General features: G+C 40.2%; 2 protein-coding genes and 2 long non-coding RNA genes across 5 annotated transcripts; 2 read left to right on the top strand and 2 right to left on the bottom strand.

The window, feature by feature from the left end:
• Positions 1–5,566: 5,566 nt before the first annotated feature.
• Positions 5,567–6,899, bottom strand: LOC142071592 (uncharacterized). The gene is made up of 2 exons (XR_012667718.1): positions 6,827–6,899; positions 5,567–6,224 (listed from the first exon to the last, which is right to left on the bottom strand). It is a non-coding gene; the product is annotated as an uncharacterized LOC142071592 (long non-coding RNA).
• Positions 6,900–10,118: 3,219 nt separating this feature from the next.
• On the top strand, positions 10,119–47,653 carry ABCB10 (ATP binding cassette subfamily B member 10). The gene is made up of 13 exons (XM_048843897.2): positions 10,119–10,659; positions 18,239–18,439; positions 18,821–19,023; positions 21,829–21,963; positions 27,331–27,477; positions 28,589–28,724; positions 29,711–29,806; positions 35,569–35,778; positions 36,543–36,622; positions 38,789–38,969; positions 39,253–39,296; positions 42,100–42,134; positions 42,995–47,653. The coding sequence occupies exons 1-13, from the start codon at positions 10,347–10,349 to the stop codon at positions 43,248–43,250; spliced, it is 2,037 nt and encodes a 678-aa protein (XP_048699854.2). The 5' UTR covers positions 10,119–10,346; the 3' UTR covers positions 43,251–47,653.
• A 7,815-nt stretch (positions 47,654–55,468) lies between these two features.
• LOC142071593 (uncharacterized) lies at positions 55,469–57,977 on the bottom strand. The gene is made up of 2 exons (XR_012667719.1): positions 56,992–57,977; positions 55,469–55,829 (listed from the first exon to the last, which is right to left on the bottom strand). It is a non-coding gene; the product is annotated as an uncharacterized LOC142071593 (long non-coding RNA).
• A 79-nt stretch (positions 57,978–58,056) lies between these two features.
• Positions 58,057–120,229, top strand: NUP133 (nucleoporin 133). Of its 2 annotated transcripts, XM_048843896.2 has the most exons (26): positions 58,062–58,377; positions 60,943–61,061; positions 62,696–62,799; positions 65,979–66,086; positions 70,694–70,825; positions 72,669–72,839; positions 74,893–75,048; positions 75,134–75,204; positions 75,817–75,964; positions 78,768–78,912; positions 82,504–82,661; positions 83,431–83,522; positions 86,850–87,013; positions 88,589–88,683; positions 88,778–89,002; positions 90,119–90,241; positions 93,712–93,811; positions 99,466–99,717; positions 101,058–101,191; positions 102,430–102,588; positions 107,347–107,482; positions 109,085–109,203; positions 110,732–110,812; positions 114,728–114,792; positions 118,900–118,988; positions 119,975–120,229. In XM_048843896.2, exons 1-26 carry the CDS (start codon positions 58,205–58,207, stop codon positions 120,109–120,111), a joined length of 3,456 nt encoding a protein of 1,151 aa, XP_048699853.1. In that variant the 5' UTR covers positions 58,062–58,204; the 3' UTR covers positions 120,112–120,229. The 2 variants fall into 2 exon arrangements, 1 of the variants encoding a protein (XP_048699853.1); XR_007355729.2 differs by lacking the exons at positions 109,085–109,203; positions 110,732–110,812; positions 114,728–114,792; positions 118,900–118,988; positions 119,975–120,229 and adding an exon at positions 104,355–104,461 and having other exon boundaries at positions 58,057–58,377.
• Positions 120,230–120,876: the final 647 nt, after the last annotated feature.

Raw genomic sequence — 120,876 nt, forward strand, 5'->3', positions numbered from 1 at the left:
GAATACAGACTAACACGGCTGTTACTCTGAAACCAATCAACACCTTGTTCCATTGCTCAGACTGGGCATGTGGTGGTACGTGCATCATACAGAGACACGCCTGCTTTCTGCAACCCTCCTGCCCCCAACAACTTGCTTCAGCGACTCCCAAAATCAAAGCCACTTACCAGGGGCCTCCTCTCCTGTTCATGCTTCGCCAAGCTCTGACAGCTGTGACTGGCTAGCCTCCTCTGGGGTAGAGAAGTGCTCCTGGCTGCATGCATCTCTGACCTCCGAGTTGTCCTCTGTCTCTGGGTCCCCCTCTCCCTCCACATCCTCGTCCAAGATTTCCTCCTCCTGGCTCGGCCACTCTTGATTTGCACACAAGCCACTGAAGTATCCACAGCGGCCTTCACAGTGGCCAGGGAGTTGCCACTGACTATTGTGTCCAGCTCTTTGTAGAACTGGCAGCTCGTGGGCTCAGCACCAGAGTGTTGGTTTGCCTCCTGCGCCTTGTGGTAGGTGTTCCGCAGCTCCTTCACTTTGACCCTGCACTGCAGTGTGTCCCAGTCATGGCCCCTTTCTGTCATGCATCATGAAATCTGTCTGTAGGTGGTATAATTCCTACCGCTGGAGCGCAGCTGACACTGGACAGCCTCTTCTCCCCAAATGCTGATGAGGTCCAGCAGCTCGGCATTGCTCCAAGCGGGGGATCGCCTGGTGTGTGGAGCAGGCATGGTTGTCTAGAAAGATGCGCTGAGACCACTGCACATGTCCATCCAGCCAACAGGAAGGGGGCTTTCAAAATTTCCAAGAAATTTAGGGGTGGGGATCATGGTTGGTCATCTGAGGGCAGGGCAGTAGAGTTCAAACCGATGACCGGAGAGGTGAGAACAGGCATTGTGGGAATTACACCATAGAGAGCTGCTTTACTGCGCAGAAACTTGCCAGTGTAGACAAGGCCTTTGTAAGACAACTCCAGACAAATTGTGACCATGTGAAGATTATATTATACTTTTTAATTAATCTTTTAGGATTATCATGTATCCTTCTTGCGTCATGTGTAGCTTGAACAACTGCTAATTTTATTGCATCTTTTAAAATATGGAACAATCAGAGTTTGTGGGAGACTGATCCTAGTAATGCACTGGATTCAGCCAGTACTCTGATTTTTATGTTTACTTGAACCAGAGATTGTTTGCTCATCCGATTCTAGTAGTTTTAGCTTAAGTGATGTTTTGCTAACTGGTGGAGTTAAGACAACTAATTTTTGCACAGCAGTTCAGGTACAGTTTTTAGAGTGAGCAGTTTAGCTGGAGATTTTTGCCCTAGGGTTACCTGTGTTTAACCTGTGCTGGTGTTGCTTTTGCTGCCGTATCCATCCTTGCTCAAGGCAATAGTATGAACTACATGCATATTGTAAATAAATGCAGACTAGGAAAAAATAGGCAGGATTTTTTAGCCACTCATTTCTCTCCCATGAACGATCTAATGCATTCTTGTTGTCCAAATGTTTCCTAACCATTTGGAGATCTGGGGTGTTTGTGTTTAGATGCAGAGTCTCTAAAAGGCTAACTTAGCCCTTTTTCAAAACCAAGTCCTGAAGTAGAATAAAGCATGGAGTGCTATTTCAAATAAAATCTGTGCCAGATTCCTAGCTTATTATGCATTTTTACTACTTCAGATAAAGAAGTTAATTACCCCTCTTCAACATTCCCTCAAGGAAGAGACAAGCAGACTTCTAATTCTCCAGCAGAGAGTTTACTGCAGCAAATTCAGAAAATGTGAGAGTAAAGAGGACCCTACTTATCTGAAACTCTGTTTGTGTTCATAGTGATTGAGTTATATTGCTAATAGGGATCCAATTACATACTTAACAGAGCAAATGACATTCTTTACTGACAAACTATTATCAAGAGATAAAATCACACATTTTCAGAGGAAGTTGCATGCATCAATGCCTGAACTGCATGAAAAGCATTTTTCCTACATGCTTCACTGATCAAGCTGCATGCACTTTTTCAGCTATTGTACACTTTGCACCTTGCAGTGAAACTTGCATTCTTTAGTAAAGGTTTATTTTTTAGCTAAGTGGGTTCAACTTACACGGTATCAGATCACATATTGTGCCATTTGTATGCTTTGTTTTACTTCTGTACTGCTTATTTTACTCTCTATATACAGTACTAAGTTTCTCATGCAGTTCCACATCCTGGCCTATAACTCCTGCCAGGGATAATACATGCCACTACACATTTTAAAATGTACCTGCTTAGTCCCAGTTTGTTTGCTTGGATTTTTACAAGCCCCAAAGAGCTCCCATCCAGTGTTTGAGGCACTCTTGACAATTTTTTAAAAATATATTAAATACGTAAGTCCATCAATATCCCTAGATCAGATCAAAATAAACCAGCAACAACATAAATAGAATAATAGTTCCTGGTAGTTAAAATCCTTCTTGAATAGACCTATGGAGATGTTATACCAATAAAATAAAAACCAGCAGGATCTTATTAAAGGTGAAAAGGCAAAATGCCACATTTATTGTGCAAAAAGAAAAGGAGTACTTGTGGCACCTTAGAGACTAACCAATTTATTTGAGCATAAGCTTTCGTGAGCCACAGCTCACTTCATCGGATGCATACCGTGAATACAGAAAGAATCATAGTAAGCAGTTAGTTATAGCTATAACATTCCATTCAATTTCATATTGATTCACACGTTCATTCATATACACACACACACAGGTTCTGCAAAGTTGTTATCATAATTACCAGCCTTAGAGTTGCTCATGCCAAGCCACTGGCCAGGTGGCCTGGACATGAGGAGCAGGGCCTTGTCAGATGCTCATCTGATGCTCCTGGAAGTTGGTTTGCAGAATCAGACCCCAAAGTTCTCATTTTCTAGAGTCCATTTTTATAGGAATTTCTTCCTATGCCAGTCTATGAGAATTGCTTCATCATGCTGTTGCTGAATCAATCAGCAGATGGCACATTCCTGATGGCTCCATGTTGTTCTTTGGTTCTCCCATTCTTGAGGCGGTTGGGTGGACTCCAGTCTGCCCTCCGGGGGTCCTCTGGTTATTTCCATTTGACGCCTTCTTCAGCTGATGGACACTGGATTCTTAAGCTGGCACCTCCCTGATCATTCAGTTATTATCCACACCAAGCATCCATCCACATACATCCTCTATCTCTATTTTAATCACAATTGTTAACAAAGAGAGATGAATACAACAAAAGGGCGGGGAGTCTCTGGGTGCTGTTTCTGTTGTTACAGAGTATTGCTTTGAGTCTCTCTCTGTGTGAGTAGTTGTTGTTACAAAGAATTGCTTTGAGAACGGACTCTGTCTTAGGATGTACTAACACAATTAGCAGCTTGCAAGTTTCACACACAGAGGGAGAGAAACAGTACCAAAAACCAAGAGACCTCTTAATTAGTAATACCCTGGAATTTAAACTATGGGGAATCAAACTCATTTGTGATTTTAATACAGAACTTCTTTAATATGATCCAACAGATGGAATACTGTACATCTATTTAAGGGTATCAGTAAGTATGCAAGTGTCACCATATTCTTAAGCAGTCTCACCTGCACGCCTGCTCATACTTTTTAATCTCTTCTGCATTAAGCAGCTTGTTCATTTTCCTATCCTCTCCAGAGAGCTCCACATCGATATGTAAGTGGCTCCGTCAAATTTTGTTACAAGCAAACTCAGTTCATGAAGCACTCTTTATCTCTTCCAGTTGCTGCAAAACATCCTTTCAGCAGCTCATGTAAGATTGGATTCTGGGCTTTAATATTCAAAAGCTGTGAAGGCCCTCAGAATGTTAACAAATGAATTCTGCCTGTTGGGCTCTTTCCTAAAGATAGCATGGGCAAGCACCATTCTGTTTCTCTGAGCTTCTAGTACCCTACATCCCAATCATGTCTTTGAGGTCTCCTTATTTCCTACTATCCCTGAAATCTAGATTCTGAACAGGTGCTTCTAGGGCTTTCTGACGCACTGCACCTCATCAGAAGCTCTCTCCTTTGGTTACTCAGGGAAACATGGTTGGGTTGTGTTCTTGCTTGTTTGAACACAACCTGGGCTAGAGATTCTTATTTCTCCTTATAGATTCTGAAATGGAGTCCTAAGTGCACTTCCATGCAGAGTGCAAGGCTGCCATAAATCATATGGCGAACCTGACGTTGTATGCCAGCTATCTTTCTCTCTATATACATTACTTTGACTGTGATTATGTGCTCCTGAGGCATGTGACCAGGTTCCTGAAAGAGCAGTCCCGTGAGCCAGAGGGAGCATACAGAGAAGTTCTTGACATAGCAGAACAAGTGAGGGGGGTGCATTGTCCTGCAAAACATCAAGAAGTCAGAGCAGTATGAATGGGGGAGGAGGCTGGAGGCCCTGCCATTGGAGAAGACTATGAACCAGGTCCTACTGGATCTGCATGAACTGACTACAGAGAAAAATTACCTCCAGCTATATGACTTCCTGGAGTCTAAATATCTGGATGAGCAAGTAAAGGCCAGCAAGTACTAGGGAGACTACTTCAGGAAGCTGAAGCACCTGGGAGTGTGCCAGGATGACATGGGGGAGGAGTACCTGTTTAACAAGCACAGCTGAACTACACCCCAAAGGCTCTGTGTCAATGACCATTCAAGAGCTGGGAATATATATAGATATAAAAAAAAATTCGATTTAGCAAAGCTTTCTTCATGGTTTTTAAAAGTCAAATTAAGGGATTGGATGGGTCATGGGATTAGCCTTTCATGTCTAGGTCACTGATTCAAGAGTCCCAATGTGGTAAACACTGAAAGCTGTTTGATGGCCTATTTAAATGAGTTGATTACTTCAGTCCAGCCCTTAGAGGAAAAGTCTCTATGTAACCAAAATTATGGTTAGAACTGACACCCTTGTCCACAGAATAAGGAGAAAAGCCAAGGACTGGGTGTGGAGAGAAAGTGATGGTCCCTAAGGGTTAGGCTTGGGGCATAATGGCAGCGCAGGGTAGAGAAACTTTTACTGCTGCTGCCTATTCTGTCCCTGTTCTCTAAATTAAGGTGGGTTTAGTCAGAGTTATCAACTGGGCTTCTTTCACAAACTCTAAATTCTCTTTAAAAACCAGACAATTCAAATTACATTTTAAAGTATGGTGTTTTATCTATTCTGAGAAGTTTGAAAGGGTAGGAATATTGTTCTCCTAACCAGCTGGGAAACACGCAGCGTTCCCCGTGTTTCTAATGGAGCAGAAACTAACCTAATTCTGTGTACATTTACCTTCTTATAAGTGTCCCTGTATACTGATGACATCAGGAACATACTCAGCTCTAGGAGTAATGGGTTACTTGTCTTCTTCATTGTTTTCAGTATCTCATCCATACCTTTAACCTTTGTCACCATTGTAACCCTTCTGCCAGGCCAAGTTGATAGCAGCAAGGGCCGGGTTCAGTACACAGGGGTTCCCTCTCATCAAAGCAAATGCAAAACTGGCTCGAGCCCCCACCCAGTGACCTGGGAAAATCTTACACACCCCCTGGGCGCCTCAAAGAGGCAATACTTCCCCTCTCACAAGCACAGAGTCTTGGTGTAGTAGAGAATCTTTAATAACATGAGGTAAACAACATCAGCATTAAATTGGGGAAACACCACAACTAGTGTTCATTAACCAAACCATGAGCAACGACCCACCCCAGAAAAATTGGGCCACATCCTTTCCCTCAGGTTCTTGAGTCCCAGAACCCAAACGTCTCTTGAGTCCAGCAATCCACAAATCACCCAAAGTCCAAAAAGTCCAGCCCCAGAGTTCAAAAGTTCATCTGCAGAGTGTTACTCCCCAGTCTGGCTAAAATGTGCCTGGGTGTGGGGGAAAGAGGTAAGGGGCACCTTACGTGTCCTGAAGCTGACTGCCCCACAGGGCTCTGCTCTGCTCCACCACGACCGGCTCCGCTCTGCACAGCTCGCCGTCTCACGAACAGCTCTGCTCAGCTCGCCATCTCATGAACACACCGCTGTCTCACGACCGGCTCCACTCAGCTCGTCGTCTCACGAACACACCGCTGTCTCACGACCGGCTCCACTCAGCTCGCCGTCTCACGAACAAACCGCCGTCTCACGAATAGCTCCGCTGCACACTAGATCTTCCGGCTCCCCACTACTTGACACAGTGCTCAGTGATTTCAGCTCATAGTAGTGGGAGCCTTAGTGCTGGTGCACCATAAGGCTGAAGTGAATTCAGCACAGTACCTGTAACAAAACTCTTAATAGACCCAAAATTAGCTCTGACATTCCACAGTGGAGAGAGACAGAGGTGCAATTGCTGCTTCAGGCCCTCACAAAGGGGCCTACACCACCAGACACTAATACCTGTCTCAAGTCTCTCTCAATTCACAGAGTTTTGGAACCCATGTCCCTTGCCTAGTGAGTGCTACTCAGTTGATGGTGAGTCCTCCATCATAACAAAAGGCCAAGTACAGTTCCAAGCACAGTTCCCATAATCAGGGTAATAACAATTTATTCTTCCCGCCCCAATAACAGAGACACTGGGGATCCCACAACAGCCAAAGTGACCATTTGGGCAGTTATGGCCTCATTCTAGGCGGGGTGGGTGTGCCTATGCAAATGAGATCAGCCCCTGAAGTTCTTTTCCACAACTTGCCACACCTCACCACCAGATGTCAGGGTGGAGCCCACCCTGTCTCTGCTTACACCATAATTCCATTTCCTTAAAGCTTCTGTACCCGCAAGGGCCAGGGGGGAGATACCAGTGAAAGGAGGACACTCAGGCCTAAGAATAGTAAACTATACTTTATTGAAGGAAGGAAGGAAGGAAGGAAGGAAGAACTTACGCTCCAGTCTGCGCGGGGAGCCCCTAGGACACGCGGAGGGGCTGCAGGGGACTCTGACCGATCGGGACAGCTGACCAGGCAGGACTCCGCTGTGGGGGAGTCCTCTGCGGTGCTATATTCTCTGCGCTTATCTCAGGGTTACATGGGGTCAACAGCTGGTTACATTCTTCTTATATGTATGATTTATGCTTATTACATTAACTTGTTTACAGGCAAAAATATGCTGACCTATGCTACAATATCTTTTGGCAGGGTCTGTCGGACAAAGTTAATTGAAACTGCCTGCATCCTCCGCTTACATCCAGTCATGTACTCAGTCCACCACTTAGCTCCTCACCAATCTTCCGCAACCTTGCCCCTACAGCTCCTTATTTCCCCCAAAATAATCCCCATTCCTCTTCCTAAAAAGTAAACATATACACTTGATTTTTTCGGCACTTACCAGCTACCATTCTTTCTCTAGCTTATTACTGAGCAGAGTACAAAGTTTTAATCACATCCTAAATGTGGGTGACTTAAAAAACTGATGAGTAAGAATTGGAGATGATAAAAAAAAATTTCATAGAAATATTTGAAATTTTTGAAGCTGCTTACATTTTGCAGGATTTGACAGTGTCCACTTTTCTAGTGTTTTCAAATTTCTCCATATTTTTTTACAAAAATGTGTATTGTATTTTTTCCAATTTTTAAAAATAATTTAACATTTTCCCAAGAACTGTATTTTCTTACTGAAAATTGGGTTTTTGATAATGAAAAACTTCAAAAATTATTTTGGTAAAAATTGCAGTAAAACAAAAGTCAGTATTCCTGGACAATGTTGATAATATTGGCAATTTTTACATTAAAAAATATATTTTTAAAAAGCCATGTGGGGGGGAGAGGAACTTTTCAAGCACAAAATTTTGACCCCACTCTAGTGAGAATACAAATGCCTCATGGAAACATGCATACACAAATATCCTCCTTCCTCTGCAGGAGAGAGTAACACACAGAGCACAATTTATCTATCTCCATCCCCATAAAAGGAGAGACTGTAAAATATTGTTGCCGAATTAATTCCCAGTGAGAGAATCTGCTTCGACCCCTCAGGAAGCAATAAGAATTAGGCAGGTCTGGATAATGCCTTGCCGTTTACATTATTCCAGTTAAAGATTTTTCTTTACCTTCTCCTTGCTGCTAGCTAATGATTTTGGAAGCACACTTGGAAAACAGCTGCCAGAAACAGGGGAAAGGGGCTGGTTACGAGGCATTATTCAAGGAGAGGTACAAACCAGACTCTTGGTTCTGTTCATTTCAACACAACTGGGTCAGAAGCACCAACTTCTGTTCAGCTCCTGACCGGGGATAGTTTGCTCCTCATCTGATCAATTTGTTGTGTCTCTGTGGCAACCCTGGCCAGGGGGAGCATGAGAAATATCCCAGTGACACTTAACCAGAGAGTAATGTGAAATTAATCTCATATGTCTCTACTGCACATGTGCACAACTGAGTCTTCCTCTCTCAGGTAGGTTCTCCCATGTTCTGCCCTGGCATGAAAAGAAAACTGTCAGGTAGTTTAGACCCCAGACCTAGCTTGTGTGTTTCAAACAAACAAACAAAAAAGAACTTAGTACTAAAAGTATCTGTGTATTTGGTTTTAGATCTCATCAATAAAAAAAAACAAGGAGTTGCCTACAAGAAGTGGGCTGAATCTTTCTTCCTCTCTCACACACTCACTCTACATAAGAACAACCTGTGGTAGTAGTAAAAATTTATACTATGGCAGCACCCAATGGCATCATTTGTGATTAAGGACCCATTGTGCTTGAAGCTACACAAACACAGCTGGGAGACAATCCCTGGATAGTTTACTAAGAGAACCATAAAGATGTGCAGATCTAAATTTAGGAACTGTCCCATGTAATTACCCCCCTGGTATTTGTTACCCTCACTATGTGCCGTTCTAAAATTAGATTTTAAGCTCCTTGGGGCAGAGAATTTGTTTTCTACTTGTTCTATAAAGTGTCTAGAACACTTTTGGGTGCTGTGAAAATAATTACAATCCCAGGATTTTGTTTGGATGTAATGTTTTCCAGGTTGTTTTTGTAACCTAAAGATTTCAGCTGGGGGAACCTGAACCTGGCCTGACAAGCACTCAGAACTATGCACTTAAACTCTCAGAAGTCATTTAGAGTTTTGAGTGTGTAAGGAATACAAGATCAAGAATGTAGATAGTAGTAAGCATTTGTGGTTGTCTGTTTCATTCTTTGGACCAGTGTAGAATAGTGATCTCCCCACAGACCTCCCAAGGTGCCAGAAAAGTTTGGTTCTCAAAACATTTTGTGGGCCACCAGAGGATGCAGTGGATCAGAGGTGGTTCTCAGGCCACTGTTTGAGAACTGCTGTTACACGCTGCCATATGTTTTAAAGCAAATCTCATCACTGATTTTAGGGAATTTATTGGACTTAAACACTCATGCCAGTTGATGGCCTTTTAGTCTGATCCTGGAGCCTTTAATGGTAGGAGTAGGCAGGGCTGCTGGATGGAGGAACTAAAATATCTATGTTTGATTGCCTGCTCTGCCGCTCATTTGCCATGCAACCCTGGGAAAGATGATTCTTCTCACTGTGCCTCAGTTTTCCATCTTGAAAATGAGGATAATAATCCATAGCTACTTTTGGAATGTGATTTGAGGATGGCAAGTGCCATGTAAGTGTTAAGGGCTGTTTATTATTATTATTGAGTATGTATGTAGTCTGAGTGAGGTGCCAGGCAGATGGTGGCCCTTAAGTTGTCAGCTCTTCAGGCCACGGACCTCTCCTCATCAAGGATGAGATTAGGAACTCTGCCCATGTGAACTGCCACAATGAGACGCGGCTCAAGTAGACTGGGCAGATAATCAAAACATGAGGGTGGGTTCCACCGCCGCTGGGCTTCCCCCAGGGGGGCCCGAACGTGCCCGGGGGCTCTGCTGGCTCCTCCGCGAGCGGAGAAAAGAAGTAAGTGGCGGTCACCTGTATCTCCACCTTTGCCACGCCAAAATGAGTCGTGCCCCGCGGTGCATGCTGCTGATCTGTGACCCTCCCTCTCCTTTCCCGCCCAGGAAGGAAGCTGACTGGAAGGAGCCCGTGAAAGTGAGACGGGCCTGAGAGGAGAACACGGGCCAGGACGGGGGAAGGGGAGCAGAAACCCAAGCCCAGGACCGGGAGGGGTTTCCGCCGGGGGTGTATTTGTACCATACGACACGTTCCCGCTTCCCCTGCAAGGGGGGAGCGGAGGCCGCCGGGGTGAGCCGGCCAGGGGCAGCAGGGGGCGCTGGCTGGGGGCTGGGTTCGCTCCTGGCCTGGCGCTGCGGCGATGAGCAGGAAGCCACAGCCCGGCCCTTATCAGCGGGCGGCAGGCGGGGCTGGGCCCCGGGCCCTGCGCTCCGGCTCCATGGGTAGTGGGGGGCAGCGGCTGTAGGCGCCTCCTTCTCCTGCGCCGCGCGGCAGGGCCGGGAAACAGCAGCGGCGGCGGCGGCGGCGTGGCCTCCCCTGCCCCATGGCGGGCTACGCTCCCCGCCTGCCCCTGCTGCTGCGGAGGCTGCCGCCGCCCTGGGCTCGGGCCGCCCGGCTCCCCTCGAGCGGCGCTCGGCTCCTGCTGCTCTCGGCCGGCAGGTGCGGGGCCCCAGCCGAGCCCGGCCCCTTGCGCCTCCTCCGCGGCGGCGGCGGCCCCCGCTTCGCGTCCTCCCGGGTGGCCGGGGCGGCGGCAGCTGGGGAACCCGAGAAGAGGAGCGGCCCCCGGGGAAGCGGGGGAGACTCCGAGTTGAAGAGGCTGCTGGCCCTGGCGCGGCCCGAGCGCTGGAGACTGACAGGTACCTGCCCCTGCCCCCCAGCCCAGTGAGTGTTACCTGCCCCACCGGCCTCAGCGCCCTGCCCTTACTGTCACCCAGCCCAAGCTCACTGTGACACCAGCACCCCTTGGCAAAGGGCCCCCCGATCTTCACAAACCGCTGTCACCGCAGACCTGACAAACTCACTGCACCCCACAGGTGTCTTACAGGGCACTTACTCACAAAGAGGAATGTGGAAGGGATCTACGCAAGGCTGGTAACTTGTCAAGAGTGAGAATCTTTGTGAGATGTGAGCATGGGTAATATTGAAGGAATGATGTATTTACCTTAAAAGTCTGTTTCATAGACTTAGAGTAGAAATTAGTCACTAGGGGATAATATGTCTCGGTGATGGTCCTTTTGGGCAAGGGGGATTTGTCACCCTGCCTAACCTGGCTGGTGGTGCAATGCAAGGCTGAACTGAAGACTTTGAATGGGACACCATCAGAGGCAATGGCAAGCAATCAAAACGCCTTAAAGGTAAAAAAGAAACATTACAACAGAGCTGGGGTTCACCCTGTTTGCAAGTAGAAACAAAAGGCTGTCCATTTACTGAGGAAACCCCTTGTGAAATAGGGCTGCTTTCATGAATGTTTGGATCCTGGTGTTTCGGAAACCAGCCAACTACAAACAGACTGAATTTTGGTGGGGGGTGGGGGAGAACATACTTTATGAGATAAGAAAGATAACTCTTGATAAGTGTACGTCCAGGTTCACGTTTTATGATTTTGTTTTATATTGTAATCATTTGTTTCCATCACTCTTGTTTCTAGTTAAATCCTCATTCTTAAATAAACTGTCTTCTGATTTATTATAAGTGCTTACAAAATGTTGTATGGTTTAAAGGAGCAGTGGTTTAAGGTAATACTAGTAAGCTGGGGTACACTGCACTTTTGGGTGCAGAGGATCTGTGATTTCTGTGAGAAGGCAATGTCCGGCTGGATATCACAGGGGAACAATGCAAAGGGACTCTGGGATTGGAGTTCACCTATTAACCTGCAAGGCGAAGTTAGGGTTGACAAAGCCCAAAAGAGAGTGCTTGTGTGACTGAAAGGCTAGCTGTGTAATGAGCTGGCACCCAGACGAGGAAGACTCCCTCTCACTGCAGGTAGGGAATAACAAGATGACTCAGAGTCTTGGCTACCCCAAAACCCATCACACTCAGCATCATGCCCCAGGCTGTCTAATGCCCCAGTTGCTATCATAGCTGTCTTTACTTGAGGACTCACTATTAATCTACAAACCACAAGCATGTATACGATAACAATTTATAATAATTTAATGTGTAATTATAGTATTTTATTTATTAATGGACATAAGAAAATTAATCCATCAATGCTTGCATCTGAACTAATTCTGCGCTGTAAAAATGTTGCTGAAAAGTAGTTAGTGTATATGCTCCTTTTTTGTTATGAGAGCACACTAAAAGAGCATGTCTTGTTTAGCAAAACAGAGACTGAGAGGATATAACTTTCCTCTGTAAGTACATTGGGGTAAAACACCAGGAAAGGAGAGGAACTGTTTGAGTAACTGTTTAAGGTAAAAAGAAAAGGAGTACTTGTGGCACCTTAGAGACAAGTACTCCTTTTCTTTTTGCGAATACAGACTAACACGGCTGTTCCTCTGAAACCTGTTTAAGGTAAAGGACAAAGTTGGCAAAGGAACAAAAATAAATTGGGTATAAACAGGCAATGAATAAACTTATGCTGGAAATTAGAAGGTTTCTGACTAGTAGAAGAGTGAGGTTCTGGAGCAGCCTTCTAATAGAAGTACTGGGAGCTAACAACCTAATTACTGTTGAGATGGGGCATGACAAATTTATGAGCAGGATTATATGTCCGCGTAGTCTGTGATAGCAGGGGGATTGGATTTGATAATCCATTTCTATAGCCTATGTTCTTTTTTGAGATACCAAAATGACTAATCTAAATTAAAATTGAAAGCTGACATTTCAGTTAATTAAAATACTCATTTAAAATCACTAGAATGGCAAATGCAAAACTAGAACATCGCTTTTTAAAGTTTTGCTGTTTGGAGGCCTTGAGGGAAGTGGATTTGCTTAACATTTAGGTTGTTTTGGTTTGGTGTGGTTTTTTACATCTTCCCAACTGACACCTTTAATGCCAGATTTTGGCCTGAAGCAAATTTTTTTTACTGCCAAGTTATAAGTAGTTGGCATCCTTTTGTCTGTGAGAGACAGGGGGAATTGCAGCCTGTGATGTAGATGGTTTGCAATGTCTCCTGTGCCTGAATAGTCCAGTCCAAGATTTGCATGATCTTTGGCAGTTATTGCAAATGTATGTGTCTTAGTTGGGAGCTGCTTGCTTCCTACAGGCTCTTTACTTTTCAAGCTGTAGGAGCTAGCTTCTGTCATGGACTTTGATGCCGTGATGGAGACGATGGCGCCACTTGTTACAATCACTTGCAAAGGTTTCCCATCGATTAGGATCCATTCCAAATTCCTTCATATCTCGCTTGCAAGTGTCTTTAAAGCGAAGCTTGGGACGTCCTATTGATCTTGTTCCCTCTGATAGCTCCCCATATAATATGTCCTTAGGTATGCATCCATCTTCCAACCTACTTAGGGTGGCCCTGCCAGTGTAGTCGTCTTTGCCTGAGCAGGGCTGAAACACTTGGTAAATTTGCCCTTTAAAGAACCTCTGCATTGGTGACTTTATCTTGCCATTTGGTGTTGAATATGCGGCGTAAACAGCATAGGTGGAAACTGTTCCACCTTTTCTCCTGATGAGTATAAGTTGTCCATGTTTCCCCATACGTGAGGACACAAGCTTGATATACTAGCATTTTGGTCTTAATGGTAAGTTTTGAGTTGTTCCATGCTCTTTTAGTTAGTCTGCTAAAGGTGGTGGCGGCCTTTCCAATGCGAATATTTAGTTCCTCATCCAGTGAGAGGTTGGTTGTCACTGTAGAACTGTAGAAAAATCCAGAATATATAATGGTGTTTTAGTTAAATAAAACAATTTAAATGTCTGTCTGGTGATGTTCTCCTCCTACTACAGCATGGAAAGAAAATCCTCCAAATATTAATGATTAACCTGTTGAATTGGAGATAGTTCACTTCCCAATGACTTCATAAATATCTGCTTCAATTATCTTTGGTAAATGAAATAATCAAACAATCATTCATTTTCTGATATAACTGTAAAATAATTTGAAAAGTTTTCAAAATAAATCACTTAAAAATGTATAGTATTTACCTTCTAAAAATGAAACCTACATCTATCTCGGAGTTGTGAATAATATGTATTAAGGTTATAACAACCAACAAGAATGCACTTTTATGTAGAAATCCATGATTAAATTGAGCCTTCCTGACTAGTGATTTAAATCATGGTTTAAAATCAAATCCACCCTGGTTGTTTTGTACAATGAAGTTACAGGGTTCTTAATTCTGTAATGTCTCCAGATATTAAGGAGGGTGACTACTATAAAGAAGATAGCTTCAGGACTCCTGTGTTAAACTGATTGTATGAGACCAGCCAATGGTGCCTCCGGCTGTCTAGGATGGCACCTTGATCACAGAAGTTAAAAATAGAAAATATGAGATCAAGATCACAAGAGTTAAAAATAGAAAAGATAAGAGATCAAGTCCAGCTCCTGGAGAGAGAGGATGTATTCATTATTAAACTGATATTATGCTTGATCTTACATTGCATTCTAGGCCACTAGCATTTGTCTTTTACTTTAGTTTCTTCTGCTTTTCCTCCTGGCCTTTTCCCATCTCATTTGTCTGCTCTGCTTTGTCCAACCTTACACTCTAATTACTTGTAGTTCCATTCCTGACCTGCATGCAAAACTAGAGGTACCTTGTGCTTACTGTCCATTGGTAGAGTGTATCTCTTTCCAACAAATACTCAGTGCTTATTTGCTCAGAGTAAAAGACAAGTATTTCTCCACCAGGCTCTTCTGCAAGTGAGTAATGTTTTGGAATTGTGTGCTCATTCACCATAATCACTTCTTCATAAGTAGAGCCCTACCAAATTCATGGTCATGAAAAATGTGTCACAGACCGTGAAATCTGGTCCGTCCCCGTTCTCTCCCCCCCGGCGCGTGAAATCTGGTCTTTTGTGTGCTTTTACCCTATACTATACAGATTTCATGGGGGAAACCAGCATTTCTCAAATTGCGGGTCCTGACCCAAAAGTGAGTTGCAGGGAGGTCACAAGGTTATTTTAGGGGGATTGTGGTATTGCCACCCTTACTTCTGTGCTGCCTTCAGAGCTGGGCAGCCGGAGAGCGGTGGCTGTTAGCCCGGCGCCCAGCTCTGAAGACAGCACCCTGCTATCAGCAGTGCAGAAGTAAAGGTGGCAATACCATACCATGTCACCCTTACTTCTGCACTGCTGCCTTCAGAGCTGGGTGGCCGGAGAGTGGTGGCTGCTGACTGAGAGCCCAACTCTGCAGGCAGCAGTACAGAAGTAAGGGTGGCAATACCATACAATGCCACCCTTACTTCTGCGCGGCTGCTGGTGGTGTCTCTGCCTTCAGAGCTGGGCTCCTGGCCAGTAGCCACCGCTCTCCAGTTGTCCAGCTCTGAAGGCAGTGCCGCCGCCAGCAGCAGTGCAGAAGTAAGGGTAGCAGTATCACAACCCCCCCACCCCCACAATAACCTTGCGAATCCCCCCCCCAACTCCTTTATGGGTCAGGACCCCTACAATTACAACACCATGAAATTTCAGATTTAAATAGCTGAAATAATGAGATTTATTATTTTTAAAATCCTATGACTCTGAAATTGACCAAAATGGACTGTGAATTTAGTAGGACCCTATTCATAAGTGACCATAAAAATACTGCTATCATCACCCCCTGGTTCATGCTAATAATTATCTTATTTACTTGTCAGTTGTGGCAAATGACACTTTTTCATTCTTCTAAAAAGCTGCATAGAATTGGTGGTTGTTTTTATACCTTTGCATAGGAAATTTCAAACCCTATAAAAACATAATTCTTTGGGAAAAAAACACCTTAAAGTTAAGGAACAGTATTATTACAACTTTATTCATGTTAATTTTTCAGAGTTACACTCTGTATCATTGATCTTGTTCAGAAATTAATCTAATATACAGTTGTTCGGTAGTTTGTGATTTCTGGATAGGGTCACTTCCCTTCGCCTTCTGCATTGTACCTCCTGTGGTCAGGACCCGCCTCACTCCAGATCTCCCTGAAATTAATTTGAAAATGTTTGTCAGTGTGACTGCACCTTAACCTAAATTCACTGGTGGCATGATTTGTTATTTGAAAATCATGTTCTCTTTTAAAATACCTTTCTCCCCTATTGCTGTGTGTACAATCCAGCCAATCAGTTCCCGCTGTTTATATAATTACAGAGGTGAAACGGTGCACCTATATGGAAAGTGCTATCAAATAAGCCAAATTAGCTTAAAAACAACTCTTTTTTAGTGTAATGTTTTTTGCTACGGTGTTTTGTTGGTATTACTAACAAACATATAAAATTTTAAAAAGTAATTCAGTCAGCAGTGTGATTTAAGGTGGCAGTGATCCTTTAAAAAGAAAATTGTGGTAATGGAAAAGTGCATTCCCTAAGTCATTAATCTTGCTTGCAATTGGCTGCTTGTTTAAAAATTAATATACTCAGCTTTCTCTAGGCAGATGCTTTTGTCACACCAATAGGTTTGAGTAAGTTGGGAAGATAGTGGATAACAATTAGATTTATGTGAATTGTGTGTTTTATTCAAGTTCATATTTGCATGATACCCATTTGAAACATTTAATGGTTAAAATAAAATAGGGGTAAAGTAGTACTTCACATGATACTGTACACTTGAAGGTTTCTTACTTCAGTTCCAACGTTGGTATTTGGAAACTCACTGCATTTTTATGGTTGAGATAGACTAGCCTACACCTTAATTAAGGGAACATAATTGAAATTTTTAAAAAACCATGTGTTTGAAATAAATTATATACCTATTATTAACACCTCTTACTATTAAATGACTTACCATACATGCCTAATTTACTCGTGACCCTTCATATATTTTGTTTGTATCATGCCATGCTCTGATCTCTCTGCCAGACTTTGGGGCAGGTGAATGTCTGGTGGTATAGACTGAACAACAGAATGGAGTCATCTGCATATTGTTGGCATCTGAGCCCATAAAGTTTCACTACTTCTAGCAGATGCTATTGTGTAGAACTCTGTAGTACGCCACGGGTAAAGGAACCAATGGCAGAATTGCTATCCTCTGGATATGTCCTATGAGGAAGAACTCAGTCCATTTCATAGTGTGTTTTTTGGACCCCTGCCACTTCTCTGAGACAGAATAACAGTATCTGTGATTGATTGTACTGACTGCTGTGGGGGAAGTCCAAGAGTAGGAGTATAAATCTTTTTTCCCTTTTTCCATGGAAAGAAAGAGAGCAGTCATCAATGCCAGTAATTCTGTTTCAGATTTTAGCCTCAAATCTGACTCTGTAGGATCGAGGCTATTGATGTTGGACAAATGTCTGAAGATGGCTCTTTGCTAGCTTCTCAACATATTTATGAAGGCAAAAGGAGATTAGTAATAACATGGATTACTTGGCCTTTCACCTTCAAGACAGTGTTTAGATGTATTGTTTAACACATTGTATCTAGTATTTAAATAAATGGAATAGTTCAGTAATCAGTAGTATAGTACACTGGTAATATTTACTTGGTTAGTTTAATTTGATTAAGTCTAAGCTGCATTATGCCGAAAAAGGTGTCAGCAGCCATTGGGCTTGCTAAAATAGGGTTGGTGTTAGTGAGAAATTTGTCCAGAACTGCCCTAGTGTAGAGAGGGCCTGAGGCAGAGAAGACCTCACCTCAAAGTGAGAAACATTCTCCTTCTCATAAACATTCCAGTTGTTCTTCCGTGTTGGGCAGACCTTTCAAGATCCAAAAAAGGAACCGTTGTGGTTTTTATGCTTCCCTGTACCGCACCATGGTTTCCCTTGCAAAATAAGATGCCATCCAATTGGAGGGGAAAGTTTGAACCCAGACGAATTCTCTCAGGTGCTCATGAGAAAGAAGGCAGCACGCAATCACCAGAGTATTATAAAAGGCAGCTGATGTAGTAATAGGGTGGCTGCAGATGCTGCTTTGACAAGATCATTTCTCCGCTCACTGAGTGTTCGAACAAGAATGCGTATAACTTTTTGTTCTACTATGTTCTGGGTTATGGATTCTGTTTGACTAAACAGCCACAACTCAAAAGCTTTGTCTGCAAGAGGGAGCCTTATGTTATGCTGCCTGTTGAAAATACATCAGGAGTTTTCTGTATAAGACAAGATGCTTTTTTCCCGCCTTCCAAAGCATCTGTTTGTGAGAGACTTTTTTGAAATGGGCTCTGCCACACCTTCCTGTATACAATTTTGTTGAGGCTGGTTCATTTAATAAGCAGTGTACAACTGATTTTGCAGCATTCCATTCCAGATTAAGAGCAAAAATAGAGCCCTGATAGTACAGTTCTGGAGAACTCAAGTATTAATAGAAAGTAAAGGACAGTTTATACGTTCTATTAAAGTTTACACAAACTGAGTGACTTTTTGTTTCCAGCTGCTGTTGGCTTTCTGACAGTTTCCAGTGTCATCACCATGTCTGCCCCTTTCTTCTTGGGGAAAGTTATCGATGTAATTTATACAAATCCCACTGGAGATGTCACCGACAGCCTGACCAGCCTCTGTGCCTTGCTGAGTGGAATTTTTGTGTGTGGTGCTGCTGCTAATGCTGTTCGTGTCTACCTCATGCAGACTGCAGGTAAAAACAAAATGGGGTCGGGAGACTATCTCCCTTTTTGCCATAGAAACAAAGTATTGTATAATGCTCTGAAACAAGTCCCTGAAGCTAGCTGAGATCTTCTCTGACATAACTGTCAGTGTACTTTATCACATGGAAGGGATAAAACGTATGCATCCTAAGAGAGTTGTTAATTCATTTTTATTTGATGTTAAGAGAGATCTTAAAACTCATTTTGTATAGATTCCAGTATTTTATAACATTGTTGCATGATTTCTGTGTTGCAGAACCTTGTATGAAGTCAGTAACTGGTATGTGCATGTGGGGGATATTTCTTTCTGTATGTAAAGTTTTGGTATGTACTGCTTTGCTGGAAATAGTCCTTCTTTTTGCTCCTTATAGGACAAAGAATTGTGAAACGACTGAGAGCAACTATGTTCTCATCTATTTTGAAGCAAGAAGTTGGTTTTTTTGACAAAACCAGCACAGGAGAACTGATTAACCGCTTGTCTTCAGACACAGCACTGTTGGGCCGTTCTGTGACTGAAAACCTTTCTGATGGACTAAGAGCAGGAGCTCAAGCATCAGTTGGGGTTGGAATGATGGTATGTCTGTCATATTCTGCCTCCCTCCCTGCTCACAGCAGGTTCAAGGCTATATAACTTGCTATCCAGTAACTGTATGTGTGAAGGTTCTGTAGTCTGCTATAAAAGCTGTTATGCTTTGTAAAGGCAGATTTATTCCCCTGTTTTCTTAAAATCTACAATCCCCTTTACGCTTATAAAGTTCGTGGACGATACCAAGCTGGGAGGGGTTGCAAGTGCTTTGTGGGACAGGATTAAAATTCAAAATGATCTGGACAAACTGGAGAAATGGTCTGAAGTAAATAGGATGAAATTCAATAAGGACAAATGCAAAGTACTCCACTTAAGAAGGGACAATCAGTTGCATGCATACAAAATGGGAAATGACTTCCTAGGAAGGAGTAATGCGGAAAGGGATCTGGGGGTCATAGTGGACCACAAGCTAAATATGAGTGAGTCAACAGTGTAACGCTGTTGCAAAAAAAGCAAACATCATTCTGGGGTATATTAGCAGGAGTGCTGTAAGCAAGACATGAGACGTAATTCTTTTGCTCTACTCCGCTCTGATTAGGCCTCAACTGGAGTATTGTGTCCAGTTCTGGGCGCCGCATTTCAGGAAGGATGTGGACAAATTGGAGAAAGTCCAGAGAAGAGCAACAAAAACGATTAAAGGTCTAGAAAACATGACCTATGAGGGAAGATTGAAAAAGTTGGGTTTGTTTAGTCTGGAGAAGAGAAGTCTGAGGGAGGACATAACGGTTTTCAAGTATGTAAAAGGTTGTTACAAGGGGGAGGAAGAAAAATTGGTCGTCTTAACCTCTGAGGCTAGGACAAGAAGCAATGGGCTTAAATTGCGGCAAGGGTGGTTTAGGTTGGACATTAGGAAAAACTTCCTGTCAGGGTGGTTAAGCACTGGAATAAATTGCCGAGGGAGGTTGTGGAATCTTCATCATTGGAGATTTTTAAGAGCAGTTTAGACAAACACCTGTCAGGAATGGTCTAGATAATTAGTCCTGTCACGAGTGCAGGGGACTGGACTAGATGACATCTCGAGGTCCCTTCCAGTTCTATGATTCCGTATACTACATTGTAATAAATGGTGCCTGCAGCCAGTTACGAGTGTGCTACAAAGTGGATAATCACTTCTGTATGATGAGCCATGATAAGAGAGATGGGGAAGAAACTCTCGTGTGTTCCATCCTTTTCTTTTCTGAAGGATCGAAAGTGAACTGTGTGCCACATTTCTTAGGTTTCCCCATTCATATATCACCCAGAATATGGCTGTCAAGTGGTGTGCGCCTGCGCCCATTGAAATTGTAAATGGAAGTTTTGTCATTGACTTTAATAGGAGCAGGAGAGGGCACTAGGGGCCTGATCTAAAACTGGGTGAAGTCATGTGTATTGGGCCAAAGCCTCGATGAGCAATGGATAATAGACTGAGGCAATGGCTTGTGTAGGCAGAATATCAATCAAGGGTTTCAGTGTTACTGATGCACAGCAAGTAAAACACTTTCAGGTGGTGGGTCAGTTTCCTAATTTTTAGTACATAAAAAAACTGCCAGTTCTCTCTTCTCCCCCTGTTGTTTATCTAGACTGAACTTTGTTATGCTACCTTATCTCAAAGAACTGGCAACTTGGTGGCAATCATTTTAAATGACAAGCATGGTGGTTTTCTAGTGTCTGTTCAGGAAACAGACAGGAAAAAGTCACTTAATAAAAAGAAAGGCTTTCTAGTTTGGCAGTGCCAGCAAAAGTTGGCAAGAGTTTCTACTCTAAAGTTTTAAAGCATTATTTAAGTCTTAAAATTTTATCTGTGATAAGATCTATGGCTTTCAGTCCTGTGTTAAAGTAAATGTTATGGGCCTGCCCTTATCCCACAATATAGATTGTCTAAGAATAATTTCTCATTGATTTCAATGAGGAGTTCTGCTTAAAAATTGCTGGCATGGTATAGTCCTATTAGGTTAACAGGGGGAAAAAGAATTACCTGGGGTGGAAGGGCTATTATAAAAGTGCTTACAGTCTATCATATTAGTAATACATCTGTAGGCTCATTTTTTAAATTTATCTGGAAAATTTCTGTCCAGAACACCAGAAGGAAAACAACCAAATGAAATAATATGCAATAATAAAATTAACACTTTTAAAAAAAGCCTTTTTACAGTATTCGGCTACTTTTGAATTGTTGATGATGACCTTATAGGACAATTAACTAAATCCATTCTTCTGACACACAAGAAAAGTAAATAGGAATTACCTTTGCTGGTTCTGCTAGTTGGCCAGATGGTAAAGAATATTGGTGATTTCTTCCATTCCTCAACCCCACTAAAATACCATACAATATATCTGTTCTCTGCATGCCCTTAAGCCAAACTTTCTCTTCAATGTTTCATTGTTGATGGTGATACTTTGCATTTCTATAACACCTTCTGTTAAAAGATATGAAACCTTTTACAAATATTAAAAAGTTAGGCCTTTTAACACACTGGAAAGGGAGCTAAATAACATTGTCATTCTACGGACAGGTTAAGTGACTTGTCCAAGTCCATACAGCAAAGAAGTGGCAGAGTCAGAAATTGAATTCAGACCTCTTGACTTGCAGTCCCTTGTTCTCAGCAGTAGCTAACATTTCCCAAATGCAATAGAGGAATGAGCATTTTGTCTGTAAGAAATAGAAGACAAAGGAAAGAAATTGTGACTACGCTAATTTTACAAAAGTCTGTTGAAAGCAACCACACTGCATAAAGTCTACGTACTAGTGTATTTTAGCAAGACTTCTTTATTTGTGTGCCAAAATATTAACCCCTAGACACTTATTTCTTCTAGTTTTTTGTCTCTCCAAAACTTGCTGCATTTGTTCTGAGCGTTGTGCCCCCTCTGGCTATCATAGCTGTGATTTATGGAAGATATCTGCGAAAACTCACTAGAATGACCCAGGATTCCCTTGCAGAAGCAACACAGGTAATCTTGTTAAGAAACTTGAGAGATCATGTTAGATAACATTTAAGCTAAATAAATATTGTAGAGTTGCCGAGGTACTGAGGATAAGAATATCTTGCATTGCCCTGATCCAGGCCTGTATCTCAGTACTAACATTCATTTTTTTAAAAAAAAGCTTTATCTACAATGTAGCATGGTATATCTAAGATCATACAAGATTTAGGAATTCTGCTGAGGAAAGGTTAAGGGAATTGGGTGCTTTCTCAGTACGAGGGGGAGAAATGTTGACCTATGAAATCTTATATTGTTTGGGATCGAGTTGTGTGAAGGACTACCTCTCTCTCTGGGCCGTAGTATTGCATTTGAAATTACTAGAGCTGCTCCAGCTGAGTTTCTTAGTATAAGAGTAGCAGCCAGCAAGTCATTCTTTGAGAGTGGTCCTTGATGTTGGAATTGACCCCACGCTCCCCCTTGGATCCACCTGAGCCCAGATTTGTTAACCTTAAGGGCATGCTGCAAGGTTCATCTTTTCCCGTAGACAATCAGTGAGGGATTAAGACACAAGTTGGGGGGACCCTATTATTAAATGGACATTTTGTGAAAGGGGTTTTATTACGTGTGCTGGGGCATATTTATATGTTGCAAAATAAAACTACTGAGAAGATGGTAGTGATCTCCTTTAATAGCAATGCTGGGGACAAGATCTAGCTGAAATATTCACAGCCTTCATCTGTGTAAGACCTGGAATGTCATGGTTATAGACTCCTTGGCAAATTGACCTGTGCAGAAGAAAGATTAGCCTTTTGTTCATCTCCCCCCATCTAAAAGAAGCTGATCTCATAGATATCAAGGTCAGAAGGGACCATTATGATCATCTAGTCTGACCTCCTGCACAACGCAGGCCACAGAACCTCACCTACTCCTGCGATAAACCTCACCTATGCCTGAGCTATTGAAGTCCTCAAATCACGGTTTAAAGACTTCAAGGTGCAGAGAATCCTCCAGCAAGTGACCCGTGCCCCATGCTACAGAGGAAGGCAAAAAGCCTCCAGGGCCTCTTCCAATCTGCCCTGGAGGAATATTCCCTCCTGACCGCAAATATGGCGATCAGCTGAACCCTGAGCATATAGACAAGATTCACCAGCCAGGTACCCAGGAAAGAATTCTCTGTAGTAACTCAGATCCCACCCCATCTAACATCCCATCACAGGCCATTGGGCCTATTTACCATGAATATTTAAAGATCAATTAATTGCCAAAATCATATTATCCCATCATGCCATCTCCTCCATAAACTTATCAAGTTTAATCTTGAAGCCAGATAGGTCTTTTGCCCCCACTGCTTCCCTTGGAAGGCTATTCCAGAACGTCACTCCTCTGATGGTTAGAAACCTTCGTCAAATTTCAAGTTTAAACTTCCCCATCGCCAGTTTATATCCATTTGTTCTTGTGTCCACATTGGTACTGAGCTTAAATAATTCATCTTCCTCTCTGGTATTTATCCCTCTGATATATATATATATATATATATATATATATATATATATATATATATATATATATATATAATTTTTTTTTTTACAAAGAGAGCAATCATATCTCCCCTCAACCTTCTTTTGGTTAGGCTAAACAAGCCAAGCTCCTTGAGTCTCCTTTCATAAGACAGGTTTTCCATTCCTCGGATCATCCTAGTAGCCCTTCTCTGTACCTGTTCCAGTTTGAATTCATCCTTCCTAAACATGGGAGACCAGAACAGCACACAGTATTCCAGGTGAGGTCTCACCAGTGCCTTGTATAACGGTACTAACACCTCCTTATCTCTACTGGAAATACCTCGCCTGATGCATCCCAAGACCGCAGTAGCTTTTTTCACGGCCATATCACATTGGCGGCTCATAGTCATCCAGAGATCAACCAATACTCCAAGGTCCTTTTCCTCCTCCGTTACTTCTAATTGATGTGTCCCCAGCTTATAACTAAAATTTTTGTTATTGATCCCTAAATGCATGTCCTTACACTTCTCACTATTAAATTTCATCCTGTTACTATTACTCCAGTTTACAAGGTCATCCAGATCCTCCTGTAGGATATCCCTGTCCTTCTGTAAATTGGCAATATCTCCCAGCTTTGTATCATCCGCAAACTTTATTAGCACACTCCCACTTTTCGTGCGGAGGTCAGTAGTAAAAAGATTATATAAGATTTGTCCCAAAACTGATCCCTGAGGAACTCCACTGGTAACCTCCCTCCAGCCTGACAGTTCACCTTTCAGTATGACTCGCTGTAGTCTCCCTTTTAACCAATTCCTTATCCACCTTTCAATTTTCATATTGATCCCCATCTTTTCCAGTTTAACTAATAATTCCCCATGTGGCACCGTATCAAACACCTTACTGAAATCTAGGTAAATTAAATCCACTACGTTTCCTTGGTCTAAAAAATCTGTTACTTTCTCTTTGAAAACAGGTTAGAAATTTCCTACTAATGAGTACTTTGCCTCCTGTGCTTTGCAGAGGTTCAAGAGGAGGTAAAATTGTACAGTTTTCCAGTGCTTTTGTTCTTTTAGATATGCTTCTCCCAAATCCTGTCTTGCCTCTCATGCCGGAGCATTGTTCTGGCATAAGATCATATTGGTGCCCATTAATAAGCAGTCTGATTGCATTTGGATACTTCTAGAACTAACATTTTTGTTCATTTGGAAGTGAAATTTACCCACTTAATTGGAATTAAAACTAGTCGGGCTAAATTCATACCTAAAGCAACTCCATTGAAATGAATGGAGTTATGCAAGCAATGAATTCAGCCTTTTCTATTTAGTATCGTTTATATTCGAGTATTTGTTTTGTTTTTTCTTCAAGTCATAAGAACCTCCATACTGGGTCAGTCCATGGTCCATCTTGCCCAGTTTCCTGTCTCCAACAGTGGCCCATATCACAGTTGCAGGGGGAGTGTACAGAACAGGATGATTATGGAGTGATCCATCCATGTTTTTTGCTTCCGGTAGTCAGAGGTTTAGGGTTACCCCAAGCATGGGGTTGCATTCCTGACCATCTTGGTTAATAGCCATTAATGGACCTATCTTCCATGAACTTACCCGTTTCTTTTTTGAATCCAGTTATACTTTTGGTCATCACAAAATTCCACGGCAATGAGTTCCACAGGTTGGTTGTGCATTGTATGGAAAAAGTGCTTTCTCTTGTTTGTATTAAATCTGCTGCCTGTTAATTTCATTGGGTGAGCCCTATTTTTTGTATTATGTGAAAGGGTAAATGTCACTTCTCTATTAATTTTTTTTCCACACCGTTCATGATTTATAGGCCTCTGTCATAACCCCCTTTGTCTTCTTTTCTAAGCTAAACAGTCCTAATCTTTTTAGTCTTTCCTTGTATGGAAGCTGGTCCATACCTGTAATCATCTTTGTTGCCCTTCTCTGAACCTTTTCCAGTTCCACTATATCCTTTTTCAGATGGGGCAACCAGAACTGGACATTGAGTGGAAGTTTTCAGAGAAATATCCATGGTGACTCAAGATCTTTCTTGGGTGGTAATAGCTAATTTAGACGCCATCATTTTGTGTGTACAGGTGGAATTATTTTTTCCTGTCCTCATTGCTTTGCACTTATCAATGTTGAATTTCATCTGCCATTTTTGATGCTCAGTCCCCCAGTTTTGTGAGATTCCTTTATAACTCCTTGCAGTCTACTTTGGACTTAATTATCTTGAGTAATTTTGTGTTGTCTGCAAACTTAGCCACTTAACTATTCACCCCTTCTTCATATCATTAATGAATATATTGAACAGCACAGATCCCAGTACGGCTCATTGGGGGACCCCATTGTTCACCTCTTCCCATTGTGAAAACTGACCATTTATTCCTATCCTGTGTTTCTTATCCTTTAATCAGTTACTGATCTATAAGAGAGGTTTCAGAGTAGCAGCCGTGTTAGTCTGTATTCGCAAAAAGAGAAAGGAGTACTTGTGGCACCTTAGAGACTAACCAATTTATTTGAGCATAAGCTTTCGTGAGCTACAGCATCCGATGAAGTGAGCTGTAGCTCATGAAAGCTTATGCTCAAATAAATTGGTTAGTCTCTAAGGTGCCACAAGTACTCCTTTTTCTTTTTGATCTATGAGAGGACCTTCTCTCTTATCCTATGGCTACTTAGTTTCCTTACGAGCCTATGGAGAGGGACTTTGTCAAAGGCTTTCTGAAAATCCACATTCATTATATCTACTGGATCACCCTAATCCTCGTGCTTGTTGACAACCTCAAAGAATTCTTAATAGATTGGTGAGGCATGACTTCCCTCTAGAAGAGCCATGTTGACTCTTCCCCAACAAACCGTGTTTATCTGTGTGTCTGGTTCTGTTCATTAGTACAGTTTCTACCAATTTGCCTGGTACTGAAGGCTCATTGGCCTATAATTGCCAGGATCTCCTCTGGAGCCTTTTTGAAAAATTGACATTACAGTTGACACGCCATTTTGGGACAGTACTTCAGATTTGTTGTCCAAAAAGAATAGTGCTGATGTGGGGTATTGCCCCCCATCCTCTACAGCAAAGACAAATGCAAAGAATTCATTTAGCTTTTCTGCCATGGTTGTCGTCCTGGAGTGCTCATTTAACATCTTTGTCATATAGTGGCTCCACTGCCTTTTTAGCAGGCTTTCTGCTTCTGATACACTTCCAAAAACTAATAGTAAATTTTTGTTTTACCTTTAGGAAGTTGCTTCTCAATTCTTTTTTGGTTTGCCTTATACTTTTACTTGCCAGAGTTTGTCCTCCTTATTTTCCTCATTAGGATTTGACTTCCAAATTTTAAAGGAAGCCTTTTTTCCCCTAATGGCGTCCCTTACGCTGTAGTTTAACCATGGTGGCATTCTTTTGGTCCTCCTGCTGTCTTTTTTTTTATTTGGGGGTATACATTTAGTCTGAGCCTCTATTAAATGGTGTTTTTAAGTAGTATCCATGCTGCTTGTAGACATTTTACCCTTGTGACAGGTCCTTTTAATTTGTCTGACATCCTCATTCATGTCACAATTACAAATAATAATAAATAATCCTTTTTAGTGTTCACTCCTTTCTTGGGTGGTTTGTTTTCTCTAAATTAAGATGTTTAAACTCCTTTTTCTAACCACTTGGCACAATCCTCTCATACTAATTCTCAAGCTAAACCAGTTTTGATGCTTTTTTTTCAAACTACCTTGACATAGTTACTGTTTCCAGCTTAATAGAATTAAAAAACAGAAGTGAGGGGAGGGCAACATTTTCAGTGGTATTGAGAGACTAGGATAGTTGTACTGATTTTACTTTCAGGCATTCCAGAATGTGAGCCTACCATGAGTATCTGTTTTTTTGTTTTGTTTTGTTTTGTTTTGCTTTAATATAGTTAGCTGAAGAACGTATTGGAAACATAAGAACTGTTCGAGCTTTTGGGCAGGAGATGACCGAAATGGAGAAGTATACAAGCAAAGTTGATTACGTGCTGCAATTAGCTAAAAGAGAGGCATTAGCTCGGGCAGGCTTCTTTGGTGCAGTAAGTATATTATGGTAGTGAAGAATCCACAGAATATGATCAAGTCCTGGAAATCTGTGATTCTTTTAATACACACAAGGGTGCTTACAAAGTCTTAGATATGCACACATGCAAATCAATTTACTATAAAATGGATTCCCATAAAGATATGGGAAGAATTAGTTTTTCCAGTTTTCCTCTTCACATCATTATTTGAAGCAGGGAACTGAATACCAAATTCTACTGCATTTGCAAAGTCATGAGGCTTACTTCACATTCTTGGTTTACACCTCCCTGCACCAGCAGAGACCACTGTCTCACAGCAGATTCACCTTTGGGTAGGTCAGGTGATGCATATGCTCCTACCCTCCTTCAGAGTTTTGCTTAGGGTACCAGAGTTCTAAATTGTGCTTATCTCCATAGGTGTCCTGCCAGAGAGAATTGTGCAGTGATGCCCTGAATTAACTCATTGCAGGGTTGTCCTAGCCATGGGCCAACTCCTAGGCTAGCACTGGTCATTGTGCCCCCCAGCAGAGATATAGGTGCTTGTGTCCTAACAAACTCCCTCTGGATAGACTTTCTGCTGCCATGGGCCCTGTGCCATGAGTTTTATTTGCAAAAGGTGGCGTTCCCCAGGATTGAATTGGCCCGTTGTTTTTATTTTTTTTTTTACTGGAGGAGAGAGAGGAGGAAGCCTTATTTTGGGGTTCCCCAGGGTTAGGCCATTTTGTATCTAATAATTGTTGAAGGTGGGGCACGATTTCTTCTAGAGCCCATCATAGCTGTTCCTGGGTGGGGGAAGAGATCAGTTGGGAATGATGCAGAGCTGTCCATTCCAGTCTGGAGAGTGAAAGATTGATCTTCAAGCGCCTGCATTCTAAACCCCTGCACAGTTGCATTTTACGTAGCTAGTGGATCACAAGACTGATTATTCTCATTCTAAGAAACAAAGTTAGGAAACTAAACATGAGCAAAATTTAGTCCTGTAGAATCTTAAGATTACACTAAGGTCCACTTACTATGAGGAATTTTTTTTTTTTAAAGCCTTAGCTTAGAGCATTTGCAAAGATGAAATTGAATTTATAAGGGAAGATCCAGTTTTTCTTCACTGTTGGTTTTTTTTCTTTCCCAGACTGGGCTTTCTGGGAACATGATTGTCCTTTCTGTTCTGTACAAAGGAGGATTACTGATGGGTAGTGCCCACATGACTGTTGGTGAACTGTCTTCCTTCTTGATGTATGCATTCTGGGTTGGAGTTAGCATTGGAGGTATGGAATGTGAAGTACACAATGTAAAACATAGGATAAAAGAATTTTTTTGAAGTAAGGGAAAACATTGGTTTTAAAAACAAAACAAAAACCTCAAGTGTTTTGTAATTCTTTGATTGTTTTCAGTTGACCAATAGCTTACCAGTACAGTATGGTCTTTCTGAGAAGATTCATAAATATTTTTCCAGTATGAGTCAATCAGTATTAATGACTTTTGACTTAAGACCAAATAGTTAATTTAAAACTTTCCAAAGAGAATGCAATGGTTAAATTTTTCAAGGTGCATTTCTTCAGTGTCTGGTTTATAATGCTAACTTTTCTTGATGTTGTTCTTTGTGTAGCCTATGATGGTGTTTTATAATTTAAACGAATATTAAGGTTTTATTTGGAATAAAATGTCTTGATCTATGTTCAGAGAAATTATTTTACAAAGGAAGGCATGTAGGAATTAGCTGTAATTCCACATGGATAATTGTCTAAAGCTGCACTGGATCTTTAAGTGCCAGCAGAAGACTATTGTAGGGGATTGCCTTCTAGTGCAAAGGCAGAAAAGGACATCTCTTCTCTTTCCTGCTTTGCTCCTCTTCCCCTGTCAGTGAAGATCAGAATCTGTAATCTGCTGACCCAGAGACTAACTGCTCCTTTTTAGGGAACAATCATCACTACTGCACACAGGCAAAAATGAAGATAAAGTATTTCAAATAGCTTGTCAACTACTTGGGAGCGTTGTTTTTAAAGTGAATCTGTTGCTTCTGATACACTATTCTACCTTGTTAGTTTGAAAACAGACATTGGCTCAGTGTTTCTGGAAGGGCGGTGAGGTCTACTTATACACTTTATTTTTCACTGGGCCCCTTTACTCAGCCTGTCTCCATGTTTTCCATGATACTGAGAATTTTGCTCATGGATGATAAAAACTGGGTTATTTTTTTCTAATATGTCTTCCATGTTTTTGGGTGATGCATAACCTTGTTGTTTGTTTTTAGGTTTGAGCTCTTTCTATTCTGAGCTTATGAAAGGATTAGGAGCTGGAGGACGTCTGTGGGAACTTATAGAAAGAAAGCCAGAGCTTCCATTTAATGGTGGGTTCCTGTTTCTTTACCATTTTGCATTAGTGTTGTGTCTCTGACTGGTTATCAGGCATTTGACAACAAGTTGGTATTACTTAAAACTAACACCAGCTTTAAAATTCTCATAAAGAAGCTAGATTCAATGGAAATCTTCCTTGGCTACTGTCAAGTTATCTGGAGCGGCTCAGCAAAAGTATCAACCTAATGGCAGACTTAAGAAGCAGGGCAGACACCTCGATTTGGTTGAGTTCTGTATTTACATTTCACCAACCAAGTATCTAATGTGAGCTCTGCACTACAACAGCCTTAACATGGAGTGTCTCAGTCTCCTTGGGTACTCCAAACTGTCTTGCCACCCAGGTAACCTTGCCGTTGTGATAGATTGTCCCTTACACCAAAAATCACAATAATATTCAGGTAACTCCCAGTCCTAAAGGACCAGTCACTTACCTCAGATCAATTGCACTCTAGATCCTACACCAAAGACAATGCTTGTAGCCAATCCTATAATAAATTAACTAAAGATTTATTAACTATGAAAAAGAGTTGTTTACAAGATTAAAGCAAGTAAACATACACACACAAATTAGTTATAGTCTTAGGCTCCAAAAGATAATAGAAGCTGCTGTAATATGCAAATTCTATAAATCCTCTAGGGTTAACCTAGGCCAAGCACTGGGGATCCCTTGCTTATGCTTAGAAATCTTGTCCTCTCCAAGTCCAAGAAGCACAGAGATGCAGTTTCTTCTTGTCAAGGATTTCTGTTCCCTTACCCCAGAGTTCCCATGCACGTCTCCTCTTCATGGGTATGGGGGGGGAGCAATCAACAAAGTTTTATTTTGTCCTCTGATGTTCCACAACATTTGTCTGGTACCTATGGGCCTTCTTTGGTTGGGCAGGAGATAACACCTCCTGTGGTAAACTAGTATTTCACACTTGGAAATGTTTTTCTCCTGACTGTGGAGGTTTACAGTTTCAGAGCATACACTTAAATATTACCTTGTAACATGGGATACAGATATAAATGAGATGACTGCATGCAGCAACTTACAAGCATTTCATAAAGTCTAAATACAGTTTCATAAACCTAATACCTATTTAAGAATACTAACATGACAGGTGAGCCAAACTGGTTCCAGCTTATGGATTTGCCAGTGTTCAATTGAGGCCTAGGGTCCTTAGCGTGAGCTGACATCTGGTCTACCAGTATCACAGCTACGTTCTTTGCAACAATATTTTATTGATTAAAGAGATTTTTTCATAGAAATTATAAACACAGAATTTGAATTCAACAGTTCTTCATTCAGGGTGCACTAATGAGTTGATTATCTGGCCTGGTTCTAATTCTTTAGACACAAAACGTGTTACTCATCAGCATATTACTCTAATGATGATATCTTTCATATTGGGCCATCTTTAGAGTATGAGGATGGAGGAAGAGAAGGGGGTTTTGCTCAGGATTGCATTTCTTAATGTTCAGTATTTGTGCTAAAGAAGATAACACATTTCTGTCTTTAGTTGCTGAATAGATAAGGGACTAGAAGGGTAAAGAAAGTCTCAAAATGGAACAAATACTTCTCTCTCAATGAAGCAAATCTCTAATTTATTACAGACAAATGTTCACGTTGATCAGATTAAGAATAGCTCATTAATCTATGGTGTTATAAATATTACACAAATTTAATAACCTACTGATGTGGATATACAGAAGTGTATACATGAATATAGTTTTCACGTGTTTAGTTTACTATCTGTTTTTCTTCTATAGGTGTTATATTTTTCTCTTTATAAATCTGAGTTGATACAGTTATTTAAAAAAAAAAAAAACTCTCAAAAAAGGTAGATGTGCAAAATCCATCTATAAATCTGAGTGACATTTGTTCCTTGATGTTTTAATAAGGGTTTGTTGCCAGCAGCACCTGAAACGTATTGCTGCTTTCTTTAGTCATTATCACCAGTGTGAAGCCAGCAAGGGCCATTCAGTGGTTAAACCCATTGAAGAATTTTTGGATAAACACCACTGATCAATGTGTACTTAATTCTAATCTGCATTTAATTAGTTCAGTGAGGTTATCATAAAGACAGAAACTGTTATTTGGACTTGATCAGTTAGATCCCATTGAACAAAAATCATGGATTACTTTTGGCACCAGGCATGTAGATAACAAACATCATAAAGCAGTATTTTTATCTTGGAGTTCGAGTGACACGTAAGAAAAACACTTTAGTTTTGTTCTCGATATTTATATTGTCATCAGAAATTCTTGATTACAAATGCAGCTATCAGAGTGGGAGGGGAGAATATAGCAGCAGACCAAGTAGAAGTGTTTTGAGTGAGCTCTGGCTATAAGGGTTAGGTTTTTCATCTTATTGTATGTTTTTAGTTTTGTATCAATTGTTCTGTTTCTGCTTCTTTGGCTAGAAGAGCTGAGAGTTCTAATCCTGGCTCTGATGCTAATTCACCATGTCGCCTTTTTTAAATATTTAACACTATTATAAATGCTGGAGGTGAAGCGGGGCTTGGGGTGGAGGCTGACAGCTCACGACCCCCAGGTCATAACCTCACAACCCCCTGAGGGGTCCTGACCCCAGTTTGAGAACCCCTGATTTAACCTCTTTGCATCTGTTTCCAAATCTGTAAAATGGGGATGACTCTTATGTATTTGAAAGGAGTGTTATGAAAATTGGTCCGAATGATGTTTTTGAAGATGTAAACGCTCTTTTATAGAAGTGGAAATGAGTATTAAATCTGATGAGTTGGGGTTAAGATTTGGAGACGAAAATGTTTGTCTCACAGGTAACCAACAGTTAGCTAATGTAACCTCCTCCAGCAGTCTCAGACTTCAGCACATTACAAACTGGAGGTAACTTTTCCAAATTAAGATAGCTAGAGGTTTTTAATTTCCTTTCAGCATGAAACAAATTTGTAGAGAAGAATATGGGTCTCTGCCTCAGGGAGTAAATATGGAGGTGATTTCAGAACTAAGCATACAGTAAAAGCAAAACAGCTTTGTTGCCCAAATTCAAACAAAACATCTGCTCACTCTTTTGTGTGGTTCTGACCTTCACTTACTCCAGTTTTTCTCCTGACAATATCTCAATATCCTAGTTACTGTTTTTCTATGTGTCTCCAGAATCCAAAGAGGAAAAATAAAATTCTGTGTAGAGCTTTGATATTTTTTACAGTAATATATGGGGAAATATCAAGTAAGGACTTGCTGCATCAGACTTCCTGTACTGTTGAAGCATTACAGTGCAGTTTATGGTAGGTATTCCAGAATAACTGGAATCAAAGAGAGAGTTTACTGATATAGTAACAATTGTACTAAATAACTTAGTGTTGTTAAATTGTTACTGAGCAAATGCATCTTTAAATGAACACTTAATGAATTCACACATTTATCACGCAACATATTAGTACCTCCATGGTTTAATGTCGGAGAAGCAGTTTGAATCCATATGCAGCAGCTACAGACAGAGCAACTACAGTTGAACTAAATGAAGATAAGAGACTGGGAAAGAGGAGGAAATTTGAGGGGAATGAAAAGTGAAACAAAGAAGCATTACAAATATAGTTAAACTTGCTACAGATGATCACTTATTGCTATACTCACCCGTGGCTATTGTCTATCTACCTGCTTACCAGTTCAATAAAGTGAATACATTAATACCCTGATTGCACTAAATTACCCTTTCCATAGTATGATTATCTGTTATACCTAGGGCTCTACCAAACTCATGGTCCATTTAAGTCAATTTCACGGTCATAGGGCTCTACCAAATTCATGTCCATGAAAAATGTGTCACGGATCATGAAATCTGTTCTTTTATGTGCTTTTACCCTATGCTATACAGATTTCATGGGGAAGACCAGCGTTTCTCAAACTGGGGGTCCTGACCCAAAAGTGAGTTGCAAGGTTATTTTAGGGGGGTCGTGGTATTGCCATCCTTACTTCAAACGCTGCCTTCAGAGCTGGCTGGCCAGAGAGTGGCGGCTGCTGACCGACGGCCCAGTTCTGAAGGCAGCAGCGCAGAAGTAGGGGTAGCAGTTGTATACCAGGCCATCCTTACTTCTGCACTGCTGCTGGCGGTGGCTGTGCTGTCAGAGCTGGGCTCCCGGCCAGCGGACGCCACTCTCCGGCCATCCAGCTTTGAAGGCAGCGTCGCAACCAGCAGCAGCGCAGAAGTAAGGGTAGCAGTACCACAACCCCCTCTACAATAGCCTTGCGACCTCCACACAATTCCTTTTTGGGTCAGGACCCCTACAATTGCAACACTATGAAATTTAAATATCTGAAATAATGAAATTTATGATTTTTTAAATCCTATGACTGTGCAATCCTATGACTAGGGCCCTACCAAATTCACAATCCATATTGATCAATTTCATGGTCATAGGACTTTTAAAACGGCAAATTTCATTTTTTTAGGTATTTAAATCTGAAATTTCATGGTGTTGTAATTGTAGGGGGGGGACCCAAAAAGGAGTTGTGGGGAGGTTGCAAGATTATTGTAGGGGGGTAGTGGTACTGCTACCCTTACTTCTGCGCTGCTGCTGGTTGCGACACTGCCTTCAAAGCTGGATGGCCGGAGAGCAGTGGCTGCTGGCCGGGAGCCCAGCTCTGAAAGCTGAGTGGCCACCAGCAGCAGCGCATAAGTAACGATGTCATGGTCTACTACTGCCACCCCTACTTCTGCGTTGCTGCCTTCAGAGCTGGGTCAGCAGCTGCCGTTCTCTGGCTGCCCAGCTCTGAAGGCAGTGCAGAAGTAAAGGTGGAAATACCACGAACTCCCCCCCTCTGCCTCCCCCCCAAAAAATAACCTTGCAACTCCCCTGCAACTCACTTCTGGGTCAGGACCCCCAGCTTGAAAAACACTGGTCTTCCCCAAGAAATTTGTATAATATAGGCACATAAAAAAACAGATTTCACGGAGGGAGACTAGATTTCATGGTCCGTGATGCATTTTTCATGGACGTGAATTTGGTAGGGCCTAAACGTACTAAATTACTTTCACTGTACCTATTGCAGGCTCCCTCTTGATTTCCTATCCTCAAACAGTGAACTCACATAACATACAGGTTTTTGGTTTTTGGTTTTTTTTTTTTTTTTAAAGCTGGTATACTCTATACGTACTTTGTAGGATTTACTGGGGCCTGAACTGCTTGTGATCCTCTAAGTCCTAGATATTTACAAGTTTTATGCTGTTTCAAAAAAAGAAAAAAGTGATATTTTTTCTTTGACCTTTCACTCACAATAACTTGTTCTCGTATTTCACAAACCGAAGAATTTCAGCTTTTGCCGAGCTGTTGCCAAGGACACTATATTGATTGGTCTGTGTTGAATACTGTTCTGCCTTGGACTTCAATTAATTCCATCAGCCATTCTTTTTTATTTTAAAAATGGCCATTAGTGACTTGTCTGAATTCAGTCTGGAAGCAAATTTGTTCCAGAGACAGATTGTCTGAGAAGCTGAGCCTTGAATAGCCAATGGAGATTAAACTACTCTTGTTGGTAAAGGTGCAATATTGTACGCTGGGAGGTTTAGTCTCCATGAGTTACATTTTAAAAATAGTGGGGGACCCACTAAAGTTTTGCATAACAGATGCAGCTCTCAAGCACCTGGTAAATTGGTAATGTGATCTGTGGTTTGGCAAATTTTGGGTGCCTCTGTAGCAGCCAGCAGGTTTTATGAAAGGCTGAACTGCCATTGTGGAGGTTTTGATATATTTTCGTCATTCAGCTTCTTCTGTATTTTAATTCTTCATCATTCAGATGGAATTGTATTAAACAAAGACATGTTCAAAGGTGCTTTGGAATTCAAAGAGATCCACTTTGCATATCCAACACGTCCAGAAATTTCAGTTTTCCAAGACTTCAGCCTTTCCATTCCAGCTGGCTCTGTTATGGCACTGGTTGGCCCAAGTGGCTCAGGCAAATCAACCATTGTATCTCTTCTGTTGAGGCTGTATGATCCCATCTCAGGTATGTTTATATGTTACTGTAACTGCCATTAGAAATAATTAATATTCTGCATCTAACAAAGCACTTCTATGAACAACCAGTGGGGATGTAATGGAAGGGTTCTGAGTTGAGGTCCCAGCCTGAAAGCTATGCAGAAGCAACACTTTCCTCTTTAGGGGAGAGCATGCCTCACGTTGCTGGGTGCTTGATGCAACAGTTCTGTAGAGCCCTGTCCTGTTCTGTGTAGGCACGGTCACTGCGACATGGGGCAGAAGTGATGTGATGATATTAAAAAGCAATCTGTGGAGTAACCTGAGCCAGTCATTGCCTCAGAGGGGGGGGACGAATGGCCCCAGCATTTTAAACAAGGAAAGCTCTGTGTGTGTGGCATGGCCCTGCTTCCTCCCCATCCACTGGGGAGAGGCTAGCACTGCCAACGGTATTAGCCTGCATCAGCCTGTGCACTTGGAAGTGTAAGGACAATCACTGTACTTGGCCCCTGCACCAGGGGAGACTTTGTGAACACTTTTCTCCTTCACCCCCTCCACATCTCTACTTTCTCGCACCTGGCAGACTGAGGCACGATTTTGCCTTGCATGTTTAAATGAGCACTGTAGAGTGCCTGAGAAAGGATAGGATAAATAATTGCTAAGTACGCCACCTTTGTAGGACGGAGAGAGAGCACATCTCTTATGAACACCTGAAAACTGAGTGTTTTCCTCCAGTGCTTTCTGCCTTTTGTCAGTATCTTATATCCTGTGTAACTTAATGTTTCTTAAATTAAGGTATTATCACCGTTGATGGCATTGATATCCGTCAACTGAATCCACTCTGGTACAGGACTAAAATTGGAACAGTGAGTCAGGTAAGGAAGAGGGGAATTTCTGTGTGAAGGAAGAAAATCAGTAATCAGTTACTACTGTCTCTTTCTAATTTTGTACAGTTAAGGACTTGTTTACACGGACACTTAGTGTGCGGCAAACTGGGGTGAGACTCTACAGCACACTAACTTGTCATGTCATGTGGACCCTGCTACCTCATACTAAAATTTTGTACTGCATTGTAGATTCACACCCCGACTTGCCATACACTACGGGCAACTCTATGCTTAAAACGCTGCAACAGCGCAGCTCTAGCATTTTAATGAAGACACTCTATGCGAGTGGTGGGCAACCTGTGGCCTGCATGCGGCCCATCAGGGTAATCTGATTGCGGGCCGCGAAACGTTTTGCTGACGTTGACTGTCCACAGGCACGGCCCCCTGCAGCTCCCAGAACTGGTCAACATCAGCAAAACGTCTCGCAGCCTGCAATCAGATTACCCTGGTGGGCCGCATGTGGGCCGCAGGTTGCCCACCACTGCTCTATGCTGACAGGAGAGAACTCTTCCGTCGGCATAGTTAATCCACCTCCCTGGGAGGCAGTAGCTATGTAGATGGGAGAAACTCTCCTGCCGACGTAGCACTGTCTACACAAGAGGTTAGGATGGAATAACTGTGTCGTTCAGGTAGTTATACTGATAGAACTGGTCTACACTACAGACCTTTAAGTCTCCCTGTGGACAAGCCCTTTGTTTTGTTTTTTCACGAAAAGGGAGAAACTCCCTCTTGCCCTTATAAGCATTAATAGGTCACTGTCATGTTATACTATATTCTAAAATGGTAAATTCCCAATTAGTCCCAAACTGCTTGTTCTGTGGTCTGCAAGTGTCTGATTGTGTAGGTTAGGTAAGTAGCTCCTGAAAGATAGTGATTGCTGGTAAAATACCTCTTGTGTAGAGCAGTGTTTCTCAACCTTTTTGATACCAAGGACCGGCTTGCTGTCTTCCTAAACTGCGTTAGGGAGATCTCAGGGACTAACGCCGATCCATGGACTGGTCATTGAGAAACGCTGGTGTAGAGGACTGGAAAGTACATGGTTCACAACTTAGAACATAAGTTGCTTGATTTTCTTGGGACTCTTATGAATAAATAGAGTCAAGAAAGGACCTCCAGAGGCTAACGTTGCAGATATGCATGACTGCTTAGCTCCATGAGTCCCATTAATATTAATCAAAGTTACACAATCCTGTGCTTACATGCTGCTTTGAAAACTTACTTTCTATTATCTAATCCTTTTGCTTCCTTGCTTACACAATTATTTCCATGATGCAAGCATGCTAATATGACACTGTTGGCGCTTACTTTTCTCTTGTCCCCAATGCTAAAGGTGCAGAAGTACACATTCAGTTGTCCCTTAAAGAGAAGCCACAAAACCAGTCTGAAAGTAGTACAGTCTTTTTACAGAAAGTCTTCATAATATGACTGGCTGGCCATCTAACTGGGGTATTGCAGCCCAGTTATTTTTCTAATCCAAATGTACTTCACATTCCAAATCATCATCTGTATTGCAAGACAGTAGCACCGAATATCCTTCGTGTAGGAAGAATTTCTTTTCCTTGTAGGCATGTCAACATTTAGTTTTTCTTGATTTTAAAAATCTCACTTTGTCCAGTTTTGAGTTACCAATAATAAAAGTTACAATATGAAACCTTTCTGTTTCATACAGAGAGCAGTCTTATCTTGTCCTGAACACCTTCTCACTGTGCATCATATCTTACCTGCTATTTCCTCTGCCTGTGTTTACACTTTCTTGCTGTTTCTGTACACAGAACACACAACGTAGATAGCCTTAAGAAGAAGAGATTATTGTAGATGCAGCGAAGAATGATATACCTGGTATCCTAGAAACTTGGGTTTTCTGAATGAACAGATAGCCTTGAACACCTTCTGGAATATTAGGAGTCAATGGTCATGTAAAGTGTCATTTGAAAAGTTTTCAAATTTTATAATATGGACTTACCTTTGACCTCTGACCTCAATATTAAAATAATTGTGGCATTATTCATTAACCCAAAAATATTAGAGTGTACGATAAATCTTAAAACTCTGTCATCTACTTGATTCTATAAAAGGGACTTATTTTACTTGAGATTTATTAAGAAAACTTGTACTATAGATATACCATATGAGCTATGTTTTTGCATTTATCAGGAACCAATTCTATTCTCCTGTTCTATTGCTGAAAATATTGCCTATGGAGCTGAGGACCCTTCTATGGTAACTGTTGAAGAAATCCAGAAAGTTGCTGAAATAGCTAATGCTGCCAATTTTATCAGAGACTTTCCAGAAGGATTCCATACTTCAGTTGGAGAAAAAGGCACTCTCCTTTCAGGTATACCTGACATATTTTAAAAAAAAAAAAAAAGAGAGAGAGAAAGATTGACACAGTAGAACAAAAAAAAAAGGCTTTATCCAGCTTGCTTTATCGATCAGTAGCTTTTGTTGGAGTACTGTTGTCCTAAGCACTTAATCCCTTCTTCCCCCAACATAAAATCCATTTCAGTAACTAGCAGAGATCAGTTCATGTCTAGTTACAGTCTGTTTAGATCTTTAGTTACAATCAGAACCTCTTCTATTTTACCTTTCAGTTTAATTTAGTAAAACTTTTTTCCTAGGTGGGCAGAAACAACGAATTGCAATTGCTCGAGCGCTGCTCAAGGTAAGCTTAAAAAACAGGTAGCTATTCTTTATTTAATTATTTCAAGAAGGAAAAGGAGGGGATGAGTCTTTCATTGGGGGAGTGAATATCTTTTGAAATATTCAAAATTCTGTATATTGATGAGGAAGTTGGAAGAGGAAGAGAGAGATGGTTAGCGCAACTTATTTATTTCAAGTTTTACCGCCTTTTAATTGCTCTTATGCCTGATGCATTCTTTTTCCTGTGGTTAGACTCTGACTAGAGCCACTCTGTAAGGAAGACTGTAGGCCAAGATAGAATGGTTCACTTAATAAGCCTTGCTCAAGAGCCAGGGATGATTTCCACTTTGAATATGGTGTCAATGTCCTTGCACAACTTGGTTTCCAGCCAGATTCATGGTGCTGCTAATTATAGCTTGCAGGCCACTTTGGATAAAAACCTTGGTTTGTTGACTTTTCTGTAGAATACAAACCAATAGCTCTCCCATGTCTTTTGGGGGAACCCATTGATGTCATTAAGAATAGAAACTCCATGCCTTTTATGAAGGAGAGTGAGGTTTGGGGTGAGTTGACCGTCTTCAGAAGATAATTCTTTTTCAGACAGCCTGTAAGTTCTGGTGATTGTCGACCAGAGGACAGGAGCCTTTATTTTAATGCCTAGAATCTATAAAGTACTTTTCATAGATTTCAACACCAGTGGACCCTCATTACCCCTAGTAATGCACACTAATAGATTCCATCTTAACATAGTCTGTTTGGTGTTCGCTTTGTTTTTAGCATTGTAGATGATCACAAATTGTGTTTTTTAGGGTATGTCTGCACTGCAAATAGACACCCATGGTTGGACCGTGCCAGCTGACTCGGGCTCCCGGGGCTTGGGGCTGCGCAGCAGTCTAGTTGTGATGTAGATGTCCCTATTTGGGCTGAAGCCTGAGCTCTGGGATCCTTACAAGGTTCTAGAGCCCGGACTCCAGCCAAGCCAGAACATCTACATTGCAGTTACACAGTCCCACAGATCAAGTGCTGCACACAGGCACAGGCCAGCTGTGGGTTTTTAATTGCAGCGTAGACATACTCTTAAAGACTTGTCGTTGCTTTAGGAAGTTGAGCTGCATCCAATCCTCTACAAGACGGAGGGTCAACTGCTGGCAGAGCAGGAGAGAGATGAAGGAAGAATGTGGTGTTAAAATGCAAATTGCATTGTTCCTTTTGTGTTTTTAACTAAATCTCTTCTGCTTCTTCAGTCTGGTTTTGGAATAGTTCTTGGAAATACATGCCGAGGCAATTCCACAGTATACTATGGTTCTTTACATTTCCCAGTGTGTGTTCTTGGCCTCTAGTGGTATGTCTACGCAGCAAAGAAAAGCCATCATCTGGCTGTGGGAATGTTTCATTGCTGTGTAGACTTCTGGCCTCAGGCTGGAGCCTGGGCTCTAGGACCCTGTGAGGTGGCAGGGTCCCAGACCTCCGGCTCCAACCCAAGCCTGGTAGCCTATGCAGCAATGAAAAAGTCCTGCAACCCAAGTGGGCCAGCCACTCCACCCCCTCCCCCCCCCCCCAATCGCCTGTGTAGACATACCCTCAGTGGCCTGGTGCATTCCAGCCACCTAGGAAGTTGCTGTCTCCCAGGTGCAAGATGAATGTTATGCTCATGTGTAACAGCAGGGAGACCGCTTGTAAACAAACGATAGGTGAACCAGCATGAAAGACTCTCACAGTCGGGGAAACAGTGATATTGACCCTTAACTGCTGCCAAATGCACAAAATAAACAAACTGAAAAGATGAGGTTTTTTTCTATAATCTTTATAATCGTGATCTTAGGTGTTAAAGTAACAGTAATAAGTGAAAAAAAATAAGATGTGATTTTTTATTTATATTCTATCCTTTTACTGTTGTGACAAAGTTCCTCCTCTACTTTCATGGGCCCTGTGTTTATTGGCAGATTTTGCTCGCCTCAGAGATTCACAGTAGCCCTCAGTTTGGCCACTTTCGTGGCTCAAATCTGCCATTCACTCAGATAACCTCATCACTGGCCAGCATGGGGAAAAGGAAGGAGAACAATCCCCACGGTCTCTGCTGGTCCATCTAGTGGGTCGGGGGACAGGCCAGGGACCTTTCCCTCTGGTGGGACCCACTGTCTAAGTCAACTCCTCCTGTATCCAATAGGGAATTGGGGGGAACCCAGGCCTGCCCTCTACTCCGGGTTCCAGCCCAGGGCCCTGTGGATCACAGCTGTCTATAGTAACACCTGTGTGACAGCTACAACTCCCTGGGCTACTTCCCCATGGCCTCCTCCCAACACCACCTGTATCCTCACCACAGGACCATCCTCCTGATGCCAGATAGCATTCGTACTCCTCAGTCCTCCAGCAGCATACCCTCTCACTCTCAGCTCCTTGCACACACCTCACTAACAGGAGTGAGAACCTTTTTAAACCAGGTGTCCTGATTAGCCTTAATTAATTCTAGCAGCTTCCCAATTCACTACAGGTGTCCTAATTAGCCTGCCTTAATTAGTTCTAGAAAGTTCCTGAGTGTTCTGGAATAGTCCCTGTTATTTTACCCAGGGAAAAGGGACCTGCTTAACCTGGAACTAATGTATCTACCTTCAACCACTCTGTTGTAGTCATCTGGACTGACCCTGTCACACTGTCTAGACTTATTACCTACTGAGTCTCATGTTATATTCAAGTCTTCTGATGCGGCAAATAATCTTGCTTGTAGTTTTAGTTCTGTTTGTGAATTTTTTATACATAAATAGAATGTGTATCCTTCAGGTCTTGTATAAATTTGATTTTAATTATAATTTTACTTTGTCCTTCAGAATCCTAAAATTCTTCTTCTAGATGAAGCAACAAGGTAAGGAATAAATTAAAGTGAAGCTAGCAAATATCCTATAATTAGAGCAGGAGAGTTGGAGTCAGGAGATGTAGGTTCTGTTCCTGTCTGTGTGTGACCTTGGGCAAGTCGTTTAACTTTTTTTCCCCTATCAATTAAATGGAAAAATACTTAATGATGCCCTGATGAAAGCCACTAGATTAAGTGCAACAGATGGTACCTTATTCCTTATTAAATAAAAAATTTAACTCCTATGAAATATTTGTGATTTACATGAATACTAAAACAGTACACAATCTCAAAGGTTTTTGTATCTCTGCTTTATGAAAATATTAATGTTTGCAAGTCCTGAGTGGATAGGTATAAGTACGCTACATCCACTTGTTTCTGTAAGTTATTCAGTGTTAAATGTCAGGGGTGTATGTGTGTGTGATATGCAATATGCATACTCAGGATGGATGCATACTGTCTGCACTAGACCTTTCCACTAAAAATTTCTCACCATTGCTACCACTGGCTCAGCTTCATTAATGGTAACAGATGTAGGAGCTCTAGTGTGAAATCCTTGCCCCACTGAAGTTAGTGGGAGCTTTACTGACTTCAGTGGAGTCAGAATTTCACCCCTAGTGCAGAGAGGTCTCCAGGCAGCTGCCAGTATTGTAAGCACCAAGTCAACTCATTTTGCTCACAATGAGTCTACATGACTCGGTGCTTAAAATGCTGGCAGCTGCCAGCACTTTTGTCTCCGCTAGCAACTCCACCATTGTTACCCTGTTGGAAAGGCAATGATGGGAGAGCTTAGAGAAAGAAGCCTAGTGGAGACCAGGCTATTTTGATTTTAGAGAACAGTGACACTTATTTTTTCTTTTCTTCTGAATTAGTGCTTTGGATGCTGAAAATGAGTATCTAGTGCAAGAAGCTCTAGATCGGCTTATGGAAGGGAGGACAGTCCTAATTATTGCTCATCGTCTGTCTACTATTCAGAATGCTGATTCTGTTGCAGTTCTTGACCAAGGCAGAATTACTGAATGTGGAAAACACGAGGAACTTCTTGCAAATCCAAATGGACTTTTCAGGAAGCTAATGAAGAAACAAGCTTTTCTTCAGAATAGTAAAACTTTTGCATTAAATGTGTAAAATCCAGACAAAAGGAATTTTTAAAAGAAAATATATGAAAGGAAGTATAAGGAATAGAAACTTACAGAGGACAAAGAATATAACTTTGTTTCTCATTATGTAAAGTAAATGTTATATTTTTTCCAAAGTGTACAAAGTATCATTTTGAAACTTAGATGTGTTAAACTTTTTATTCAGAGATTTTTAATAATTATTGTAACTTTTTAAATGTCCACAGCACTGAAATTGTTTTCAAAGTGTATAGATTCTTCTGCTTTGTTGTAACTTAATTGATTCAGTATGGCATTTTCTCTACTTCATTGCTATACAGTGCATTAAACTCTATTCTCAAGCAAGTTCCTAATTTTAGGGAAATTAGAAATCCAGAACCTGGTAATTTCACCACCACCATCTCTTGCATATCAGGGACTTTTGCTTTCTGGGCTTGTCACTGTACTTTGGCTTTAAAAGACTGAAGTTCAGAATTGTGTGACAGTAGTGGCAGAGGAAAAACTCTTCAGTCTCCTTTTTCACATGCTGCTTTTTTCTCTTCCTTTTCAAAATAAAACTGGAAGTTGAGGGGTGTAATCACCATCTGCAGTAACTGTAGATAATTATTTATAAACAGAAGTTATTTTAAATTATTTGGAAGCTTGGATGGGGAGTAGTACTCTTGAGAGCTTCAGGTTTTACAGCTAGGGCAAAGGGAGCAGAATTGCTGCTAAACATTAGTTTGTACTAGAAAATTCTGAAATTTGCATGCATCTCCGCATTTCTGTATTCTTCTGGTCTTTACTTTCATTACACTCTAAAGATGACCTTTAAAGGAACAAACAGTGGGCTTGTGCACTTTTTTGCCCCCACGTAAAGGGTATATAAATAATGCTCAAAGCTTTATTTACAACTTTTTTCTATTGTCTGTTAGAAATTCAAGTCTTATTTAGCTATGAAGACTCTGGGGAAACCAGAGTCACAATAAAAGACTGAAATTACAATGTCACAATAAAAGACTGACATTTGAGCAACTGAGAGGGGAGGGAATGTTTAGTCAGTGTTTAACACTCCCCTAACTCCCATGACTACCTGAATGCTTGGGTGAAAAGATGCCCTGTTAAATATGCAAAACGCTTGCCCCTTCAATTAAGGAGAAGTACACAAAGTGTGAGAGCACCAGCAAAATCAAGCAGGACCAAATCTGATGTTCTTGATACTTAAGTTTAAAAACAAAACAAAAAAAAACAAAAAAAACCCCCACTTCTAGTGCAGACCTTTTTTATTCATTGTGAAGAAATAAAAGTCCAAAGCCAATTTTAAAAAAACATTCTTTTGCAACTCACCTTCGGAGCAGTCTATGCTGGCGTAAGCCTCTGCATTGTTAAAACAATTGTAAGCAGCAGGTGAATTTCCTAGTACAGGGTAAGGCTTCAGTAAAATGTATGCTTGAGAATGGTGTACTGCAGCTGCCTGCAGTTATACATTTCAGGAACAGCGTGGGGTAAATGAGGGAGAGAGCAGGTGGCAGGGGGAGGAAGGGAATGTACCAGACAATGAGCTTTTCAGCATCGACTATTAAACGTCCCTGTTTTAGGAGGAAAAGCTCTAAGTATTTTACTTTCTACCTTAGTTATGCCAATAATTAAGGTTGCCAGATGTCCAGTTTTTGACCAGAATGCCCAGTCGAAAAGGGATCCTGGCAGCTCCAGTCAGCACTGCTGACCAAGCCGTTACAAGTCCAGTCAGCAGTGCTGCGAGGCTAAGGCAGGCTAGTCCCTACCTGTCCTGGCACCGCGCTGTGCCCCGGAAGCAGCCAGCAGGTCTGGCTCCTAGGCCTGGGGGACATGGGGCTCTGTGCGCTGCCCCCACCCTGAGCATCAGCTCCGCACTCCCATTGGCCGGGAACTGCAGCCAGTGGGAGCAGGAGCAGGGGCAGTGGGGATGGTGCCTGCAGGCGAGAGCAGCACGCGGAGCCTCCTGGTCCCCCTGCCTAGGAGCTGGACCTGCTGCTGGCCGCTTCCGGGGCGCAGCGCAGTGCCAGGACAGGCACGGCACCTGCCTTAGCCCGGCTGAACCGCTGACTGGGAGCTGCCCGAGGTAAGCCCATGCCCCAGCCCTGAGCCCCCCTGCCAAATCTGGAGCCCCCTCCTGCACCCCAAACCCCTCATTCCCCATCCCAGAGCCTGCACCCCTAGCTGGAGCCCTCACCACCCCCGTCCCAGCCCAGAGCCCCCTCCCACATCCGGAACGCTTCATCCCAGAGCCTGTGCCCCCTTCTGCACCCGAACCCCCTACCCCAACCCACAGGCCCCTCCTGCACTCCAAATCCCTCAGCCTGGAGCCCCCTCCTGCACCCCAAATCCCTCATCCCCAGTCCCACCCTGGAGTCTGCACCCCCAGCCAGAGCCCTCATCCCCTCCTGCACCTCAACTCCCTGCCCCAGCCTGGAGCCCCCTCCCAAACCCCTCATTTCTGGCCTCATCCTGGAGCCTGCACCCCCAGTTAGAGCCTTCACTCTCTCCCAAGCCCCTGCCCCAGTGAGCCACTAAGGGAGGGGGAATGTAGTGAGCAGGGGATGGGGCCTCGGGGAAGGGGCAGAGCTAGGGTGTTTGGTTTTGTGCGATTTAGAAATTTGGCAACCCTATATGCCATTGTGTGAAACATTAAAAACTACTGCAGGCTAAAAATGCTGACAGAGAATGCTTTAACTTCAATACTTCCTACCCATTATTTCTCTCTATGTACCCTTTCAAACGATGGGCTTGTTCCTAAAAACCATTACTAGTAATCATTCCCAGGTAAGGTGCAGAATGAGCTCATAAACTGTGCACTAGGTGTCTGTGTGGACCCTGCTGCCACACTGTAAAAGTTCCATAGTGTGCTTTAATCTACTCTCATTTCAAAACAGCATAGATTAAAGTGCACCATGGAATCTTACAATCTATACTGTTTTGAAATGGGCGTAGATTCAAGTGCATTGCAGAACTTGTAGTGTGTGGCAGCAGGGTCCAGATGTAAGTGGCAGGCTAGTAAGTGGCAGGCTAGCATGAGTAGATTTACACCCCAGCTTGCCACGAACTAAGTGTTCCTATAAACAAGCCCCGAGAGTCATTGGGATTTGGGCTCCTAAGTCACTTAGGCTTTTTTGAAAAGTTTAGCCAGTTTGAAAAGAGAAGGTATATACCATAGCCACCATGCAACTGCTGCAGGGAGCTGTGATTTGCATTGTGGGTAGGTGCCCAATTCACAGATCCTGCAACATGTGTTGGGAGTACTGTATGTGGCCAATACAGCATAGCTTGTGAAGTTCTGCACAGTTTTGTCTTATATCACTGCAGTCCTACTAGTTCAAGCTTCAACAATACAATTCTTCAGCTTTGAGGCTTTGTAGGGAGATTTAATCTTTCTGCTAAGAAAACCAGTGTGTTTTTAAAAATGCTCACAGTATTGCATTCTGGTTCACTAAGGGAACCCTCAGTGGTTGCTGGTATAGGCTAAACCCAGCAAACTGTTAGTGTGCATCCGAGACACCATTGACATACTTGCTTTGCCAAGGAAAATTTTATTTCATCCAGTCTGCTAATTCAGTGTGGTCTTATGAAGAAAAATGGGCCACGCTTAGTTAGAGTATCTGAATAGTGCACTGTAGCACCCTATATAAATTGAACTTGTTTGTTATACTAACTGATTGCATTTTCCAGCATTGCCCTCTTCAGTTGTTTTTTGTAATTTTTTTGTATCCTGAATTAAAATTTATAAAGAAAAAATGTATTGCATCTGTTGTCTCCTGGTAAGACATACTGCTTCATAATGATGTAACAAGAACTTTGATCATTTCAAAGACTGATTAAACAGTTCTTCTGAAGACTTGAAATTTAGAACACTAATGGTGATGTACTGAATGAGAGTGCATAGAACTCCCATGTAATTTAATGGAAATCTTGTTCAAAACTCTGAAAGTGGAATATGGCTGTTTCCAGTGGTATAACACTTAAAAAAAAAAATTCCCATTTACTTACTCCCTCAATGTAGTTATTCCGTACTTGACACATTTCTTGGATTGCTGTACACATTAAATAAGATGACCAGCCTGTCCAACTTCAAAAGCCAAATTCTCAGAAAGAATGAGTAACTACTTTCTTCATTTGGAGTTGTAGGCACTCAACAGGTGTTCAGCATCTCTCAGGATTTGACCCAAAGAAAATAAAAACCTTTTCTGTAATGTATAATATAATCTTATTTAGTGTTGAGTGCTTGCTGCCCCAGTGACAGGCTAGCAGTGACTGCTCCGTTCACTGTGTTTCTAATTTCTGGTAGTATGAATGCTTTCCTGAGGGAGCTAGGACACTGAAAATAAAATCACTGTCTTGCAAGAATTATTTTGATTAGCTTTTTTTAAATATTAAATAAAGTATTATCACTGTTAATTATTGGCATGTTTGAAATAGAGAAGATTCTTTAATTCAAGTAGCTGACTGCTGCTGTGAAACTATATTTTTATCCTCTGATGCATAGAACCTCCCTCATTCTCTTCAAAGACTGCATATTGGCAGTCTACTTCTTGTGCAATACAAAAGATTATAATTCCTGAGAGAGCGCTTAAACAATACTGCCTTCACACCACTTCCACACTGCTGGGGTTAGGGTAACAGTTGTTCTACTGTCTTGCGAAAGTTTACTAGCTGTTAAAACAGTCAAGAAAAAACTATCAGCATCTTAAAATGGAGGCTGCAATTTGTTGGAAAAAGGAGTCAGGTCAACAGTTGATTGTCCTTGACTTTTAGAGTAAATCTTTTGTATTCTGTGTGATGCAAGAAGCTGCATTTCTTATTTTTTGAAGAAAAACATTACTGTTCTGTCAGTTAGGCACATTAGTTTGAGCCTCTGTATTGTCCCCCAAGACACCTTTGTATTCAGATAAATTAGTTTCATATGAACCAGCTGCCATAATATCAATTCTTGAAGTTGTTATACTAACTCTGCAGATCACAAGTCTGCCTGCTTCTATCTTCTAAAACAAATTGTGTTCCCAGACAGGCAGGCAATTCCCTAATTTTCTGCAGTAACCTTTTTAAAAAAAAAATAAAAAAAAAATCATGTCTATTACTTTCCCAGAATTTCAAGACAAGCTTGATCTTTTTGAAGAGGTGTACCTGAGCATTAACATCTCTGCACATTTCAAGGACTTGGTGATGGGTGAGGGCAGCTCTGTGTACTGTCTTCCTGATCTGTAAAGCACCTAGCACAATAGGGTCCTGGTCTATGACAGACTCCTAGGGGCTATGATAATATAATATAAAAAAAAATATTTGCGAATACAGACTAACACAGCTGTTACTCTGAAACAAATAATAAAGAATACTGTAATTTAATTTCAAAGTTGCTAGTTTAAATCCAGATCAGGTCAGCAGCGTCTTTTATTCAATGCCATATGTGAAATGGGATGATTGTCTAAGTTCATTTCCTAGGTGAAAAATGGCTAATAGGTACAATTAGCACTAGTTGGCATTCTTTCTCCTGTGCCAAAGTTTGAATGACCTCCTCTCCCCCGGAGGCAGTGCACGAGTCCAGTTAAGATGGGTTGACAAGGCAATGAGGGAAAGCTTCATTGCTACAGTAGCTGCTTTGTTAATTAGTAAACACAATTTAATTAAGCAAACCTGTTGTAAGTACTATATTCTTCTAAAGTGTGACATAAGTTATGTGATAGGGAGCTAAATTACATTATAAAGAGTTTTAAAATCTGTTTTGATGGATGTTGGGAGGAGTGGATTGCACTCCAGTTCCTTTTTTTGGTTCCCCCACCCTCACTTCTGAGTATTGTTTGCATTCATTTTTGTGGTTTTGTTTTGTTTTTATGAAACAGCCATAACATGTGAGTTCCATGCCATTACATAGGGGTGAACTACCATAACAAGGAAAGACTGCAGGATAATAATTAGAATAAAATGATACAGTGAAGTCCTATTGGACATTCTGATTTATTCCCTCCTGTAAAGCAAGAACCAGAGGACACCAGCTGAAATGAAAAGGCAACTTCTTTAAAACATCTGGAAGGAATTTTATGCAGCAACGTATAACTAACAAATCTAATACTGCAGGTATGATTGAGGCTAATAGCTTACTCATATTTTTAAAAAATGGGCATATGACTATGAATAGTAACTGCTGCTGCTCTAAGTAGGAAAAGTAAAGGTTTGGATCCTCAACTGATATAAATCAGCTGACCTCTATTGGCTTCAAATTATGCTAAGGAGGATTTGTCTGTCTTGAAGCAAGCCCATGGGCCACATCCACAACTGGTGTAAATTGACATATGTCCCTAACTGGGGATTTGGCCTGAGAACTATTAAACTTAACCTTTAAAACAAGAAGCTAATCCCCATGTGAGGGTCAGGAAGAAATGCCCTGTATTTTTATACTGTACAGTTGGCCAGGTGCCATACCTCTCAATGTACCAAGGCCCAAATATGAGATGCAATGTGTGACCCACCCAAAGCAAGGGGCATAAGAATTATTTATGCAACTTGGTTTTGGAAGCTTAATGATGTAGCAGTCATTACTGTAATTCAGGGAGTGTATGAAGGTTTTGGAAGAACATGGAATGGGGTGAGAGGGATGGGGATGCTCCGACTTCCTTTGTGGCATGTGGGGTATGAAGAAGTGCTTATGTTTGCAATGAGAGAGGGGTGCTACTTGTGTATGGGGTGTGAGGTTAGCAGGGTCCATTTTTACCCTCCCTACTTCAGCATAATGTGTGTTTTCCTGATGCTAGGGAGCCTGTCAACTACATCTCCTAAAACGTAGGGGCCTCTGACTTCCCCTTCATGCTACTCCCTGGTGGCTGCTCACCAGCATCACCCAAACAACATAGTTCCAAGCTTATGGCCATGGTTGGCAGGGGAGACTATGCTTTGACTATATCCATGTGGTTCTTCCCAGCTGCTTGGTGTCTGTTGTTACAAGTATCTAACCATGTAGTTGCAGCCTGAAGCCTCTCCTGCTCTCCAAATCAGTTTCAGTCCCACTGGGTAGCTTCAATCCTATTAGAAATTTTAAAAAAATTATAATAGCAGCCATTTCTTATATGGGAGAATTATGAATATAATGGAAAAGATAGGGAAGAACAGTAATAGCCTTGCTGATTTGGAACCTAATTTCTTTGAAGGTATGTTTGAAGAATGCTAGCAATGATTTTGTGAAAAGTATGACTGACGCAAACCAGCCGTTAGCAAAAAGTAAAAGAAAAATGTCTTTAAAATCCTGTTTAATTTTCTCTCATAAATCGAGTAACAGATTTAGTTAAGTTTCAGAGTAACAGCCGTGTTAGTCGCAAAAAGAAAAGGAGTACTTGTGGCACCTTAGAGACGAACCAATTTATTTGAGCATAAGCTTTCATGAGCTACAGCTCACTTCATCGGATTTAGTTAAAAATCCCCAGACAGTTCAATTTCAATTTCCCTAGAGTAGATGCTGTAAGTATACTTTCCCCAAATCTGTATTCTTCATAAAAAGCAGTGCAGTTAAATGTCTGCTTAAATGGAAAAACTGAACCTTTACCTAATATGGAGGTGCTACTGCACATCGAAATGTTTTTTCTATAACCTCACTTCCATGTTTCCTTATTTGTAATGTCATCTTCAACATTAAGGTTGAGTAACAACAAATCTGTGTGAAGCACAATTAACTTGGGGACAAAAATAAGTTACACTGCTCACAACAAAGGAAATTTTAGAGATATGGCACATGCATCACTGGGTTGAGTATTAGTTTGCCTTCCTCTGAAACAGTGGTTTGTAACTTCAAAGGCTTTCCTAGCAAGTTGTATTGGGTGTCTAATTTTCACTACAAAGAGTTTATTTAGTTACTTGCAACCTGTTATCTACTGCTGCTATGTATACCCCATAAATCATTACACTGATTTCCAAAGCAACTATTTTGAAGTAACCTGGGACTTACCCTAAAGGACTTGGGTGTATCTGAGGAGGATTAGTTTGGGAAAAATCACATATGGAGCCTAGGTAGGAAAAAGGTGGATAATTCCTGTGGCAGATCTGATAAAGGCTTCTGTTGGAGATGCAATACTAGACTAGATGAGGGACTATTTATGACATTGTTACCCCATTTGCCTAACCACTCAGGTCAAATTTGGGGTGTTGCAGGTTGCCCCAGCAAAGTGAGATGGAGAGATAGATACTTTATTTGATTTGGTTTTTTCCCCTTGTTTATTTACAAGGAACATACAAAGACCTATTTCCCCAAGGACGAAATAAAACACAGGAGGCAGTTTCTTTGCTTACAGCCCCAAGCCTCTTTAGCCAGCCTCCTCCCGAGGCTCTTCTCAGAGTCACAGGCTGGCCAGGCTATTTCGTACTTTTCTCCTGCACACCTGCCCCCTCAGTCATAGGATACTCAGTAATCCCTGTCTGTCTTCTTCCAATTGCTGGCAGCCTTGGTTGCATTAGTCTGTGTTGGGTAGAGCCATGTGCTTGTGCTTTGGGTTTGGACACTTATGTCCGTCCCTTCTTTCAATGTTTTCCCGAGAAGTTGAAATTAGGGGAGGTGTTTGAATTTACAGGGGAGTGAGGGTGAGACCGTGAGGGTGAAGACGTGCTGTTTTAAAATCATCACACAAATTAAAGTTGGCTACTCAAGCCTATTGGGGGGAGGGATAGCTTAGTGGTTTGAGCATTGGCCTGCTAAACCCAGGATTCTGAGTTTAATCCTTGAGGGGGGCCATTTAGGGATCTGGGGCAAAAATTGGGGATTGGTCCTGCTTTAAGCAGGGGGTTGGACTAGATGACCTCCTGAGGTCCCTTCCAACCCTGATATTCTATGATTCTACTATGAAGCACTAAATCCTTATTGGTTTCGTACTGTAATTTTGCACAACTCCATTAATGAACTTCTACAATGCAGTGCATTCATCTTTGGTAGCTTCTTGTGTGTCCAGTACTTCCAGTCCTTCATGATATGTTCATGATCAGGCAGAAGGTGACTTATTTCAGACCACAAAATTGTATCCAGTGAGGAAAAAGAATGCTCAATTTAAACTGTAGCTGTTATGACTGAGAGGAGCAAGAGATGAATTCCTACTTCTTTCATCCCAGGAAACACAACAAAGATTGGGACAAACCACTGGTGATGATAAAGAAGAAGCTGAAGTCAAACTTTCATTCATTCACTCATTCATTGTATGATATTTCATTCTGTGTTCAAATTCTTTATTCTGTCCTGAAAACATAGCAGCCCCATTGCTGGTATTGCCTCACTCCACTCAACTGTCAGTGTTTTATAAGACAGGCATCTGTAAAAGCTCTGTAGAAGCTGAGTAGAATCCAGAAGTTGCTGTTGGTAGATTTGTAAGAACCAAATCTGTGTACTTTTTCAGCTGGCTTAACAAACGCTTCTTGGCCTCTTCACTTAAGGAGTCAATATAAATGCCTTAATCAATCAACTTCTGAACTGAAGTCTTTGCTTCTTCCAGTATGTTTTCAACTGATAACTATCTGATCCAAAAAGAAAAGGAGTACTTGTGGCACCTTAGAGACTAACAAATTTATTTGAGCATAAGCTTTCGTGAGCTACAGCTCACTTCATCACTCTGATCCAAGTACAGCTTTTATCACTGGACAAAGATCTACTATTGTTGTAGCAGGCACTTGGATGGCATTGTTTAATGACCCAAGTGGTTTCAACAGTAGACTTAGAAGAGAGACAATGGCAATAGTTTTCTCTGAACTTAGTAGCAAAAGTAATCCACCAGCCTCACTACTTAGATCTGTCCCATCTCAGTAGATACTTTCCGAAGCCAATAATAATGGTTGCAGTAATTTTAAGACAACTGCCAAGGACCACTCATGAGAAAGTCACCAGGTTTTCCCAGGTTGCACTAATCTGAACTTCAGTCCCAGTGTATCTTCTATTTTTCCCAAGACGTTCAGTCCTTTCGGACTTTTGCTGAAAAAAATAATATAACTAAAACTTTAAATTTATGACTTTTTAATGTCTTTTGAAGATTCTGCAGCTTGTACTAGTGCTAGTTGGAGTAGATGGCCTCGGCAGTGTGTATAGATATTAGGAATACACTTTTCTCTGGTCAAAGCTTGTACCACATCTTCTAAAGAACTTTGCAGATCCATCAACTGCACAAGAAGCCATATCTTTAGGGTTTAATTTACAAGCATTTAACTTCTAAGATATGGGTTGTCACAGATGCAGCCAATCTATCTTCTATAACCTGAACATCTAGAAATGCATCAACTGGCCTATCATTGCCATCAAGATAACATATACAATGACTAGGGCCCTACTAAATTCGCAGCTGTGAAAAATGTGTCACGGACCATGACATCTGGTCTTCTGTGTACTTTTACCCTATACTATACAGATTTCATGGGGGAGACCAATGTTTCTCAAATTGGGGGTCCTGACCCAAAAGAGGGTTGTGGGGAATTTCACAAGGTTATTGTAGTGGGGTTATTTCACAAGGTCGCAGTATTGCCATGCTTCTGTGCCGCTTTCAGAGGTGGGAGGCCAGAGAGCAGCAGCTGCTGGCCAGGCACCCAGCTCTGAAAGCAGCACTCTGCCAGCAGCAGCGCAGAAGTAAGAGTGGCAATATCATATTTCATAGAATATCAGGGTTGGAAGGGACCTCAGGAGGTCATCTAGTCCAACACCCTGCTCAAAGCAGGACCAATCCCTAATTTTTGCCCCAGATCCCTAAATGGCCCCCTCAAAGATTGAACTCACAACCCTGGGTTTAGCAGGCCAATGCTCAAACCACTGAGCTATCCATACCATGCCATCCATAATTCTGGGTTGCTGCCTTCAGAGTTGGGTCAGGACCCCTACAGTTACAACACTGTGAAATTTCAAATTTAAATATCTGATATCATAAAATTTACAATTTTTAAAAAACTAGGACCATGAAATTGACCGAAATAGACTATGAATTTAGTAGGGGCCTAGCAATGACTTAATTCTTGATGCCCATTTGCATCGGTGCATTCATCAGTCATGTATGCACATCTTCTGAATGTGGTGAGAGAGTTCTTCACTTTTTCAACTGCTGAGTCTTTCACTGTTGCATCGCATGCTTCTAACCAGTCAGTTGAGTTTCTTGCAGAAAGAGAGTGAGCATTTGCTGGTCTTGTTTAGAATCGGTGTCCAACTTCAGGATTAACAAGTGACAATGCACCTAACATTGGCCTCCAGTTTGTAGTATTGCTTGCTTAAATGGAAAGTATGATGCAAAAGCCATATTTGTTTGCATAAACTGTGTGAGTCTCCAGCATTTTTAACAGCCTCATTAAGTACTTCTAAAATTGACTTTGACAGTTACTGGCTTATAAGGCTTTCTGCATGTCGATGCAGTCCAGAGGCTTGGTGTTTTGCAGCCTTTTCACAGAGGATGTCCGCACTGGCTTTGCTGATCACTCTGGCAAACCAAGCTCCTCCACATTTATATAAAAACACGGTATGCCCACATCTTGCATACTGTATGCAGTTCTTGTCGCCCCATCTCAAAAAAAGATATATTGGAATTGAAAAAGATACAGAGAAGGGCAACTAAAATGATTAGGGGTATGGAGCAGATTCCATATGAGGAGAAATTTAAAAAGACTGGGACTTTTCAGCTTGGAAAAGAGAAGACTAAGAGGGGATATGATAAAGGGCTATAAAATCTTGACAGGTGTGGAGAAAGCGCATAAGGAAATATTGTTTGCTCCTTCACATAACACAAGTACTAGGGGTCACCCAATGAAATTAATAGGCAGCAGGTTTAAAACAAACAAAAGGAAGTACTACTTCACACAACACACAGTCAACCTGTGGAACTTTTTGCCAGGGGCTGTTATGAAGTTCAAAACTATAACAGGGTTAAAAAAAGAACTAGGTAAGTTCATGGAGAATAGGTCCATCAAGGGCTATTAGCCAGGATGGGCAGGGATGCAATAAAGAGTAGCCCTAGCATCTGTTCGCCAGAAGCTGGGAGTGGACGACAGGGGATGGATCACTCCATGATTGCCTGTTCTGTTCATTCTTTTTGAACAGAACAGCCAACAGGCCACGGTCGGAAGACAGGATACTGGGCATAGATAGACCCAGTATGGCTATTCTTATGTAAAAATTAATTATAATATTGTAATAAATATTTAGTACAGAAACTCTCCAAGATAATGACCTCTTGAAATAGCGATGATGTGAGAAAATGACCTTGGCAAATAATGCATTTAAAAATGTTGTCCTACTAGGATATGTATATTTATATAAGTTTCCCAGTCACAAATCAAGCATTCTGGTGCAAAATCACTAAAACATAATCTAACACACAAGCGTTACTTTAACGTGCCCCTCCCTTCTCCCTCCACTGCACCCCACTCAGAGTTGTTGTCCTTGGTCAGTGGAGACCCAGAGTTCAGAGGTGCTTTCACACGAGTTCACCTCTCACCCTGGGGTCTGGAGAAGAACCCACCTAGCTTGTGCGTCCAGCTGCTCACCACTCACTCCAGCCGCTCACTCTGGCCACTATCGTTTGTTGTGCAACCATTCACGCCACTGCTCTGTTGCTGATGATCCTGTGCTGTCATCTTCTGATGCCACCTGCCAGTGTGACATCTGCAAGTCAGTCTCTTGAGATTCCACCCAGGTCTCAGTGGGGGAACCTCACTGCTAGTGCAGGCTGGGCTGTTTCTTCCACAGAAACACTATCCCACAGCAGGTCTAAGCACTTAGACCTGATTATCGGTGATTTCAGCTCTAGGGTTACTTAAAAAAATCAAAGACACTCTATGGAGCCTAATTAGTTCATCTTTAAACAGGGGAGAGGACAGGTCAAACAGTGCCTGTGACTCTCTAGGCAGAGCCCATCCTCTCTCTCCACCGGGATCTGGCATCCAAGCCCCCTGATTAGCTAGTGCAGTTCAGTTGAGAGTGACCAATGCTTAATTTGTAATGAAAGAGGTGCCAGGGCTCAAGCAAGTTTTTTACTTTCATAGCTGATGTGGCAAGCCCAGATGTCCCAGGGCTATAAACTGCCAAGCCTAACTGTGCTGGGGCCCAGCCCTAGCATACACAAATTAAGCACTGAGTATGACCCCCCGCTCAATCAGGACAAGCTTAGTACAGTTCTGCTGCCCTTTACTCATACAATAAGGATAATTATTCTTGCATTCAATATGACAGTGATTTGTAACTCAACACTGGCCAAAATTGATCACTTGGGCAACACAGCTCTGTCTGCTGGATACCTAGGGAGAGTAGGTGTGCCTGTAAATACAGTCTGGTCCTGAAGCCTTTCCCCGCCACTTCCCGGCTCATTACTGGCTGTCAGGGGAAGGCTCATTTGGACCTTGCTTACAAATCATAACTTGAAATTATTAGGTTGGCCAACATCACCAAAATGAATGCGTCAACATTGTCATAAAAAACACAGCTGGGTGAGAAGCTAATCTTTGTTCATACTTTTCAAACCTACTATGCTTTTTCAGTATATATGCTTTTAAAGTCTGTATTAATGTTTCAATTTTAAGTCAAATTTCCAACAGACTAAATAGGCAACACTGCATGTAACCACTGCGTGGATGATGGGGAAATTCAGAAGGGGTGTAGGGAAATCTCTGCCTTCTTTCTATTCACTTGGAATGAAAGGGGGTTGGGCAAACCTCACGCCTGACACCAGGGCTGGCCCTAGACCAAATGGTGCCCCAGGAAAGGAACATCTTTGGTTCTCCCCACCCCCGCCATTTGTTAAACTTTTGAATACCTTTTTTTTAATTGCATTTGTAGCCCATTTCATGAGTTTGATACATTATTTGCATGCATGATTTATCCCTGTCACATAAGACGATAAGTTTGCACACTAAGCTCCGTAAATGCCGTTCTCAAAAAGTCTGGAAGGTTCCATGAGATTCTACGAAGGTCCAAAACATTCTAGGAGGTTAATGAAAAATGAATCCACATATTGAATACCTGAAACATGTTACTTCAAACATGCTCTTTTCCCTTTTGCCGCTAACAAAAAACAGCACCCTAAGCCCGGCAACCCCCAGGCGGTCACCTGCCCCTAAATCTGACGCTGCCTGACCCCAAGGTTTAATCCAAGCCCAGAGGAGGATGCTGATGGGCAGAATGAGTCTGAGGGAAAAACCGCCAAGGCATGGAGCTCAGTTCTACCCCCCCAGCCCAGTCAGCACGCCTGCTGGCCTGTGGACACAGAACACTCCTTCCCGCTCAGACTGTCCAACAGTTGGAGCTGGCTGCACCTCAGGTACGGTTGCCAACTTTGGTTGGACATATTCCTGGAGGTTTCATCAGCTAACATAATCTTTAATTCCTGGAGACTCCAGGACAATCCTGAAGGGTTGGCAGCCGCAGGAGAGGGCGCGTGGGGGCTTCCCCCGCGAGAATTCAGTTCCTCTGTCTCCTTCGGGGATCACCCGGCTCTGGAGGCATCGCCGCTGCCCCCGCCTGGTGCGGGAGGCTGTGCAATCCGCCCCCCCTGCAGCGCTCGGCCGGGACGCTGACAGAGGCGGCTGAGCGGCGAGCACTGGGGACCCCTGTCCAGCCCCCTGTTTGTGCTAACGGCGTTTCACCGGCTAGCGACAGTCCGGCCAAGGTGTGTCCCGGCGCCGGGGGCAGCGCTTCACGCACGGCACCGCCTCGGGCGCGTGGTGCTCGGGGTCGGTGCTGCCCCGCGCCCCGCCCCAGCCCAGCCTCCCAGCAGCGCGAGGTATTACCTCAGCGCCGCCGTCTTTCCACTCCCTCCCCCGCCTGCGGCCGGAGGCGCGCGCGCCCGGGCCCCAGCTGACTCCTCCCTCTCTCGGGCAGCGGGGCCGGGAGCGTGACGTCGGCAGTTGCGACGCCCGGAGCTGAGCGTGTGGCTCTCGTACGTTGGCGGCGCGCGCGAGGCCCGGCACCGGCAGTTGGTCCCCAGGCGGTGCCGAGCTCGCGCCAACTCTCTCCCTGCGCCTCCTACCATGTTCCCTGCTGCCCCCGGCTCCCCGCGCACCCCGGGCGGACCGGCCCGCAGGACACTCGGGGCCGCCGCAGTCTCTGGTCCCCGGCCGGGCGGCAGGAAGACCCTGGCGGCGGCCGGCTCCCCGGGGCTGTTCTCCCCGGTGGGGAGGCGGAGCGGCTCCCTATCGGCGCGGTGAGTTCCCGGCGGGGGCGGTGGTTTCTGGGCTGGGCCTTAGTGCTCCAGAGCGGGGCTTAGGGGTACTGGGGGGCCGCGGCTTGTGCCCCCAGAGCAGCCGTCCCTGTCCCCCTGCGCTGCCCCGCTCAACCGGGAGTGAGAGTGACCCGGCTCGTGGCAGGTCCGCGCTGTCCGGTGTAACTGCGCGGGGCTGCTGTCTAGGAGAGCCATGGCCAGAGGCACTGAGCTGCCTGCCGGCTCGGGAAGCCGTCCCTGCCTCAAATCATCCCTCCATTGCGAAGGGCTAGAAACTTAATTGGTGCTGTTTAAATTAACAGTCTGCAGTGGGGGGTCCCTGTTCACAACTGAAATGCCCCAGTGGGTAGGTGGGCGAGATGGGATTTATAAATCCAGTGTAATTTTGATGTGGTCATCTACGTTTAGTTTCTCTTTCTCATTCTGTAAGTGTGCTTTAATATTGCAGTGCTCTTTTATGAGTTTATTTTATGAGTGTAGGGACCTAAACTGTGGTTCAAGTAACCTGCTTGATCACCCAGGGGTTTGTGCATTACCCAATTTCTTTGTGGTATTGTGCACAGGACAGTCCATTCCTAAAGTTGGCGATGTAAGCAGGATGTCTGCCCACTTCGATTGTAAGCACTTTGGGGCAAGGATTTTTTTTTTCTTCTGTGTTCATACAGTAGCTAGCACAGTGAGCTCCTGTCCACGACTAAGGCTCCTAATACTGCCATAATTCAGATAAACAAACAGTATTTCCTTTATACTCATTATAGTGTTCATTTTCTTTTTGATATTTCTAAGAATATGGGGCACAGGTCTTTGTTAGGTCTTGAGTAATTTTGTGGCTGCTGGTAGTAACCCTGAAAATCACATGAACTGAAGCTCAGCATATGATTATTTCCATTCATTTTATGTCTAGAATGATTGTCAGTTGTACCTTTTTAGTTTTTGGGCCTCTGGTTGTCAAAGTTTCCATGGATTTAAAAAAAATCACTGTCCAAAAAAAATTATTGTTCCCTATCCCACATAGGTCAGAAGTGTTATAAATCCAGAACAGTTATATGACCCTTCAGAATCAAAAATCAGTCTCAAAAGTAGTTATTTGCTCAGATGACATTTTCAGCCCTGGGGAATCGCTAGACTGAACTTTCAGCCTGTTTAGCATGGCAGCCCATTCTCACTTTCTGACCTTGGTTTCAGGTTTGGGTTACAGAGATAGTCAGTCTTTCTGATTGAAAGATGCTATTGCAGTGTTTTCCTGCTTGTTGGCAAGGAAAGTGCACCCTGCTGAGAAGCAGGGAAAATTTGTAAAGAACTGAATTAGAGTAGAAAGGAATCTAATAGCAACCCAACAATTTCCTGGAAGGAGCTGTGATAATTAGGCCTACAAATTTACCATCATTTTGAGTTTTAGATAAAAAGTGCAACTTCATAAGATGTCACAATAACCTATAATAACAAATGTTGCTGGGAATAGATGCAAGAAAACCAGACAGAGAAACTAGATTTGTCTAAACCAAAAAGTCTTCATTGACATAACCTGTTGAAAACAGATGATGTGGAGCTGGAAATAAATGTACCAAAATTGGTGTGCCAGATATTAAACCTAATTGGTGGACAAAATAATGAGGGTATGGGCTATTCCACCCTCGCTCCCTTTTTGGGTCCTTAAACGAGAGAGACTTTGGGGGTTGGGGGGGAATGCGGAGCAAAGATCAGACTGAGGCTACTGGAGTGAGCTTCACCATCACTGTCTCCTGGGACCCCAGGCCTTCTTTGTCCTAATCCTGAGGGATGTCCTGACCAGATGGGGTCAGAGGGAGCGATCCAGGTGATATTGCTACCCCCTACCAGCTCCAGCTATATCCCTGACACCATTGCAGATAAAATGGGATCTGACTTTAACAGCAGCAGGAATAACATCAGTTCCAGCCCATCTCAACTAACTTATTTTCATTTTCCCAAAAGGAGTTTTAAATTTTTTACAGCAGCAACAGCTGCAGCTCATACCAACCAACTTCTTCTCTTTTACCCAACAGGACATATATTGCCATCTTTAATACCATCTAAGAGACTCACAAAGTTTTTTTTTCCTCCTAAAACTCTTTCCAGCTGAAAGATTTGCTGTGACAAGCGCCAGTGTGAACAGCACGTTCTCAACAGGAGAGCCGACAAACAGCGGCTACACTGCATGACTTTTAGCGGCACGGCTGTAGCGACACAGCCATGTCGCTAAAAGCTGTGTAGTAGTAAAAGCAGTGTAGACATAGCCTTTGTTTAACACTGTTTAATGTTGGATTGTGACTGGGTTTTATTAATACCTTTGGTCCATTTATTCCATCTAAATTAATACAACAAGGGAAACCTAATATATGGACTTGTCTTGAGTGTTCCCAAAGATATGCATTTGTGCCTCTTTTTCACAAACCTGGCCATTTAATCAAATCTATCTTTTAAACAATTAAAAATGAAATAAATATTATATATTAAAATTGCAGGAGACATTGTAGAAAATTAATCACAGCTGGTGTGTTGGTTTTTTTTTTTTGTTTTTTTTTTTAGAGCAACACCCACAAGGGTCATACAACATCCTTCAGCCAGTGAGACTATCAACTATGATGTTAAGAGTTTTGGATCCTCTCTCCCTGTTAAGGTTATGGAGGCCCTAAGAATGGCTGATGGTAAGGGTTGCATTTTTCTTTTCTCCACATGGGAATTGGATCAGATAAAGGAAAAATGGTAATCTCTTTATACTTTTAAATAGTTGATTTTTGAGCAAGGAGGAGGAGAAGATAGCACCTCTTTTTAATTGCATGCAGTAAGTCACTTGTCTGAGCATTTGTAAGCTTCAAAACATGTAAAACTGTAATTGTTTATGACCAGAACAACACAACTACTTTCTTTCAAATGTCAGTCATCTGGATATCAATTCAGTAACAGACTTCTTGTGAAAAGCAGAACTATTTCATTATATTTTTGTTTTATTTGTAATATTGGAGAGTATCATTCAGGTCAAGCAAAACAAGTACCTTCAAAGTTAAGGTTGCTGCTCCATACATTCAACTGTGTTTAAATGTTATCATTCACAGTCTTAGGTAAGCTCAAGAGGTGTTTAGGCCACTTGTAATAGTCATGTACAAAGTCCTAAGTTAAAAAAGGACAACCATCCTTAATTGTTTCTTGTTTTGCACTTGTTGGTTGATGCCATCAGTCGTGCTGTATAGGTGCATAGCATGTGTGCACAGTGCTGTATTTTTATACATAATTGGACTGTATCCATTGATCCAGATTCTTTACCTTCAAAACAATAACAAATGTGAGTGGCTTCTAAAATTCAAGACTTGGGAATCACACTGCTGGAAATGATTAGAATGAGCTAAAACTTGTCTGTTTTGAGAGCACAATGCAAAACTTTATGAAAAAGTCTTCCCTCAATAATAAAGGCTGAACTAATATAAAAAAAAATCCTTTCCAAATATAAATAGCTGAATCTAGGAATGATAAAGGAGCTGGATCCTTTATCAACAAAGTGAATGAGTTTTGAATTTGGCACCTAGATAATACAGTTAGAGGCATGTTAAAAACGCCTAAAATAGTGTCTAAAAGGGGATTGTCTGTGTCAAATCCAAAGGATTGAGTAAAGAAATCAAGTTGTGTATATGTCTGTCTTTTTTTTATCTCTTTCATTTATTTTGTACCTATCTCAAACTTTAGGTGCTTTAATAGTTCTTTAAGAACACATAATGCAAACTGTTAAAACACAGATACATCAGCTTGATATAATCCAACCCCACATAATGGCATAAAACCAGCAGATAAATAGAAAAAGGTACTCATTATTATCTTCTTATCATTCTCCAAAAACCCAGGAAAATGGGCTTTGCCTTGAAACCAAGAATCTCTCTTCAGAGATTTTTCTGTACATTGTTGTTTCTTTTTTATAATGGTTCACTGTTTTAGGTTTATATTATATCTGCAATAACTTTAAGTAATTTTCTCAGTGATTCTGCTGCTCTCAATTCTTATCTAATAAGATGTAAATAAAATGTAAATGGGTCATTTTCTTGGAGTGACTTTCAACTTTTGTGAGAAATGTAGGTTACATTGAAATGTATTTTAAACAATATTTGGTAAATGAGTGTCTTGCATTTAATTAGGCTAAAGGACATAGAATTTTTCATGTGGCGTTGGATCTATTAGAAAAAAGTTTCCTCCTTTCCTACCAAAATGAAGATTTGATAGTTTAAAGACTGTTCTACAGAGTTTTAGAAGTCGTATTACTTCATGAAATTTTATATGGTCTTTTTGGATGTAGCTGATGACCTGTTAAGCGTGCAGGTGGATGAAAGTGGATGGGCCTGGCTAGTCTACAAAGAGAGGCTGATTATTTGGAAGATTGGTCAATCACCAGTTGCTAAGGTAAATGGGCTGTCAAACTGACCATGAAAAAGTGGGTGTGTATTTGTTATGCTAATTGAACAAGTCTTTCAATTGTGTAGTTTGACCCAAGGGATAGTCGAGGACCTGAGACCCTAACTCACAAGAAAAAGATGAATGGGTTTGTATGAATCCGTGGTAGCAACTGCATAAGAAAGGTGAAAGTTTAGAACTTAACTCTTGTATTTTCTCTCTGTGCAACCTTAATATTTCCCTATTTCCCCTTGTTTTTTCCTCCCCCGCCCCCCGTTCCTCAGACGTTCTTGTTAAACCCTGGATTTGTGCTGGAAATGGCCCACTTTGATTATCATACACATTGTAAGGAGATGTTTCAGAGTAACAGCCGTGTTAGTCTGTATTCGCAAAAAGAAAAGGAGTACTTGTAGCACCTTAGAGACTAACCAATTTATTTGAGCATGAGCTCAAACGAAAGCTCATGCTCAAATAAATTGGTTAGTCTCTAAGGTGCTACAAGTACTCCTTTTCTTATTGTAAGGAGAGTGATCACTTTAGATAAGCTATTACCAGCAGGAGAGTGGGGTGGGGGGAGAGAGAACCTTTTGAAGTGAAAAACACCCATTTTTTCATGGTCTGTGTGTATAAAAAATCCTCACTACGTTTTCCACTTTATGCATCTGATGAAATGAGCTGTAGGTCACGAAAGCTTATGCTCAAATAAATTGGTTAGTCTCTAAGGTGCCACAAGTCCTCCTTTTCTTTTTGCGAATACAGACTAACACGGCTGCTACTCTGAAACCTTAATATTGTATTGGTTTTTTTTATTTAATAGGTATCTCTCAAAGCAGATGCACTCTAGTGATTTAAATAACGTTTTTAGAAATTGGCTAGTATATTAAGATTGGTTTTGATAATCCTGTGCCTGCTCTTCAACATGTGCGATGAAAAATGAATTTTTATAAGCCTCTTGTATTGTGAGTGGATGTTTTGATTAATTTCCTTTTTGTCAAGAACATATTTTTACCTATGCACCAAGAAACACTTAAGTGAAAAAACACTTTGGTGCATAGCAATTAACATCTGTAGGAGCCTGTAGTTGTTTCAAGTCTCTCTTGCTGATAGGGAATATGTCTCTCCTCCTCGGTCAAATGCAGTGTGTATTCCTTGTACAACTCCCACAGTACAATGTCCACAATACCAGAGTGACAGGTGCAGCTGTGCTGATTGTACCGATACAGTTGCCTTCCCTATTCAGTAGTCATGATTTTCTCCAGCACATTTCTTTGGATGGTTTTGCCATCTTGTGTCTGAAAATGTATAACCAGTGTTCTGGCTAAAAGGCTTCAAAGAAGCCTGCTTTATCCGTTGTAGTGTTGAGACACACTCTTACCCTGTGTAATTTGTGAATTGTATTTTAAAATAATGTGTAAATACATATTTGAGCTATCAGCTGGCTGTGGCAATCTTGCTAAAAATGACAGCTGTGACACTCCATATGGGGACCTAATGTTAGAACTTAAGATAGTTTAAAAGCAGAAAATTGGTTCAAAATTTAGAGCTTACATTTTTTAAAAGAAAGTGCTTCAAACATTAACAGTATTGTTCTGATTGGTACACCCATATTAGTGCAAAATAAGTAGTAGTTCTATTATTTACAATTTTTATTCCAGTAGCACCCAACCAGGTGCCAATCAGGATTAGGGCTCCATTATGCTGGGTGCTGTAGAAGCAGATAGTGATATAATCTGTGCTTTAGAGCTTTCAATCTAAAAGATTCCAGAGAAAATGAAGGGTTGGGGACATTGTAATGACATACATGCAGATGAACCCGATGCTTGGCACAGGTTGTTAGTTGTATGTTTTTCTTTAATTGGGGGTGTCATAAATATAAAGGGAAGGATAACCACCTTTCTGTATACAGTGCTGTAAAATCCCTCCTGGCCAGAGGCAAAACCCTTTCACCTGTAAAGGGTTAAGAAGCTAAGGTAACCTTGCTGGCACCTGACGCAAAATGAACAATGAGGGGACAAGATACTTTCAGATCTGGAGGGGGGGACAAAGGGTTTGGTCTGTGATGCTTTTGCCGGGCACAGATCAGGAATGCAGCCTTCTAACTCCTGTTAAATTAGTAAGTAATCTAGCTAGAAAATGCGTTAGATTTTCTTTTGTTTAATGGCTGGTAAAATAAGCTGTGCTGGAGGGAATGTATATTCCTGTTTTTGTGTCTTTTTGTAACTTAAGGTTTTGCCTAGAGGGATTCTCTGTGTTTTGAATCTGATTACCCTGTAAGGTATTTACCATCCTGATTTTACAGAGGTGATTCTTTTACCTTTTCTTTAATTAAAATTCTTCTTCTAAGAACCTGATTGATTTTTCATTGTTCCTAAGATCCAAGGGTTTGGGTCTGTGTTTAGCTGCACCAATTGGTGAGGATTATTATCAAGCCGTCCCCAGGAAAGGGGGTGTAGCGCTTGGGGGGGATATTTGGGGGGAAGACGTCTCCAAATGGGCTCTTTCCCTGTTCTTTGTTTAAAACGCTTGGTGGTGGCAGCATACTGTTCAAGGACAAGACAAAGTTTGTACCTTGGGGAATTTTTAACCTAAGCTGGTAAGAATAATCTTTCATGCAGGTCCCCACATCTGTACCCTAGAGTTCAGAGTGGGGAAGGAACCTTGACAAGGGGTAAAGGTGGGGTGAATTTATGTTCTTTAACAATGGGTTTTCTGAGAAGCCTAACCTAATACCACTGCCAAGCTGGGGCTGTTGTATCTTCTCCAGCCTTCACCTCCTGAAGAATTTCTCGAAGTGGTGAGGGAGCATCATCTGAAAAATGATTGGCATTGTGAATCACATTTAAGACATTTAAATAAAGAAATAAGTTCAGTGAAATAATTGCCTGCTTGTTGGCAGACACAAGTTGCTGTCTGGTTGACAGAAGACTGGAATCTAGAGTTCCTGTATTTGTCATTAAGATGGGAGTGAAGCATGCCTGGGTATTTATTTAACACAAATGTGACTATCCTCTGATAATCCTCTCTAAAACCCTTTGCTGTAGTTTCATGTAATTTGAGCAATTTAATTGTTTGCTTTTACCTTAGTATCTACTGTCAGAACAACGATTTAGTAGAATTTGTAAAATGGATATACAAATGACTTTGTCTGAGGCATGTTTATGATAGTGTCTCTTTATTCCTCGTTGTAGTTATCTGTATGCAAGGAACTACAGTTGCCATCCAGTGACTTCCAATGGAGTTCTAGCTTAGCAGCTATATCCTGCCTCAGTACTTCAAGTGAAGTACCTTCTCTACAGGTAAGCAACTTAACAAATTAAAAAAAAACATCTATGACTATCATCTTCTTTGTCACTCATTCTTTTGGAAACTGCATTCCCTGTGTTATAATTAGGTTTGGTGGGATTCAGTTTTAATCGATAACTGTCAATAAACATCGATTTCTGTTGACACACTCAAATTGATGAAGAAACCATTGTTCGGTAACTGTCAGCGTGCCTACAGGGATTTGGTGTCACCAGCCCTGTGGCCCTGGAGGGAGTCCTCTGCAGCCCTGCTGTCATGGGGGTGAGTGGGTCAGTCTGTGGCAGTGGAGCTGCAGAGAGTTTTCTGGGCTGGTGATACCTGATCCCTGCACACAAGGTGCAGGGGGAGGCTGCAGTCTTGGAAGGGCAGAGCGGAGATCTCTGTCCAGGACTGTAAGGAAGAGGAGTCGTCCCTGGCTGCGGGCGTGGCCACCTCACTGCTGAATGACTTATGTAGCAGTGCAGGGAGCCCTCTGTAGCACTGCTGTCATGGACTCTCACTCACCAGGTGGGAGTGCTGGGTGGTCTCTGCTTTGCTCCACCAGGATGACAGCCTTCCCTGCTCCTTGTGTCTGTAGAGATCTGGCGTCAATGGCCATGTAGGGATCTCTCTGCAGCTCTGCTGTCAAGTCCCACTCACTCACTTTTTTTGGTAATTAAATGTAGTAATTAGAAACTTCTTACATTGCAGTTCTTAAAGGATTAATTCATTAAAAAAAAAAATCAGACTAGGGAAAATAGCATCATTCAGCAGTGGGACACCTGAAAGTTTAGTCCAGGTAAGTGAAATTTGAATATAGTGCTTCCTGAAAAAGTTATGCATCATCTGTGTTTTAATTCTGGGTGTGTGGACTGACTGCAAATGAAAACTGTTTTTTTGCCTAAGTTTCATTATGAATGCCATCCAACACTGGAAGAAATAGGTGATCTGCCTGTCTGGGCCTGCTGCTTTGCTAAATACCTCTTGTACTGTGCGGGGATGAGAACCCAGGATCAACTAGGTATACACAATATTGCACTACTGTGTACGATATTGTGTGTAACTACCGTTCACAAAGAACATGAGATAGTGGCCAGTTTTCAGTTTCAGGTTGTACACAGCATTCGTTCAGTGCACCCAGAGCTTTTCAGTGAGGATCAGATCAGCAGCTAGTCCTTGAAGGGAAGAAGCCATCCATCCTGGCATCATCTTGAATTTCTAGGTGGTGAAAAGAGGTAGTAGCATTTTGCTGTTACATCCCTCCCCCCAAACTTGACCCCTTTAATCTTGCCACAGTTTAATCATGCTAGAAGTAATATAAGAGCTGAGAACATGCAAAAGCCTAAATTATTAAATTAATCTTTCCTTAGCTGGGTATGTTTTGCAAAGACATCATTGTTTTGTGGACCACAATAGTAAGCATGTAAGGGGAATATTAGTGGTGGGAAAACTGCAAGAGGTTGGGTAAAAGGAGTAGCTCAATGACATCCTCAACAACAACATTATAACATAAATTATTGTTAAATTTTTAAATATAATTGAATTGATCAGTAATAGTGACCATAACGTAATTAAATTTAACATCCTTGTAGGGGGGAAAATACTAAAGAAACCCACCACAGTAGCATTTAACTTTTAAAAGGGGATCTACACAAAAATGAGGAGGCTATTTAAATGGAAATTAAAAGGAATAGTCACAAGAGTAAAATGTCTTCAAGCTGCATGAAAACTATTTAAAAACACCACAGTAGAGGCTCAAACAAAATGTATACTCCAAATTAAAACAAAACAAAAACGTAAGAGGACCAGAAAAATGCCACCATGGCTAAACAACAGAGTAAAAGAGGCATTTAAAGGCAAAAAGGCATCCTTTAAAAACTTTGGAAGTCAAATCCTAATGAGTAAAATAGAAAAGAGCATAAACTCTGGCAAGTCAAGTGCAAAAGTATAATTAGGCATGCCAAAAAGGAATTTGAAGAGCAACTAGCAAAAGACCCAAAAACTAACAGCAAAAATGTTTGTAAGTACATAAGAAGCAGGAAGCCTGCCAAACAATCAGTGGGGCCACTGGATGATCAAGGTGGTAAATGAGCACTCAAGAAAGACAAGGCCGTTGTAGAAATGAATTCTTTGCATTGGTCTTTACTGCAGAGGATGTGCAGGAGATTCCCACACCTGAGCCATTCTTTTAGATGACAGATCTGAGGAAATGTCCAAGATTGAGGTGTCAGTAAAGGAGATTTTGGAACAAATATTCACCCAAGAGTTCTGAAGGAACTCGAGTATGAAATTTCAGAACTACTGACTGTGGTATGTAGCCTGTTGATTAAATCAGCATCTGTACCAGATGACTGGAAGATAGCTAATGTAACAGCCATTTTTAAAAAAAGGCTCCAGAGACAATCCTGGCAATTACAAGCCAGTAAGCCTAACTTCAGTACTAGGCAAATAGGTTGACATTATAGTAAAGAACAGAATTATCAGGCGCAGAGATAAACACTGTTGGGGAAAATCAACATGGCTTTTGTATAGGCAAATCATGCTTCATAAATCTATTAGAATTTTTTGAGGTTGTCAACAAAATCTGGACAAGGATGTTAGAGTTAGATATAGTGTACTTGGATTTTCAGAAAGCCTTTGACAAGGTCCCTCACCAAAGGCTCTTAAGCAAAGTAAGCAGTCATGGGAGAAGACGGAAGGACCTCTCATGTATCAGTAACTGGTTAAAAGATAGGAAGCAAAGGGTAGGAATAAATGGTTAGTTTTCACAGTGGAGAGAGGTAAATAGCAGGGTCCCCCAAGGATCTGTACTGGGACAAGTGCTGTACAACATATTTATAAATGATTTGGAAAAGTGGGGAAACTGTGAGGTGGCAGAGTTTGCAGATGATAGAAAATTATTCGATGGTTAAGTCCAAAGATGATTGCAAAGAGTTTCAAAGGGATCTCACAAAACTGAATGACTAGGCAACAAAATGGCAAATGAAATTTAATGTTGATAAGTGCAAAGTAATGCACATTGGAAAACATAACCCCAACTATACACACAAAATTATGGGGTCTAAATCAGCTGTTGCCACTTAAGAAAGAGATCTTGGAGTCATCTTAGATAGTTTTCTGAAAACATCTGCTCAATGTGCAGTGACAGTCAAAAAAGCTTAACAGTGTTAGGAGCTATTAGGAAGGGAATAGATAATAAGAAAATATCTTAATGCCACTATGTAAATCCATGGTATGCCCAGTCCCTGAGTACTGCATGCAGTTCTGGTTGCCCCGTCTCAAAAAAGATATATTAAAATTGGAACAAGTAAAGAGAAGGGCTACAAAAATCTTTGGGATATGGAACAACTTCCATATGATGGGGAGATTAAAAAGATTAACTATTCAGCTCAGAAAAGAGACAACCCAGGGGTGGGATGTGATAGAGGTCTCTAAAATCATTAATGGTGTGGAGGAAGTGTTATTTATCCCTTCATGTAACACAAGAACCAGGGGTGATCCAAATAAATTAATATACAGCAGGTTTAAAACAAACATAAGTACTTCACACAACATGCAGTCAGCCTGTGGAACCCCTTCCCAGGGGATATTGTGAAGGCCAAAAGTGTAAATGAGTTACAAAAGAATTAGATAAATTCGTGGAGAATAGGTTCATCGATGGCTATTAGCCAAGATGGTCAGAGATGTAACCCCATGGCCCTCAATCTCCAACTGCTATAAACTGGGATTGGACAGCAGGGAATGAATCACTTGATAAATGCCCTATTCCGTTAATTCTCTCTGAAGTATCTCACACTGGCTATTTATAGAAGATAGGTTAGTGGGCTAGGTGGACCATTGGTCTGACCCATTACAGCCATTATTATGTTATTATTTTGTGATTTTTTGGACAATCAGTTGATTAGACGTAGTGCTTCCTGTTCAGATCTTTACTTGGATAAAGGCACTTGCACCATTCTTTGGCCTTGGGTGGATCTCCAGGGAGAGTAAATCCTAAAGTGAAGAACTCTTCACCCAAAACATCTTGATAGAAACATCTGAGAGTTTGTGTGATTATTCTTTGAAGAATACATTTGTAAAACAAGGCATTGTAGAGTTTAATGTTTCTCTTAATGGCTCCAGAACCATTTTATTTGGTTTACAGGTAAAGAGATTTTTTTCTCTTAGCCGTCAGCTTCGCTGGCTGACATTGGATATTAGTCAACCTGAGTTTTTGGGGTCACATGTCATGACCAGTAATAAAGATTTTGCATCTGGAACTTAAGTCCTTCGCTGGTTCTTACAGCAACAAATCTCACTTGCTCTCAGTAGCTATATTGACCCTGCTACATGATCAGCAGTAAAAAGTAGTAAAAATTATTTTTGTCAGTAAGACAAGCAGATGTGACTCAATATATACATCTGTTGAGTTAGAAGTTTCCATTTTTACATAATCCTCCTCCTCTACCCTAAATGTGCTTTAGTTCTGTTTGTGTGTGTATGTATATATTTACCATTTTTTGTTTTTATCCTCTTAACTTCTGGGACACTCAAAAGAGATTTAATATTATTCAAATAAAAAGTTTCATCCTTATTATAGTCCACCTATATCATGTGTTGACTATTTTTCTGTAATTCCAAGTCTCTGTCAGCGATGGTTGCCACCAGTGAAGGGTTTGTACGTTATTGGCCCAGCCTTCTGCATGAAGGTTCCTATACGGAGACTTTTACAGACTTTGGCGGCTCTCTGTGCAGTTTTCTAACAGCTGTTAAGGTATAGTACAAATTTTGTTTACATCAAAAGTATTAATTTGATTGCTAACTTAGAAACAGAAAAGAGTATTTGGAGCATCAAGTCTTAAACCCCTAGGAACTTTAATAAACTAAACAGTTGCAGAGTGAGCTATGTGACCTCATTATGGATAACTTCACAGAACTGTCAGAGAGGCGATACCACCGTGAGTGAAAGCAAGATCCCTTTCCTCACAAAAGTTCCAGAATATGACAAACACGAATAGAGAATTATTTTGTGCATGAGCTTGTTAAACGGGATATATTTTTTTTATAAATCCTAGTTTAGAAATTAGATGTAAGAGGAGTAAACTGCAAAGATAAAATGGTGGTAAGACTACTTGTATTCTCTTTTTTAACCTGTTACGTTTACTAAGGAATTGTGAATTTTTTTCACTTAACTAAATGAACAGTTACACGTAAGTGTTTCAGATGTCAGCAGATTGACCCTGTTGGAATATTTTTACCTGTATTTTGCAACTTCTAAAACCTGGCACATCTGAAGTCTAATTTAAATAAAATGATTTTCCTTTTAGGGCAGAATTATTATATTTATATGTAACATTTTTGATTAGCAGTGAGTATTAAAAAATCCCCAAACAACACATATGTTTCTTGTTTAACTTAAAAAGTCTAATAAAAGAATTAAGCATCTGTCAGAAAATGAAAGCAATTGAAAGTGTGTGTGCAGGCACCTCAGACTTTGAAGCACTAGACTTGCTAAACTGAGACTCAGGAAAAGTTCAAATGGAACTATACCACAGCATTTTGAGAAGTGTAAACATTTGTTTGAAAACATTACATGGAATTTTAGCTTTGCAATTTTTGTTGACTGAAATGCAATTCCATAGGTGAAATCTTGTGCAGTGTTTAGAAGATTAATCATTGTTGAACTCCAGTTTAATATTTGTTTGATACAGACTTCTTTCAATACTTCTAAGTAATGTGTCTTTCATAGTATGGGCTATATTCATCTCTCATGTAACACCATTGAAGTTAATGACTTTGCACAAGAGGTGAGCCTGTCCCTGTCCTCTCCACTACTGTTGCCAAATAGTGCTGCATTTCGTTTAACAACAATGTGGCATCTTTTACAAACAATACATTCGCTATTACCAAAATCATTTTTAAAAGATACTGAAATAAGTCTCACAACATAGTCTGATGGATATTTTCTTATGCAGTTAGTTGTGATGTGTCCTACTTAGTTAGGTTAGGGCACTTCAGTGAAAACAGCAAGCTACCCATGGAAATAAATTTTTGTTATGGAGCAGAGCAGTTCCTAGTAAGAAGATTATGAAAATGAGCATTAAGTTCTCAAATAATAGTTGTTAAAAATGTTCATTAAAGGTGGACTATTTTTGTGATCAATAAAACAGTTTTTCAGAAAATGTGGTAAAATATTAATTTAAACATGCGTAACCTAACAAATATATTGTGTGCTATATGCCATAATTTTAGCCTTGGAAGAACTATAAATAGTTGTTAAAAAGCACTACATCTGATACATTTCAGTTTTTATGTAATGCATTATAATTTCCAGGTAAAGAGCACGGCCTATTGAAAAGCTGACATTTTTAACTAAGTGAAGTTTTTCCCAGGCTTTTACAGCCAGCTGAGCTTTAAATTAATTTGCTGGAAAACATGTTTCATACTATATCTCTGCTAGCCCTCGTTTTCTTTATAGAGTAGCAAGGATGGCTATGTTCCCAGTCCTGTTTTTCTCCTGACCTGGTACAAATAATCCTTATTTGACAGTAATTGTTGCTGAAAGTTGGTGGTGTGTCTTTTATGTGTCTAATGTAGACATTTTTACTTTTTGTTAGGGAGGAAGTTTTGTTTTATCATCTTCAAGGGGCCAGCTAGTTCGATTGATACCAGACAGTTCTGGTAAGATCCATCAGCATGTCCTGCCACAGGGACAGGGCATGTTTTCTGGAATTGGCCGAAGAGTCTCCTCTCTCTTGGGGATTTTGTCTCCTAGTAATGATGCTGCGGTAAGTTCAAGAAATAGATTATTATAAATAGATTTTTTTTAAAAAAAATTATAATGACGTGTTCCAACTTGTCTCACTCCTTCCTTCCCCTTTCACTCACTGCTACTTAAGGACATACTGTACCAGGATACAGAACATCTGAAACCCACTCCATACCAATTATATTCACTAAGGCTTAAAAAAGAAATACTTTACAGCAGTGGTTTTCAATCTATTTTCATTTGTGGACCCCTAAAAAATTTCACATGCAGGCGGAAATCCCTTTGGAAATCTTAGACGTAGTCTGTGGATCCCAGGTTGAAAACCACTGTTCTTTAGTAACGACAACCTTTCGCAGACCTCTTCGACATAGTCTGTGGACCCCTAAAGAAAACCACTGCTTGACAGCACTGATGTAAACAGAAAGGAATAATTATCTTGCAACTGTTTTTAAATTTCCTCAGAAATCATAGCATCAGTGTGCTCATTAAATGATCTGCATCCAGTATGATCACTTGGACTTAGTCCTCAACATGATTTATGTTCCAGAATTAGTATTTCTTATGCTTCCCAGAAGATTCCCTGCACTGCGTTTGTCAAACTCCAAGTGGCTTAAAGCCTAGAAAACTGGAGTCTACTACTGTTCCTCCTATTCGTTTGTTATAGATTATCCCTGTGGTAATTGAATGTCAAAAGCAAACTATACTTGGTGTCCTATCTAGATTTGGTATTTCTCAACAGCCTGTGGCCCTTTGTTTATTTCGTGGAGTGGCCTTACACAACATATTGTCTTCCTTTCTGGTCCATATCAGACTTGAACTAGCAGTTTAATTGCTGAGTGCTTGTGTATTTTTTAAGATTTTCATGATAGGAAGACTAATTTAAGTTAATCAAAAGAAACTTTAGTGTGTGCTTTATTGCGCAGTATTATCATTCAAGTCAGGAAATGCCAAAGTTAAGATTGTATGCAGTGTAGTGGTACTTGTATATTCCAAGAATCTTTAATTATATGTTCACTTACCATATATCAAATATAACATACAGTTTTCTATAAAACTAGATGTGTGGCATTTTGTAGTTTTGTATATATGCTCTGCTTATGCTGACAGTCTCTGAAAGTCACTTACGTACAAGATGAGCCCCATACAAGGTGAGCGATGAATGAAGCAGGCCCTGTGTCATTTGCTGCATGTTATATATTATTCACTTTTCAAGGTTATATGGACATCTATTTGTATTATTTGTGACTTATTTTGTGATTATATTGTCGTGCATATCCATAAGGAAGGACATAATTTAACTTGCATGTGAATATTAACTTTGGCATTTTCTGATTTGAGTTCTTAACCGTACAACTCATATTAAAAAACCCCCAAAAACCTGTTAAGTTACGCATCACCAAAACATCCTATCCCATGCACCTTACTAGAGTCATAGGAAAAAGTACCCTCTTGTCTATCTGAAGAGCTTGCCTCATTTCTTGTGCATCTATAGCACGTTTACTTTATTAGGCAAATGTTCTTTCAGGTCCTTGCATCCCCAAAGCACAATTTTTAAAGTGTACATTGACCTATAGCCTGGTGTACACTTGAGATGTGCAGAGAATGGTGCAGGCAAATTGAATGACAATGGAGAAACTATTAGTAACTCATAGGTTCTCCCTAGATAAAGGGATGCCAGTGGTTGTGGGTCATCCTCAAGTTTTGTATGTGAATTTTACAAAAGCTGGAGAGGAGCATGAGATATATTTTTTCTATTTTTTTTTAATCCCATAAAATAACTTCCATCTGGAATTATTTTGATGCTTAAATTTTGTATCATAGTTAAAGCAGAGATTGTAAACTCTTTCGGGCAGGGACCATTTTTTTATCCTGTGGTTATATAGCCCCTTGCACAATGGGGTTCTGGTCCATGAGCAGGGCTCGTAGGCACTACAGTAATACAAATAATAATTGTCAAATTGAGCATCCATATGTCTTATCAGATTGAGTGGAGTGGCACAATATATCAGAATAGTAAGAACATACTTTAACTGACAGAGCTTGCTTTTTTTTTTTTTTTTTATTAAATGCAGCTTTCTAGTGTTCTTTGGGACAAAGAGAGATCAAGCTTTTATGCACTGACCAGTTCAAATCTAAACAAATGGGAGATAGACGATTCTACTGAACGTCAAGTTCTCAGCTGGGATATCAACAGAATCCTTAAAGAACACATCACAGATGCAATTTGGGTAAGAAGCAGTACACTTGAAAAATAAAATGACATTGGTAGTTAGCTGATTTATTTCTGTCACTATAAATTAGTGTCTTTTACAGGGCTCTGAAAGTAACTATGAAGATATTAAAGGAGGAGTCAATGTTCAGTATTTGGATTTGCAACGAAACCGGTAGGCATGAGCATTCTGCCTAGCAAGAGATGAACCATATGCTGATTTGATAAGTGCTTTCTATTTTCCTACATTGTTTTATATGCAAATTATTGGGATTTTAATTACTCTGAATGCTGTTGGGGACAAAACAGGCACCTCAGTGCAAATAACTAATTGTACTAGATGTGATGGCATTAGTAACTAGTAATTAGGTTTTAAAAATTCTTCACCCAGAATAACTCTATTAAGTTCTGTCATTTCATGATAATTTTCTTTGCAATGTTTTTTTCCAGGAGGCTGGGTAAACCAAATATAACTTCTATATAACTTCAAAATAACTGGTCTGTGGCTTCTGTTGGTATTACTTAAACAACGTGATGGGAATTTAGTTTTCCACATATTTTCAGTGTCTAGAAACCATTGTTGCATTAAGAGCATTAAAACAACAAAATACTCCATATACCCCCTTACTGTTTTAAGTTAGAGACTAAAGTTCCTGTTTAATAAAAAAGACACTTTTCTAGTACTGTTGGATACCTAAAAATATTATTTATGTAGCGTTCTACCTATGTTCCTGTTTTCTGAACCATGGTGCATGTACTAATGGCATGTTGCTTTTTCAATGAATAGTGATGGACTGGTAATTTTGGCTGCAGCATGGCATCTTGGAGACAGTCCATGTCTCACCTATTACACTCTCATAACAGTGGAGGATAAAGGTTACCACATGTCTGATGATGTTGTTGTGGAGGTTACCCAATATAATCCACCTTTTCAGGTATGGAGTCATTGGACCTTTGCTCTAACGTGAATTTGGAATTAGTCTTGAAAATAATGTATACAGGCAACATTTTTGTGTGTGTGTTTTATTTTCCTCAGAATTAATATAAACAGCTTTTGATGAGAGCAATACGTAAAGTTCAATGTAAAATATTTAAATTTCATGTAAAATATATAAAGTTAAAAACCCACAGAAACTCTCTCCTTTTTCAAAGTGTTATTGCTGAGATATTCCATACTGTTTAGGTTTACTATCTTGCCCTCTACATACTGCCATCTATGTCTCTGTTGTAAGCAGTTTTATTATAAAATCAATTTTGCATGAATTATGAAGTAATTCATCCTCAGGGTCTTGAATCTGAAGGAAGAGGCTGAAGGAATTTTGCTGAAAATGGACAGCTAATACAGAAAAATTAAGAGTAAAACTTAGAGCAGGGGTTCTTAACTGGGGGTCTTTGGCCTCTTGGGGGTCTGCGAGCCATTTCAGGGGGGTTGCAGGGCCTGTGGCCCAAGCCCCGGCACCCCCCATGGGACCAAAGTCCTGGTGCCCTGGCACTCCCCCTGGGACTAATGCCCCGAGTCCATGGGCAGATTTGGGTGGTTATGAGGGGGCATTGCCCCCCCAAACTGCAGTGCCTTACCCAGAGTAGGGAAGTCATGGGGGCAGCTCCATGCCTGCCCCACTTCCTTCTCTCCTCCAGCCCCCGAGGCCCTGCCCCCTGGCCAGGTTGGAGGCTGTAAGCTGGAGCTGGGCAGTGTGGGGCAGCTGCTACTCTGGCTGGTGCCATGTAGCTGGCAGCCATGGTGTTCCCCTGTCTCCTCCTCCTGCTGCTGCTGGTGCCTGGGGTTGCCCCCTTTGACTGCTTACGTAGCTGGTAAAGGAGAGTAGCAACCGCAGGGTGGGGAGGCTCTCCAGGCACATAGCCCCTAGCTACCCCTCTCCCTGCATTCTGAGCTACTCCCCCCTGCCTACACACAACACCTAGCTACCCCCTGCCCTCTGAACAGTTTTCAAACTTTTTGAGCTGAGCCACCCCCTTTGAGTTATAACCCCTCCCCCCCCCCCCCGCCCCGACAACCCAGACAGGCTGGGTGGCCTGCTGAGGTGAGTGGCACTCCCTCCCTGCCCCATCCCCTGCCAATAGAAGTCAAACTACTCCTATGCTTGAGGGCCCGGCGGACGGACCCCTAAGTCCCCCCACACTGGGCCCTGGTGTTTTTATAGCTTGTTGGGGAAAAAGAAAGAAAAAGGTTGAGAACCCCTGACTTAGAGGTTAAAAACTATTGTTGAGGTAGCTTTTAATTTTAAAGCTTGATCTTTGTCTTTTTAGAGCTTTTAAAGCAGTTAAATAATATTGAGTAAGAAGAAAAAAGGATACTTGAAGAGCATTTCAGCCAAATATGAATCTTGTCTTTATTTTAAAATGAATCTTTTGTGAGATTTGGGCAGTACCTGATTACATGGATTTATATGCCATAGATCAGTGATATTCAGACCTTAGTAGTTCAGGAGCCGAATTAGTAATCAGCATTTCCCTAAAGAGCCTCAGTAGTGTGAATTCATTGTTTCATTTACTATAGTACTATATTTTTATTTTTAAACAGTATGACAGGGGAAATATAATATTCTCACAGCAAAATGACTAACCAACTATTATTTTATCAGCTACAATTGGTTAATAAGATAGTAGAAGCATCCTGTTTGGTTAATAACTTAGATTGGTTAATAATTAAATCAGTGTTTTAATATCATGTGCTGCAAAGAGCTGCAGTAGTCTCATTAAAGAGCCACTTGTGTCTCATGAGCCTCAGTCTGAGTATCACTGCCAGAGATTGTTTTATAGGGTATCTTGTGCTGTATATATTGAACTAATTTTCTAATCTGCAGTTGCTGCTTTATTTTTTGTACCTTGTACTGATGCTCAGCAAAGCCAGCTGAAGGTTCTGAATTCCAGCTAATATCACCAGTATACATACGCTCTTGCCCCCTCAGATGCATCATATGCTCAAAAAAGAGGCTTTGCCTCTGCTGCTGTCTGGCTTGTTGATATTTTGGAATCTCATGCTTTTGATTAGAACTGAAAAACCAGACCAGATTTGAATTTAAATTTCCTGGCTTCTGATGGGGTTATTTTTTTTGGTCAGAATCTTAGCTTTTAAATAATGTGTATATAGTCTGTTATCTGATACATCAGTCTGCTTTACTAGCCTCTCTAATACCAATAATCTTGAATATCTCTGATTAATTAAACCCATCTATAACTAGTTTTCAGCGATCAAATCTTTAATTACAGATGTTCTGAAGATTTCTAACAGAAATCTGCAAAGTGTGCTTAAAGTATATTTGCTTACACAACTGACACTTCACAAAAAATGTTTCATGAAGTGTCAATGTCTCTTTAATTAAGCTTTTATGTTCATGAATATTAGCTTTGACCTAACTTTATAAGGCTGGTATTTTTTCCATGGTGTCAATTTTCAAATTGGCTCTTACATTAGGAGGAGTGTCTGATGGCTGCTGAATTACTGATTTGTTCATCTCTTTTCTATCCTGGTGAAAATATACCTCTATCTCTTTTGGAGTTAGCAGGTAGATAAAACAGATCTTAAGTATTCAAAGCAAATTAGAAATAGAAACTGGGATCCTTTTAAAATAAATTAGTGATAAATGTCTGTCATGTTAAAATTAAGAAAAGGAAGATATTCATGTTTGTACAACTTTTTGAACATTTTTAAAGTGCTGTATTAAGTGTTAAATTTTGTTTATTTGTATATTCTGTCATTCTTCTGGACACTTGTAGTCTGAAGAACTGATGTGCTGTTTCGTGGTCCCAGACTTCTTTAACCATGCTGCCTACCTGTACACTGAAGATGAGGTCTTTGCTTGTTCAACTGGAACTGGAAGAATTTCTTTACCACAGGAGAAAATTATATTTGGTGCACAAGGTAATAGCAATAGGAAACTTAATTTGTATTAACTCACTTAGTTAACCATATTGACAAAAAAATTCTTCTTTGATTTTAATTATTTCCACACTGCATTTAGATTGAGCTATCCGTTTTGGCATTCTGTTCCTTCATTCAAGGATCCCCAGTTACCTCAAAACTAAAATTGAGGCAGCATGGGCTGATGGAATGAACAAAGGTTTGGCAGTCAAAGGTCTGAACTTGATTGCCAGTTGTTGCTGCTAGTTCTTTCTCTGACCTGCAACCAGTCACTTTGCTTCAGCTTCCCTGTCTGTGAAATGTATAAGGATAATTTGTGCACACAATTTTGAATATATATATAAGTGCTGAGTACATTTTTATTCATATACTGCTTGAAAAAAGTCTGGGATTTTACTCTAAAAATGGGATTGAAACTCGAGAGGAGACAGACGGAAAATGAAAATAAGATGATATTGTGTAACTGTACATAGGAGCTCTATTTTTAAATACCACCAAATCTTGCTTATTCAGATAAACTTTAAGGTCAGAACGAACCATCATGATCATGACCTCTGGCACATTGCAGGCCAAAGAAGCTCTCCCACCCACTCGTATAATAGATCCCTAACCTCTGGCTGAGTTATTGAAGTCCTCAAATCATGATTTAAAGACTTCAAGTTACAGAGAATCCACCAAAAAGAAAAGGAGGACTTGTGGCACCTTAGAGACTAACAAATTTATTTGAGCATAAGCTTTCGTGAGCTACAGCTCACTTCATCGGATGCATTCAGTGGAAAATACAGTGGGGAGATTTATATATACAGAGAACGTGAAACAATGGGTGTTACCATACACACTGTAAGGAGAGCAATCAGGTAAGGTGAGATATTACCAGCGAGAGGGCGGGGTGGGGTGGGGGGGACCTTTTGTAGTGATTATCAAGGTGGGCCATTTCCAGCAGTTGACAAGAACATCTGAGGAACAGCGGAGGGAGGGGAATAAACATGGGGAAATAGTTTTACATTGTGTAATGATCCATCCACTCCCAGTCTTTATTCAAGCCTAAGTTAATTGTATCCAGTTTGCAAATTAATTCCAATTCAGCAGTCTCTCGTTGGAGTCTGTTTTTGAAGTTTTTTTTGTTGAAGAATTGCCACTTTTAGGTCTGTAATCAAGTGACCAGAGAGATTGAAGTGTTCTCCGACTGGTTTTGGAATGTTATAATTCTTGACATCTGATTTGTGTCCATTTATTCTTTTACGTAGAGACTGTCCAGTTTGCCCAATGTACATGGCAAAGGGGCATTGCTGGTACATGATGGCATATATCACATTGGTAGATGTGCAGGTGAACAAGCCTCTGATAGTGTGGCTGATGTGATTAGGCCCTATGATGGTGTCCCCTGAATAGATGTGGCACGGGCATGATGAATAGTTGGCAACGGGCTTTGTTGCAAGGATGGGTTCCTTGGTTAGTGGTTCTGTGGTGTGTGGTTGCTGGTGAGTATTTGCTTCAGGCTGGGGGGCTGTCTGTAAGCAAGGATTGGCATGTCTCCCAAGATCTGTGAGAGTGGTGGGTCGTCCTTCAGGGTAGGTTGTAAATCCTTGATGATGCATTGGAGAGGTTTTAGTTGGGGGCTGACGGTGATGCTAGTGGCGTTCTGTTATTTTCTTTGTTGGGCCTGTCCTGTAGTAGGTAACTTCTGGGTACTCTTCTGGCTCTGTCAATCTGTTTCTTCACTTCAGCAGGTGGGTATTGTCGTTGTAAGAATGCTTGATAGAGATCTTGTAGGCGTTTGTCTCTGTCTGAGGGGTTGGAGCAAATGCGGTTGTATCGTAGAGCTTGGCTGTAGACAATGGATTGTGTGGTGTGGTCTGGATGAAAGCTGGAGGCATGTAGGTAGGCATAGCGGTCAGTAGGTTTCTGATGCAGGATGGTGTTTATGTGACCATCGCTTATTAGCACCGTAGTGTCCAGGAAGTGGATCTGTTGTGTTGACTGGTCCAGGCTGAGGTTGATGGTGGGATGGAAATTGTTGAAATCATGATGGAATTCCTCCAGGGCTTCTTTTCCATGGGTCCAGATGATGAAGATGTCATCAATGTAGTGCAAGTAGAGTAGGGGCATTAGGGGACGAGAGCTGAGGAAGCGTTGTTCTAAGGCATAAAAATGTTGGCATACTGTGGGGCCACGCGGGTTCCCATAGCAGTGCCGCTGATTTGAAGGTATACATTGTTCCCAAATGTGAAATAGTTGTGGGTAAGGACAAAGTCCAGCCACCAGGTTTGCCGTGACATTATCGGGGATAGTGTTCCTGACAGTTTGTAGTCCATCTTTGTGTGGAATGTTGGTGTAGAGGGCTTCTACAGCCATAGTGGCTAGGATGGTGTTTTCAGGAAGATCACCGGTGGATTGTAGTTTCCGCAGGAAGTCGGTGGTGTCTCGAAGATAGCTGGGAGTGTGCTGGTAGCATAGGGCCTGAGGAGGGAGTCTACATAGCCAGACAATCCTGCTGTCAGGGTGCCAATGCCTGAGATGATGGGGCGTCCAGGATATCCAGGTTTATGGATCTTGGGTAGCAGATAGAATACCCCTGGTCGGGGTTCCGGGGTTGTGTCTGTGCAGATTTGTTCTTGCGCTTTTTCAGGGAGTTTCTTGAGCAAATGCTGTAGTTTCTTTTGGTAACCCTCGGTGGGATCAGAGGGTAATGGTTTGTAGAAAGTGGTGTTGGAGAGCTGCCTAGCAGCCTCTTGTTCATATTCTGACCTATTCATGATGATGGCAGCACCTCCTTTGTCAGCCTTTTTGATTATGATGTCAGAGTTGTTGCTGAGGCAGTGGATGGCATTGTGTTCTGCACGGTTGAGGTTATGGGGCTTTTCCACAATTTCAGCCCGTGCACGTCGGCGGAAGCACTCTATGTAGAAGTCCAGTCTGTGGTTTCAACCTTCAGGAGGAGTCCATCCAAAATCCTTCTTTTTGTAGTCTTGGTAGGAAGGTCTCTGTGGGTTAGTATGTTGTTCTGAGGTGTGTTGGAAATATTCCTTGAGTCGGAGACGTTGAAAATAGGATTCTAGGTCACCACAGAACTGTATCATGTTCGTGGGGGTGGAGGGGCAGAAGGCAGAAATTCACCATTTATACTTGTTTAAACCTGCAAGTGATCCCTGTTGCAGAGGAAGGCTTCTCTGCAAACCAAATAAGTCTCTCTCTCCACCTGGAAATTTCATTCCACTTCTCATCAAAGATTTGAGTGGAGCACTGTAGTGAGGTCTGCTATTAGTATTTTATAGTACAGTTCTTTTACTAGGATAGCATAGTGTATAACATAAAATAAAGGTGGACTTACTTTAATATGTGAGACTATTTTATAAATCTGTGCTTTAGATTTTTTCTAAAATTAGGTTTGTTTGCTTAGTTATTACCTCATATCATTTGGTAATCTGCAATGGGTTTTATCGTTTGTTTGAATGATCAAGTCTGTTGTGAAGTACTGCTGTTAGCTGGTTCATGGGAAAACTTAGTAAATGTCTACATGAAGATAAAGCTATGAATGCAGCATTATATGATCATTTTATTTATTAAATGTCTGTTTTTCTTTCCCGTTAGGAGATAGCATTTTAGGAGCAGGTTGCTACACCGGAGTTCCCATTTTTTTCACCAGAAGAAGTGGGCTTGTGGCCATCTTTTCTAGGGAAAATGTATCTGTGCTTCCTGAAGACCTTGAGGATTCCCTGTCATCTTCTGTAGCTGGACCAAACAATGAGGTAATATTTAGTATGAAAATTCAGAATCTCATAACGCAAAAAGAAAGTGTGCCTAGAGTTTACTCACATTTTCATTCACAGAAAATTTTAATTTTTTAATAGATCTAGCTGAAAACAAATTTTCAAAACCCAGAACAATTTTTAGAATATTTTGAAATTCCCCGTCAAATTGATATGTCAGCCAGCTCTACTCATTTGAATAATGTGCTATTTTAATTCTCCTTTTTTATCTAGTAACCAACTCTTTAGAATGGAAAAAAGTTTTTTCACATGTCCATATTTAACTTTTATACAATATGCATTTACTTAAAATCTCAGATTAGTTACCTAGTCAAGAATATTTTTCTAAAGTAGAATCTTTTGCTCAAAATTTTTTAGAGAGGGATGGAAGCTGGGTTTTTAGTATGGGGCTGACCAGTTCTTTAGTTGGCTAATAACGAAGAATGAATTGGTCATTATCCCATTTATCTTACCCTCTTGGGTCAGTTGCTGTAGTAGTACTTCATAATGGAGGGATCTTATGACCATTACTCTGGCTAGATCAATCTGTACAGCTTCTGAACTGTGATCCTGTTACCTTTGCCCCCAGTCTCTTTTTTGTTGTTGTTGTGATCAGCAAGGATATCCCACAGGAATAAAAACTTTAGATGTTGGCATGTCTATTTTAATCTTAAACCACTGTTGTTTTTAGAAGGATTACTGTCCTTCCATAATAAGGTTTGTATTTGCCTATCTGTACTTCGGTCAAAATTTTTATTTTACGTTTCAGGGTTCTGCATTTGATGCTACCAGTAGAATGGAGATTATAGCACAAGAGGATAAAACTAAATTATTGAAAGCTGCTTTTCTACAGTACTGCAGGTATGAGGAGTCACTATGTCGATATAGTAGAGAGGGCAAGTTTGTTTTTAATTAAGGGATTCTCTTGATAAAAATAAAATTCATGCTAATTAATTAAAAATCACCATGTACCCATGTTTAATATATTCCTTTTCTAGAGAAGTGTGTATACATCTTGGACACTGTTGAGTAAATTGTTGTTGACAGTTTTTTTTTGACTAGCTGTTTTATTTACCCTGAAATGCTTTTCAGATTGGTTGAATTTTTCTGGATTTTCAACACACACATCCCACGTCCCCCAAAAAACCAAATCAACCGAACAAACAAAAAACCCACAAGAAATTGGTTAAAATGTTGAGTTTGGTTTTCAAAAACATTTCAGTTTTTATTTTTTTGTGTTTAAAAAAAATCACGAGATTTTGTAAAAAGAACCAATTTAAAAAAAAATATTATTGCATGAAATAATTGGCATTCTTGAACCAGCTAGACAGTGATCCATGTTAGAAAGGAGCAGACTTGTATAATCATTTTTACAGTTATAACCTACCAGAGCTGGTATTAATCATCTGACTGACACAAAGTAAAGCTATTTCAAGCTTAAAATTTTGTTTGTCTGTTCTCTCTGTAACTGGCATTGGTGAAGAAAGTTAGGGAAGAATGTAAATAAAATGGTCAGGATTTTTCCATTTAAATTTTCAGTATTTAGAAGATATTTTTTATACAGTGCCATGAATGTGCATAGTGCTTCTCAAAACATAGTCATTGCCCTCATGAATGTATGATCTAAATTGACAAAAACGAGAGGAGGAGATAAACACAGGAAAGGGTGGAGTGACCTAAGGGTGAAAACAGTAAGTAATCTATAAAACTAAGCCTCCTAGAATAGAGGTTGGAGAAAGGACTTCGAAGAGAGGAGGATGGAGGCATGGAAGAGAGAGTCAGAAAGAGGGTTCCAGGCATAAGAAAGACCTGCATGAGAGAGACAGATATTTGTGTGGGAGAAGTGCATGAACGGGACTGTCAAGCAGAGCAAAGAGATAAGAAATTGAGTTGTGGAGATCCTTAAAATGCAAGGAGGAGGACCTGAATTAGTCTGGGAAGAGAGGAATCTTTGAGCTCCATTCTTGGTGTAGAAAGTTGCAACCAGAGAGGTGAATGGGGGAATTGATTTGTGACAGCAGGTTGAGCAAGGGTATTAGTAAGAGAACAAGAGACAGAATGGAAGCTGTGATGAGGGAAACCGAGTGAAAGTGAGACATTATTTGGAGAAAGATGATATTGGATCAAATGGTACCAGATATGAGAAGGAATGGATAACCTGAGCCATGGTAGGTGACACCTAAACGAATACGTTGCCTCAGTTTTTAATAAGGATAATGAGGAATTTGGGAGTAGAGGCAAGGTGGATAATGGAAACAAGGATATGAAAGTAGAAATGACTACATCCGACATGAAAGTCAAACTCAAACAGCTTAATGGGACCAAATCAGGGGCCCCAAATAATCTCCATCCAAGAATGTTAAAGGAACTGGCACATGAAATTGCAAACCCAGTGGCAAGGCTTTTTAGTGAATCCTTAAACTTGGTGGTTGTACCCTATGACTGGAGAATTGCTAATATAGTACCTATTTTTAAGAAAGTGGGGGAAAGGTGATCTGGGAAACTGCAGGTCTGTTAGTCTTACCTCAGTAATATGCAAGGTCTTGGAACAAATGTTGAAAGAGAAAGTAGTTAATTATATAGAGATAAATGGTATTTGTGATAAAATACAACATGGTTTTACGAAAGTTGAATTTTGCCAGACCAGCCTGATCTCTTTCTTTGAGAAGATAACTGATTTTTTAGACAAAGGAAATGCAGTAGATCTAATCTACCTGGATATCAGTAAGACATTTGATACAATTCCAAATGGTAAATTATTAAATTGGAGAAGATGGGATAAATATGAGAATTGAAAGGTGGACGAGTAACTGGTTAAAGGGGAGACTACAATGGGTCATATTGAAAGGTGAACTGTTAGTCTGGAGGGAGGTTGCTAGTGGAATTCCCCAGGGATCGATCTTGGGACCAATCTTATTTAACGTTTTTTTATTAATGACCTTGGCACAAAAAGAGGGAGTGTGTTAATAAAATTTGCCGATGACACAAAGATGGGAGGTATTGCCAACATGAAGGAGGACTGGAATATCATACAAGAAGATCTGGAGGACCTTGAAAACAAGAGTAATAGAAATGGGATGAAATTTAATAGTGCAAAGTAATGCACTTAGGAGCTAACAAGAATTTTTGCTATAAGCTGGGGACATATCAGTTGGAAGCAACAGAGGAGGAGAAAGACTTGGGTGTATTGTTTGATCATAGGATGACTATGAGCTGCCAATGGGATGCAGCCATGAAAAAGGCGAATGCAATCCTAGTATGCATCAGGGGAGGTATTTCCAGTAGAGAGAGGAAAATGTTATTGCCATTATACGAGGCACTAGTGAGACCCCATCTGGAATACTGTGTGAAATTCTGGTCTCCCATGTTTAAGAAAGACGAATTCGAACTGGAACAGGTGCAGAGAAGGGCTTCTAGGATAAGAGGAATGGAAACCCTACTTATGAGAGGAGACTCAAGGAGCTTGACTTGTTTAGCCTAGCCAAATGAAGGCTGAGGGGAGATGTGATTGCTGTCTCTAAGTATATCAGAGGGGTAAATGCCAGGGAGGGAGAGGAGTTATTAAAGTTAAGTGTTGCTGTTGACACAAGAACAAATGGATATAAACTGGCCATTAACAAGTTTAGGCTTGAAATTAGACCAAGATTTCTAACCATCATAAGAGTGAAATTCCGGAATCGCCTTCTAAGGGGAGCAGTGAGGGCAAAAAACCTCACTGGCTTCAGGATTGAGCTTGATAAATGTCTGGAGGAGATGGTATGATGAGAGTGCCTACAATGTCATGTGGACCATCTGCAACTGATAGTAGCCCCCAATAGCAAGCCAAGAGGAGCATTTGACACATACATTTTTTTTAATTAAAAAATTGTGTGGACTGCTCCTGTTAGCTTGGCTACTGGAAAGACATTCAGCATGCATAGCTAAACATCAGGGTTTTTTTGGTCAAAAGTGACTGTAAATTACTTTACCCATCAGTAAAATAGATAATACCCCTTTGAAATAGGTAATTATACTGAGATGCTTTTTAAAAACTCAGGTTAAAGGTGGTCAGTACAAACAGTGTTAGCAATTATAACCTACAAATTTCATAAAAAGGATAGTAGAAAACACTGCTAGTTGTGAGAATTTTTAACATTTTGGCCACTTCTGATTAACTTTGTTTTATGCAGCCTTTCTTGTTTATTTCAGAAAAGATGTAATCAGTGCACAGAGCATGGTTGTTGAGCTCTTTCCACCAAATGCAGACCTGGATTCTGATACTGAACTGGATAGAGCTGTAATTCAGATCAGTGTAGACTTAGTGGATGACTACCCTGCATCTGACCCACGATGGGCTGAATCTGTACCAGAAGGTAAGGCTTAATATTATTTGGGGTTTTATATGTGGGAAGTTGTGCACAGTTTTCTGTTAAAAAGTAAATCATAAGGTAAGCCCTATGCTCCATGAAGTGGAGGCAGTTTTTGGGACTTATGGATTACTTAGTATTCAACAACTTGCATTGATTGCACCACTTGGACATTTCTTTCCCTACCCTCACTCCTTCTTCCCAAACTAATCACCAACAACCTCCCCACAATTTTTGCTATGCGCTCTCAAGTGTACTTTCATGGAGGTAAAGAGGCTTTTGCCTTTGACCACTGTGTTTCCACCTAGCAACCTCTACTCTAAATAGCTCCTTTTCACTCCTTTTAGTGCTGATGTTTCTCTAGTAATGCTAAGAAGAGAGGATGGTAGCAGTTGCTGCAGGGGGGAGCTACATGCAAAGGCTAAGTGCCACTTTCTTACCTCCCCAACCCCTGCTGGAGGAATCTAGTGTAGGTGAAGCACTAAAGCAGGCCACCTTGTGATCAGACACTCCTTCCTGAGCAACTACCCATGAGAAGAGACCTTCCTTTATATCTCCCGGCAGCAGTTACCCAGAGCTGAGCATGGACTTTGCTGGAAGTTTTATATGTAGCATGTATGGACAAGTGATGCTTTTTTGCTGTCATTTCTACCTGGCAATCTATAAGAAATTATGAAATATCAAATACTAAATTTTTAAGGATTGATAACATATTGAAAAAAAGGCATTATCTGTATTAATTTCCTGCTAATGCAAAAACTGAAGTTGATTAATCTATAAATACTTGAAAATAAAAATAAAATCCTGATAAGCCTACTCATGATGGAGACTGCAGACGCAACTGTTCTTGTGAGTTTCACATCTTAGCAGTCTTCTGATAATAGAGTATGTAGAAGTTGTGAGAATTCTAAAGCAATAAAAAGGTACAGTGGAGCTCTACTGGGATGTCAAACACACAGATATACCCAAAGAAGCTTCCACTCCACTCACTTGTTCCTTAAAGTCTTTGCTACTTTGTGTCCCAAATATTACCAGGATCCTGGGATTCAAACCCTGAGGGAAAGGAGTGAGCTTGGGCCAACCATATTTAAAACAGCATTACATGGCTACATCTGGGGGTGAAGGAGAGGGAGCAATTTCCTTTTGCTTTGCTAAGCTCATATGTGCATGGAATGTACAATCTGTGCAGTGGTGGAGGTGCTTTAGGTCTTTTATAAACCCTTTAGTCAGGATTCAGATAGTTATCTTCATTTTAATGTTGTCTGTCTTCTGTATTTATATATTTGTTTTATTTATATTACAGAAACTTAGTTTTAGGTTGTGTTTTCAGTCTTTTAATACCAAAACAAGGTGATCTGATTTAAAAAAAAAAAAAAAAAAGTCCAGTCTTTGTGTATTGGTTTTTGTTAGTATCAGATATGTTCTTTTCAAGGGTTTGCTCTTATTCGGTTTTTTTTTGTAATAATTAAAGACAGAAAAGCTGCAAAATGTAAGAGATCTTAAATTCCATCTTGCAATACCATGGACTTTATAAAAAGTGCTCTTAGCTAAAAATCTTGTCTTCTCACACACGCCTTTCAGAAGCAGCTGGTTTCAGCAATACATCCCTTATCCTCCTTCATCAGTTGGAGGATAAGACGAAAGCCCATTCCTTCTTCATTGACTTTCTTCATCAGGTATGGTCCTAAAATTCTGGTGGCATGAACACTTACATTTTTTATATTATATTAATCATTTTTTGCGTATTGCTTAACATTTTTTTAATAAAAGGTTGGCTTATTTGAACGTCTGGGCAGTTTTCCAGTAAGAGGGATGCCAATGACAACTCGATTGTTGCTCTGTGAACATGCAGAAAAGTTATCAGCAGCCATTGTTCTCAAGAACCACCACTCCAGACTGCCAGACTTGGTGAACACTGCTATATTGATTGCTTTAAACAAAAGGGAATGTGATATTCCACAAAGTCTTACCCCTGCAGATGTTTTCTTTAGAGAGGTAAGACGAGGAAGTCTCCTTGATTAATTGGAACCATTTTCATGATGAATTGTTGTGTTGTAAAAACTGAAATACATTCATGTGTAATATAAGACTTTATTCTTCTAAAACAAATTTAACTTTCCGGAATTCTCCTGTTAAGACTTTATCGGTAGCATTTTCTCTCATTTTAAAACATGACTTTTTGCATGCATCTGCGACTAAAATATGAATCCTGACTGACATCCTATGGCTAGAGTAAAACTAATCTGATCTCCAACAAGTTCAGCTATAGGAAGGATGAAAAGACTGCCATGTTTTCCCTTCTCATCAGAGAATTGTATCCTAGGATTGCCATGTTACAGGAGAGCACTGAAGGACACTAATGCCTTCTAGCTAGGCCTCTTTCTCATAAAGCTTTCTCATGTCCTCATCTCTTCATTCCCTTCTTGGAATGAGTTGTAACCACTCAGTGCCTTTTACTATAATATATTGCTCTCTCTGATGCAGTATGTCTAATCCAATTAATCAATTACATTTTTAAGGCAGACATTCCAGTTGTACTACATTCTGGTTGTGTCCAGTTTACATTGATTTCCTCTTTCATCTTAACAATGTGCAATAAAATGTTTAGATTTAGTTTTAGATGAATTATGTACAGAGTATTAATAACTAGTGACTGACTGATTTCTCCCTAGGAGAAGTGAAAAGTGGTGTCAGCAGTGGAGAAAATAGGAATTGTGATATCTGATTGAAACAATTGTCTGTGTTGTCTATTATCCTTTTCCTGACAGTAGTCAGTACCACATGTTTCAGAGGAAGGCACAAGGAGCCCCATAATGGACAATGATGGAAAAACCTGCACATATGGGAAGTTTCTTCCTAACCCAATTGTTTTGTGTCAAGAAGTGAGAGGGCCTATAACCCTTAAAAAAAACAAACCAAAACTCAGCTAAAATAACTGGATGTTTTCAATATCCATATAAATGTTAAATACTTTTTTGTATTCCGGTAGGCTGTTTAATCAAGGTCCTGTTAATATTTCTGTTTTCATAGATAGGAATCATTTGGCTCTCACACATCACCTGATAATGGGTAGGCTTGTGTTCAGTACAAATATTTTTGTATGTTTTACAGGTATCCCAGATAGATACGATCTTTGAATGCTTATTAGATCACGAGGAGCAAATCTTGAAGGATACACCAATTGAATCCATTGAATGGGCCCAGATAGTTGTCGATGTGAATAACATCATAAAGGTATCAAATTACATTGATTAAGGGAAACACTCAAGAAAAAAACCAAGACCAGAATTTAGCAAGTTGAGTCCAACCCTACTTTCTGAGTATTAGTAAGCAAGGAAAAGTTGTCAAGAATGCAGTATTGTTTTATAAAAACAGGAAAGAGAAATAAAGAAAACATAAGAATTATTTCTAAATATAAAATTATAGAAATGTAGGACTGTAAGGGACCTTGAGAAGTCATCAAGTCCAACCCACTGCTCTGAGGCAGGATCAAGTAAACGTAGACCACTGCTGATAAGTGTTTGTGCAACTTGTTTTAAAAACTTCCAATGATGGGGATTGCACAGACTCCCTTGGAAGCCTATTCCAGACCTTAACTACCCTTATAGTTGGAAAGTTTTTGCTAACATCTAACCTAAATCTCCCTTGCTGCAGATTAAGCCCATTACTTCTTAGCCTTCCTTAAATGGACCTGGAGAACAATTGATCAGTCATTTATAACAGCCCTTAACATATTTGAAGACTATTATCAGGTGTCGTTTTCCCCCTCCCCAGTCTTTTCTCAAGATTAAACTTGCCCATTTTTAAAAATATTTCCTCATAGGTCAGGTTTTCTAAACCTTTTATCATTTTTTGTTGCTCTCCTCTGGGGCCTCTTAAATTTGTCCACATCTTCCCTGGAGAGGGGCGCCCAGAACTGGCCACAGTACTCCAGCTGAGGCCAGTGCTGAGCACCACGAAGGCTGGATAGAGCCGGACAGTTACCTTCCGTGTCATGTGGACAACATTCTGTTAATATACCTCAAATGATATTAGCCTTTTTTGCAACTGCATTACATTGTTATCTTATACTGAATTTGTGATCCGCTGTTAACCCCCAGATCCTTTTCAGCAGTGCTATCCTCCTTACCAGTTATTATCCATTTTGTAATTGTGCATTTGATTTTTCTTTCCTAAGTGAAGTAATTGTATGTCAGTTTTCCCATGTGATTAATAAGAAAAAGGACTTGCAATGTTGAAAACAAAATCAATAAAGAAGGCATATCTGGACAGGAAACTTCAAGAAATACTTTGACTTTGCAAATCTAATTTTACGTTTGTCCTTTATGTAGGCTACATAAATATCAAATGCCATGTGCAAGACTATCAAGGTATTAATAAACAATGTATAATGTAGGATTTTATTATATGGATATTACTAATAGAATCATGTAAACTTCTGGACCTGCTCAGTCTATAGTAGAAATTAATAAGCTGCAAGAGTTAAGAAAACAAAACAAACCCCAGTGCCATATATGGAACCCTTTTTAACAAGGCTTTTACTTCAGCCAGCCCAAATATTGGAAGAGCAGAGTGGAAGGATAGGGTAAAAAGTACAGAAAACTGTAATTTGCATTTCTTGGCTGAACAAAAACCATGGAATATGTATTAGTTGTTTAATAACAAATGAGTACTACTGATATTAAAATAAGTTAGATGGTTTCATGGTAGAGTTAGATTGTTTCATGTATAGTACAGGAATCATTTGTGGTTGTGGATTCAGTCACGGGAAATCCTTGACTACTGCTCAATAGAGTAACCTGGGTAGTTCTCATAGACAAGATGGCCAAATAAAAGAACTAGCCATTAATTAATATGAAAGTGCACAAAACAAGTTTTAAGAAGGATCCGTTAGGTGCCTCATCTTCCTTTCAGTATCCAAGCACAGTGTTAAAAGGAAATACGTAGGGAAATTCACAAACAGGGAAAAATAAAACTCACCAGTTGCCTGTCTCACTCCTTATGCATTCTGTAGTAGTTTATACAAATACAGTAGTATTTCTCTCAACAAGAGGGACAAAACACTTACTGAATATGACCTTGTTAGTGGCAGTATCACAAAAAAGGGAAAATATCCAAAACAGCTTAATCCACATTTAATCCATCCCGCAATGCCAACACAAGGCATACTCAGTCTGACTACTTTACATAAAGTTAATGTCCATCATCTGTTTAACAATATGACTTTTTGTCTCCGCTTCTAGAAGTGTCATACTAGATAAAAGCTTTCTGAACTTTCTGGGCTGGCATGGATATATTCCAGAAATATAGGATCACATTCCAAGATATTGTCAGAACAGAGTAACACAACTGTAGCGAACCATATGTGATTTTGGCCTGTAGTGTTATCTTGAGATCCAATTTCTCTCAGAATTCTGGCAGAAACCAAGTGCTTAGGTAGCTCAAGCCCCAGAAAATCAGAGGCACTGACCTCAATAATGTGTCAAATCACCCACTTTGGCCTTCTTTCTCCCTGCTAAGTCCCAGGAGTCTAATCTTGGATTTGTTCTCTTTGTTATGATGGGCCTGATGACCTGATTCAGTCTCAGTTCCCTTTTGTTCCACTACATCTGTCCTGCCCAATTACTAGAGCTCAAACATTTTTCCTGATTTATTTCACCCCAGTTTGTCCCTTTGACAGAGCTTTGTGTAAAGGTGTACTTCTGTATTGATCAGTTTCACTTCTTCCTGGTCTCATGAACAAGCACATGATATCAGGCACTCAAGCACTGTTGCGGAAGAGCTTATAATGCACATACTTCTCCAGGCATTTGAAGAGTCTGCTTAACAGTAAGAGCAACTCATGAATTGTTGCTGTTTCAGTACGTGGGCTTGGAAAGTCTCTCCTTTCCCAAACTCCTGCAGGGAGGCAGAAAGGAAAGTAATGAAAAGCATGGTCATGTTGGTTTAACCACCTCTTTACCTTACAATGGATCCAGAAGAAAGGTGGAAGGAGATGCACTTAGGCTCACGATCACCACCAGATCTTTTAATGGAGCTGAAGGAGGTTGGATGCCTCCACAGACGTAGAGGTGGCAAGATGAACCCCTTCACAGAGCTGGGAAGCACCGAAATTAGTGTAAAATAGTAATGGGGGGGCCCCTCCATTTGCTGGTGGAACCCTTAATAGTCTCTAGAAGCTAGCATGGAGGTGGGAGTCTTGTGGGGGATGGCCACCTTTACTTTGCATCCTTTTAGCAGGAAGGAGATGATGAAGTGATGGCCATGAACTGCAGCGGTGCACAGGAGCAGGAAGAAAGACCAGTAAAGACCAGGGGTATATAGTTGGCCACATCCTCTGAGCTCAGGAGGCAGCTGAAGTACTGGGGTGGGATTGAGGGTACATGGTGACTGTCCCTCTTGAACTACTTGTCATGGGAACCTTAAAAGTAGCAGGATGGCTAGCAGCCTGGGGGAGACTATTGATAGCAGATGTGCATGATAGAGAACTTACAGCTCCTGCGCATGTACATTAATGCTCCTTGCTAGGCCTCTGCATACTCTTCTGCTGTTTGTGAGTTGTATGCAGCAGTAGAGGGTGAAAAAAAATTAACATGGGAAAAACGTGATTGAAAGAGAAAATGTGGCAGGAGTGCTTAAGCAAGTATACTTCTCAAGTTTGTAAAATTGACCGGATTTTAAGGTGTCCATTTAATGTTGTACAGGATGTGCTACAAGCTGCCAGCCAGTATCGCCAGTCTAGAGCCTCTTTATATAAAACAGGAGAGCTCCCGGAAAGAGAACCTGAATATGTTCCATGGACAGGTGAGAATAGTGAAAATGTTAGGCAAATTAATATCGGTTTTAAAACATTAGCAAATACTGTTCATGTGTTTCAGAAGATTTGACCGTATCCTCTGAAGTCTTTGCTTTAGCTCGAACTGTGAAATTAAACTGGACAGTGCTGTTATGCTCTCTTCTAAGCTTGTATGTAGATATGCATATGGATAGTAGAACCTAATGGTTTAGTTTGTGGATGGGTGGTTGGTTTCTCCATTACTGATGATATTCCTTTAAGCTCGTTGCACTGGATACTGAGAATCTGGCTACAAAACAAAGGTGCCAAAAGTTGAGAGGCAGAACTAATCTTTGTTTTCAGGGTATCCTGATTCCAGATGACAAGATCATGATTTTTTTGTCTAACTTTTAAAATGAAGCATATCTTACTCTGTTTAAAACAGGTGGATAGAGTTCAAGGCCCCCTGTCAAGAGTAAAAAACTGACAGTTGCTCACTTTGCTTCTTTGTTGAGTAAAGTAAACATTTTAACGTTTTTCTTCCAGCCTTTGTCCAAATGGACCCCTCTTACGGTATGCATATGCCTCATGTACCCAAAATCAAAATCTTCTGAACAGCAACGTTCGTTGGTGTTATGTCTATGTCCTGCATGTCATGGTGACCCCCATGTCTAAGGGCACATGTAGATCAGATTGGCTTTGATCACCTCTGTTCCCACTTGCCACCTGTGGCAGCAAGACCAGGGTAGATTTGATTTAAATCACTAGTCAGGACGACTCGATTTAATCATGGATTTCTACATAAAAGTTCATTCTTGTTAGTTGTTACAACCTTAATACATATTCTTCACAACTCGGAGATAGATGTAGGTTTCGTGTTTAGAAGGTACACGGTATACATTTTTAAAGTGATATATTTTGAAAACTTTTCAAATTAGTTTTACAGCTATATCAGAAAATGAATGATTGTTTGGTTATTTCATTTACCAAAGGTAATTGAAGCAGATATTTATGAAGTTCACCTCCCAATGACTATCTCCAATTCAACAGGTTAATCATTAATATTTGGAGGATTTTCTTGCCATGCTGTATTAGGAGGAGAACATCACCAAATAGACATTTAAATTGTTTTATTTAACTAAAACAACAACGTTACGCATTCTGGATTTTTTTTCTTCAACAGCAAACATAATATTTTAACAAAACATATGAATTTTTGAATTTAAACATTCAAGTTTTTTTAAAATCAGGTTTGTTTTTGTTAATTGTTTTAAACTAAAATAGTTAAATAGTTTTTTTAAAAAAACACAAACTTTTAAAGAACAACTACCATTTTTTGCTGTTAACAAGCATGTTATCTCTGGAGACACAAATCCACAGTTTGAGAACTGCAAAACTAAGCATCTCTGATGTTATCTTCTAGACTGAGTATTGAGTCTCATTGGGTGGGTAGATTATTTAGGTTAATCTTTCTATAGAGAAGTCCCTGGAACCCCATAAGATTGGGTCCTTAATCCATGAACTATTGGAACTCATTTACAAAACATTACATGAATATATTGTCTCATACTATAGAATTAGAATTTATAATCCCTATTCCATGATGAGATATCTTTGAGCTATAATGTATCTTAATTAAAACTATCTTTAGATAGGTTTTTTCCCTCAAAAAGCATTTTATCAAAAAAATTGATTTAAAAAAAATTCAGTTTTTTTTTAATCATTGATTTTTATCCACCCTGACTTATCTCTGTGGTGTCTGCTGCACTCTGCGTCATAGTGCCTTTTCTTCTAAACTGATAATTAAGGTAGTTAGTCTAGTTAGTTTTTAAAGTGATATTGCTCTGTATGCAGATCCTTCTCCATCAGAACCACTTCTCTGCAGATACTTAGTTAAAATTCTACGTGTTGGAGCAGTCCACAAGATTCTGAAAATGCTTCTCAAACTCCAAAAAGGGATGCTCTTCCCAGGGATACCCATCGTTCAGCATTCCTTGGGGTATGGATACTCCCATTACCAGTATCAAGAAAAGGGCATCAACCCTTTCAGCTCCTCTCAACACTCCAAACCTATTTCAGCACTGGCTGCATGCTTGGTGCCAAAGCTCTGTCTCACTTATGTTATACCAATAAAATAAAAACCAGCAGGATCTTATTAAAGGGGAAAAGGCAAAATGCCACATTTATTGTGAATACAGAAAGAATCATAGTAAGCAGTTAGTTATAGCTATAACATTCCATTCAATTTCATATTTATTCACACATTCATTCATACACACACACACAAGTTCTGCAAGGTTGTTATCATAGATACCAGCCTTAGAGTTGCTCATGCCAAGCCACTGGCCAGGTAGCCTGGACACGAGGAGGGAGCAGGGCCTTGTCAGATGCACATCTGACGCTCCTGGAAGTTGGTTTGCAGAATCAGACCCCAAAGTTCTCATTTTCTAGAGTCCATTTTTATAGGAATTTCTTCCTATGCCAGTCTATGGGAATTGCTTCATCATGCTGTTGCTGAATCAATCAGCAGATGGCACATTCCTGATGGCTCCGTGCTGCAAGATGTTATCTTATTCTTCGGCTCTCCCATCCTTGAGGATGTTGGGTGGATTCCAGTCTGCCCTCTGGGGGTCGTCTGGTTGTTTCCACTTGATGCCTTCTTCAGCCAATTGACACTGGATTCTTAGGCTGGCACCTCCCTGATCATTCATTTATTATCCACACCAAGCAGCCATCACGTACATCCTTTATCTCTGTTTTAATCATAGTTGTTAAGAAAGCGAGATGAATACAACAAAAGGGCGAGAAGTCTCTGTGTGCAGTTTCTTGTTGTTACAAAGTATCGCTTTGAGTCTCTCTCTGTGTGAGTAGTTGTTACAAAGTATTGCTTTGAGAACAGACTCTGCCTTACGATGTACTAACACAATTAGCAGCTTGCAAGTTTCACACAGAGAGGGTGAGAAACAGTAAAAATAAGAGACCAAAAACCAAGAGACCTCTTAATTAGTAATACCCTGGAATTTAAACTATAGGAAATCAAATTCATTTGTGATTTTAATACAAAACTTCTTTAATGTGATCCAATATAACGCTTACACCACATCAAGGCAGGGCACATCTGAGCTGCTTTCTAAGGATGGCTCTACTAGCAGTCCTGTTTCCCAGAGAGAACAAAAAAACGAAACAAAGTCATGGGTTTCTGATTCTTGTTAAGTGACCTGAAAAGTCTAATCTCTTCAGACTGCCTAGTGTGAGCAGACTCTTTGCTCCACCCAGCTCCAAGCAAAATCAGGTCCACTCCCACACCAAAACTCATTACTGACAATGACTCCCTGTTGTCATCAGGACCCTTGGTACCAGACCCAACACTGATACAAAAATCTTCAGCAGTACCAGCAGATAGTTCAGCTACAGACCTTGAGACACCAGCACTAGCTTGGTTACCAGTGCTACCAGCACTGACCTTCTCAGTAACAAAAAGAATCAAGCCTTCAACACCAGTATTCTCTATCTCATTAGAGAGAGGTCATAACCATCTGTAGGACAAATATACTCTTCTTCCTCTTCTCCCACCCCTTCTTTCCCGATAGCATCAAGCAAAGACCTTTCTCCAGATGTTCAGATCTCCCTCCTCAACCTGTTCCTTGGCAAACTTCACCTTTGAGCCTCAACACCTACCCAGCTCTATCCATTTGGCTTACCACTTTATTGGGCATTCTGGCACTGCTCTAGGAGCTACTCACACCCTTCCTGCAAATGACCTAGATCACCTTCTCCAGTTTCCCTTACTAGGCCAGTCAGCGAAGCAGGTCTCCAGAGGGAATGAGGGTTGGAGCAATGTGAGGAGGACGCAGAGGAGTAGGAGGAAGATAAGATGAAAATACTCGCTTTAATGTGATGAATGTTGTTACTGTTTAAGCCCTATGCTATGGGAGAGGACATAACATTTATTCTCCTCCTCGTTCTTGCAACCTCTACTGCTCTGATTTCGAAGTCACTTGTTAGTTTGATTCTGTTCTCATGTATATGCTGCTTCTCCAGTAGAAGTGTTTACTTGGCACAGGTTAAAATCCCTGGAAGCCACTGAAGATTTGTTTGTCAGGGCACCCATTGATGCAGCTGAATTAGCATTGGCATGGATAGTAACTCTGGGAAATAATTTGCTGCTGAAGGCCTCTGTGTGTTGGAGTGTGCTACACTGATGCATGCAGAAACTTGTGACAAACAGTTTGGTAGACTAAAACTTGACAACCACTGTCCTGTAATAGTTAGAGCTGTTTGCAGTGCCTCATAACAGTTTCAGAATATTTTCTGATCTTTATACTTTTTAAAATTAAATTATTAAAATAAAACAGGTCCAAAAAATCCCAATATACACTTGTTTTCATTTTTTTTTCTGATTGAATTTTTTCCTATTGCTCACCAAATCTCTTGTAATCAGTTATAAATTTAGTATGTGTCAATGTCAGCATGTCAGTCTATATTTATGGTATGTAAATTGGTTGATTACTTAAAAGCAAAATTGCTTAGTTGTACTTGGTTTATATTGTATGAATGGCATAACAAGTTAGGGGCTCAGAGTTAACCTGTGGATAAAATGGGAAGGTTAGAATTAATGCTTCGTATTAATAATGTAAAAGAAAAATGGGAATATTTTAATATATTTTTTCTCCATATTTTCTGTTTCCCCGCTGGTATTTGAGTCACACCAGCAGCGGTGTACATAGCCATCACAGCTCTAAATAAGACATTTCCAGCCTCCAGTCCCTCTTCCGCTCAAACAGGTTCCTAGCTACGTCTCACAGAAGCTTATGCACCTCCTATTCCATCTGCTCTGGCCTTCCAGTACATTCCTGCTTTGCTGACAAGAACTGGAGTAAAAGATTCCCCATTCACTTTCCTTCTAGATCTGTGGAAGGACTCCCCCTGCTATTTGTTGACCTTTGGATAGTTCTCAAGAAGCGTTAGCCAGATCCAGTTGTATTCCCCCAGCTCTATGGAAATGTCCCAAGAAAAAGTTCCTTCCCTAGCTCATAAGTGCACACTACTTCCCTACTGCTTAGTTCTGTCTCAGGATCACAGGGAGGGGAGGAACACCACCTCTGCCACTGCTCTCTTACTTTCTTTTGCTCCTTTGGGATCTTGACATTGTGCATAATTTAAAAACAAATTAATATAGAAATTCAGAAATTATATGATTTATACCAATGAAAAATAGTGAAAAAGCAGCAGCCAGCTGAACTAAGACATCAGCAGCTCTGTTTTTGTTATGTTCCCTTTAAACACCCTCTGGGGAATTGTGTACATGTGGGTTCCCAGAGTACTGTACCAGTGTGATAATGTCTCATGCTTGTCTGGTTCACGTGCAGGCACTGACAGAAGCACAAAGAAAACACTGAAAATGTGAAAGACACTACAATCTTTTAGATAATGTAATATGAGGTGCTATTTGTAACACTAGTATGTGTTTTAAAAAAATGAGATAAAAAGGTAGTTTGTAAGTAGAGTGTCCCTTTAGTCTTGAAATTAAAAGAAAATTGCTAAGTCTGTATTTTGCATGTGGTGGTATATCTGTCTCTTTAATGCCTATAATTGTGCTCCCTTCATATTATCATACATAAAGTCACAAGCTAATTATAGAATCTAATGTTTTTTAATGTTCACTGTTTTTTGTCTTTCCAAGCATCTAATGGTCCAGCTGGCATACGAACAGCAATAGTACGTCAGCATGGAATTATTCTGAAGGTTGTTTATCGTCAAGTGGACAGTAACCTCCGTAGCATTGTGGCTGAACAGTTGGTGGCTCTGCTAGATTGCTTTCTAGATGGCTTTGTTTCTCAGCTTAAATCTGTGGACCGGCCTGCTGATCAAGATAGATACAATAATCTGGAAATGGAATATGTTCAGAAAAGATCGGAACTTTTGTCTCCTCTTCGTAAGTGCTGATCTCTTTTCTTTAGTCTAAGGATTAGCCATTCATCTAGGAAACAATGCATGGAATGTTTGGATCCAAGCAAATACAGAAAGTTAAAAAAAAAAAAAAAAGTTCCATATCAAGAGTAAAATGCCATTTCTGTGCAGCATATTAGTTGTTGGTTTGTTTGTACCATTTATGGGGAATTAGATGTAGAAATAGATTGAAGAAAATTGAATTCTTATTGTAATGATCCTAAATCAAACCTATGTAGCAGACAGAAGTCTCCTTCCTGAATTGTAAATTCAGTGCATTCTTTCCAATTATTTATTGCATAGCCTGATGCCAGGAACTTGATATGACTTGACAGTGTCGGATGAAAATAGCTTTAAAATATATTTCTAAGTAAGCCTACTTTGTTGCCACTAGCCATAAGTTTGTTTGAATATTTATCAAACATTTATCTAGCAGCATAAATATTATAATTGTATAATGGTAATTGTGTATGATTTTAATAATCATAGCTTAACTTGTCATTGATGTAGCCAAAATATTTTGGGTTGAATAATGTCATCTTGGAAACAGTGCTCCCTTATAATAGGTAGCATAACATTTGGTAAGTTTATGAACCTGATGTTTTTTAAGGCTTAAAATGAATTAAATTAATAGAACAGTTGAATATTAAATCAATCAGCTTTTAAAATTATCATCAGGGAAGTCTTTGAAAATTCTGTTCTAAGTAAAGAAATTGCATGTGTTAGTATTTTTATACTAACATACATATATTCTGGTAGCATATAAATATGTACAAGCTCTGTAGCATTGTATTCAGTTTAAAGCTTTAATTTCCTTAGCAGCACAGTGATGGCCCTCATTTTTCTTGACTTTCATTGTATCAAAATAGAAGTGACCAATAACGTATTGTGTATATTAATCTAGTAGTCCTTATAATTGTTCTGTACATCGACAAAATGTCTTGTCTTGTTACTTTCTCACTTGTGGTGATGCCTGATTATGAACTGTAAATATTTATGAGAGCAAAGAATTTCAAATGTGAAAATGGGAGTGGTGTGCTTACTTTCAGAGGTAGCTGGGTGCCTAACAGGCCTTTGTGGCTCTGAAAATCTCCCTGGATTTATTGTGCTACTTACTGTATATATGATACGTTTATGCATGTTTACATAGGCACGCATATCAGTTGTGGTTTGAAAGCTCAAATGAATGCATACTTGATATACAGCTATTTTTCTATTGCAGAGATTTTGAATTATTTTTATTATTGTGGTCCAAGACAACATGCATCCTCTTACAGACAAAGACGAGTGTGTTTGATTGACTTGTTTCTTTTTTGGCTTCCCTAGTTTCCCTAGGACAGTACCAGCTGGCAGCTGCTTTAGCAGAGAAGTACTGTGACTTCGATATCTTGGTACAAATGTGTGAGCAGACTGATAATCAGGCCAGACTACAACGTTATATGACACAGTTTGCAGATCAGGTAACTTTTTTTCTCACTCATTTAGACATTTGTTCTGCATTAAAATGGGATATAAATCATTGCCAACAAAATACTGATGGTAATTTTAGGCTTTCAAAATCCAGTTAATAGACCTTTGATATCTTAGGTTTTTATATTTAAAAAATTATTTTCCTGTTCTTTTGATTCTCCATTCTGAGTGGTACAAAAGTAAAAGTAATCTTGCTGAACAAAAAGATTGTATCTAGAAATGGGATTTTCACTTGTTTAGTATGTGGTGTCCCTCTTCAGATATCCTGTTAGCTTCAGGATATGAATTTAAATAGGAGATTCAGTAGTCAGTTTAGTTACTAACAATTTTTATCTCCTTTTTTCTATTTTTAGTCATTTTCTTTTGAGTCACTTTGGCAATACAGTAAAATGTTTTAAATTGTTTGACTCACCTGTACTACATAACATATGTTCAATCCTAATCTATTTCTAAGTCTTGCAAGTATATGCACAAGGTAAAGTTACTTGTTGTGTTCTGGAAGTCTTCTGTCTTTGCAAGTGTGTGAGAGACTTCCACTATCATGCATCTAATTTAAAGTCTTATAGTAAGGTGATTCTTTACAGTGGTCTTATATATCACATCGAAAAGATACAAACAAAAGAATCCTTTTGTTTTTATTATAACTGTTGAGTTAGAAATAATTTGGTCAAAATATAGTAAAACGCTGTGTGTGGTAATCATAAGCAATGTGTACACAGTTTGTTGAAATTTGAGAATTAATAGATCACAGTCTTGAATGCATTTTATGGACAATGATTCTGCATGTGAGAATAATTCATAACAAGGGGCAAGTTCTCCACTCAGATCCCTATGGCAGACTTCCAAAGTAAAATTCTACTTTCCCTGCCTAATCAGTTTGCTTATTGATGGCAATGAACTTTCCAGAAGTAAAGAACAAAGATGTAATCTGTAACAACTAAAGTTCATACTAAGGATGTTCCTACTGAGACAAAAATATTGAGCTGCTTATAGTTTAAAATATGTAGAGAGAATGGTGTAGATCCTCTTCCATAGACACTTATATTTTTGATCAAAACACTAGCTTTTTCACTGGGATTTTGTTAAACACTTTTCCCTCTGGTTTTGTTGAGCAGGTAAATCCACGTTCTAACCACCTGTGGTCTGTATAGCATTTGTGTTGAAACTAAATTGGACACAAAAACTGACATCAGTTTTTAACATGTGTTCGTGCTCCTGTAATCTTTAGAATTTTTCAGATTTCCTGTTTCGTTGGTACTTAGAAAAAGGAAAGCGAGGAAAGCTGTTATCTCAGCCTATTGCTCAGCATGGACAGCTGGCTAGTTTCTTGCAAGCTCATGAGCATCTCAGCTGGTTACATGAAATCAATAGTCAAGATTTGGAAAAGGTAGGATTTCAGTTAATTTTATATGAGAAGTGTTTGTTTTAAAACTAACAATTTGTTGAATACACATACAAGTGTAAGGGTGTACTAGTCACAACTCTTTGATGTCACTAACTAATATTTTGGATCAAGGAAGCTTTTATTAGAATAACACCCTTCACACCTTCAATTAAGGTAAAAGCGTTCACAATTAATATTTCCAAACGCTGTCAATAAGTCTTCCAGCAAAACCAGGGAAACCCTAAGTTGACATTCTTGATATTTTAAAAGGTGGTAAATCTTTTTTTAAATCATCCTTTCCAACTTTTTTATACATTGTAAAGAAACAAAAAAAGTCACTAGTCCAATTTTTAAAATTATTTACAAGTTACCTTTAAATGATGAGCATGAGTAATGTGCATATAGGTTTTGAAACTGGCTTCTTCTATATTCGGGTTGATTTCTGTGATCTTCGAAATTTTGATCTTTATTGCCCAGTTCGTTGACAAATTTTCCTCCCCCTACTTCTCACTGTTCTCTTCCTTGTCTCCTCCCACCCATTTTTCTTGATTCATGGGCCCACTTCCCTTCATCCACCCCCTGAGTAGAACTCCATGGTGCTAGTTTGTTTTCCCAGCCATTAACCAGAAACTATTAATTTCAACCCATGTGTACATTTCTTGTATAAAATATGGAATAACATATCCCCCACCCATGCATTGTAGAGCTGTAATATGAGTTTCAATGACTCTGTAAAACAAAGGAGCTAAAAATCGTCAATATATGCTGAGTTAATAGAGATTTGTAGCAGTGGGAGTTAAATTACTTTGTTTTCTTCTGGGTAGAATATGAACATAACATGTTAATATTTTTTGGAAAATACAACTGACATCCTATTCACATGGACTGAAACTTTTCTTTTCAAAGGAATAGATGAGCAGAGAACCCAGAAAAGAACTGAAAGTGTTAGACTAATTTCTGAATTAATATATTTTCGTACCAGAATTTTTCCACTCCCATGTCTGACATACCAGATGTATAGGCAAGGATTCACTTTTTACCTCAGGATTGTACATAAATTTCCGTTTCTAGCTAAGTAAACATTCCTGAAGTAACAAGTGAATCAGTCTGCATGTCAGACTGCTCCTTTAAGCTCATTCTGATACGGTATTTGCACTTATTTGAATAAAGTCAGTGCTTTAGTGTGTAAAGTAGCAATTCATCTGCTTACTTGATCCTTTAATCATGTGACAGTTTTTCTTGACTAGCAATGAAACACACATTTTAAATTGTTGAACATAGTATAGGAATAAAGATCTGTCTTATCTCTGTGGGCTGAAATGGGGTAGCTATAATTGTTGGATGCCAGGTAATTTTATTTTAGAAATTACTAAAAAATATTTAGAGAAACAAGAAAAAGGGTAGGCCAGCTCTTACTAATTATTTATCTTTCTGCCAACTCAGCCCACTGTTTAGTCAGAGTGTTTTATTTACATACCTTAGGGGAACACTGTGATCAAGACCAAGCAAAATAATCATAACTATTAACCATGGCTATTTTATTATTAAAGAAAGCATTAAACTAAACAACACAAATGATTCATTGACCACAAATAATAAACTGGTTACTTCTGTTTGTACTCTCTTCTGTATGTCTTTCTGTGGAGAGCTTTTAACAGCAATTACATAAACTCTGGCGGTGTGCTTTCCTCTTGATAAGTTGAGACGAAATTTGTGAATTCAGTTTTAGTATCTTATTAGATACTTAAAACTGTTTATGTATGTGACAGGGTTCCCGAGTGCAACCTGGACTGTGGGGCTGCTGAGTCCTCTGTCCCACCAATGTGGGCTGCCTCTTATACTGTGATGCTGTTGGCAAGCTCCAAACCTCTGGCAGGTACTGTACTTGCACAGACATTCACAGGCAGGGACACACCCAACTGAGTTACATGCATGCTTCTCCCAGCCACTCATGAACCAACAATAGAGAGGCTCCAGCCAATTCCCCCCAGCTCCCTAGCCTTGCATCTCAGAACTGTACTGTCTCACCCTGGTCAGAAGCCTGACCAGTGTAAGTTCATTACTCAGTCTGCCCCTCCTTCTATGTGGAGAGGACACACATTAGTCTTCGTAAGCTGAGCTGAGTTTTCCCAGGCTCTTCAACCAAAACACACTGTTTTAGGTAAAATATAAAACAGATTTATTAACTACAGAAAGATAGATTTTAAGTGGTTATAAATAGTACGTATAGAGATCAAAGCTGGTTACCTAAGAAATAAAAGTAAATTCGCAATCTGAGTTCTATAGACTAGACAGAACTTGAATCAAGCAGTGTCTCACCCTGATAGATGGTACAAACAGGTCACAGATCTTCAGTACACAGGCTGAAACTCTCTTTCAGCCTGGGACCACTCTCCAGTTCAAAATCTTTATCTTCCAGATATGTTTCCAGGTGTTGAGTTGTGGGGGAAGTGAGGCCAAGTCATGATGTCACTTCCCCTCTTTATAGTTTCTTCCAGTTTGCTGGAAAGATCTTTTGCTATGACGTGGGTCAAGCAGTCTCCACTATATACATGCACTCGCTGAGATGGTCGTTGGGAGAGTGGATTCCCTTCAGTGGGCCATCAGCACGTCTGGCAACTCTATTGTTGTACCTGAAAGGCTGGTTGTGTGTGTTCCCAATCTAACAACATTTTTCAGTAACACTCACGTAGCAAAACTTCATAACCTCACTTACAAGTATAGCACATACAATCCAACAGGATATTAATGTTCAACAGATCAAGACTTTTAAAATGATACCTCACAAGGCATTGTTTGTACAAAATGTATCATAACTGTATGACAGTGGTGCTGCTTTGAAGTACAGAGTGCCACAATGAATGGGAAAAATAATTTAGGGGCAAATGAAGCCTGTGTAATTATTATAGATAACCAAACCGTTTATTGTTGGGCAAAATAAGCAATCTTAACTAAATTCTATGAAATTGAAGAAAATACTTAAATTAGTTACTTAGAAGAAGCCATTTAAGGAGCTGTCTTAAAACAGGCCAATTACAAATATTAAGAATTTTAAATCCAGTTACATCCCACTATTTATCGGTTTACCAATATTTAGTCCCTTTTTCCTTTCCAGAAATACGTGGTCTAAGCACTTAGTGATTAACAGAAGAAACTGTTAGCCGTTCAGCATTTTGATATTCCAACAAAATCATTGCAAGAGTTTTAAATCTAATCCCGTGGCAGTTTCTTAGTTAAATTCCTCTCATCAATCCATGTTGAAGTCTTGGGGAGGTTTTCCATAGCTTGGTTTCTTCTTGAGTCTTCTCTGTTTTTTTCTTATCTGTCTGTGGCAGCTTGTTTATAGAGTGCTGTGTAACAGGGTCTGTTGAGCAGGGTAACACAGGGTGTGTGTGGGGTGTGTGCTCACTTCTGAGTTTTTATACTCTTTTCCTTCTTATTATCATGAAATTATAGGAAAACACATCACTTTCAGACTTGTTTAGATTCAAGTCAGTTGCTATCTTTACATTAGCTTCATGCCTTTGGGGTTGACCTAGGTGACCCTTTCAGCTCCTGAAATATGCAGTCTGTTTAATAATATGCAACATTTCTTTAATTGCCTTTGTTCTTGTAACAGGAAACCATCAGATAACTAGCTTTGAAAGTTTTAATTCTCTTTTTAATCAGTCCATTCTAGATCTGTAATGTCTATTCTGAGATATTCTTTCAATTTTATTAGTTTGATAGGAAATGAAATTGTTTTCAAAAAGTCTAAACACTTCTATAAGAGATCTTTTTAGTTCCCAAAACAATATTTTAAAATTAAATAACTTTCAGAAAGTCTTCAGCTTAAGTTGTTGATTCCACATGACAGTTTTTGGAACTGTGACTTTTTTTTGTCTTCCTCCATTGGGTGAGGGTTTGCTTGTGCACTGCTGCTAATTCATTCATTCATCATTAATATAAATATTCTATACTTAAATGTCATCTTACACTAATTTAGCAAGGTCATTAAATTTCATGTTGGTACGTAAAGCATTTTACAGCAATGACATCAGGAGCTATATTAGGAGTATTGCATTAGCTAACATATTTGCAAGTCTGCATTTCACAAAGGTGTTTGACATTTCAGTATTAAGAAATAAACAAGAGTTTAAAATATCTCAACGTCATATGTTTTTTGTTAAAGTTTTTAAGAACATAAACAGGTTTTCTTGCAAGAGGGTGGGGTTATTAGAGCCCACTTTACCAAGATTTATTGATCTGATAACACACACCCTGCATTTCTTTCACAAGCAGGTTTTTTCCTAAAATGTGAATGTTTACATTGTTTGTCAGCATGGAATTTGCTTGTTGTTGGAAGATAGAAGCAGAAACCTTTGGAATTTCTCTGATTAGCTTTAACATTTTGTAATATAACTAGCTAAACATATGTATTGTTATACTTCCAACCATCCTTGAAATAACATTCTTGTAGCTATATGTATTAAAAGACACAGACAAGTTTGTAACAACTTAAAAAAATTGCAATAATTTTACTAATATCACTTTTGCATCAATATTGAAGTCTTATTGCCACATGTTCTGAACAGTGAAATGCAGAACTTCAGTTTCCAAGTTGTGCAACTTTTTTTTTTTTTTTTGGAGTGTTACAGCCTATAAAATCTTGGGGGGAGGGGTTTAAAGAAAAAATAGCCATAAGGGTTTAGTTCTAAAGGATTCCATCTATTCTCTTTCTCCATGTGCCTTTGTTATTTCTAATACCCTTCTTAACTTTAGGCTCACAGAACGCTGCAGGCTTTGGCAAATGTGGAGACCAGATACTTTGCAAAGAAGAAAAGTCTTCTTGGCTTGAGTAAACTAGCTGCATTGGCATCTGACTTTTCAGAGGATTTACTGCAAGAAAAAATAGAAGGTAAGAAATAAGACCAGAGCAAAGAAAACAGCAAGATAATGGATTTCTTTAATCAGAATCTTGTTAAAGTGTTACACATGGTAAAGTTAAATCCTTAGTGCTGGCGCTTTGGAAGTTTTCACCATCAGTGTTGTCTAGTGTCACTGGAAAATTTGGACCCTAGTTCACGGGTGTATAGTTATTTTTTAAAAGGCTCTATCAGCTACTCTGGTAAATAGGTTAATAAAACTACTGCAATTTAAAAAAACCCAAAACCACCTCTGATCATTTCTTGGAGCCTTATGTTGACTGCCTTTGGAGGTGAGGTTACATGGTGCTATATGCCCTCATGTAGTTGCAGGAGAAAGCCTTAGCAACTTTAAAAGCCTGTCAGTTTTCCTTTATTAGTATATTTGCAATGTGAAAGTCTAAGCATGTGTGCTGTTAATTTGGATTGTCAGTTTTTATTTTAAATGTCACTTAAATTTTTTTGGTAGGGACATGGTTTCGTAATACTTTAATTCAAAACCCATTGAGGTTGAGAGCACCTGTCCCTTCTCCAAGTGGCTATACAGGTTCTGCACCTTGCCCCAGTTTTTAAAATGTAATCTACCTTTCTGGTGACAGTAACTATTGCTGCGTCTTTACTACGAGATTGTGGAAAGGCTCATGAAAGATTCTTCAGGAATAGCTGCTGTAATATTGCCAATCAGGGGGAGCATTGCAACATACTTCACAAAATCGCTAATACAATAGTATTTTGTTTATTTGTTTTAGTACCTATTTATGGCTGTTCTTGAATCATCCCTTTTCTGTTATCTGTGTTTTTAAACTTAATGACAGTTCACTGCATATCAACACTATTGTCATCTTAACTTGCATTTTTAATTAAAATGCTCAGACTGGGGATGTATAAAGCTCCTCTTTCAGTTTTTGTAGGGAGGTGAACAGTTATCTGTACAACCCCAAGTGAAATAATATTAAATTTACAAAGGATATTAATGGTAACTAAGCAGACTTTTTGAAACTGTGTGCTTCAGCTTTTAATATGTTTAATATCCTACATAAACTTTTTAAATAAAATAAATTGGCAGCATCAAATTTTGAACTTAAAAAGTTGTTTTGCACATTGGAGAAGCAGCCACTCTGGAAACATATAGACAGGCTGATGTGAAGAAATGCCTTTGAAACGTAATGATGAGAGCCCCAAATGAGAGAGAGAATGGTCTGTCTTGTGGTTTAAGAGTTAGGAACTCGGGAGATCTGGCTTGAGTTCCCGGTTTTGCCAGAGACTACCTATGTGACTGTGGGCTAGTCACCTAATCTCTCTATGTTAATACATCCTTTCTCCCACCTTTTCTCTTGGCTATTTAAACTGTACTCCCTTCAGAACAAGAACTGTCTCTGTACAGTGCCTGGCAAATGAGGGTCCCAGTCTCAGTTGGGGAGTCTGTGTGCTTCTGTAATACAAATAATTAAAAAAACCCTAAATAAATGCACTCTTTAAGACAAATAACTTTGTAAACCTGAATAGTTTTGTGACTTGTCAGAATTTATTTGTATGTTCAATGCTCATAATATAAATAATAATGTGAAATATTCTTCTCCCTAACTAAATGCAAGAAATATCAGAACAGGAGCGTTTTCTGTTGCATCAGGAGACCTTACCTGAACAACTGCTGGCTGATAAACAGTTGAACCTCAGTGTCATGCCTGTATTGACTGCACCTCAGCTTATCGATGTATGTATCTCAAATTTTCTTAGCTAAAGTTTACCTATGTGCCTATATTTTCAACAGAATTGGTGAGAAGATCAGAATTGAATTGTCTTTTTGTTGTTTAAAGGATGGTTTCCATCCCACCCTCAGTTGTAAAATATGAATTGGTTATTTATACTTAAGCCTCCTTTATGGCTTATGATTAAACTCTAAGGTATTGCTTCCAGTTCCTGCTTTAGCTTCCTGGTTGAACATGTGCACTGTCATGATGCATGGAGCAAATCAGAACAGCATCAAGAGCTGAGCTATTGGATTGGGGCACTGTGTGGATAAATGATAACTTGGAGTCTGGTTTAAGAAGCAGAAGGGACCCAGAACTTTTCACCTTTGGAAGACAGGGATGCTGCAAAGTGGAAGAGGGGGGAGGGCTGCAACCAGGAAGGGGGGATTTTGATGACCAACTGCACTGAGAGCCAAGAGAAAGTCTTTGATCCCCTACAGCAAATCCAGCCAACAATCACTGGTAGAGCTGACTTTCTCTCCTTTGTCCCTCACTTCTTTTTGCAGTAGTAGCTACAAACACAAATTGCCTTACCAGTTCCTATGCCTTTTTGGTAGCATGATCTTTTCACCTGCTTCTCTCTTACCACCCACTGATGTGTGCAGAAAGTAGCAGAGGAATGTATGGTGGCAGCATGTTGCTACAGTCACCATCAAAAGAAACCAGAACCTATCAGTGGTGTCATTTCTTATATTCATTGCTCTCTGTACAGCCTCTACAAAAGAAGCAGCAAGTTGCACATTCTGTTATTACTGTCCTTCTGTCGTCTTGGACCTGCCCTAATAGTCAGCAGGTTCTGAGCCCTCTACCCACACCTTAAACTAGGCTAGTTAGGGGGAAGAGGTAGAAGAGGAGATATCACATAATCCCTTTTCAAGCAGTTGGGACACTGTCAGCTGTCCAGTTTTCCTCGAATAAGTTCCTGCTACCATCAGATCAGTGTCTTTAGTCACTGTTTACCAGGAAGTGAAAATCAGAGGCTGGGAACAAAATATATTAGTCTTAATCTTAAATTTCAATTTAAAATCCTGATTGAGGGTTTCCTGTATGGAAACTGTCTGTATTAAAGGGTGAGTTGCAAAATAAGTGTCTGCAGTTTTAAATGTAAAAGGCTGATTTTGATAGCAAGCATGTCTGTTTTCAGGAGATTGCTGTGAGCTCATTTTATTTGTGGAGCTAAGCTCTGGCTACAATAGGCTAGGAATGTTGCAGCCTTTAAACAGCATTTAAATTTGAAACCTGTACTATAGCATCCTTATATCCAATATAGTCTTTCCACAGACCATTGTCATGTGAGTGGAATGCTCTCCTAAAACCTTGACTATATTCCTTACCATAAAAATACTTGCAGCCGAATCAATACATATTTCAATGAAAAGGTCACATAAGTGGAAAATACATGGTGGTCTTCCCACAGAGTTCTTCACAATATCAGCTTACATCAGTTTGCAAGCTAAAAATAATTCTGTACTTAATCTTTTCATACCTTAGCTGTACATATGTGATGAGAACAGAAGAGCTAATGAGTATGACTTCAAGAAAGCACTGGACCTTCTGGAATATATTGATGAGGTAGGAAAACTGTTGGATGATCTCAGAATCAGAGGAAGTATATTTTAAGTTCTCTGAGCTGGTGTTATTACTGTAACTTGAGGATTACATACTGGCCCTTGGTGCCCCCCAATGGAAGTGACTTTTTCTAGTTTTCAATCTTTGGAGATATGTCAAATGTGGTGTAGGTAAAAGTAACTGTGGTTTAGATCATAAGTGAAATAACACTTATCCTTGTAAACCGCAACAGGGTAAGGCCATCTGTTATATTGAGAACCTTGCCAGTCTAGAATTTGACACCAAACAAGAAGGGGGGGGGTCCATCAGTTTTAGGAAAACAGTACTCGTCCACTATTATCAGTTTATCTGTGTGCCAATAAATAATCTAAAATGAATCTGCCATGCCTCCTCAAATTGACAAGACTTCTTTGGCCTACTTCTGTGCTTTTTATCATTATGATGGTACTCTTTAGGGCATAAGACTTGCTGTCTTAAGCTTGCATCTTGAGAGGTCACCATTTCTCCTTGCACACTCTTATTCCCTGTTTGCTGACAATTTATTCTGGCAATGCCAAAAATCACCTCTCCAGGACCATCACTCCTGAGCAGCATTCTTCAGCCAAAAATAAAAGCCATGTCATTTCAGAGCAGTGTTATTTCTAAATTATCTAGGAAAGGTTGCTATAGAAAAGGTTCCAGCTTGAATCCACTGTATGATAGTGATTTGTGCTACAACGAGGCCATTGTGTTACCCAACAATAACTTTATTGGTCGTGTAGTTATTTAATTTAGATTATTTAGACCTTAAATTATGGTCTTTTCCTTGTTAAAGTTCCTTTTTGTAATACCTGTTAAGTAATTCTTATTTGTGCTTTATGTATGAAAAGTTTCACGTCGAAAATATTTGCCTGTATTTTGTGCTTGTATTACACATTATTGTATGTAATGGAGGAGGAGAAAAATTTTAATGTTTGGGACAGTGTATTGTATCGATAGACCCAGAATTAGTTTTCTTCCACTTTAATGAAAATGTTGCTTAACACACGTACCCTGATTTGACTGCTATATAAGAACTAAGTGTAAATAATAACATTACTTTGGGAGAGAATAGCAGTAAATGGGGTTACTGGACTTAGTTACTTCTCTTCTTTCATTTGTCATTGCCTTTTTCCAAGTTCCCACCATCCTTTGTGAAAATAGTCGTATCGTGTCATTTTAAGAAAATAAGATTTAAAAGTTTCTCATTTAAATTAGAGAAACTTAGATGTCTGAGTAAGAATATACACTACAAATGGGAAAGCATAAATTAAACTAAAATTTCTGAGTGGACAAGATCACCCTAATTTAGGATTTCATCTTTATCATCCATGGAAAAGCATGATTTACCAGAGAAACTGCAGAATTTTGAGGCTAGACATGGGTTGCCTAATTGCTCTTCTTAGCTATCCCAGTCACACTCTAACTGGCAAAAAGCTGATAGCACAAGGACTTTGCTCACACTCTTGCTCCCAGAAGAGTCGGGGGGTTAAATAGCTGAGATTGGGGAAGGGGGGGTTAAATAGCTAAGATGCCCAAGAAGGCTAATGGGAAGACAAATGGCCTTTTGTGATGACAGCATCATTATCTGAGCAGAAAGGTCTCATGCCAAGCCTCTTAATATTTGTGCTAGAGGTCTGTCTGCACTAGGGTAAAGGCGTATTTTAAAGACATGTTAGTTAACACATTAAAAAACCCTAATGTAGATAGGGTAAACTGTATTTTAACATGTGATAGATATCTGGTCATGCTGAACACCTAGCTAGCATGTAAGACAACTTGCCCTGGGCACACTGGGGTTTTAAAACAGAGTAGCTAACATGGATTTTAAAATATAGATAGAGATAGATATGGGGTTAGAGAAATTCATAGCCTCAGCTGCAGATGGAGAGGAACAGCCTTTAATGGTTGAAGTCTGAGCCATGTTGCCTTAAAATAGGAGTTGCACTCAGACAAGTGATTCTCCCCTCCTTTACAGATTTACTTTTCCCTAATAGCCAAAGCCTTTATGGCTGCCAGAGTGCCAATGGGTAACCCCTTTGTGAGAGACATTTTCTTAAACTTTTTGGCTTTGCAAGTCAAAGCTAAAGTCATTTCCAACTCTGTCTTCTCAGATGTCTTTAAACATCAAGGGGCATTTTTGCAAGGCATTACTTTAGAGCAGTGCTTTTCAAACTTTTTAGGCTACATACCCCTTTCTAAATAATGTAGTCTAACATGTACCCCCATCTGAGACAGGTAGAGGAGATGCATGGGGGGGGAGCGTGTCCCTCCCCCTCCAATTTCTGCCTTCCATTTAGCAACAGCTTCTAGAGGTTCTCAAACCGTGGGATGTGGAGTAACATTTGGGGGTAGGGGTGGTGACACCAGGCAGCTTGGGGCAGCCCCGCGCAGCAGGGCTCAGGGGAGAGATTGCTACCTCCATCCCCGACTCACCTCAGCAGGCCACCCAGCCTGGGTTGGGGGGAGGCATAACCAAAAATTATAACTTGCAGGGTGAGGGGGTTCAGCTCAAAAAGTTTGAAAACAGCAGGTAATGCTCCCTTTTCAGTAGCTCAAACATGGGGCTGATATTTTCAGAAGGTTTTTTTTTTATTTTTATTTCTAATTTCTATCAGATGCTTTAAGGTCTTATTAGCTATTACTGCTTTCTCAGTTAGTTTTAAATAGGTGAAACCATTCTTAACTGTCTGACATAATGAGCACCGAAGTCCTTCATCTTTTTCATCTAGTAACTGTATCTCAACCAAAATGCAGTAATTTGTGGTTTCCTGAAACAGGTCTTTCCCACAAATGGGTAGAAGTTGAAAAACATGGCAGCCTTACCATAATGCTGTAATTGATTTTTCTATTTTTATTAAGACCTACCTCTGCTAGTCACTGTTGGTTTATCTCTTAGGCCCTAGAGGACCTGTTTGTATTTGCTTTTATTTTGCACCATTTTTGCTGACTTTCCCACAAGATTTGTTCTTTGTAATGTGTGCCAAGCATACAAAAAAAAAATAGAACAAGTAATTGTGCCCTAAATGTTGCATTGAATGTAGAGTAAGTTTCAATCTTTTCTCTCCTGTTGATTCTTTTCTGTTTTAGAACACAAGATTATTTACCCTTTGCAAGCCTCTCAGATTTGGTACTAACAATTGTCCTGCTGGTAGGGCAGTAGTGCAAAATTACTCAGGGTCAAACGATCATATATTGGCCAGTTAGATGGTTTGACAATGCAAGAGTATAACACAGCTGCGTAGAAACATACATACATATTACAATGCTTACTTTCTCTTATACTTCGTTGCACTTATGCAGTACTGTTTTATCTGAAGATTTGAAAGAACTAAGTCTTAAAACTCCTGTGAAATAGATCAATAAAGTGAGGCACAGGGAGGTTATTGCTAATCTACAGTAAGCAGAGCTGAATAGAATTCAGAGGCTATGTGAAGCTTGCAGCCCCTGCAGTTGTGAATCAAAAGAACCAAATGACTGAATGAAATGTGGACAAATAGCAAGTTTTAGTAAGTTTTTGTGTCAAAACCATGTGAAAATACTGCATTTTTCACTGTTTCCACCCCAAGTCATAACTGGGCTTCATTTCAGGTACCTGTCTCAAGTGTTGAAGTGGTAACAAAACTAGGCAGTTTTGCTTTGTTTGAGGGTTTTGAGAGATGATCTGTTGCTTTGACTACTAGACTGCACTGCCTCTCTGCAATGAAGTAGACCAACAGGTTCCTATGTACTAGTTACCAGTATCAATTATTCTTTTGTAAACAAGAGTAATGAAAGCATCCAAGTCAACTCTCAGATCTGGATGTGATGTGGTGGTTAGGAAAAACCCTTTATTTGTCTTTTAAAAAAACCCAGCAGTTAATATTAATTTTCCTTCTTTTTTTTTTTTTTAAATTGAAGGAGGAAGAAGTGGATGTAAATGATCTTAAGCTTAAAATTCTCTGTAAAGCTCTCCAAAGAGACAGGTAGGTCATAACTGAACATACATGAAGGGTACAATTTTCTCTATTCATAGCATTGATTTTTCTAATGGTAAATTTTTGTACTATTCTCCAGCTTCTAATATCAGATTGAATGTTCAAATGGTATGTATGTATGTTTAATATAGATTCTGAAAAGTCTGTCCAGGACAATGTGTCTTTTTAGAGGGAGAGGAGAGGTATCACTTACAAAGCTACTTCTGTAATAGTTTATCCATTAAATCCTCTAGCTATTCTACAAATACTTTAAACATTTAGGGAATTAAAATGAAACTATGTGGTTTCTTGAATTTTCTTTTGCCCTTTAATGGAGGGGAGAGATGACTGGCTATGAAACTGGATTTTCTTCTTTGAGGCTAACAGCATATTTCCAATTGTGGAATAAGCAGATCCCAAGCTTGGGATCTTCTAGAGCAGTGTTTCTCAACTGATCACGGTTTAGGAAGGCAGCAAGCTGGTCTTCGGTATAAAAAAGGTAGAGAAACACTGTTCTAGAGCACTGTCCATTAAGGCTACTGCTGGAGACTGTCATGTCACTTATGCTGGGCACAGAACTACTTTGACAAATTATTCTCCAGAGCCAGCAGTCCAGGATGTTCAGCACTGGACTTAGTTGACTTGGACAGCTCCAGGGACCTTGGTTCTGCTTATGTTGGACACAAACACTTTGGTAAGCTGTTCCTCACTTTGTAGTCAACAAAACAGGACCATTGGTACTGGAAGAGACCAGGGACCTAGATATTGTTTTAGCTAGCTATAGAGCCACTTTGACTGGCAGATCTCCAAAGTCAATGCTGGACACACCTTACTAGACTTAATCAACTGGATCTGAAGAGTTCCCCTCATCACCAGTGTTTGAGGCAACCCTCCTGCTCTTCATAGATCTTAGATCAGTGGTTCTCAACCAGGGGTACTCAGAGGTCTTCTCGTGGGTACATCAACTCATCTACACATTTGCCTAGTTTTACAACAAGCTACATAAAAAGCACTAGTGAAGTCAGTACAAATTGAATTTTCATACAATGACTTGTTTAGACTGCTCTATATACTATACACTGAAATGTAAGTACAAGATTTACATTCTGATTTATTTTATAATTATATGGTAAAACTGGGAAAGTAAGCAATTTTTCAGTAACAGCATGCTGTGACACTTTCGTATTTTGCTGTCTGGTTTTTGTAAGCGAGGTGAAACTTGGGGTAGACAAGACAAATCAGCCTCCTGAAAGGGGCACCGTAGTCTGGAAAAGTTGAGAGCCACTGCTCTAGATAATACCCATGACATGTAGGGGACCCTTTCCTCCAAAAATAAAAAGGGATAGAGAATAAGACGGAGAATATCTTATTGCCCTTATGTAAATCCATGGTACGCCCATATCTTGAATACTGCATACAGATGTGGTCCCCTCTTCTTAAAAAAGATATACTGGCATTAGAAAAGGTTCCGAAAAGGGCAACTAAAATGATTAGGGGTTTGGAACGGGTCCCATATTAGGAGAGATTAAAGAGGCTAGGACTTTTCAGCTTGGAAAAGAGGGGATTAAAGGGGGATATGATAGAGGTATATAAAATCATGAGTGGTATGGAGAAAGTGAATAAGGAAAAGTTATTTACTTGTTCCCATAATATAAGAACTAGGGGCCACCAAATGAAATTAATGGGCAGCAGATTTAAAACAAATAAAAGGAAGTTCTTCTTCACTCAGCTCACAGTCAACCTGTGGAACTCCTTGCCTTGCCTGAAGGTTAGGACTATAACAGGGTTTAAAAGAGAACTGGATAAATTCATGAAGGCTAAGTCCATTAATGGCTATTAGCCAGGATGGGGAAGGAATGGTGTCCCTAGCCTCTGTTTGTCAGAGGGTGGAGATGGATGGCAGGAGAGAGATCACTTGATCATTACCTGTTAGGTTCACTGCATCTTTGGGTCACCTGGCATTGGCCACTGTCGGTAAACAGGATACAGGGCTGGCTGGACCTTTGGTCTGACCCAGTATGGCCATTCTTATGTTCTAGTTTTCAAATGCTAGTCCAGTCAGATTTTTTAACTATAGTCATACCCCACCCCCCACTCCAAAGGGACAGAAGGGGAAAAAATAACCAATGAGGGAAGAGTATATTCCATGCCCACTGCAACTTTGGCAGTCAAAAGGAGCTGAAGAGCAGTTGGAGCCACTCCCGCTTAAAGGGGAGGTTTGAAAGGATAGGGATTTCCAGAAAACTCCAAGCTTACATGGCCAAGGAGCATTTATCCTACAAGTGGGAATATGCAGGCAACATAGTTAGTTACTGATTAGTAACCTTCCCCACACCTTATTAAATTGGGGGTAGATCCTGTTTTAAAAGCCTTCACAATTACAGCCCAACAAGTTTTTAGGCCTTGTCCATTCTGGGCCAAGAACAGAGTTTAGAAATGGTATTTAAACTCTGCTACAACAAATTTTAAACATGACTCTGGCTAGCCAAACCTAATCAGTGTGGATGTGGCCAATCTGTATTCAAACCAGTTTGGGTGGAATAGTGTTTAGATAGTTTACATATGATTTCCAGATTTGGTTCCCAGTTCACTGAGGTTCTGTAGCCAAGGAGGCTAATCCCTGTTCCAAAAGAGGTAGTGGCCATTCTCTAGCATCTGGAAAATGCTACATTAGGCATTCCACAACACCTGCTTTTAGGGGTGGAGCTTGTTACATTCCCTAACTTGATTACTATACATGGTGACTGGATTCTTTGGTACAACACCAAGACTCGCTAAGCATGCTTAGCAACATCCTAATATAGTGCTGGATTTCAGTTTCTCTCATTCTCTTCACCACTCCAATGCCTGTAGAAGGAGTGGAGGTAGGGGAAAAGGAGGGTAACAGGAAACTGTCTTTCTTTCTCCCCAATAAAACTATGGGTGAAATCCTGACTCTGTTGAAGTCAATGAGAGTTTTGCCACTGACCTCATTGGAACAACGGTTTCTCCCAAGATGCTACCTTTTGTTGTTGTTAGTGTACCTATTTGGAGACCAAACCATCCATTTCCCAGTGACCACACAACGTAATTATGTCCGTTTTAGGACTGAAATAATGGGTATATCTACACTGCAATTAAAAAAAAAACCCACAGCTGGTCCATGCCAGCTGTCTCAGGCTCACAGGCCAAAGTGCTGTTTAATTGCAGTGTAGATGTTCAGGCTCTAGGACCCTGTGAGGTGGCAGAGTCCCAGAGCTTAGGCTGCAGCCTGAGCCTAGCATCTACATCACAATTAAACAGCCCCTTATCTGGAGCCAGCTGGCACTGGCGAGCTGTGGGTATCTAATTGCAGTGTAGTCATACCCAGCGTAATTCCAGGCTGCATGGCATTTGACATTGGGGACAAGAAACCTCAGCAACTGAAAAATCCAGTGCCAACAGCAAGGGAAGTTATTTTAAATCCGTTTTTTTCCCCTTTCTGCCAGGCATTTTAGAATGGTTTGAATTAGGGCTTCAACAGCAGCCTGACCTTTCCCTTGAATGACTCAGCATATCTGATCACATATTAAGGCTTGCAAACCTCAGAAACTAAGGATATTTTGTGCTGAGTTAGGGCCTTGCAATTTTAAACCTTTCACTTGACATTTTGTTCTTCCTTTGCTTCTCCTGTTTAAAAAAGTATGTTGGCAAGTTGCCTTTGCTTCTGTGTTCTGAAGAATGTCTTTTTACAGAAAACTTGTCAAAATGGTGATTGTGGAATAATTAAAATAATTGTTTAAACTAGCTTACTTAAACCCATGTGTGTAATTGATTCTGAGTTCTCTAACTGAAGCAAATAACTTTTTTCTGCTGTTACGGTTTAGTCAGTGGGGAAGCATTCCTATTATCTGCCTTATTAGATTGTCTTGTAATGCCACAATTTTAATAAAATTTTTCTCTAAAATATTAAAAGGATAATCAGTTCAGGATGCAAAGAACACTAGCTTTCAACTGTAGAAATGCACACAGAATACAGATATACTTCAAGAAAATTTATTTCTATTTTAGTATCAGGTTTTTAATTATCCTGTTCTCATATTTGATCAAGTTTTTAATCAACTTTACAACTTATAATTTATACTTTCTGAGTTGCAGTTGGTCCAGTTCAGAAGGTAAAGATGATCCAATTGAAGCATCTAAAGACAGTATATTTGTGAAAATATTACAAAAGCTATTGAAAGAAGGTAAGTTTTGTTATATGTAAAGAATACTTTTTCAGATTACTGTATGTCAACCTTGTTTTAAAACATACTTAACAAAATAAACAGCTTTTATCTATTAAAAAGAACAAGTAAGGTGTAAAAAGCAAAAAAGCATTGCATCAGTAATTCATCAGATAAAAACGTGACCATGTGGCACCCTATTCTATCTTTTTGTAGGGAGGCGACAAAACATGTAAATTCTCTCTCGGAGCCTCCAGATTACATCTGTTTTGCAGGAAGATAGTGTTTATTTTTTTAGTAACTCATTATTATACAATGGAACTCAGCCTCCAGTGTGAAGATTCCCTATGAGACAGGAGGAATTTTAAGACACCAGGACCATATTTCAGAATGGCTTAATTGCTTTAACTCAAACTTTTAAAAAACTAACAAAAAGCCTTGAGTTCAGACCATTTAAGCAACATCACAACTCAACACACATTGTTGGGGGAAATTTTATAAGCAATTAAGAGATTAGAATAGTAACTCAACCTTAACTATAATGTTCACAATTTTAAAAAGCTATATTGTCAAAAAGAGAAGCTTGAAGGTTATAAATCTGAAGAAATGCACTTCCATAAGATTTAAAAATGCAACATAAAACTATCTGATTCTTGACCCTTTTTAAGAGCTGCAGTATCCAGTCATTTGGACTAAGTCCATTTTAATTTATCAAAAGTATGATTTGTTAAACAGGGACTTTGTGGAGTTTACATAACTGTTCAAATATAGAATGTGAAAATGGTCAAATTGAGGAGGGGAATATAATAATCTTTAAACAATGAACTCAGTTTTACAGAACACTTTATAGAGTTGTTTCACTGCATGACACAGTAGATGGAATAGAATTAGAACAGTCTTTACAACTGCAAACGAATCAGGAATTGAAATACAGGTACAGATGTTTCCATTGGCATCCTTTCTAAGTATCTTACAATTTCTGTAATGCAAGTTTATTTGTGTTGAAGGAGTTCAGCTCAGTGAATATTTACCAGAGGTGAAGGACTTGCTGCAAGCAGATGAACTTGGCAACTTGAAATCGAATCTTTATTTTGAATTTGTGCTAAAGGCAAACTATGAACACTATGTTCAAGGACAAGCATGATGACTCAACATTTTTGAAAGTAGAAATTTCTAAAGAACTGAGTTAAAGCAGTGTATACTTCTTTACATTCTGTACGTACTTCATTAAACCTTTGTAATAAAGTTTATACAGTAATGTGTTTGGCTTTTGAAATGAACAGTCTTTACAATATAGCTAAGTCTCTTAATTTTTCTCTGGGATACTTACTTTCTCTCCCAATGGCTGAAAATGTATGGTTGAGTAGATCAAAGGCTAACAGCAATCTATAGTTATACATAAACTTTAGCCAGTCTAACAGCTATTGAGATGTCTCTCTTGGCATACGCTGTGGATTATGACTGGGTACAGGTGGTTAGATTGTATGGAGATGAGTCGGAAGGGCGGGGGCTGAGAAATCCCATCAGTACGTTCAAGGCTTGACCAGAAATGTCCACATTACTAGACACTTCAAGCTAATTTTAACAAAGCTAAAGCCCAGGAATAAGATACCCCAACAAAGAGTGCCAGTCCTCTGATATACCATTTCCCATCTCCTTTCATTTTCTGTGCCTCTTTTGGTTTCACGTTTGTTCTATACTTTTGTCTCGTGTGCAGGAAGTCTCAGCACTGGCAGCACATACACCAGGGGTGAAATCCTGGCCCCATTGAAAACCATGGGAGTTTTGCCATTGACTTCACTGGGGGCAGGATTTCACCCCAAGGGTATATATTGCGGAAAAATACAGTAAATGTTAAATGATGGCTGAATATATAGCTTTTTGGAGTAAGAAATTAAAGCCACACTTG

This window comes from Caretta caretta, chromosome 3 (genome assembly GCF_965140235.1).
Source record: "Caretta caretta isolate rCarCar2 chromosome 3, rCarCar1.hap1, whole genome shotgun sequence".
NCBI classification, from domain to species: domain Eukaryota; kingdom Metazoa; phylum Chordata; order Testudines; family Cheloniidae; genus Caretta; species Caretta caretta.

Bases quoted from the DNA above. Each gene is read 5' to 3' on its own strand.
- ABCB10 (XM_048843897.2), top strand. From the start codon at position 10,347: ATGGCGGGCTACGCTCCCCGCCTGCCCCTGCTGCTGCGGAGGCTGCCG. The intron at 10,660-18,238 runs GTACCTGCCCCT...TTTTGTTTCCAG, and splicing joins CGAGCGCTGGAGACTGACAG to CTGCTGTTGGCTTTCTGACA. The intron at 18,440-18,820 runs GTAAAAACAAAA...TGCTCCTTATAG, and splicing joins CTACCTCATGCAGACTGCAG to GACAAAGAATTGTGAAACGA.
- NUP133 (XM_048843896.2), top strand. From the start codon at position 58,205: ATGTTCCCTGCTGCCCCCGGCTCCCCGCGCACCCCGGGCGGACCGGCC. The intron at 61,062-62,695 runs GTAAGGGTTGCA...TTTTGGATGTAG, and splicing joins GGCCCTAAGAATGGCTGATG to CTGATGACCTGTTAAGCGTG. The intron at 75,205-75,816 runs GTAGGCATGAGC...TTCAATGAATAG, and splicing joins TTGGATTTGCAACGAAACCG to TGATGGACTGGTAATTTTGG.